This window comes from Botryllus schlosseri, chromosome 11, assembly GCF_051294905.1.
Source record: "Botryllus schlosseri isolate E-star chromosome 11, Bs_hap1, whole genome shotgun sequence".
Taxonomy (NCBI): Eukaryota; Metazoa; Chordata; class Ascidiacea; order Stolidobranchia; family Styelidae; genus Botryllus; species Botryllus schlosseri.
In genome coordinates, this window is record NC_137246.1 from 26449175 (window position 1) to 26593353 (window position 144179).

General features: G+C 40.1%; 2 protein-coding genes and 4 long non-coding RNA genes across 16 annotated transcripts; 3 read left to right on the forward strand and 3 right to left on the reverse strand.

Annotated features, from left to right (window-relative positions):
- Window positions 1–1214: 1214 nt before the first annotated feature.
- LOC145449491 (uncharacterized) lies at window positions 1215–2007 on the forward strand. The gene is made up of 3 exons (XR_013918276.1): window positions 1215–1525; window positions 1601–1705; window positions 1951–2007. It is a non-coding gene; the product is annotated as an uncharacterized LOC145449491 (long non-coding RNA).
- A 10050-nt stretch (window positions 2008–12057) lies between these two features.
- Window positions 12058–34197, reverse strand: LOC145450034 (apoptosis-resistant E3 ubiquitin protein ligase 1-like). 2 transcript variants are annotated; one of them, XM_080328486.1, is made up of 17 exons: window positions 34048–34197; window positions 31237–31554; window positions 30114–30230; window positions 27903–28084; window positions 25707–25875; window positions 25264–25364; window positions 24250–24405; window positions 22326–22403; window positions 20594–20735; window positions 20410–20537; window positions 19381–19605; window positions 18104–18283; window positions 17021–17146; window positions 15829–15958; window positions 14281–14426; window positions 13781–13959; window positions 12058–12371 (listed from the first exon to the last, which is right to left on the reverse strand). In XM_080328486.1, the coding sequence occupies exons 1-17, from the start codon at window positions 34049–34051 to the stop codon at window positions 12269–12271; spliced, it is 2484 nt and encodes an 827-aa protein (XP_080184612.1). In that variant the 5' UTR covers window positions 34052–34197; the 3' UTR covers window positions 12058–12268. The 2 variants fall into 2 exon arrangements, with proteins under 2 accessions (XP_080184612.1, XP_080184613.1); XM_080328487.1 differs by lacking the exon at window positions 14281–14426.
- Window positions 34198–48968: 14771 nt separating this feature from the next.
- LOC145450040 (uncharacterized) lies at window positions 48969–96489 on the reverse strand. 7 transcript variants are annotated; one of them, XM_080328501.1, is made up of 11 exons: window positions 96338–96489; window positions 78940–79082; window positions 72613–72704; window positions 64920–65062; window positions 61840–62025; window positions 58714–58767; window positions 57703–57771; window positions 54001–54120; window positions 53851–53937; window positions 52119–52202; window positions 48969–50544 (listed from the first exon to the last, which is right to left on the reverse strand). In XM_080328501.1, the coding sequence occupies exons 1-11, from the start codon at window positions 96411–96413 to the stop codon at window positions 50495–50497; spliced, it is 1104 nt and encodes a 367-aa protein (XP_080184627.1). In that variant the 5' UTR covers window positions 96414–96489; the 3' UTR covers window positions 48969–50494. The 7 variants fall into 7 exon arrangements, with proteins under 7 accessions (XP_080184627.1, XP_080184628.1, XP_080184625.1 ...); XM_080328502.1 differs by having other exon boundaries at window positions 48969–50547; window positions 57709–57771; window positions 96338–96488; XM_080328499.1 differs by having other exon boundaries at window positions 48969–50547; window positions 96338–96488.
- Window positions 88713–90795, forward strand: LOC145450049 (uncharacterized). The gene is made up of 2 exons (XR_013918416.1): window positions 88713–88893; window positions 89273–90795. It is a non-coding gene; the product is annotated as an uncharacterized LOC145450049 (long non-coding RNA).
- LOC145450046 (uncharacterized) lies at window positions 89585–92989 on the reverse strand. The gene is made up of 2 exons (XR_013918412.1): window positions 92410–92989; window positions 89585–89869 (listed from the first exon to the last, which is right to left on the reverse strand). It is a non-coding gene; the product is annotated as an uncharacterized LOC145450046 (long non-coding RNA).
- A 3872-nt stretch (window positions 96490–100361) lies between the features above and the next one.
- On the forward strand, window positions 100362–111987 carry LOC145450041 (uncharacterized). Of its 4 annotated transcripts, none has more exons than XR_013918405.1 (7): window positions 100383–102834; window positions 102937–103025; window positions 103256–108316; window positions 108552–108712; window positions 108771–108870; window positions 109536–109683; window positions 111650–111987. It is a non-coding gene; the product is annotated as an uncharacterized LOC145450041 (long non-coding RNA). The 4 variants fall into 4 exon arrangements; XR_013918406.1 differs by having other exon boundaries at window positions 103259–108316; XR_013918408.1 differs by lacking the exons at window positions 100383–102834; window positions 102937–103025 and adding an exon at window positions 100362–100373 and having other exon boundaries at window positions 107949–108316.
- Window positions 111988–144179: the final 32192 nt, after the last annotated feature.

The following is a 144179-nucleotide window of genomic DNA, read 5'->3' on the forward strand; positions in this document are numbered from 1 at the left end:
CTACGTTTATGTGAGCGCCTTCTTGCCGGTATATTCAACTCTATATTGGTTTATCGGTTCGGAATCAATGATCACTAGTGCAAGTTTTTTTACAGATTCCGACAGCTTCCTAGATAATGTTTGGAGGGATTTTATATTGCAACTTTTCTCTCGTTTTCATACCAATTTTCACTGCAGCTTTGGTCAAATAATGAGAAAAATGGGAAGGAGTGCTTAAAAAATGCTACAAACTATTTCTAGTATGGTTCCATTCTATTTGGTTCAAATAACAAAGTGGCACTATTTGATGGTTTATCTGCATCTCAATGTTATCTATGACACAATGGCTTGCAAGCAAGAAGTTCAGCTACCCCTGCCAAGCACGACCGCGTCCAACATTATGTAAATTGATCGCCTCATTAATTCATGTCGCCTAAATTTGAGATAGTTTCCCATTTCAGGAACGCCCAGGTGAGATCGCCGAAAATTTCACTTTCACTGAGTCGCCTTATACAGGCTATTGATTTTGTTGAAGTCGCCAAGAGTGTGGCAACGCCTTGGGTCAAGTTTGCAGACCTATAGGGGGTTTAGGGTGTGTTATTTGACTTCTTTTAGAGCAGGGCCGGCCAACCCGTTGCCCGCGAGACGGTTTTGAGTGGCCCGCGAGGTATTTTCCGAAATTATTAATGTTATAAAAATGGATTGCACAGATTGCGAACTTGCAAGGCCAACCAAAATTTGATTAGACTGGAAGCAACACTTGAGATGTGATGACTAAAATATCAGTTACGACGCATTGGCATTTCCATGAGCCAGTCACACTTTGGTAGATCTTCGTACACTACAATGAAGCAAAATAATTTGAGATAAATTTATCAAAAGTAAATATTTTCTACACGCTTCGCGCAACATGCTGTCACTCGATTTTTGCTTTTAATATTGGTACCCCTTTGTGAAAATAAAAGAACGCTTAATGCATCAGATTGAGTCCAACTATATTCTCCATTACGAGACACAGTGTCGTTCTACATATGCGACCTAGCGTTTGCGCTGGCAGAAAGACCATCGACTATGAAACCTAGGCACAAAATAATTGACGCATGTTGGTCGAAGCTTTCGAAATTGATATTTCCAGGCGCTGAATAGTCCAGTCCTGGCAAACTGTGCCCAGCGATATACTGCAGGCCCGCAATATAGTCAAGTGACAATATTATTGAGCTATGAACTTGAAGTCATATGACTTGGTTCGAGTCATGCGTAATGACTCGAGTCCAAGTCGAGTCGATACACATATTGACTCGAGTCAAGTCGAGGCATCAGAAAATCGTGACTCAAGCCCGACTCGAATCGAGTCATGACTCGAGTCATTACAACCCCGTTGTATGAATATATTCATAGATCTGATCATATTTTAATCATTCTTTTAGACACATACATTCTCTTACAGGTAAGGGAAGATAACTGGAATTTGATCGCACCAACCACAGTAGAAGAGATCAGAATATACTACGAAAGAATGATGCTCATATTGGATAAGATATTTTAGGTAAATGCGGACTCGCAATTCCATTCTGAATTAAATTTGATTGATAATACCCCCTCAATTATTCAATGTCTTCAGTCCAATACTAATGAAGTGAAGCTGCAACAATTACAATCACAAGTTACCGATCTGAGAATAAACTCGAAAAAGAAGACCGCAATATCTGCGTTTTCAGTACAACAGGTACTTGTTTATAAGATTAATATAACTTTCAGTTTATAACGAATGTATCATTTGAAAATCACACAATAGCTTGATAACTATGATGACCTTAAGAAGGTTTTTATTGTGAGCATTATTGTTGTAATGTCAACGAGTTTCGTAGCACCTTCTGTTAACACAGATGATTGTGCAGATCAGGGGCGGTAAACCCCTGGCCCTCGAAATGGTTTGGAGTAGTTACAATAAAAAAATTGCCTACATTTCAGGCCCATGACATTCACATCAACAGCAAAACGTCCGAAGCTCCACATTTGGTGGTTTCATGGCATGGAAATGGAAAGATACAGGGATGGATTCTGGCTGATGGTCAAACGAGCAAAGGCCTGGGGCGCAACAAGACGGCTACACTGCCTCTTCCACTCAAGTGCCTCACCTCAGCTCAAGACCCGCATTTTCCGTGCCACTGTCGAGCAGGCTCTTTTCTACGGAATAGAAGCACTCACGCTGACAGAAAAGCTGGCTAAGACGCTCAACGCCAACTACGATGTACTCCTCCGCTACGCACTCGGCATCCACCACCCGGAGCAAATATCCACCAATGCACTGCGCAAACTCACAAAAACGGCCCCATGCCGTTTGCTGGCTGCTGAACGACGCTTCCGCCTAATCGGTCATCTAGTGCGGCATCAAGACGAGCAACAAGTTGCCGCCATCATCAACCACATTCCGACGGAGCCATGGCGCAGAGGTGGCTGGAATAGAACCACATGGCGCTCGACAATAGAGAACGAGCTAGCGCAACGCAGGCTATCGCCCGAAGACGCCCACGATCGTCCACGCTGGAGGCGCTTAACAAGGGCCCAAAACTGATTATCTTTATGTTCTTTTGCCCTTTTATTTAATGGAAAGTCGATATATCTATATTGGGACCTGTCTTAGCCCAAAGAATTCCAGCTCCTGGAGTTCGTGCAGTATGTTGTTGTCGGTGACAAGAATAATCAATATGTATCCACCAAACTATCTGATTTTTTTTCATAAATTTGAACAGTCTGCTGCAGCAGAAGACCTTTGTTAGCATTCCATTAGGTTTTACAATCATTTGTTGGTCCATTCGCATTTGAAGTTGGCAATTCTACTCATATCTTGTCATATACTGTTGAAGTAATCTGACATTGCAAATATTCCAGCAGTGTCGCTTATCTTTTCGTTATGCTAGTCCCTACTTTTAGCTTGGCATCTAACTGTGAAGGCAGTCAATACTTTTTTAATTTGCACCACCTCGTACTTATTGAAGTGCTAGTGCTGGCTTGTACAAGCAATCTAGTATGGAAAGTATCCCTGGAACTTGATGGTTCGGTGTCCCTTATCTTTTGTCTATACTTGTTCCCACTTTGGCCATGACATCTAGATATCAATAAGTACTATAACTTATTTGCACCTCTGAAGTTCTACGTCTGGCATGACTTGACATGACATAATGGAAGTATTGTCAAATAGTTCAGTGCTGCTAAGCCCGTTAATTTACAAGTTTGTTCTTCAATCTTGACCTCTATGCTATACATTCAGGTATATGTGCAAGATTTGTAATTTTTTTTTAATGTCTACAAGTGCATTTTTTTGATAACATGTTTTCTTGAAAGCATGCACATCACTTGTTTCGTTTATAATAAAATGTTCATATATTGCTGGTTTCGAACAGGATAAGTCGTCGAGTACGCCAGATTATTTAGTAATCCATATCAAGCCGTAGCACAGCTCAGATAGCGCTTGAATCATGAAGCACTATATATATAGCACATAAATCTTAAAACACAATATACACAGCATCAAGCACATTTTATTGTGATATCTTTTCGAACATGAAACGTGATATCTTTTATGCTTTTAAAGACACTAAAATATTTACAGTGTACGGCCTATGGTTTTAGTCATTCAAAAGCAAGATTTAAGTTTTTAATTCCAAGCAACCTTTCGCGGGCCGCACAGAATAGCTTCGCGGGCCGCACTTTGCCCAGGCCTGAGCTATCTGTCCAACATGAAAGGGCACAATAATTCGTGAGCCAGATTTTCGTCACAGTCATATTGATCGGAGCATGAAATCCGAAAGTGCGTTATTGTGTATGCATGAGATCGAAATTCATTCTTTACTGCAAAGGCTTTGTGAACGTTGATCGGGAAATGCAGCAATCCATCCCGATTTGTCGTTATAATCAGCAAACAATTGCCGCAACGCAAGCTACTCATTAACCGATTTGTGTTCGACGTAATAAAGGAATTGCTGATTGGAAACGCGCTTTCTCGTCTGCTGTTTTCTGGGTGACGGGCATAGTTACCGCAAAAGAAATAATATTTTATTGAAAAAATACAGACAACAAAAATATCTTGATCCTCATTTTCATTCTATATCGAACTATATGAGCTTTGCACGATACCTGACAACACTCTTCAGGAACTAAAGCGGATGTGGCCAACCTTTTTGCTATTAACGGCCGCATTTCGATTACTTATGTTGGCTAAGCACGTATTCTAGTGTATAGTCATCATGGACGAACTGGAGGTCAAATACCCACGTTAAACTGTCCATGTCAATTGGCGGCGAACTCCGGACTAATCTATTTATCGATATCGGCATACAATGCCGACCCAATCGTGAGTAGTCTAGTCATATTACGAATAATAAGCATATACGTATCCGTTGTCTAGTTGCGCGAAGCGGAAGCGCGATAATATTTTCATATTCTTGAGTGAATTTCGTCATTACTACTACAAGTATAGTTTCGCATATTACTATCCAGACATGGGGTAATCGTGATTAGTAATCGTAATCGATTACGAGATTACGACGAATACAGCTCTTCCAAGCAGACATGGGGTAATCGCGATTAGTAATCGTAATCGATTACGACGATTACAGCATTTTCAAGTAATCGTAATCGCAATCGATTACATTCGAAAAAATTCCGAAGTAATCGTAATCGTAATCGACTACTTCACATATCTAATCGATTTCTTTGTGATAAAACGATTGCTTTTCATTATGACATAAACTGAATATTCGTGAACAAGGAACAAATATTATACCAGGTTTATTGATAGGACAAACGTCTGATTTTCAAACACCACTGCTCATTATTACGTCAGAAGTATTAGCTTAGCTCGTCACTGCGTAAGAAGTATCCACGCATGGGAAATAGATATCCGATGTACAGTAGCCTACATTGCAGTGTGATTGTAAGAACACCTGCCATGGTGTATATCGGGTTATCAATACACTCGAGACGCCATTACGTCGCAGCAGGATAATAATCATCACTCTGCCTAGTTTCAAATAGTAACTTGAAGAGCTTCTTGGAGGCATATGACTTCAATATACAATTGAATAGTATTGATGTTTGGTTATGCTTATTTTAACGCAGTTTTACCGTCGTTGCTTGGCGGGCAGAAGGCCTATGTACGTACGTACGCCGGACAAAGACTTGAAATTTCGCACTATATAGTCAAATGAAAGAAACATTGCGATTTCCACAATGAAGCATTATAGAAACCAACAGCTGCTGATATATATCATAACCGAGCCGTTGTTTGCCGCTTCTCGTAACGGCAGCTCGCAGTATCTGTATTAAGTGGAAGGCAGAATTTTATGTTCACCTCATCTTTTTCTCATATCAGTCTACTTGAAACGGGCGTCAAGCCGTCAATCGCTTTTTCGCAATTCTTTATCCAACATTTTGGAACTGCCGCCATAGCCATCCGCTTATACACCATGTTAGCTTGGGTTGTAGCTAGAATCAGGACCAAAACAGCACTTCGTCTCCACTCTAAACGTTGGTCTTGGGCCCATAGGGTGGTCTACTTTCAGGTTGATGGCCGCATTTCGTCAGAATATTGGTAATTGCATTCTATTACTATTCATTTTAATCCTCTCTCAACCCCCGACGGTCAAATTTGCCCGTAGAGCTGGGGGCACGTATAATTCACAATTATAACACCTGATATGTTGTTTTAATTGCTTTATTATGTGTTGTTCATTGGTGACCTCCCGTCTGTTATATAATCAAAAGATGTTGTAGTCACGCAACGCAAACATAGCAGACTGAAACTTTCGTGAGACAAACACAAAAATTGCCACGTCTTCATTCCAACGTGGGTGACCCCGGTTGCATTTGTATTGGTGGGATAAGATTGGGAGGACACGACTATTCGTCACGCCAATCCAGCACGGCTATTGACAATGGACACATTGGCACATACCCAAAGTTTCGGCCTAGGTCTTTCTTTGGTAGCCCACTTCGTGGAGTCGCATGATGGCCGAACCTGCATATATCTAATGGTGTGTCGTGGCGCGGTAATGCTGGCACCGTAATGCCTATTCCTATAAACTAGGCATCCTTTTTCCTTGAGGGAGAGGTATGCATTTCAAAATCAATTTATCTAGAGACATTAAATTGCGAAGCTCGAAGAAAATTTTAATTAAGTTAATTAAAACTTTCGAAAGTACCCTATAATTTATGTTGATCTACGAAGTACTTTTGAGTCCCATTCGAGCTCGCTCCCCACCCTATTGGGGTGTTTAGGGCGCGGCAATTACGCACCTAGAAATAATGCAAATCAGTGGATGCGATAAATCGTCCCCCATAAAGTTGGGGACCGGGTACATTATGACGTAACAAGCAGAGGACGCATTATATGTATAGAAAGTTGTTATCTCATTACGCATTTTCATCTCAATCCTTCTATAGTCTACCAATCCTCCAAAATTAGTTATAAGAGCAAAATTAATGTAATCGTGAGTAATCGTGATTACTTTTCAAATGTAATCGTAATCGTAATCGACTACTTGCTGATTTTGCTGTAATCGTAATCGTAATCGTAATCGCGTGATTCAGAAGTAATCGTAATCGCAATCGATTACATTCATGAAGTAATCACCCCATGTCTGCTTCCAAGTAATCGTAATCGCAATCGACTACATTCGAAAAAAATCCGAAGTAATCGTAATCGTATTCGACTATTTCACATATCTAATCGATTTCTTTGTGAAAGAACGATTACTTTTCATTTGTGCAATACCCACGACATAAACTGAACATTCGGGAACAAGAAGAGTTCGATTTAAAACAGGTTTTGGATAGCAGGAATGTCGGATTTACAAACGCCTCTGCTCATTATTGCGCAACAAGTATTAGCTTGGTTCTTGATTGCGTAACGAATTATCCGCACGAAGTAAGTAAATAGATATTCGATGTTCAAGTATTGTGATTGTAAAAACACTTGCTATGCATTATATCAGGTTATCAACACACTGCAGACGCCAATACCTCGCAGCAGGATAATAATCACCACTCTGCCTGGTTTCGAATAGTAGCGTATGTACTATAATGTTTTCGTTTTATATGCTTAGGTAAACGCAGTTTGACCGTTGCTGATTGGCGAGTGGTAGGCCTATTTACGTATACACCGGACAAAGATTTGAAATTTTGTACTCGTCAAAGATGACAATTTCTACATTGAAGCATTAAAAACCAACGGCTGCAGATAAAAAATCATAACCGAGCCGTTATTTTCCGTTACTCGGATAACGGCAGCTCGAAATAGCTGTATTAAATGGATTGTACGCAGAATTTCATGCTTACCTTATCTTATCCTCATACAGCCCTACTTGGAACGGGCAACAATTATTATTTCGCAATTTTATACTCTACATTTGGATCTGCCACTATAGCCATCTGCTTACACACCATGTTAGCGCGGACTGCTGCTAGAATCAGTACCGAAACAGCATAAGGGAATCAATAAAACTTCTGGCGGGTGAAGTCTCCCAGACTCCTCTTTAATGACCGGGCTTTTCACAACAACTGGAAAACACGATTTGATGTGCGGTGCATTTGCTGTCAAGTCGCGCCAAGCTCGAATATTTAGGCACGTAATTTACTGCTATAACTTTATTGTATCTTGTTAATTCGTGACCCCCTGTCTGCTATACTGTCAAAAGATATTGGAGTCGCCTAACGCAGCAGACGATAAGAAAGCTAAACGAAAAACTTTCACGAGAAGCACTAAGAAATTGTTATTTCTACACGAGGGTCACCATTTTCCTCAGTGGGTACCCCGGGTTACTGCGGGGCTGAGATTGAGGAGACTATATGCGTCGCCACCATTCACCGCGTCTATAGACAATGGACAAATGCACAATGTTTCGGCCATGGCGGAGCATGTCTTGGTGTGTCGAAGCCCAGTATTGGCCGGCACCGAAATGCCTATATATGCGTATATTATGTCATATACAGGAAATGATGTCATTGCATCACATTTAAAACGAAAGACCTTCCCACATGAGGCTTTTTCATCGCATTGTGTTCTTCCAAAGATCACTTTTAAGAAGCAAAATAAATGTAATCGTGAGTAATCGCGATTATACTTTTCCAAAGTAATCGTAATCATAATCGACTACTGGCGGATTTTACTGAAATCGTAATCGCGTGATTTGGAAGTAATCGTAATCGCAATCGAGTACATTCATGAAGTAATCACCCCATGTCTGTTACTATCAAACATTTATCCTTTGTCAACGAATGTGATCAAATTCACCGGTAGAGTTGATGCAGGGGGTGTCTTCAAAAATTTAGGGAAGTTATAGTAATGCTGTTCTGCATCTTTGGGCGGGCCAATTGTTATTAGTCCCCTTTGTTGCATGCTGTTATTTCTTGACATTCCATTACGTTTTTCAGTATAGTGGAAAGTTGAATTCACCCAAACGTAGGCCTACCAGAAACAAATTTCCTTCGTGATGAGTAGAACACGATTAGCAAATGGTATTTATTTTATAGGGCGCATCAATTTCCTCTGCTGTTCGCATCTTTGTACTGTGGGGCTCAGATTACAACGGGCACACTACTATCTTAAAATCGAAAATCTACTCGCATTGAACCGAGCATAGCGCGCAGAAAATTTCAAAAATAATTCAAACCTCTCATTAATTAGGGAGTCAATTCGTAAATTCAATTTGCATATTGACGGCCGCCAACACATCTTAATCGAAATAAGTGTCGACGGCCACATAATTTTCTTTCTACCGCCGCAGATTGGCCACCCCTGGGCTGAAGAATCGATATTCGGGTTAGCTAGACATGAAACCTGCTGGAAAACTATCTCCTCGTAAAGATTGGTCTTTTGGGGACCCTGAAGTCGTTTTCTAAGCGTCTTGGTCTTGGCAGTGGTGGGCCATTGCACGTCAAGGCAATATGCGGCCCATTCTTTTCGTCAAATTCTTCCTCCGTGGAATGATGTTACTATATCGCCGAAGCCGTCAGCTAATGAGGAATAGTGATAGTGGCCACGAGAGAACAGTTTATTTCGAACAACAACAATATGTTTCAACAGAAATCAATTTCAGCATGTAAAAATGCTTACTATAAGCGTTCTTCCGAAATTACAAAATCAGGCCGGGGGCAGCAAAATAGGACCTCGCGGGCCGCGTGTTGGTGACCCCTGCTGTACAGCGATTGAATTGCAGTCTCAAGACCACACTACATTTGTATGAAAATGCGGTCGTTTTTTTTTTAAATCTCAAATTTTGTACTCCAACAACTCTGCTTCTACCGGCTGGAATTGACTCAAATTTGGTGTGCATCGATTTTTTTAGCCAACCTAACAACCTCATTGAATATAGCCAGTGAAAATTGAAGAAAAACATATTTTTGAGTAACCCTACTGTACATCTACGACACCGATGGCAGTAGGGAGCATAGCTGCTACAATACCTTCATCGGACGTCTTCGCCAACTTGCATAAAGCTCACATTCACGCTGATACGTGTCTGCTACTGACATATAGAGATAGTGAACCCATACTGCATTCAAATAAAAGATATGCGAAAACTAGAAATTGCAAAGTTTATGTATCAGTTCCACTGTGGCCACTGCCCCGAAAACTTCAATGACTTCTTTATTTCGGTATCAAAAGTGCATAAGTACGACACACGTGCGTCCACGTCGTCCAACTATCATATGGTTGACAAAAAAGATCATTGCTTTATCAAATATGCCGGACCTGAAGTGTTGTTATCTCACCGGCTATCTGACAGTCGTCGAGCATAAGTCCACATTCAAGTCGAAATACAAGCAATTTCTGCTGAGTGAATACTAGTCAGCCCTCGCCATTTACTGGACCAAGACCTGACATATATCGATCTCGACATCCGTCACTTGCCACTTCATATTAGCTTCTTTTGCTTTCATTCAGTGTGCTTGTGCATGCCTCCTCTTTACATCGCCTAGGCTAAGGTGGGTGTCTGATCTTATGACTAGTGACTACTCGTAGTCGTTTCGGCATCTTCTCATCATTCATTCATTGTATTGCTGTCTTGTGGCGTTTTGAAGTGATGAAATTTGGTGAATAAACTTGAACACGGCGTTTCTTGCTGTACCCCATCCCCTTTTGTACTGTGTTGAACAGTCCTTAGAGCCATTTACGCCTAATCAGACGCAAGACACCTCATAGACAATGTTCCCTCCAACAACTCACTGCTAAATTTTGAAGTACGTTTGCAGCTAGAAGAAGACTATGATGCCATAACTGAGCTGACTATGAAAGAGTGAGAAATATAAATTTCTAAGCACGGGTCTTGGAAGACTGTGTCTTAGACGAGAAAAAAATTCCTACAACCCTGGAAAGCTTAGTAGTAATTTTATCGATATGGGATTTCCGAGATAAATTATCGTCAATGTGAATTCCAAGGTACTTCACACAGAAGATGGGGTTCACATTTGTATTATTCAGATTCAAAAATAGAGAGAAGAATGTAACAGGACTATAGGCTTTTGGTTGATGATTAGAATTTTTGTTTCAGACGGATTAATGAGTAGCTTGTTCGCATTCATCCAGGAACTGATTCGATGCATTTGGGTGTGAACTAATTCTTGCAAGATTGGCAGAGAGGAAGCCGAGACATACAAGCATGTGTCATCCGCGAATAGTGTCGTGTGAAAAGGAGAGCATGCGATCAAGTCGTTCAAGTATATGTTGAACAAAGGGTCCTAGGACCGATCCTTGTGGGATGCCACATCAGGTAACTAACGATGAAGCAGACTTGACAGAAGATAGATCATCAACATATTGCATGCGGTTTGATAGATAAGATTTTATTATATTATGGAATCGGGAAGGGAGGACACTTTTTCGAAATCCCGAAAGAAATGGTACACTTTTTCCTCGTCGTAGTCGGTTGCCTAAGAAAAGGTCAATTTTCTCGCTCAGCGCCCAAAATACTTCACTTTATCAGGTACGTGGTTGACTAATGAAAAGAAGGTCAACATTCACTCAGCTCCTGAAATGCCCGCCTGAGCGTAAGCTCAGTGCTATTTTATGGTATCTCGGTCGACTTTTGCCCTGTGTTTACCCCAGAATTCTAAAAATAGAGGACAAAATCTCAAAAAAGAAGGACATCATTCCTATCTAATACCGAATACTGTGCACGCATATTTTCTGTACCACCATCACTGCCGTTTGTTATGTATTTTGGTTGGATGAAAATAAAGACTCTCTCTCTCCTCGAAGGACATATTCAAAAACCCGAAAAGGAGGACAAATCGTGGACGTATGGTAACCTCGGTGTCAAAAGTGCATAAGTACGACACACGCGCGTCCACGTATCATATGGTTGACAAAAAAGATCATCGCTCTATCAAATATGCCGGACCTCAAGTGTTGAACAGTATCTCGCCGGCTATCTGACAGTCGTCGAGCATGTCCACATTCAAGTCGAAATACAAGCAATTTCTGCTGGGTGAATACTAGTTAGCCCTCGCCATTTACAGAACCACAACCTGACATATATCGATCTCGACATCCGTCACTTGCCACTTCATATTAGCTTCTTTTGCCTTCATTCAGTGTGCATGCCTCCTCTTTACATCGCCTAGGATAAGGTGGGTGTCTGATCTTATGACTACTCCTAGTCGTTTCGGCATCTTCTCATCATTCATTGTTTTGAAGTGATGAAATTTGGTGAATAAACTTGAACTTAACACAGCGTTTCTTGCTGTCTCCCGTCCTCTTTTGTGCTGTGTTGAACAGTCATCAGAGCCATTTACGCCTAATCAGACTCAAGGCACCTCATAGACAATGTTCCCTTCAATTTTTCACGAGCCTGCGCGCACTCACCAACTCACTGCCCGGTCCCTTGGACAACAGTGCGTAACGACTAAAAAAGGTCATCACTTCGATTGGACTGCCGAATTACCCAGTTTTCTCGTTAATTTTGTGGAGTTGACTAAAAAAAGGCAGCTTAGAGGGAACATTGCTCAATGGTCATAGACCTGAAACTCAAGCAAATACTAACCATTCATGCACATACACTACACAAACATATGCTGAAATAGGACAAATAGCATATCTATTTCCAAAATATTCCACCGCAAAAAAGGTCTATTTCCTCTGAAGAGAACTATGAATCCACGCGGCCCTTGCTTTGTTTCTCTCCTCCATCCACGTGGTTGGATTGTGCCAGATGTCAGATATCATTAGTGAAAATGCAATGATCGTAACAGATTCGCACAGTGATGAAAGTTTTGATACAAAAAGCGGTCAAATCATTCCGAACCCGACGGAACCTTCTTTAATCGCGATTTTCAGCATTTTATGCAATTTCTCGTAAGAGTCGTACGATGGCAGACACAATTCGTTGAAACTGAAAGAGAAAAAAAGATTTCTGATAGAAAACTTGTCATCGATTTGTTTATTTCGGATTTTGAGAAGTAGAAAGTAAGTTTTAGCTATGTTTACAATTACTTTATAGGCGCAATAGAGAAATAGCCTCTATATCACGGTAGCTAAATATTTTAGTCATTTTGCGTTAGTTATGAATACACATAATACAATATCGAAAGTAGCCATCTACTATTAAAAATTAAAGTTCACTCACGACCCCTCGATCAAATTTACTTTTTCAAAGTACTCGAGACCCATCAGTTTTTTCTTCTGCTTGAACTAGTTCTCAGATTTCATGAAATCGCTACTTCTACGTGCTCACAATCAAATTAAAATTCACAGCATTACCTCTATTTGACTACTTTAAGTACATTACGTTTTGACTACTTTGACAAATTCATGACGTGACTACTTAAGTGGATAGGATTTTAGATTTTTTCAACCTCTACTCGACAAGAGTTTTCAGTTTTTTATGCAAAACTAGACCTAATATATTAAATTTTTTACTTACTTGGATATCGTTGCTTCTACTTGAACTCAAATAGAAAGTTACGATATTACTTCTCCTTCTTAACTGTGACCACCTCTGTGCATGATTGAAAGCAGAGCAAAACCTTGCATGAATTGACTGAAATTGTACATATCGTCGCAGCGGAATGAAAGTAGCTTGCCCATTTTTCAAATTGATGGAAAATAAAATATTTGTTAAATTTTCATTTTTTTTCTCGATCGTGTCCATGTTTAGGTTTCGTGTATCGCATTGTCTCAAAGCGAATCATGGCCAATATAAGGCTGAAAGAATATGAAAACTTTACGCAAGTTAATTTTCTCAAAATGTGCAAAATGGTAAAAAGCCACGTTGATTCCACAGCGACGATACAGAGTTCCAAGGGATATAATGACTCGAGTCCGATTCGAGTCACGATTTTTTGGTGACTCGGCTTGGCTCGAGTCATTTTTACAAATGCGTATTGTGCACGATTCGAACCAAGTCCTACGACTCGATACCAGGATGGGCAAAACAGACATTTCATTGTAACTTGGAAGAATAGTAACGTCACCACATTATTGGTATTTAGTCCCGCTACTTGAAAAATAGGGCTAAAAACTGTTACAACTGAGGAAAATTACGATATTATGGATGCAAGCCATTCTATATCACTCGAGCAGAGTTTAAAAACTCGGTTGAGCCAGGTATTGAAGAAAAAACTGCATTGTGAACACAATGACTTGGACTCGAGTCATAACACTGTGACTCGATGGTGAATCGAAATTGACTCGAGTCAGAACTGTAAAAGTGAGATTGACTTGTCACTCAGAACCTTGTGACTTGGTTACAACCCTGGATATCGTGTATGGCAAAATCAAACAGTACCGAATCCAACCTACCAAGTGTGAGCGGAAGGCAGCACGTTTTTCTGGTAGAAAACGTACGAGATTTTCAGTTTGGGAGACAAGTCTGCGAAACCTCCCGGTGGCAATTGCGAACATCCCGTAATAAACTGAAGCAGCATTCCCAGTTCTTCTTGGGTTAAACTGGACAGAACAACCCAAAACCACTGGAGCGTCTGAAAAAGAATTTAGGCATTGTTGCGGGTCAAATTTGGAAAGTAGAAAATTTACAGATTTTCAAAATAGATTAAAATTGGAATTATAGTTACATAGTCTTTTCAAAATATATTAGAATTAGAATTACCGAATTTGCAGAAACTTGGACATTGAATGATATTCCGAATCAGAAAGAACTACAACCGACTATATACAAAATCAGTAGGCCTCGGCTTGAATCGAACACTTGGTACTATATACTGAAAAACTGATTAGGCTAGTAAATAATCCTTCACAAGAAATACCAATTAAAATCCGCAAAATAGCACGATGATGCTCACGTGAACAAATTCCGAGCTCCTATCTTCCACCTGGCAATGTCTCCTCATATCGTCGACATCGATCTCACTAGATCCGCACATGAGAAGTTCCAATTCGTTCTCGTCAAACATGCTGAGAAGATGCTCAGGAACAAGAAAATTCAAACCTGTCATTGACAAGGAGAGATTCCTGTATACTCGCCGACTGAATATATTTTCGATAATTCGTCATTAGTATTTCTGAGTTAGACGCAAATATGACTTGGAAATGGCTACTGCTATTTTTACTAGGGATTGTGTGAACCTCTGAAAGGTTCAGGTTCGTGTGAACGCGAACCTTTTTGCAAGGTTCTGTGTGAACACGAACGTGAACCTCATGACGTGACGTCATATTGCTAATTCCAACCCTATCTTTCAATGAAGTGATAGCCTATATTAATGTACACGATACCTAGCGACGACTCGAGCCACATCATTCCACAATGCCGAAGTACATGTTGGCGTTTTAAACGTCGCTAAATGTATCAACTGAGGCAATCAAAGGATATGATAGGCCTACTCCTATAAAATCAATATCTTCCGTCGCTTTGCCAACAATTTCGATGAGGACTTACCAGGGAACATATGCTTACGCCTTAACGTTCTAGGCCAGACCGGACAATGTATTCGGCGTCTGAGTATCGCTACAATGATATTAAGCTGAATGTAAAACGGGTTTCTATACTTGCTACCGATATTACCCCATTAACAACACCTCAATCGCAAGGATTTGGTTTTAATAATGCAGTAAAGATATGAAGTCAAGATTGACCTTGTACGCCTGCTTGATTTTTTTGCATCAGAAAACGATATCAATCTCATCGATTGGTATTTGTATTTCGCTCGTGATGTTGTGTGATTGCGGGTCAAACTCACAGCAGAGAGTCACTAAATATTCATAAACGGAAAGCTGGATATTTCGAGCAAACTTTTGCAACAAAGCAAGTAAAATTTTTGAGATTGTCAAGGCGCATGCTCGTTTAGTGTTGATTTTTAATGCTGCCAGCGCCATGCATAGAGTGGCCCGCAGTTGAAATGCAATAATTTTATAATGAAGTGAAAATTGTAATAGGCCTATATGAAAAAGGTTCACAGTGCAGAACCTATCAAGGTTCTGTTGTGAACGCGAACCTCTAAATTTCCGAGGTTCACACACAGAACGCGAACGTGAACCTCACGTTCACACCATCCCTAATTTTTACATGTAATTGAGTAGAAATTTACGGAAATCCTCTTGCTACTACTGTGAGCAACAACGTTTGATTGGTTAGACCACTCCTGGGAAACGCACATACTAATTTGCAAAAATATGTTCAAAAACTTGCCTTCATTGGATTGCAAACGCAGCCTGAATGGTGAACGTTGTTTCTATGTCTACTAGTTGCTGACAATTAACCCTGACGAGTGTTGATCGAAAATATTCTGGTTTATTTCAATATGGATATTATTCGATGCTACCATGTTTACGGATAATCGGGCAATGGATATAATCAATATCAACCATAGAATCATTTTTCATTCGAGAATGACCTTTATTGAAGTAGTCGATTTCGTCTTTTATGGAAGTGCATAGTCTGTATTGCGCGAGCCTGTTCAAGTATTCTAATTTGTTGTCGTTTGTGACCCGAATTTTTTCCCCGTTATTCTTCAGCGGGACCACCTGAAATGAAATGCAGAAAGTTCATTTTTTATGATACAAACTGACATAACAATCATAGTTCCTAATATGGAAGAAATCTTTATATCAGCGGTTTGTAACTGGTAATCACACAAATCTCAGGGGGTCGCAGAATTCCCACTGATTTGAATTGAATACGCATTATAATCTCTTTTTGTGTGAAAAGTCATGTTTTAATGATTTGTTGTTTAAACACTGTTATTAGGGCACAGTTAATTTCGTGCACCAGTATGATATAGACCAGTGGTTCCCAACCTTTTTGTCTTCAATCTCCACTACCCAAAACTTTTATCACCTGCTATTTGCTTGTTTGAGTACACAAGACACACAACCACACCAGTACGCAAGACAATCGCCTATAACTGCAACATAAAACTTATTGTGAAGCGATACCGGTAACCCTAAAAATTCAGCGAAAGCGTTATTTCACGTCATACTGGTCGTGTTGGATACATTTGTGCCGCCATCGTTGGTTATCCGGAGTTGAAGATGAGTTTTTGTGAACAATACCCAATATAATTTTCGATACATACATTCCAGAGCAGCAATTAACTGGTAACGGTAATTGCGCATGTGTCTCCGTAAATATGTGCAGTATCCTGTTATAATGTTTAACAAATGCGTCTATTCCCCACCAGAAACCATTGAATTCTCCACAAGTGGGTGACCACTGATATAGACAGTGAGGTATTAGATGTGTATAATGTGGTACATTTTTGCTTTTGTGACTTGGCGAAAATCTGGGGTTCAATGAAGGCTTACAGATTAGAGTGAGGGTTCGTATGTTAGTAATGGTTGAGAACGACTGCTCTAGATGACACCTCACAAGATCGCAAACTTCAATGACACAGTTAAAGCTGATTATTATCATCCTTTGTATGACAAAAAATGATTCGAATAAGTCATGAGACGGTGATAGTTGAATCTTCAAAATACCATAAAAGGCAAACTAATTGGTCTCAAAATTCCGTTTCCAGCCAACACAAAATACGACAAATTTAGGCTCCAACATTAAAACAGAAGAAATAATTTGCCACAGCGCACCTCTGAAAGTTGTCCATCTGAAGAGTACTCCTCCTCGGCGAAATACAAGTCGAAATCCGCCACGTCGTTTTCCATGATATATCGGATTTTTGTCTTAAAAAGCTCGGGATCGTCGCTTTCAAAGTGCTGACAAGATATATAGAACGTTTGTTGAATTCGTCTCATCGGGAGACATACAGAACAGAATTGGACAGTTTCAAAAACACCAAGAAACTTGTCAGTAATTCAGTTTACACATGACATACAAGTAAAAGGTTTGGGCTATAACAACAACACTAGGGTTGCGCAAAATCGAGTACGCGAGTGATCCGGAAGAGCTTCTTGGAGGTACAGAATTTCAATATACAATCGAATAATATATTGACACTGAAATGAACCTGAACATTCTCGGCCAATACTCGTCAGGGGTAATCGTCAGCAACTAGTAGAGAATTGGAAATAACATCGTATATCAACAACCGTATCACATATTTTGTTTTTGTTTTATACTTTTCAATGAGTGATTCTATTATAAATCGAGCATTAGGCTTCAAGTCAAGTGATCGAGTATCACTCATTATGTCATCATAACAGTATGAATGACGTAAAAAGTTCAAATATCCACTTTCTTATTCAACTACAAAGAATACAATGCCAGTTCTACATGGCATTAAAGATAATTTGGTATTTTTTCGACCATACCTATTTCATTGCACTTTATGACAATTCTGTGGGTTGATAGCGTCTTCGCAGATATATCATTTTCACATGCAATACCGGTACATGTTTTGCATGACGCGAAACGGCCAATCGAGGTTTACAGAATTTCAAAATGGAAAACAGCATTGTAACTATAATTCTCGTTGATAAATTAACTCTTAGTGCCAAGGAGCGTATCATTTTGGCACTTGAAAAATTATCTCACCGTACTTGACTCCAATCGTTAGAATGAATACTCAATTCAGATTTGAGTTCTCCAATCATTGTGCCAACTGCCAAGCCCTAAATAACACTCATCATAATTCCATATTGTAAGTGACTTTGAACCGTAGTGTGACGTTGAAGGGTTGATAAATTTTGAGCAACGTTGAAGACGTAATTTACCTTGAAAGTGACGGCCAAGCCGATGATCTGCGCCAGAAAGGAGCGTCCGAACCTGGCCGTGATAAACTTGACTTGGTCTCGTTCGAAGCAGCTGTCCAGAATGCATTTTCCTACTATTTTTCCGGCAAACTCGAAGAACTTGACTTTGGCGCCCGACGAGGAACAGGGAGCCGGTAAAACCTGCGCGGAATGATTAAGGATTAGAGCCCGCCAAGGATGTCATGTCATAGATATTATTCGTCAAAATAACGCAGCGTACGGACGCTCCAAAATAACTGGAATTTGCATTCACATGATCGATTCAAGATTGCCACTTGTATCAACTCTTAAATAATCCAAATTTAACCTACATACAGGTGGGTTAAGTAATCAACGTTGTTACTTGGATAGAAGTTGAAGTAATACCTCAAATTTCAACCCAAACACTAATAAAACTAGCAATTTTGAACGCGTGTCAAAACTAAATTAAGTGGAAGCAGAGACACGTAACTTACATATGACATACAAGACATAAAAGTGAATAATAATATATTCATATTAAAATGTATTCTGCATTCTGTATATATTCTACAGCGGTCGCCAGAGGTAATCATAGGCAAAAGTAGGGCTGGGCACAATGATTCGAGTAATTTTAATGATTCGAGTCGAGTAGTAAAAGACGATTTTTTCGAGTACCGAAATTATACGCTCCTCACCACTTAAAGTTAATTCATCAACGAGAATTATAGTTTCGATACTAATTTTCACTGTTGAGGCCTTGAAACCCTGATTGGCAGTATCGTAGCACACCAAACATATGGCACAAAGCTACGAAGGTTACTGGACCTAGCACATTTCCGAAGTCATGATTATCCCACAACATTATCAGCTTGTAGAATAAAATCGGTACAGTCGAAAAAATACCAAAGCATCTTTTATAAGATGGATAATAGGTTTTATACTCTTTTGGGTGGCATAAACGGAACATATTTGATCTTTGATGTATTACATTCTCTTATGACGTCATAATGAGTGATGCTAGATTACTCGACGCATATTACGTGATTCAGAATCGAATCACTCAGGTACTCGACTTAACCCAGCCCTAGCAAATGGCATACAATTGAAAACAAATCTGTATATCAACAGTCCTATCATAAAGTTTTTTTTCCAGTTCTACACTAGTTGCTGGCGATTACCCCTGACGAGTGTCATCCGCTAATACTCGGGTTTATTTCAATGCCAATACATTAATGAATTGTACATTACATATCTACTGCATCCGACAATTCTCTTACCAGCCCTTGATTGTCATCTTTCATCCTTCTGAACATTTGAAGACTTTCGGTTTTACTTTCAACGGCTTCACTGTCGTCGGAAGACGGGATAAACATATTTTTGCATAATTCCGAAATCCACTCCCTGCAAAGGCCTCCCCAGTCAACGCCTAGCTCGCCTTCGAAGTTGATTTGAAAGAGTTTTCCCCAATCCTTGACGCTCAAATGCTTGGTGCATCTGTAAGACTGAAATTGCGAAGGGGATAAATTGAGAAGCGCATTTCAAGCAATCATTTTGAGTTGCTGACATCAGAATAACGGTGATGAAGTGAACGGAGTTGGTGGTAGGGTTGTTCAAATTCCAACCAGTAGAAGCCGGCGCGAAGCCAATTGAAATTTTTAAATTTATTGAATGAAAATCTTTTTTTTCAAATTTTACTGACAACCACATAATATTGTTGAGTTGTCTACAAAAACGATGCAAAACAAATTTGACGCAATTCCAACCTGTAGAAGCGAAGTTATTTGAGATTTTCATTAATAATTCTGGGATTACCCACCGTCAATGCTATTTTTGCATATCCAAAACTTTGAACTGTATTAACTTCGCTTCTACCGGTTGGAAGTCGGCAAAAATTGTGATACATTGTTCTTTCAGGCAACTTACCAATGTCATGAGGTTGACAGCGGAATTTGAAAAAAAATTATTAATTTTTTAAATAAATTCAAGAATTCCAATTGCCTCTGCGTCGGCATCTACTGGTTGGAATTTAGCGAAAATTTGTGTGCAGCATATTTTCAGGCAACCTAACAATTCAATCAGTGAATCCCCGGAAACCGAAAAAAAAATGTTATTTTTGAACAACCCTCTCGGTCAGTAACAAAGTACCTCTACTTTTTGGAGTACTGCATCAAGTTTTGATTACTCGCACTAGGCTGGCGGCTAGCTATGCTGACTACCTTCATCACACCTTGAAATAAAAAAGTAATAACTCCATGTTGACTACAGTTACAGATATAATGAGCTATGTAATAGTCACTCTCACTCACATCGTTGAGTATCGCGTTCCTCTTGATATTCAAGTGAATTTGGCCTCGAGAATACCGCGGTATCTTATGGTGCGATAACAATTCTTGACGAAAATGACGAACTTTTTCTTCAAACGAGTCGGATCCGCCTAAAATAAGCAATCCCAATTGAAACCGCTACAAAACTTTGCCTTACAATGTTTACCGATATTTTTACTCAAGATTCCAACGAACGTCGCGATCAACAGGTAACTCTTCGGGCAGGACAACGTATAAGCAGGCTGGAAGTTGTCGTTGATCATAATAACGGGCGAATGGCCGGAAGATTCAGGAGATAGCACAGTGATCTGTAACAGATGAATAAATTTCACTTACCAATACATAAAAAATTAGTATATTTCGTTTGAGCGATCTCTTCGCATTGCTGATTCAAAATTTCATGCCGGTTACGTCATATTTAATGATACAATTGTTGATATACAATGTTCTTTCCAATTCTCTGGTAGTTGCTGACGATTACCCCTGACGAGTGTCAGCCGAAAATGTTCAGTTTAGTTATTTTAATATCAATATATTAGTCAATTGTATATTGATGTTCTGTACCTCCTAGAATCTCCTTGGAAGATTTATTTTATAAAAGAATCAAAATTGCAACCACACAAAATTTCAACATCAATTTTTCGCATCAGAATTTTCTCATAATTATGAAATAATATCCTGTGATGCATTTGTAAAATTACTACTCGAGTATATTTAGTTCGTATACATGATAGGCTATATTATCGCTTCTCAATATCAAGCCACCGAGTTATGGAAGTATAAATGAAGTGCTTCATTGCATATATTACCACGTAGGCTATAGTACAAAAATTCAGATTATAAGAAATTTACTTAGTAGACAAATATTTACAATAATCAAGAATGCATCTCCAGAGTAGTAACAATATATTAAAATATTTTACACATAGATAAGTACTGGTATATTCCAGTCAGCTATAAAACTTACATAATAATATGTCATGAGGTTGGATGCAAACTTGCTATTGAAAAACCGGCTTTATACTGGACATAATTCAGGTGTAGCAGTTGTAATCGATAACAAATATTCAATGACATGACAGATCTTTGCCCAAATGACTTATTAACCGTGTATGACGTAAAATACGAGTCTGTGACCAATGCAAGACATCCATCAACGGTATCATTCATGTGAATGATCTATTAATGACACAAAACATTAGTGAAGCATCCAATAATGCACGATTCATGGTATGAATGGAAGACCATTTGCGATCTTGGCATGTTTTCTGATGTGTTAGTAGCAATGTGACTTATTACATCAGCTACATGGCAACAGCTCGCACACCTATACAGTATACACCGCCAGGCTTGGACAACTAGCAAATTTTCAGCTTTTCAAAATTAGATTATGATTAAAATTAAAGCTGAACACTTTTATACAAATTAGATTAGAATCAGAATTACAGCCAGCCACACAGGTTTTTCCAAATTAGGTTATAATTAGATTTATTGAGATCGCGAAAACTCGGAAATTGAATCAAATTGAGTTCATATCAAATCATTGTTCATTGTCATAAGCACGAGAATGGCGATTCTATCTACAGCAAACTTGGCTCGCTTCGCACTATACTGTAGTATTTTCAGGGAAACCAGAAAGTAGATTAGAATTAAAGTGAGAGCATAGAAACATTTCACAAATTAGATTATAATTAGATAACTGGCATTTCGCTCTAATTAGACAATTCTAGTTGTCCAAGTCTGCTATACATACACACACCTATACCATTATGCAAGCACGAAAAAATAGTTTCATCATCTCTTTTTATAGTTGTAGTCCTAGTATCAAATCAAAAAGATGCAGAGGATACCTTTACATATATATATATGCGACTATGATGATAGTAGAAACATTGTACCTTTGTAGCTTGACATAATCGAAATGACTGAAGTCGTTTGGGAAAAATCTTGAAATAAAACTCTTTTACGACGATTTGCTGAAAAGACAAATAATCGTGACTATACAACATCACATCTATGACGTTTCTGAGGGAGAGAGCAAAAATATCGAGTGGAAGAGCATACCATTGCCCACCTAATATCATAATATCACAATACTAACCATGACTACATCACACATATCAAATGAAATACCAAAATAGCAAGCTCATGACTATCAGTGAAAGGCAGATAGATGACACATAAGATGTTGATGTTTTATGGTTATACTAACAGTGTTAGTACCAGTGCCAGCGTTACATCATTCACGATAGATGAAAACTATGCAAAAATTGTATATATTAGGTACGTGCCATCTACATAAATGCCAGCAATAGTAATATTTCAAAGCCTAGTCAAATGCCGATCATGCATTAACCCTTTGCGACCGGCTGTCCAGTATACTGGACCGCCACTGTTTAACACAGAGGAGTCGTTAATTAATCCAAGATAGCTATACATGTATTGGTCATAAACTGTTACAATCGTTTTATAAGGATAGCTCTTATGAATACGCATACATCGGACCATGTATAATCTATTATATCAATGTATATCCTATTTGAAATGAAGATTGAACACGCAAAAACGTTTCCAGCAAAATTGAATTTGTAACGATGTTTGCTTGAATGAACGCCTGAAATGTAAACTATTGTAACTTCCGTTCTAGACGTCATATAACCAGTTACAGTTATCTTCCATGACTTGCTGTAGATTATACCATTGTATGAAAGCCCTTATATCGAAGATTAGCACGTAGAAGATGTTTCAAATTGAATTGAAAGAAAGCAATACCTTGCCACGTCAAAATCATGGCTGCGTAAGAGTACCTGGCTGGTTGCGGTTTCAGAGAGATGTATAATTGCTTCAGGCAATTGCAAATTATACATGTAGTTAGCCATTATCCTGGAAAATCCATCAATATCCCTATCGTGGAGCTTAGTTTTGTATGAGACAACCGACACACGCCCCAACACTGAACAAATAAGCGTGCGAGTTAGGCTATTTCGGTAGTCGAGCCTGTAATAACAACATCACATAGAGGCAGCCTATGTCTGTTTTAGATGGCATAGAAAGTTACTGTTCACTTCTATGAATAGTGTTGATCATACGTAAAACATTCGCGCTATAGAAGACAGTTCAAATGGATGTGAAATGAAGCAATACTGTATCGTGTAAAATGAATTCTCAAGCGCATATGGGCTGTGTCGAACAAGGATAAGCCAATATATGTTCACTTTGATTGCCTTATTGCAGTTACACACAATAACCAACTGAAGCTGATAACACTTGAATAGCAGGGAGATAACTCAGGCAATGTCGCCAGGGCAGTGCCTATTATGTATTATGTTACGTAGAACTGGACACGTGCGTCGCCTTCAGCGAGAATACGCGATTACGTAATGATTACTTATCAGCGGCGGCCGCGTGAGTCATGCTTATCCTCTCTGTTTTCCAATATCGTAGCGCTGGGCTATGAAGCGTTATAGTAGCGTGTAATGGCTCGTTGGAACGTAGAGATTCATGCGGAGAACAATCAGGCGGTCATATACCAATAGAAGCCATATGAATGACATCAGGATAAATTGAAGAACAAAATTCTCTTCCATTTTCAAAAAATTGACAACATTTCCTCGCATAACGCCATTCCCTCTCGCGTCTGAGCCGCGCGAGTGTCTCAGTCCGCCAGGCGGCTACTTCAGGTTTACGGCAATATATTGGGCATCGATTTAAGTCCTATGGATCGCATTTTATCGGTATTTTTATGGATGCAGTAAAATTTTGGTCGGTAGGCCGGCCGATCACAAAGGGTTAATTGCGGTATAAGACTAGAATGCATATTACCTTTGGCGTGATGTAGACATATACGGATTTAAGCTTCGAATGCGAACTGATCGATGACTTGAATCTTGACCTGAACGACGTGGATTGTTTGCTGGAGCCGGTAGCCATGTCACCCATAGAGAGTGCTTTCTCCAATGATGGCTTCCCTACGTTATTCTGTAACGTAAACAGTTCGAGTCAACTTGAGTTTGCTGATATTGTCAGATCATGAAATAGGTGTGGTTCAAGAGAACAGCCTCCCATGATTCTAAAATTCTAGAGGAAAAACAGGTTTGAAGCTTAAGGTCTCCGAAGTGAAAATTCCCGCACATACGACCCTTCGAACATTTCTCACTGCGCTGTTGTCAACAATCTAACGAAAGCTAAGGGTGCAATGATAAAGAAATGTGCCGTTAATGATCGAGTAACAAGGCTGTTCAAAAATATCTATTATGTCAAAAGTTTCTGGATAGTTGATAAAATTGTCAGGCTGTCTAAAAAAACATGCATAACAAATTCGGCTAAATTCTAACCCGCAGAAGCGAAGTTATTGACGTAGCAAATTTTGGATTTCAAGAAAATAGTATTTACGGTGGGAAATTATATTAACTATAGAATTACCCACCGTCAATACTATTTTTTCTAAAGCAATTTATTTTACTCCAATTACTTCGCTTCTATGGGTTGAAATTGAGCCGAATTTGTTTCACATTGTTCTTTTACACAACGTAACAATATCAAGGGGTAGCCAATAAATTCTGAAAAAACATTTTCATTTTTTAACAATAAACCTAAAATTTTCATACTTTTATAACTACGCTTCGATGTGATGGAATTGAGCCAAATTTGTTGAGCAGCGTTGTGCAGCTAACCTAACGATTTCATCAACTAGCCAGTAAAATTTGACAAAAATGTCAATTTTGAACAGTCCTACTGAGCAAGCCATGTCCGGAATGCGGTCTCAGCACTTGCCTTTCACACTAGGAGCGGAAATATAACATTATTGTCAAGTTGAAGTCTAAATGCTATACTTACAGTAGAATATTGATCATGTGCAACATTTAGTAGCTTGGCTTCGTACCAAACGTTCAAATTACGCTTCTCAACGTTTTGTTTCACTTCGTCCGCGTCACTTTCTGTGAAAACAGAATTACATTTCAAATATATCGATATAAAATCAGCGGACACCATTGTGATGGTGATCTAACACAGTGGACCGCAGAGAGCTGGTCAGTACCAAAGCAGCTAATTCTACTCTCAGTCACTTTTAATTTTTAAATTGCAAATCCTACTTACTTGAGTACTTTTCAGACTTAGCTACTTCTACTTGTGATTTGATTACAAATTTACAACGTTTGCAACAAGTTAAGAAGTCTATATTCCATAGCAATGCTATGCTGATAAATTTGACCACCTCAAGTGTACTGCAGTAAATGAACGTACGACTGTAGGTAGACAGTGTTAGTGTAATACGGTACCTGACAACACAATAAGATCGAATTCTCCGTTTGATATCAAGTCGTTGTCGTAAGTTGCAATCGCATGAAAGCAGCCAGACAGTGGCACTAATAAATCAATGACGAAACGATCGTGGTATAATCGTAAGTCAGTACTGACGGGAATCGCAGATCCATGTTCGTCTGCGAGCTAAAATGGAACAATCGCCAATGAAAAAAATATACATACGGTACTTGAGAAAAGTGCCAATCTATGCAAGCAGCAGTAATTGAATTTTAGTAATATATTCATGTTGAAATAAACCCGTGTGTTTTTGGCCGACATTCGTCAGGGGTAATCGTCAGCAATTAGTAGAGAATTGGAAAGAACATCGTATATTAACAACCTTATCACTAGGGTTAGTTCGGATATCAATAATTTTCACTATCCGGATAACGGATATATCCGGATATTTGAAAATTAGCTAACCGGTTAACCGGATAATGAATGCTAAGTGAGATAATCGATTTCACGAGGTCTGCATGAAAAATGGATCGCAAAATCTTTACACAGTGTTATGGTAGATTTATACGTACACGCGCAGTACGAGCGAATACTAGAAAAATCACGCAAATTTAATGTTCACTGCTTCTGCAACTCCCTCCTTATAAAGTACACTACATCAATAGTGGTATCCTGTAGCCGGGACCGGAGATTTGTAACAAAGAGTCCACACGTATTAAATGCCCTTTCTGCTTCCACAAAATGGGCTGAATAGCAGCGCTTCCTTTTTGCCCATTCTTCTGTTTAGGTGTCCTGTACTGCAAGGACGAGTACCTGATACTGGAATTGAGGCCGACATGATAGCTCGCTCTAATTCCTCCATGGGAAATTCACATGATCAGGCCCGTAGCCAGCCGAAAAATAAGGGGGGTGGGTGTTTGAAATAAAATGAGGGGTGTTCAATAAAACGAGGGAGTTTCGATATTTTTTCGAATTTAGTATCAGCGGAAATCAATTACGCTTGCGCGCACGAACATATTTGCGAAATGCGAACATTAGATGTCATTCAGTTTCGCGATGTCACTCAGTAATCACAATCGCGGATCATAATAGTCTTAGCGGCATATTGTCTCCAAGCCACCAAGAGATAGGAGCCAACGCATGCCAGGCCCGAGACTCGATGGTTACGCCAGCGATGATATCGTTCGTACCATGCCTATTGCAGATGCGATTGTGTAGGCCAGCGATAATATCGTGAGCACCAAGCCAATGCAGATGCGATTATGTGGACCAGTGATGGTATAAAGTCCACAGAGCCTATTGCAGATGTGATTCTGCCAGCGGAACTATAGGCTTGTTGAAGACTCGAAAAATCAGGCCAGCAACGATAGCCGAGTTCGCAGCAATCAATGACCTAATTTGGCGATCTTCTCAGCGGGAGATTGCGTCGCGTTTTACACTGCATTGACGTATCTCGCTAATTGGCGACACGCTTCTCGCTGATAACACGACTTATTGAAGCTTCTTAAAAGTGTAAAACGCAATATTAACGATACTATTTTATCCGGTTAACCGGCAGATTTATATCCGGATATCGGATAATAAAAAAACCTGCGGTTAACCGGTTATCCGGATAATCCAACCCTACTTATCACCAATTATGACATCAAATGCATGCAAATTGGAGAAAATCTTCTTTTCAATTGTCTGCTATTTGCTGACGATGACCCCAGACAAGTGTCAGCCGAAAAAATCCGGGTTTATCTCAATACGAGTGAATTATTCAATTATATAATGAAGTTCTGTAGGGGAAGGTGAGGCACAATGGACCAAAAACCACATTTTTCATCATAAATTTATTGGGAATCCAGAAATACGGTACCGGTACGGCTTAACTTTAGCGAAACAATGGTCGAACACGAAACTGTGCACTAATATCAATCACATTAAACAAGATATATCCACCGAAAATACGATCGAAAAGTAGCGATGTAAATTTAAACAAGTTAGTAAAACTAAAGAAATTCGTCATTTTCTCACTAAGACGCTGACCCAGGCGAAAACAAACAGCTTCTGTATTATGACGGATATGACACTACTAAATCATTGAAGCGATGTTAATTCTTCAGGCGGGTTCACAATGTACCATTGTGCCCCACCTTCCCCTACATCCAAAAATCTCTCAAACTAATTGCGTCTTATGAAGCAATAAATTTCATAACAATCTCCATTACCTCCAGTACCATGAGCGAAAATTTGTCTCTCAGCTCTATTAAATCGATTCTGTTCGAACATTGATTCCCATATTCGTCCCTCGGTTCGACAGTGATTATGTGCGGTATGTTTTGCGTGATGGCCATAATTGACATGGCATTCAACGTCTTCACAAGAGTGGTTCGACTTGCCACTGGCGGGCCTATCAAGAAAATGATAGCGTGTCGATTGGATGTTTCATGTAGCAATAATTTGATGATTTGACGTTTTTAAGCAACCTAACAATTTCATGGGGTACCCAGTGAAAGCTATTTTTCAACAACCCTACTTAACATGCCAACACTGGCACAAATTCACATGTTGACAGGGCACCAGGACGGCCCTGTGGATATAAAGCTGTATCAGCTGTACCAGCTGTATCAGCTGTATCAGCTGTATCACTCTGTGGATATAAAGCTGTATCAGCTGTATCACCCTGTGGATATAAAGCTGTATCAGCTGTATCGCCCTGTGGATATAAAGCTGTATCAGCTGTATCACCCTGTGGATATAAAGCTGTATCAGCTATCAGCTGTAACACGGCTCTATCAGCTGTATCACTCTACCTGTATGGAATCTGTGTCTTGTGTTCAAACAATTCTTGATTTTTTTATTATTATTTTTTTAATTACTTTTAACTTTGAGAATCATCGCTGCTCCCATATTATAGACCAGGGGTTCTCAACCTGGGGAGCGCAATTTGCCTCCAATGCAGGCGTGTTTCTCTCTATATAGACCGAATTTCATATTTTTTATTCTCTCATCAACATTCATAACCGACCATACCACCAAACAATCTGTTGGGGTTGCTAGCATCCCAGTTGGATTTTGTGATATGACGATAAGGGGGGCGCGAAATTTTTCACTATCAAAAAGGGGGGCGCGTCAAAAAAAGGTTGCGAACCACTGTTATAGACAAGCCGTACCGAGATTCACCCACGTATCACTCTGCAATTAGTATCAGGTCTATACTATGTCTGGGATGCGCGAAATAGTCTAGTAGTCTGTGACACATTTTGTGAGTCAGCTCTACTCGCCTACACGCGCGAAGAAAGAGAATTTTCTATATTTCATGATTGAGTCGGTCAATATATGATCGGGAATTGCATATAGATTGCTATCAATTTTTGTAACGTCTCTCTGCTCACGTAATCTAATTTAGGCTACCGGCTGCTGGTAGAGCTGAGTGAGGTGTGCTTGAAAAGGTAGGAGCCCTCGAATAATAATTAATTACACATCTCCGGGTGTGTATACCCGTTGACAGGAACGAAACAGCACTTCGTCAGGCTCCCCAAAAACCTGGTATCTTGGGCTCTTATACGGTGATAAAACGTCCCCCATCACGTTGTTCGCTTTATTGCCACGAAATTATTGTTGTAATGTTTAGTAAGCCAGCGTGAAGCGCAAACATTTTCAATAATTCATGATAAAATCGGCCTATAAGATCGAGATACAGCTGTGATACAGCTGATACAGCTTTATATCCACAGGGTGATACAGCTTTATATCCACAGAGTGATACAGCTGATACAGCTTTATATCCACAGGGTGATACAGCTGATACAGCTTTATATCCACAGGGTGATACAGCTGATACAGCTTTAAATCCACAGAGTGATACAGCTGATACAGCTGATACAGCTGGTACAGCTGATACAGCTTTATATCCACAGGGCCCACCAGGACACCCAGGCATAACCAGACAAGAATTTGGCCAGTCGAATCATATTCAGGTATCCATTGACGATTCACACAAATATTTAATGGTGAAAGCAAATCAGACAGAGTAGATGATATCCTATGCATGCGATTTTGCCGCAAGAACTACAAAAACCTTACAGATATCGAAGCTCTGACTTTGCTTACGTTTCCCCCAGAGAAGGTGAACAAGACTATAATTGTAAGTCTTAATGACAAATTTCGGACAATTCAGTTTAAAGTGCTCTTACTTATGGTTTTACAATATTTGCTTGTACTACGAATCCCACAGGGCGATTAATTGACAGGACACTTGTTGGCTACTACTGGGAGAATAAGCAATTTCCTGAGATTAGTATTACATTTCAATGCTTTGAATATATAGTTGTACAAAAGTGCTCAACATTAACCAAATCGCTTATCTAGATTTTAGTACACTCCACCACAGTATTACAGCAAAGAATTTTACCGGTATTACAAATAAGTTCACTCACCTGCTATAAAAGTTTTAAGATACGGGCTACCAGCTATATGACGTCTGTCTTCGAACAGAGTGATGTTATAAACTCCACTTGCCCTCACCGTGAACGACACTTTGACAGCGTTAGAAACTGAAAATATTTATCATCTTAAATATACATCCTGATCATTTCAATAACAGCAACAGGTAACAACCCATTTGAAGACGCCGAAAGATGAAGAAGTGTTTAATAATTTAGCAGCTTATTGTGCACTATCATAGAAGCTATCTGTGCAGTTTACATAGTCAATACTGGGAGTATTCCCCAGACTATTCCCATTGGTAACAAAGTAATTTAACTTCTTCTCCAGAGTACCTATGTAGATTTTATCTATTTGCGCAGTGCAGACTTGTATAACTACCAATCTAGTTGGTTTATGGTCAATTAACTACTGTATTTTCGAGTAGTTCTAGTTTCGGATTTTGAAAAGTGAGTAGTTCTAATTCTAGTTGTCCGTTTAAAAATCCTGGTCGTAGAAGAATTAGAAAACACGTGCCTACATTTGGCGTGAATCGTGATACAGGTGCTCTGTTGGGTGATATTTTGCTTCCATCGCTTTCCCAGAGTCAGCACTACTCATACTCAGTGGCATAGCCATGAGGTGGGTTTTGGGGTCGAAATCTCATGATTCAAACTCAAAACCCCGCATTTTTTAAATGCTGATGCTACCCCCAATACTTCTTAGCTCATTTGCAATTCAACAATTCGTGTTATCATCTATTAGCTAGTTGTGGTTATATTTGTAATTCTAGCTTCAATGAGAATTCAGCCATTTGTACAAATCTGGTGTAAGTGTGTGTCTGTGTGTTGTGTATGCATTACATAAGAGTCAAATGAGAATAGTGACGGTAATTGAACGAGACTTATTACTAGGGCGGTAATTTTTTGACCTGAAAAACAATTTTTTTTGACATTAATACACTTGTTTGACAAAATTTTGACTTATGAATAAATAAGTAGGCAGGATAAAGTAGACTGAAAGGTGCAAAATGTGAAATGTGCAACAAAGACAATTCGGCTGGCTGACTTTGTAAACAATTGTGACAAAATTTTGACTTTATTTTACATGTCAAAAAAGAATCGCACTCATGATCACCTTCATTTTCATCAGTCGGTTCTACCTCTTCAACATGCGCGATCATTAACGAGTTCCTTGATATTTCCACTTTAAAATTATTCACATTCTCAAAATTCCTGGGGCAGTTGCCGAGGGTAAAAAACTTGACCACAAATGTCATTGTTTCGCCGACTTCAACGGGTTCGGTCCATCCCCATTCAACGACTTCAGAAGTCAGTCCCAAGCGGAAAAACCTCGCACGACCCCCATTATCCCTGGCGGCAATGTTGTTGTACATCCGTACGGCCCATCGGACCACGAAATAGACGACTGATATCAGAAACATGTTCAGCAGGACTGTAAAACATAATACGGCTCAATATATTACAACATTCCATGATTCAAAAAAGTAGTTTCCGTTAAGCGCATCAAGGTGAACAATTTACCAACAATATCAACAAGCAATCATAGCTACTCTATAATCACTAGATCAGTGGTTCTCAACCTTTTTGGCTTCGCGGACCCCTTTTGACCGTCACGGACCCTCGCGGACCCCCTCAAGTTTTAGTTACATTTTAGCTCAATTATGATGCAACCTTCATCTGTCTTGTGCAAATATGAACTGTAGGCTTGTGATAAACAGCAAAATAATGATTTTTCTTGAATATAACATCATATACTATTTATGTAGAAATTAGTAGACTTTTATTATTTCAAAGGTAATTTTGCTGCTGTATTTCTTGAAGTACGTGGTCGTGTCTTGGAAATCCGCGTCTTCGTTTTGATATGAACGTGGAGTGCCGAAAACCATTTCCGCAAAGATAGATGGAGGCTAATGCAATATTAACACATAACATTTCCGACGATACTTTTGCTGTGATCGCAACATTTATGGCACCAAAATGAAGAAACACATATTTTATGAACATATCACGTACAGCATCTAGCGCAGGGACGGGCAACATACGGACGGCTGGCCGGATTCGGCCCGCGACGGCATTTTGATCGGCCCGCAGAGAGTTTCTACCGTCAAAGTGAAATCTTAATCTCAAAGTATAGACAAATTTTATGCTCCAAGGAACGGATCCAAGTTTTCCAACCAGAGAAAGACTGTCATGAAACGACTTGTTCTGTTCTGGTTTACGTATATATTTACGAGCAAACATTTTCGACCATGAACAATTGAACATTAACAAGACAAGGCTGCATACCAATATAACTGGCGATATGAATTTCAGGGTTGGAGCGTAATGCTTTGATAGCAACGAAACACTCCTTATTCATCAAAAAAGCAGCCGATAGCACATCCGCAATAAGAATGCGCAAAATCTGATAGCCGAGCTTTAAGAGCAGGTATATCATTGTCCCATTTATGACGAGTGTCAGCCGAAAATATTCGGGTTCATTTCAAAATGAATATACTATTTAATTGTATAATAAAGTTCTGTCCCTCCAAGAAGCTGTTCCCTGCATTGGGACAAATTATGGAAATACTTCGAAAATTTTTATTTCAAACGACTGTTCACTAATTTGATGAGACTGACAACTTCAAATCGAGAAGGTTTCGCGGACATTACGAAGTCACCCTGATTGACGTTACTATCCTCATATTTTTATTTTTCCACAAACCCCCAAAAAACGTCTCTAAACAGCAATATGTTTGTATCAGCAGGTTATTGGAAAACTGGCAATGAAAATGAGTTTCCACACTACGATAGTCCATGTCAGACGATTATTATGATGATATGAGTCATGAGGTTTCAGCAGTTGTGGTGCGAAACTGCGTCGTGCTTTCTCAAATTAAAAACTATCATAAAAATTAGGTTATCAACCATTTAAAAAATTTAGAGGTCTCGCGGACCCCCTCAAATTGCTTCGCGGACCCCCGGTTGAGAACCGCTGCACTAGATTATTGTAGTCTCTGGAACATTTTCGGACACAAACATTTTTTACAGACAAGAAAAGAAAATTTTGGATCAGAAGAAATATAGTATTTACGGTGGGTTACCGTGGGTTGTTTGTTCCATAGGCTAATAATTTATCAAAGAATTTATCACTGTAAATAGGCCTATCTTATTTTTAAACTCAAAATTTTGCTTTTTGTTTCATGGGGTAGCCAGTGAAACTTGAAGTTTTTTTTTTAATCAATCGAAACTTTTCGAAATCGAATAGCTTTGCTTCTACTTGTTGGAATTGAGCCAGATTTAATGTACAGCAGTTTTTAGACAGCCTAAAAAATTAACCAACTAACATCCACAAAAAGTGGATGAACTTATAGCACACACATTCAGCAAGGTATATTTGAAACAATATACGTGAAATTGAAATTGACAGAGTTTCAAGTAACGTAAGATTAGATTTACAATGCATGCACATTGCACATACAATTGCGCCTAAGGTATCTTTACATCTCCACAGCTTCTATAACCTGTTTACCCAGCTACTCACAGGGTTCTGGTAGTCTGATTGATTTAGATTAGGGAACTCTGGCTAACAGTACAGGTTCATTACCTTCAGAGAGATTACAGAAATCAATGTCTTTATATACTCACTACTTCATTGCCTACAGCACTACAGGCCAACACTTAATAAATCACCAAAGCTGTCAAATTACATACCGTATTACTGCTATTGGATTGTCTGCAGTTAAAATAATTCCCTGATGAAAAACTGCAGTATCTAAATTCAAAGAATTGACAACTCAAATCAATTGAAGTTATTGCATTGTGAATCTGTGATACGCAAATCACGGTATTATTTGATTTATTGCGACGCAAGTCTCACTACCGACATGGACGTGACAATGAGACATATATACACTATTTGTTAAAAAAATACAACAGATCTTACCCATGATGATCGTTGAAGAATTATAAATTCATCCATTTATGGGAACAGTCCTCATCTATGAATATCCATTTTACTACTCTGTGGTTTACAAAGAAATACAAAAACATTATTTGTAGTTACAGCTTTTAAAAATAAAGTTTTAGACAGTTAGGCTATTACGAAAAGGATTGGCACGTAGGCAATAATATAATCAATGGCACGTAGGCAATAATATAATCAATATGTGAAGTCATTAGTCAATATTGCACAATAAATCACATTGCTAATGTCTGTAAGATATTTATCACCCGTCTCTATTAGACTAGAAACATAGCGTACGGCATTTCATTCGTTTTAAAATCATTAATTACGAACTGCAAACATAACCCTTGTCAACCCAAACGCACAATATCGTGACATGCCAACAAGTGTCTTACATTGCGGTTGATCCTGGGTAGGATATTCAGTTGCTTAAAAATGCCTCTGTTATAAATGATTAGTGTTATATTACTGCTGTTGCAAGTTGCAAGGTAATGTAACGCATGCCGAGGTGGTAAGTAACGGAGTACTTCTACTTTTTCAGAACTACTCATTTCAGCCTATTTGTACTCCTTACTTAAGTTGATATGTGTTTAGACTACTTCATAGTAGACACCTCTGATTAACTCTTGCCGTACCTTTTATTTAATAATTCCACTAGAAGTAGCTATGGCATGTCTTGGAAATCGCTACACTGGTACTTGTATGTGTAGGCTGCCGAAGTAGACATCTACAGCGTTACTTCTACACCTCCTTGAGTAGCAACATTTACTACTTTGAAAACAGTCCAGTCAATGACAAGAGCTCTACAACAAAAGGAGATGAACTAGACCAGTGTTGTCGATAGATAAGCATGCTTAATAACATGACAAATTATTACCGTAAAGCGAGGTTACTTTGGATATGGGGGTAGCTTTGGACACCAAGCAGTGAAAGATTTAAATGGTTATTGATGGAAAAGGGTTGCCGGTGGAGGTATAAAATCAATTTACTCCTATCAGCTGCAATTCACTCTCGTAGTTCAAAAAACATATATATATATACATTCTATCAGACTGTGTATAGCCTGCATCAACATTTGCATACGTCTCATTTGTTTTTGAACCTCATACTGTGACCAACTTTTCTGTATTGCTATTTTTGTTGTTTGTTTTTGCAATGATGAATACATTTCTCTCTCTCTCACTCCATTCTTTTTCATGAGGCAACAGTTCCACAAGTAGTCTCAACAAAAGGTGGATTAATTTCACTACCGTACCAGAAAAACCCGACCGAACATTGATAAAATATTGGCGGGGTTCAATTTCATCAAAATTGATAGTTATTAAACTTCTTACAACCAAACATTGATACCCTATAGAATGTGAGCCGTACATGCAAAACTTGGCAGCAGATACCTCTAAGTAGTCTTAATCCAGGGTAAACATCTCAGCAGAAATGTGATTTCCAAAGTTACCACCTTGTATTTTAACATAACGGGTTAACTTTGGATAGTGGAAAATGTGATTTTCAGAGCTCTGGAAATTGGCTGCTTCATCTGTGGCAAAGTGCATAGTCAACTGTATTCGTGATGACTTTCCTGGTGGCTTTTTAAAATGAAATGAGAAGGTTGATGAACTGAGAGTTCACCAAAATTTGAAAAAAAATGGGTGGGTAATAAGCCAAGAGATTGCAAGAAGGTGGAAGCTACTTTAAAAACTTATCACATACTCTTAAAATGCATCTGCTGAATATGGCATTAATTACGACAACATATATCCATCTGACGACATAGCAAAGGGAAAGTGCATATTTCAAAGAACAGTAAAATATTTGAACAAACAAACTTGATGTTTGCTGATGCCACCATATGTTATTTACAAGTCCATATTGGGAAAGACATGAGTGGAAATTGAGATAAGGGATGAATACGGTGGCATTAGCCTTCATAATCGACCTAATTTTTTTATTTCATTCTTAATTTTTGGGGGAGAGGAATTAGGTAAAAATCGTGCAACTGTCAGACCTACACTATTTTGTTACATTTTTAGCCACTGCTCTCTTCAACTCTGACCATATAGCCTCAGTTAAGAGGTTTGATAAACAATAGATTGTAAAGACATATAAAAAACAATATTGTCCAAAGTTACCCCACCACTTCAGACAGATAATTCAAAAAAATACAGTACTGAATCATGACCATGAAGATATTCGATAAGTTACTTTCAATGTTTTCTCCATAACCCCAGAAAAACCCAAAACTCACCCTGCACTCTACAGCATTTCCAAGATATAAAGCGAAATCGGGTTTGGTCTACTTTCCTACCCACACAGAAAAGTGGCCACTTCTTCGATGGCAGTCAGAGATCGTAAAGTGTTCGCCATGATTACCAATGAATGTTTTCCATGAACACGAACAAAAATTTATAAACGTCAGAATATGCTGTTTTTGCGTTTGGAGAGGGTTAGGGTCAAAGTTGGGTTTAGGGTATCCCAAGATTAGGGTTGGAGTATTAGGGTGGGAGGGGGGATATTAGGGTTGTGGGAGGAAATATATTAGGGTTGTGGGAGGGGGGTATTAGGGTTGCGAGAGGGGGATATTAGGGTTGCGGGAGGGGGGGACATCAGGGTTGTGGGAAGGGGATATTAGGGTTGCGGGAAGGGGATATTAGGGTTACAAGTGGAAGTAGGGATATTAGGGTTGCGGAAGGGGGGATATTAGGGTTGCGAGAGGGGGGATATTAGGGTTGCGGGAGGGGGGATATTAGGGTTGCGGGAAGGGGATATTAGGGTTGCGGGAGGGGGATATTAGGGTTGTGGTAAGGGGATATTAGGGTTGCGGTAAGGGGGGGTATTAGGGTTGCGGGGGGGAAATATTGGGGTTAGGGGGATATTAGGGCTGTGGGAGAGAGAATATTAGGGTTGGGAGACAGGGAGATTGGAGGTGGGTTAAACGCCGGTTAAAGGTAATCTAACCCCTACGTTGAACCTAACCCACCTAACCAACCCCCTAATGCCCCCCTCCCGCAACCCTAATATCCTCCTCCCGCAACCCTAATATCCCCCCTCCCGCAACCCTAATATCCTCCCTCCCGCAACCCTAATATCCCCCCTCTCGCAACCCTAATATCCCCCCTCCCGCAACCCTAATATCCCCCTCCCGCAACCCTAATATCCCCCCTCCCGCAACCCTAATATCCCCCCTCTCGCAACCCTAATATCCCCCCTCCCGCAACCCTAATATCCCCCTCCCGCAACCCTAATATCCCCCCTCCCGCAACCCTAATATCCCCCCTCCCGCAACCCTAATATCCCCTAACCCCAACATCCTCCTCCCGCAACCCTAATATCCCCCCTCCCGCAACCCTAATATCCCCCCTCCCGCAACCCTAATATCCTCCCTCCCGCAACCCTAATATCCCTACTTCCACAACCCTAATATCCTCCCTCCCGCAACCCTAATATCCCCCCCTCTCGCAACCCTAATATCCCCCCTCCCGCAACCCTAATATCCCTACTTCCACAACCCTAATATCCCCCTCCCGCAACCCTAATATCCCCCTCCCGCAACCCTAATATCCCCCCTCCCGCAACCCTAATATCCCCTAACCCTAATATCCCCCCTCCCGCAACCCTAATATCCCTACTCCCACAACCCTAATATCCCCCTCCAACAACCCTAATATCCCCTCCCACCCTAATACTTCAACCCTAATCTTGGGATACCCTAAACCCAACTTTGACCCTAACCCTCTCCAAACGCAAAAACAACATATTTTGACGTTTATAAATTTTTGTTCGTGTTCATGGTAAACATTTCTTGGTGTCCACGGGGAACACTTTTCTTTGTGGGTAGGAAAGTAGACCAGACCCGCGAAATCATGAATATTGTTCAAAGTAACTGAGTTTTCATTGTATCACAATCTTGTGGTGTATTGAAATGACGAAATTGTTAGCAATAAATTGAAATCGAATTGAATGCATCAATACATGACTTGACGATTCAGACTCGACCTGGGTTCATGGTGAAGTTGAAGGGAAGGCATCTGTTTTGCCTATTATTGTAGCTAGTGAACAGTTGATGATTGTCGACATTACCTACCGGCTATTGCACTGGGCAAGTTAAGCGACCCGCGACCTAAATTCGATCTCAAATGTAACGCAAATTCACAGCTTGTAAGACACTAATACCCATGTGCCAATACCAACTATGCTGATGTGCGAGCTGCAAGCCAACTAATTATATTCTAAACAACCTGAAATATTTCCTTAGGTGCATGACTGAATGCACTTGTTATCCCGTAACCTGCTGAAAACGCGGAAACAACGGAAATAGCGAAAAATCCCAATTCCCAACCGTGGAAAACTGTTTTCCGTGCTAAAACTCTCAAATAGCGGAAATAGCGGAAAGCGGAACTTTCGGTCATTGACCTTTTTAAACAAAACTCATTACATATCTAAAACGCGGAAACAGCAAAAAATCAAAACTTACCAACTTCATCATCATCATCATCATCATTGGTTTATTAGCAATTTTATCAGTTCAATACACCACAAAAAATGCGATACAATGAATAGACAGAAGATCATCATCATCATTGGTTTATTAGCAATTTTATCAGTTCAATACACCACAAAAAATGCGATACAATGAAAAGACAGGAATATGTCGAAGCGACAAGGAGTAGTCTATGGAATCTGACACCCACCTTGGCCTAGGCGATGTAAAGAGGAGGCATGCACACTGAATGAAAGTAAAGAAGATAGTATAGAAAAAGAATGCGACAAGAAATAGGGCGGCATGTCATGGGAAGCGAGATCGATAGGTCAGTCGTGGTCCGGTAATCTTGAGGATGGACTGTATTTATTGTGAACTTGTGAAGAAGTGGACCAGCGGCCTTGATATGAATTAAGCGGACCATGAAAAACAAGTAGAATAAAAATCTGAATTAGCGGCAGAGGTGGTCAGTAACGAAGTACTTCTGCTATTTGAAGTACTTGAAGTAGCTAGATTTTACCTACTCCACTACTTATTAAGTAGTTATGACTTTAGACTACTTCTACTTGACAGTTTTCAGTTTATTAGGCGAAAATAGGCGTAGAATACCTACTTATACTTACCTATACTTGAGTAGAAATTCCGGCGTTACTTCTATTTCGAAGCGTTTATTGCTTATAAAGACCTAGTGCAGTATACAGCGTTGTGCTAGCTCGGTCACAGGCCCTCCTAACACATGCAAATGCCCAAGTCCTAAGTATGCCTTATTCTCTTTCGTTCTGCAAGAACATGGAAAAAGCTTAACCCATAATTCGCGTCGGAGCCTTCGGGGATTCGTCACCCTTTCGGGCTATTCATAGTCCATATCGCCTCCTTCGAGCAATGCGGTGAGTCGACTTGCTCCGTATGATCCATTCGTGCATGGGAACCTCCCTCGCATACGATAGCTGCGATTTTCCGGAGGTCCGCGACTGTCATGCCACAGAGTTGATCAGTTCTTCCGGCGTTACTTCTACTTCTACTTGAGTAGCAACTGTGACTACTTTGACCTCCTCTAATTAGCGGACAACGGCAGGTGGAACGGAAAACGTTTTTAAAACGCAGGAACGTCAACTGTGCGAGTTGACGGGTTAAGGCGAATTTGGAGAAAAATAGCCGATTGCGGGAACCGGGAAGTGCGATCAGGGCATTTGGCCTAGCCTAGGGTTGCCATATTTTGGAAATCTAAAAAGAGGACACTTTTTCAGAAATTTGAGACTTGCAAAACCGGAGAAGAATTCTCAGAAATCGGTGAATTTTTCCCACTTTGTGGACGGTTGACTAAAAAAAAGGTCAAGTTTCTGCTCAGAGCTCAAATCACCGTTTTTCACTCCGAAATACCCGCCGGAGCGTCACTTCTGTACAGGGTTGTAACCAAGTCACATGGTTCCGAGTCACGAGTCAATCTTACTTTTGTGGTTTTGACTCGAGTCAAGTCGAGTCATTTTCAATTCATCACCGAGTCGAGTCCGAGTCCAAGTCACCGTTTAAAGGGTCAAGTCCGAGTAATAGTGTTATGACTCGAGTCCGAGTCCAAGTCACAGTATTGAAGTCATGTTCAACTTATGTTTTCAATCCTACTTGGGTGATATCGAATTCCTTGTTTGCCAAACATGCTTATTTTGTCCCTATCAGAGTCTTGGCACATATGTTTATTTAGGCAGATAACGGACAGTTCCTAGTCTCATTTACCAATGCTACAGATAGACGAGACAGGCCGCCAATATGATAACTTTAATAATCTTAGAACTTTAAATCAAATATCTGTCAGTCAGATACATCACAAATACAAGCATTTAGTTTTTATTACGAGCACGTCGACGACTGCTCACAAATAGCTTATAGAGTAGGGTTACCATATTTTGGAAATTTAAAAAGAGGACACTTTTTCAGACTTGCAAAACTGGAGAAGAATTCTCAAAAAATGGTAAATTTTACCCACTTCGTGGTCGGTTGACTAAGAAAAAACTCATCTTTCACGCTCGGCGCCCGAAATACAGTTTTTTCCTTCACATTGACGGGTGGTTAACTAAAAAAAGTTCAACTTTCCGCTCAGCTCCCGAAATACCCGCCGGAGCGTCACTTTGGTGCTGATTTACGGCATCTCAGTCGGATTTTGCTATAAATATGACCAAAATTCTCAAAAAAGAGGACAAAAGGGCGTCCTACGAGGACACTTTCAAAAAAGTCAAAAAAGAGGACAAATCCTCTTAAAAGAGGACGGATATAACCAATGTTCCCTTGAATTTTGCCGGGTCTGAGCACACTCACCAACTCACAGCGCAGACCCTTAGAAACAGTGCGTTACGACTAAAAAAAAGGTCATCACTTCGGATTTCTTGTGCGCAACTTATATTTTCTGTGCACAGAGACTGTGTCAGCACTGCGCATTTGCGCACGTGCGCAGCTTAGAGGGAACATTGATGGTAACCCTATTATAGAGAACCAACGAATTTTCGTCTACATACTATCTGATAGAGAACCAACGAATACATATCTAGATACCAGCTGATAGAGAATCAACAGATGCATGTTTATGTAGAGGTATAGTTTTTCTTTCACATTATCAGGTGGTTGACTGAAAAAAAGGTCAACTTCCTGCTTAGCTCCCGAAAAAGCCGCCGGAACGTTACTTTCAGGGCTTTGGAGCCGGAGCCGGAGCCCGGAGCCGGATCCCCGGAGCCGTGCATTTTCACCGGAGCTGGAGCCGGAGCTCTACATAAAATTCAGCTGGAGCCGGAGCCGGAGCTGGAGCCCGTTATTTGAGGAGTAGCTCCGGCTGCGACCTATTTCATTGCCGTTATATATATATGCAACAACCACATCTGCTGATTTATCATAATTGAACAGCAGGCCTGAATTTTAATGCTGTGCACACAGCAATGGCATAGAGTAAAGTGCGTTCTAGTGCAACTATGATGTTGTGGACAATTGACAAGTATTCAGTATGACGTCACAAGCCGACACGGCGGCACCTATATGTCTTCGTTGCTACATCGGATGTTACTGACGGCTGACAGACTCGAGATTACTATAGATAACTAACCTATGGGTAGATTAGTAATCTATATAGACCAGGAATGGCCAACCTTTTCGGCTAAAGGGGCCCATGCAATTGACGAACGAGTGTGCGGTCCACTAGCCGCGCCAAGCGGGTATAATTTTCTAAGTTCATAAATAAACTAGGTCAATAATATTATTACTTGAGTATTGCGGGTCTATTGTATACCGCCCGCTAGGCTCAGTTTGCAAGGACACGACTATTCGGCGTCTGGCCACATCGATATCGAAGGTCTCCGATAATATGCGACAATAATGTTGCGCCTACATCTCACCGTCGACGATCATTATGCGAGCGCAAACGCGAAAAGACTTTCTCGCGTAATTGCGAATACAGTTAGACTCAATCGGGTAAATTGGGCGTTTTTTTTTTCATTGTCAGTAGGGGGTAGGCTACCAAGCAAGAAATCGTGTGACAATTAAACACGCGAAGCGTGAAGAAAAATTTCGCTACTATTTTAGTTTATTGTAATGTACGACGATTTACTGAAAATGTGACTGGACCCTGGATCTGCCAATGCGTCGGAACTGATATTTTAGTCATCAACATCCCAAGTGTCGCAGCCAGAATTGTAATTTTTGGTTGGCATTGCAAGTTCACAATCTGAGCAATTCATTTTCAATAATATAATAGGAAATTACCTCGCGGGCCACGCAAAACCTCTCGCAGGCCACATTTGACCCGCGGGTTGGCCACCCCTGATATAGATAGGCCCATTCGATAATTTCAGAGCCGGAGCTGGAGCCGGAGCAGTGGTAATAATGCGGCTCCGGAGCTGGAGCCGGAGCTAATGTATGATAGAAGAGAGCTCCGGAGCCGGAGCTGGAGCAGTTTAAATTTACGGCTGCTCCAAAGCCCTGGTTACTTCAGTGCTGATTTACTCTATCTTTATTCGAATTTGCTCTAACAAAAATTCTCAAAAAAGAAGACAAAATCTCGAAGTTGGGCTAGTTCTTAAAATTGTTAGATTGCCTAAAAGAACTAAAATTTGGCTCAATTCCAACCAGTAGAAAGCACTGCTGAAACAAAATTTTGGATTAATTACAAATAGAAAATTTCGAATTTTATCGGCTACCTCATGATATTGTTAGATTGTGTAGAAATATGATTCATAGCAAATTTGGCTCAGTTCCAACTAGAAGAAGCGAAGTTATTAGAGTGGAATATTTTGGATATGACAAAAAAAAGTCGGCTTACTACTAGTATATAATTATATTATATGAAAGAATTTCTCACTAAAAATACTCCATTTATTTTCAAATCCAAAATTTTCTCCTCTCATATTATTGATTCTACTTTTTAAAATTAAGCCAGATTCAGTGTTCACCCAGTGAAATTAAAAAAAAGAAGTTATTTTTGAACAGACATATTGTACGAACACCACACAACATTAGCCATTCATTATTACTCACGTGCACAATGCACTTTGCACATACCTAACAAAACGTCAAATGGACGGAGGGTATTGTGTGTTTTCAGAGACAGCAGATCAAATCAATGAGTTACAATTCAAACATACTCAAGTGGAAAGGAAATCCTCAGATATGTTAAAGCGGCATGGCCTTACAATATATCCACATCTACTAAATACACGTTCCACTATAGTGCACTAGATGCAGAAATTAACAGGAATTTTTGAGCCACACTGAAGAGCATTGGATACTCATTCAATCTAGTCGCCCAAAGATGCAAAGAATCATCGCCTTCAAATCTACACATGCGCATATCAGTCTCTTCCAAGTACTTGACCATCTGAGCCATTTCATTGGCTCTAATTGAAATTCGTTTCGATTGTTTGCTTGTATATTTGAAAAGTCTTGAGTAATTTGATTGAGGGCGATATATTACCTCTTCATCACTGGAGGATTTTATACAATGCATTGCTACTATGTACCATTGTCTGTTGTTTTTACGGCGGTATATCTGATATCAGACGAGTGCAACGAAAGCAGTGGTGACAGTTAGCGATGTCGCCAGAATTCGTCAGATGCTTGATCTAGCCATTACGATTCGCAAATTTCTTCATCTTCAAGTCATATAAAATAAGCCGAGTCAATGACTTGGGTCGAGTCATGCGTAATGACTCGAGTACAAGTCGCGTCAATCCAAATATTGACTCGAGTCGAGTCGAGTCATTTTCCCATTTCAAGAAAATGACTCGAGTCAAGTCGAGTCACAAAAAAATCGTGACTCGAGTCTGACTCGAGTCGAGTCATGACTCGAGTCATTACAACCTTGATTGCTATGCAGCTTTTTTGCAGTCGGCGGTCTCAACAGAACATCATTCCGTACCAATGATCTATAATTCTATATCTAGGCCTACGTGCTATGACGTTTGAACCGACGACGATTCCCAGGGTTCTATAATCATTCCATTATGTATACGTTGGTTATCGGGTACAAATCGTCTGTATCGGGTCAGAGCCTACTACATGTTTTGTCGAAAGTATTTACACAATTATGGCATAGTTATAGCCTAGAACTTGAAAAAAAATTTTTTTTTGAAGTTCATTTAAAAAAACACTGTTTAAAACATGTTTTAAACGAAGTGTTTAAAAACATCATTTGTTTTAAATACAACCCTAGGCAGGATAGTTATTTACACGAACGGTGTGATGGTGCATTAGACACGTAGGCCTATGCTTGAACAACGGACATTGAACATTGAACAAAGACCTATGGTCAGGTCTCATGATCTGGTCTGTCATCGACTATGACTACGGTATGGCAACATATTACGTATCTCCAGGAGGCCACAAGCTACGTGCCATAAATCTCCTCTACACATTACACACAGATATCTGTGTGTGAGTTATTGTTGTATGGCACCTATAGTAAGCCTATAGCCGTCAAATAGGCAGACTAACGCCCATTGCCTAACTATTGCACAATGCGCAACCATGATATTAGATACTTGATATGAATAATACCCAACTTTAATAACTATAACCAGAGGTGGACACTGGTCGGTAACGAATTGCATCTACGTTTTGGGATACTCAAGTAGGTTTGCCCACTTGAACTACTTATTCAAAGTACTCAGATACAAGCTACTTGCACTACTCACGTAAATACTTATGATTTAAGACTACTTCTACTTTTCAATTTTCATTTTTTAGGCTAAACTGGGCATTGGATACCTAGGCCTACTTACTGGCGTAAAGTGTAATTCAAAGCAACTACTTTCCAATTACGTTTTCAGTTAGGCCTACGTTATGTTTCAACTACGAAATCTTGAATACAACTTTCACTGAAATGCGAAAAAGCTAACAACTTGCGTAGGCTATACGTTTGTCGTTTTGAGTTCCCCAATGTAACGACAACATTCAATCTAGTCATTTATTACGATAAATCTGTTTGAAGCATATATGCTTTTCGAAGCCTTGCTTGAGTGACGCGTCTTTATCAAAGAGAGTCAGGCAGCAAAGTCGGATGATGTTCGATTCGACATTATCGATCACTTTATTGGGAACCGTGCATATTATGCGGAACTTCTGTAGTTTCGATTACACCATGTAACAAAAATTTAGTTGAGCTGATTTGTTGATATTTCCTTTACCATATTCCTTAGTAAAACATGTTTCTGGCATTTATTTGCCTCAAATGACGTTTAAAAATGTCGATGTTTCGATTATTCATTCTCAAGTAGCCTATGTCTAGCTCTATAACTCTTGCCGAGGTGGATGCCAGATCAAGAGACCGCAACTGGTCGTTTCGGCATCCTCCTATCTGTTCATATTACAAACTATTCTGTATCATATATAGCATGGCACATTCCGTGAGTGTCTTGGGCGTCACCAAATGTATCAAATGGAAAAACAAGATGCTAGAAAATCAATATCTTATATCGATTTGCCAAGATCTTCGAATTTCGACGACGACTCGACTAGACCGTACAGAACGGATTCATTATTACTAATGAAACACCGGTTTCTATGCTTGCGCCAGATATTATCTCAAAAACAAATTATACAGAAATCAACATCCCTCTCGGACGGATTTGGTTGTACAACAAAAGGATAACAAATCAAGATCGATACCGTAGGCTACGCCTGATCGATTTTTTACATTAGACATCGACGCATTCTTTATATCAATTTGTAAATGGTTGAATATAAAGCACAATTCGCTGACTTCCTATAGTTCCTACATGCAGTGTGTTTGGTTTGTCTGATTACGAGCAAAGGTCACAGCAGAGAGTCACTAAAGATTCAGAAATAGAAAACTGAATATTTCGAGAAAACTTTTGAGCAAATAATTCCTAAAACTGGCCAGGTGCATGCCTGTTTAGTGCTGAGTTTTTTCTTCATACTGCCAGCACCATGCGGAGAGTGGTCCGAAGTCGAAAATAATTTCAACCAAGACGTTATAATGACATGAAAAATTGTAATGCATGAAAGAGGCTCACAGTGCAGAACAGCCCACCAAGGTTCGTTTGTGAATGCGAGCCTCCAAATTTCTAAGGTTCACACACAGAACGCGAACGTGAACCTCACATTCAAACCATCTCTAAAACAAAGATCTCGCATCAGGTCATGTTGATATTGATTGAATAACTGAGGACGACATGAAGGTAAACCAGTGTCCATCTCCCTTTGCGGAGAATCGCGTTCATACTGGCCATGATTTCTCGCGAATTTACCGAAAAAGCGAATTGTATGAAAAAAAGTTCGCGGAAACTCTAAATAGGTGTAAACACGACCTGTTCTCGGAAAAGTTACCGTAATTTAGACCCTAGTGAACATTGGCTGTTTCGGCACATATGTTCTCGAAAGAGTTTCGTGTATCTACCTCAATTCCGTAATTTAACCTTTTCGTGTTTGGCATAGGATTAGCAATTTGACTTCAATGCTGGAATTTTAGAAGTTTGATTCATTATTCATATTTTCGATCGGGGGCAGGTTGCTCCCCGGATTATATGCGTAACTATTTACCAGTTTTACTCTGAATAAAGGATAAAAACTCATAAAAAAGGGCTCACAGAATCGTTTAGGTATTTCGACGGGTGGTGTCGCTGTTGTGAAGTTTCTTCTCAAGGAAATCACTTTCATCACCACAAGACACGCCCAGTGCAAAGTGACGCTGTACCAGTACCAGATCAGCATCTCTCCCAATATCCGTTTTTCATCGATTCGAGATGTCATAGGAATTGCAATAGAATCGAAAGAAAGGAATTGGACAAAATGACTGAAGTTGTAGTCACACAACCACACAATCACCTTTGCCCAGAAGTATCGAGATAGGAGAGAACAGATGATGTCCTGAAATGACTATATGTGGTCTATCAATAACACTACATCGTATTGATATTTTCATCGGTATCACCACCCGACGTAATGGTGATATTGATAGTGTTAACGATAGCTGTGTGTGTCCTTCATCCGGTCGATCTCCAGACTTCATGTAAAGACCTCATACAAAACAGTTACGCAGGTGTGGCCATATTTTGTTCAACATTTATTATGCCTACACCGTGGGGTTACCATATTTTGAGATCCGATAAAGAGCACACTTCAAAAATTCTGAAAGCTATAGTACCGCGAAAGAATGCATGTTTGGAAATTTTGCTGCACGATCAGTTGCGGTCTCTTAAACCAGCATCCACCTCGGCCTAATGCCCGATGTCCAGTTCCTTTTTTTCGATACTAGTCTCTATTCTGCGGCTTTTTCTTGCCCTTTCCAGAGTGCACTCTTTCGTCGGGTATTTTTTGTCACCGTAAGAACAGCGACACTTATTGACTAAAATGGGAAATATTATGACTCGACTAACGAAATACCCGCTTTTACTAGCGTGTTGTTGACAATGGCGAACAACAATGTGAAACAGATACGTCTCGTTTTCTTTACTGCTCTATACAAAGTAAACGATAATAATTTAATAGTATATTCATATTGAAATGAACCCGAATATTTTCGGCTGACACTCGTCAGGGGTAATCGTCAGCAACTAGTAGAGAATTCAAAAGAACAGCGTATATCAACAATCGTAACACAAAATATGACGTCACCAGCACGGAATGTCGAATACGAGAGCGTTTAATGTACTATTTTTAGATGATACACGAACTCGTTTTGTTGACACAGCCTTGGCTTTCATTTGTGTGCCTTATTGGAGTCGACTTTTATCAAAATACACCAGCCAAGGCTGTGTCAACAAAAAGAGTTCGTGTATCATCTAAAAATAGTACATTAAACGCTCTCGTATTCGACATTCCGTGCTGGTGCCGTCATATTTTGTGTTACGATTGTTGATATACGCTGTTCTTTTGAATTCTCTACTAGTTGCTGACGATTACCCCTGACGAGTGTCAGCCGAAAATATTCGGGTTCACTTCAATATGAATATACTATTCAATTGTATATTGAAGTTCTGTACCTCCAAGAAGCTGTTTAAACGATAATACCGCAGAACTTTGTTGATAGGCGTAGTGCAACGCAACCAGTAATATTACAACGAACGTTATATATTATGGCACTACAATTTGTTTGAAACGAAATATAATTTGCCGGCTATGAAGAATGGTACGACTTCAAATAGTGGTGGGATGTAAGGCGCAAAGCATTCATTACGACCATATATGACCGTTGCAAGCAACCGAAATTTTCTTGAAATAGTACATATTATTAAATGAGGCGCGAGACTATAACCAGGAAATTACATAACTTTCTTTTCGCCTTCGAAGATGTCTACTCACTTTGAAATGCAGCATGAGCATGTAGCATATTGTCCGTATGAATTGAGAGACAAACAAAAGCAGTAACGCTGTTGATATATCTATGACATCATTTCCTTCAGCGCTGATATTGCAAATTACGCTAAATACTAGAGAGCAGGCACGTCATACTCGATTTGGATCGCGGGTAGGATTCAGAACTTTTGATGCTCGCAGACTGTACCAGTCAAGCGATGCCGAAATGGTAACTACAAATAAATGCCCGTGTATTTCTGTGGGATGCTGCGTTACCAGTCCTACACATTATATACAACGGCATGTTGTGCGTATAATCACATAATATGTATCGATAGTAGATAATTAGTCTTTATAGTTCTGCCTCACGATGCGAAATCGATTCAACATTTGAGGATCGGTGACTATAGGTCAAAACTAATATTTGTCCGCGCACGGGGTCGCAGTCAGGGTCTGGTTTTATGATCATATCTGCGGCAATTTGGAAGATCGTGTTCCAGGGTTTCTTTGATGTGACACACTGCAGCGTATTCACCATACCTATTTCGACAGTATATTTCTAGCACATAGTCGGCGACGAAATCCCCTACAATTCGCTCTATGCCCACCCATACAAAAGCGACGGAACAAGCTACCATTTACAATACATCGAATTTTTAATAGTATCATGCGTCAAATGAAAGGCACACACTCAAATTGGAACATTTTTTTTGTTATTCATGCCACATCACGACCAAAAGTTACACAGCAGTTAATGAAGAAAAAACAAATATACGTAAGATTCCGTGAAACCACGATAAAAATTACATTCACTGGTACGAAACGACTACCATGGCCTTTTCGTAAGTATAGCCTGGGTCATAATTGAAGTTAAACTCACAACTGCTTATCACGCATGAATCCTAGCTGTTCGAGTATTTCTAGCAGCAAAATCAATGTCGTTACGGAAAGGTAACTATCAGGGAGAGCGACAAACAGGGGCTCTTTCATTTTACAGTAGCACACGGACATCAGATGTAGTGATGCATTACACACACAAGCTTACGATTGAAATTACCGCATTGAGCAATGTCAACATTGCTGTCAACAAGCGGACAAGATCTATCCGAATTTTCGGCACAAGTGCTTTCAGAAATAGCAATGATCTGCCAGTCATGGATACTGCCCACATTACAAGCTGCCTCAAATCATGCAGTGCGATACTATTCAACTATCATGAAATCAATCAGTGATATCAAGCTCCAGTAACGGCAAGTGACCGATAATTTCCTATAAGCACCTGCACGCTTCAGTGGATGTGTTTTGATAATGCAAGAATTGGCGACTATACTAAGAAAAATACAAAATGGCAAGGGATGGCAATGGATAGGCAAGGGATGATAATAACACGGAGCAATTGATCAATTCCTCAATGCCGATATCATTTTTTTGTCTCGCATGTAAGTTCCATACGGGTTGAGACAGTGTAAATCTGTATTGTGCCAGTCTGTTTTAAATACCCGTAAAATGGCAGGAAATGAACGAAAAAAATAGCATGGCTCAATACAATTGTAGCAGTGCGGTAAAATTGACATCACATAAATGGACACAGAAAAGGCGAACGCATGAATGTAAGAAATTTCAGTTACTCATAAAAGGTCATGTTCATTTATTGGCAATTAGAGATATAATTAATATTGACATCAGGGAAGCAATGCGCTTAACTTGCAATTCAAATGATTGTTTTCTTCCTGTTGGCAAAAATGGGTTCACTGACGTCATGATGAGCACTATACAATGTACAAAAGCGACGAGAAATAAATGACTACCGAAGGCAAGCAGCTGAATTTTGATATATGTTCCTACTGCCTATACATGTGCCGTGTTATTTACATAGCTTGTCTGTGACATAGGAACGAATTCCGTTCATTAGTTGCAGCTCAGTCACAATATAAAAAGCATTTGATATCACGTACATGTCGGCCTAGGGCCGGATAAGACAAACCTGTGTTATAGCCAAGTATTTGATACAGCTAACACAGCAGAGCACGACAGATTAAAGGGAAAGAATATCAATGATGATTGAAGATTCGGGCAACATAATTGATGACAAGACGTGGTAAAATACATTAAGATGACAGCAAAAGATGTTTCAAAGAAGAGAAACATCAAAATAATGGTTCTCTAAAGTTCAGCGGCTGCTTCGATTTTCTTTCCTTGTATGCCCTTTGTTTCTGCTAAAAATCGAAAAAGAAATTAACTGGGGGGTACAGAACTTCAATATCGCTACAAACAATAGATTCATAGTGCCAACTTTACTACACCCAAATAGTTTCGACTGACTCTCATTCAGAGCAAACATAAGGATATGCTGTTAACCGAATTTGAAATATAGAGAATTTCGTTAGAGAACTGTTGGGTTATTGAAAACATAGCTGTACACCAACTTTGGCTTAATTCCAACCAGTAGAAGCGATTTTCTTGCAGTTGAAAGTTTTGAATTCCTAATTAAAAAACAAACAAAAAATTATTTTCAAAATTTTTCTGGCAACCCCATAAAATTGTTAGGCTATCAGTAGAGATGATGCATACCAAATCTGGCTCAATTCCAACCACTAGAAGCGAAGTTATCGCAGTAGAAAATTTTTTAATTCCACGATTTATAATAAATAATTAAAGAGTTGGCCACCGTAAATACTATTTTATTCTAATCCAAAGCTTATTTTCTTGGTCGCTGCATTACGAGCAGTGTGCGGCTTTAATAGTCTTTATGTTGAGCGAAGCCTGCAGTTTTTCTGAACCTCGCCCTCCCTTGACCGAGTGTTTCGAATTTTTGTCACAAGACCGACTTTAATTAAAATCTTAAATCTCGGTAACATCCTCGGCAAAAATTTAAAGGACGGGTACACCCCTGACTCCAGTATACAAATATTTAGTGTTCTAAATTCTAAACCTGAACCTTCTTTGAATTTCAGTTTTCGGCTTTCTTTTTTGGGCATGCCCGCTAATCCTTTATGGGTGATAGATATGATGAGTCATATAGTACTCGCGAGCACTGAGCACTGTTTTACGAATTAGGGATTTGGAATTGTACATGGAAAGAGTGATTTCTTGCGACTAGTCATACTTTGCCACATTGCCTATATTTTGAATCTTGATTACACATGCCAGGTAAGTAGGCAGCGTAATCGTGACATAATAATGAACAGGCTTTAAAGTAAACGAATTTCCAGTTCATTTAATACAGCCTATGGTTTTAGTCATGGAAAGAGCAAGTTTCATGTTTTGAATTCCAAGCAACCTTTCGCAGGCCGCATTTGGCCCGCGGGCCGCACTTTGCCCAGGTCTGATGTAAGTGAATCAGAGTGTATGAAAAGTAATTAAACAAGATCAAAAATCAATAACAAATATCAGTATTACAAAAGAAATGAACATGAATACAGACTGTTGCACTGTGTTGCAGAGTCCACTGATTCACAGACTCTCGACTGCTACAGGTAGTTTTTGATTCCCAAGGTTGGCATTACTCAGGATACAGTTGTAAATGTAAGTCTAAACATTCGCCATGTGTCATAGTGGATTCAAGTTGGCTAAATTTGTGATTCTTTTTCAGGGTGAAATCGAAGAACATTTATTTTCGTTGACAACGTTTTGGTGTTAACAAAATCATTAGACAGACATAATTGCAAACGCCGGTAAAGCAAGGAATAGAACAGGATACTGTTCTATTACATCCCACCACTCGAAGCCCAAGCATTTTGAAAAACAAATATATGTTACTATGAATTACGGAGATTTGGAAACTTACTCATCGCTTCCCTGGCATAAAGTCCAGTGACAAGAAGCATGGAACAACTGCCGATTGCACCAATAATGGTTGCAGCAACACATGCTGAAAAAATAGGAATAATTTGAGTCTTATGGAAAGAATACTAGTCTAAAGGTTGCCTCGTATCAGATATCACAAAGCTATTCACTGCATCAGGGTTTCTACACATAAATTTCGCTAAGAGGAGCTTAGAATTACCGATCTAGTCTAATCTAGCAGAAGTATATTCAAACTGTAAGTGAGGTTATCGTCATTGTAGGGAAGTAACACAGTTTTCGACTTCCAATTGGTTTTATATGATGGGAAATTGGTTCAAACAGCTTTTGTATGCTGAAGGTTCCTACTCCTGTTCTAGTGAATCCTCAGAAAATTGTTGCCCAAAAATTAGAAGTCCTGAAAGTCATGTCCAACTTCTTAGCAAATGCAAAATCGAATCATTTTCAGCCAGGAATAGGCAATCTGGTCGGCAGTTACCGAGAGATGGTTGCTGCATATCACTTGAAATGCATTTTATGCACTCCGACTTCTTGCCGTAAAACCTTGGCGCAGTTATTAACAGACAAGAGGAAGGAAATTTTGTTTTGAAAGTGAGGCTTTGTAGATCAGTGGATGCATCAACTTCTTGTAAGTAGCACCAGTGCAAGTAGCCAATTCTTGCCAGTGCAGCTGTGTCCCAGATATTGGTCTTTTTAATGTTTAATGACATTCTTTTAATTTTAATATGGTTACAAGAGTTTTTTCAATATTCTTGTGACTGCGGTTTTATTTTCTTTATGGCTCATCATTCGCCACTTAAAATGCTCTGGAGTACATGTGCATCCATTTCTTGAGTGATGCGGTGACAGTATAGAATGTAACATGGAATGGCAAGACCGATTTTACGGCTTCGTTCTGCTTCGCTGGTGCTATATTCAGAATTGTTTTGCGTAAGCGACAGTAGGATTTCTGGCAATCCGAAAGTTATCTTCCAGAGCGCAGAATTTACTGAATCTGGTCTTGATCGAAAGCTACTGTCGCCTCCGATTTCGAAAATATAAATTTAAATATGAACAGGCACTTATCCACTTAGAACCCCCCTCCAAGTCTGAAATATCGGCATTGTCCGAACAATCGAAGAGCCACAACGGGTCATTGTTTTGCGGTTTACCAATTGTTCTGAACAATGCACATTTCAGATGTTGAGGATGATTTTTCGTCAAGGTCTGGAGCCTGACCATATTTTAATTTATATTTTTGGAATCAATGCCACAGTAGCTTTCGATCAAGACCAGATTCTCTGGAAGATAACTTTTGGATTGCCAGAAATCCTACAGTCACTTACGCAAAACTATTCTGAATACAGCCTCAGCAAAGCGGTTAACGAAGCTGCAAAATTGGTTGTTGCCATCCCATGTTTATATTCTATAGAGACAGTGACACCAGACACCTGCTGTAACCCGAGCAGTATGTTGTAAAATCACTGCTCAAGTCCACGTTTTGAAAATTGATTGTGAATATTTACACATCTATTGGATAGTATCGATCGAATAGGCCTATGTCTACACGCAACGTTCAAATGATATATTCCAGCATTGCGAGATCAAGTAGCAGAAATATTTGATAGATACTTAATCATTACTAATCAATCTTTTCATTCATTCAACTTTTATATGCCGGTACACAAATATTAGCAATTGCCGTCAAACCTGAAAATACCATAGTATCATATTACCTGTAGACCCAAACAATAATCCAATGGCCAGCACACTTGCAGCCGCAGCAGCTACAAAGCCGAGATAGAACATTTTTGAAGCAGGTTCTGGATGAAATAAAGTCGCAAAATGTTATCGACTATATTCGTGTCGTAACTGAAAGTGTTTACCTTTTTTGAAGCGCCACATTTTCTTCATGGCACATGCAACGGTAATGGCAAATATGACAGTCAAAATACATCCGACAATGGTTATCGTGAACGCAGCTTTCGAGCAACCATCAAGTTTTTCTGGATATGAAGATTGTAAAATAACAGTACAAATTCATAAGCATTCTTGGTAGATTGAAACACACACAAAAAAAGAGTAAAATTGGCTGTTTCCATTGCAGAACGAAAGTGTAAAAATCTCCACAGAACTGCAACAAGCCCTCCCGTAATTTGCCATCTAGATGAGTTGAGTAAAATTTGAGTGCACGGCTTGCCTTGGTTAACATCATGCTGAGAAGTTATCTTTCAAGATATATTAGGAGATAGAAGTTGAATGAACAGATTATTACTAGTGTCGACATGATTTTTTTTCTGTGGGTATGGACGTATGGTACAGCTCAGATGTTATGCAAAATGGGCTGGTGTTTAAAGAAATCGAAACACAGTCTTTCTGAAACGCCCATTCCATCTCCAATATTTATAACTAAGCAATTGGTATCACGCTGTTGAGCTTGTGCTTCGACCAAACAATACGATGATACTTTCCAAGGTGAAGCCTTGCATTTCTGAACTGATATCTGAAAGGTAACACCAGGAGTCACATTGCAATAAATATTCAATATAAGGTTTTTCTTATGTGTAAAAATTCCAAGACTGCGATGATGCATTGTTCATTTTGTCCACTGGTGATCCATAGTAACGTATCAGATGTGTCTATAGATGTGTTTCATGTCTCAGCTGTAATTCTGGGTTCTGCAAAGGCTTGCATATTAGCGTAAGTGTACCGGAGGTTATTAAAGGTTAAAAGCCACTGTTCTAAGTTGATACATCACTTCACAACATGTTTGCATTTCCCAATGAAGGTTCTTGTGGTCCATCGCAGATGTTTTCCGAAATTCATTTCGGAGTGCAGTGTTACGTCCACAAATGTAGATGTGCTCAGTAATGAAGTGCTTCTACTTTTTCAAGTTCTTCAAGTAGATTTCGCCAACTAGCACTACTTCCTTAAGGAATTGTGATTTGATACTACTTCTACTGGACAGTTTTCGGTTTTTAGGCAAAACTAGGCCTAAACCCCTTACTTTTTTCCTTCAAATATGTAAGTGTCTTAAACACGGGGCTTGAAAGACTCATTTTATAATGCTACTACTTGTATTGACGTCTGAAAAAAAATTGTATGTATTGAGTATATGTGAAGAAGAATTCTGTACGACCACAAGGAAACCAGGACTTTCTCAAGTTAGTAGGCAGTTAAAGCCTACAATATTTAGTTAGCTATACACCTGATACAGATTAACCTAGAAAAGCTCCTAAACCCGCATTAGCAAACCAAGGCAGCATCAATTTATTAGGGTACGGAGCTCCCAAGTATCATGAGATTGTTGTGCATTTGTATGCAAAATCGAGTGATTGACTTCTCCTGCTGTGTGGATATGATATTCGGGCGCTTCTAACCCTAATAAATTGATACTACCTTGGTTATTCTCGCTAATTGATGACACTAATAATACCAATTGCTTGAGTTGATGACAAGAAATTTGCTAAAAAATATCAGAGATATAATAGGCATTTTAAACGGAGAGGGTTCCGAGTTTGAAATGGGAGTTGTAAAGACCTGCCTCTCGCTCCACCACTGGGTTTATTGAATGTGTAAGTTTACAACCCCAGGAAGTAGAAATTGACCCTGCTCTGGTTATTCTGCTAGTTGACCTCTGCTCTCTAGTCTCACAACCCAACATTTTCAGCATGTGAATTTGTGTGAAATAAAATGCAAGCAAACCATCAACACTTACTATTTTACCAGGCAAAAATAGGAATAGAAAGCATTAGCTATAGGTATCACCCGCTGAACACAGCTTAGTTCCCACTATTAGTATGTATTTTGGTTGGATGGAAATTAAAGACTCTCTCACTCTCTCTCTCTCCGTAGGGTTCCTTCAACTTTCTTGCAATGCAACACTAGTACAGAAGAAATTTTTGCATAACTTCACAGTAAATACCACTAGGAGTACATACAGCCGAAATAAAAGGGAGGGGTTTGACAATTTTTACCAAGGTAGAAGCTGTGCTCCCAATTAGTGAGTTCGCGATCACACGCTTTCACCAATACCCGCCCGCATCATATTGCAATACATCAGGATATAATCAATCACTCCATTCCGAGTACAAATGTTTACGCGACCTGGCGAACTATTATCACAAATCAAAAACGTCCAACCTGTCCCGGAATCTGTTTTATATTGTATTCATTTTCTAGTGGTTCGTAAGAGAATTCTTATAGATTGTTTTTTATCATAAAACATAATTGAAGGGGCCAGCGCCATCAGTCTTACACAACTTGTGGCCCTTCGGCCAAAATGGGTTGACATCCCTGGTCTAATTGGACATCTAGTATTGTCTAGTTATCCAAATCTGATTTAGAGCAGCGAAGTGCCGCTTCGACATCGGTGGTCAACAGCCGTAAGCATGCGTTATTTTTTGCGATTCATACAAGATCTGGGAAAATGCTTTCACAGATGTGTTACCGTCTTACCGAATACGGAGCATACTTTCTGCGGAAAATCTAATTGATGGAAAAATTTGCTCTTAGTTTTCCTACCGGCTGTACTTGTCAAACCAAAGTGCTAGACAGCTCTTAGTTGTAATTGCTATCGGGCCGCAATACTAAAATCTGTATGCGGGCTTAATCTTTGAAGCAACGATGTCACCCCTAGCACCATCAAGCAAATATCTTTGGCACCATTTACGACACCGGGCAACGGGGCTTGTTCACACCGCTGTCTCTACACTTCTTAAACTTTCCTTCTCCATCCTATTCAGTTCAGGGCCTGATCAAGGGTTGTTCAAAAATCACTTCTTTAAATTTGACTGACTATTCGATAAAATTGGTAGGTTGGCTGAAAAAACGCTGCACACCAAATTTGGATCAATTCCATCATGTAGCAGCGAAGCTACAGGAGTTAGAAAACATTAAATTTAATATAAGTTTAAGCAAAGTTATTGATGCTCAAGATTTAGGATTTGATATAACAGCACTTACGGCGGGAAGATCTATAATAAAACAATCAAAGCATTTGACACCGTGAATAATATATTTTCCAATTTTAAAATTTTGTGCTTCAATAACTCCGACTCTACTAGTTTGAATGGAGCCAAAATTATTGAAAATTGTGTTTTTAGACAAAGTAACAATGTTAGGGGGTTGAAAGTGAAATTTGAAAAAAATTAATAATATCTAACTCCTGGAGCCTGCTGTTACACGTTGGAATTGGAGCCAAATTTGGTGTGAAGCGTTTTCCTAGCCAACCTAATAATCTTATCGAATAGCCATTAAAATTTGATCAAAAAATTTATTTTTTAACAGCCCTACTGCTCATGCTTGTTTGGGTTCCATTAGAATCTAAGAAAGTTATTTCTTATGTATTTCTTTCAAGCAAAGGTATTTGCGAAAAGTGAAGTTTCCTAAAGTTTTGGTATTTTGGTTAAATATACGCTCAATATTCGGTACCAAATCTGATAAGAATTACAGATGGAGCTCAATTTCATGCTGGACATTTAATAAAATTCTAATTGTAATAAATAAATGAAAGTAGTTTTCCCGTGTCACACAAAATCAGCATGCGGGCCCCATGCCCCCGGGATCACCCTGTCCCGGGTATATACCTGTACTTGGTAGAGTGATAGATGGGCTTGTGCTGGTACTGGAATTTGCCTGACTGGTGGTCGACGACTCTTAACAAATTCAAATTGATTTAATATGGTGATTTCAATCTGATAGAACGAGATTTGGAGAGTTAATGTTTATCTATCCGTAATGGCTAATAGAAAAATGTAAAACTTTTTCCACGCATTTGAGGAAAGGGCAAGGTGCACACTGATATTTCTTTCACTTGTAACGTCGGAGCACTCTTCGATTCGAAACAGTAGCAAATCAATAAGAAATATTTGTGAATCTTGTAATTAGGTGTAAAACAGATGAGCTGTTCTGCTTTGATACTCTTGGACAGCTACCTATCGTAAAACCTATTACATTTCCTTGGCAGACACTCAAATGTCAATCTTTACAATTTATAGTACACTGCAGAGATTAGTTTGGGATCTGTCACATAACTTGTCTAATTTTGTAATATAGATGAGTAGTCGGCAACCTTTTTTAGACGCGACCCTAATTCAAAGGAAAATTAACTCGCAAGACCGCAATTTGTCTTCCAATCCAGAGAAAAGCATTCAAAGGAATCCTGAAACTCAATAGTTGGATTACGTAAGTACAATTGTAGAGAAATGTAACTACACAAAAGTATTCAAAAATGACTGTTTTTTAATAAGTTTTTATCAACATATGACCTTGAGTTCACCAACACAAATTCTAACTGTTTAATATGCATTGTTAATGCTAGCTTTCCACCAGTTACACTAGCCGCGACCTGACTTCTCAGAAGCTCTACAGTATCTCATGCTCTGCTTAAAATATATCTATATATTATAGTTATATATTTACGAATCCAATTTTAATTGAATCGTACTCCCAATCATGAGCCTCAGAACGCGCCAGCGCCTTGAAAAGTAAAACGTCATAGGCTTGTACGTTGACCAATGTTGGCTATCGGTAATTGACTCATGCGAACATAAAGTGATAACTAGATAGGATGTAAACAAGTAATTAGGCCAATATACCTGATGATTCTTTATCTGTTGAAGTGACTAACATGGTTGCAGTAGTTGTTAACTCTAAATGATAATGAAGAATTTATTTAAAATAATAAAATATATGAATAGCCAGACCACACAAAAAAATTGATAGCAGTTGTTTACCTGACCGTCAGAAGCAGAAAATCTACCGCATTAAAATCACGGGTGACAGCAGGAGTAAAGAAGAAGAAGCTAACTATCTATGATCAGGAAAAATGTGTCATCCCTCAACTCCTATAATATTCAGGACACGTTCAGCAAAAATTATCAACTATAAATCTTGATTCCACATGATAGAATTAGGAATTTTAATATGAATGCAGTCATTACTAACTCAGCTCACCAAACTATGGTAACTGATTATAAGAACTGAATTCACAACACTAACTGTTGCAGTAGCGAGAATCGCCAGATCACTAATTACTCGTAGATAATTGAAATAACAGTTCTCTTCAGTTACGTGTTACTTCTCACCTACGCTTCTTAATATTTGGGTATATATTTCGCAAATTTGCATACTGATTATGATGATAATGTGATGTTCAGTGTTGTAAAAAAAGAACTAGTATTTTCAAATTTTACTGTCTAGTTAATAAAATTGTTAGATTGTTTAAAAACACTACACATCGAATTTGGCTCCATTTCAACCTGTAGGAGCGGAACGGTAGGAGTAAAAATTTGAATAATTTCCAAACAATAAATTTTTGTTTCAAAGTCCTGTCCTATGAAATTGTTCATGGTCTAAAAGACGATGCATATCAAAGTTATCTCAATTCTAACACGTAGACGGGAAGTTTTTGAAGTAACATACCTAAATGATAATCTCACACCGTCAATACTATTTTTTCTAACTACTAACTAATGTGCTATGAAACTATAGGTTACTCTTCCAACACCATTTTCTGAATTTAGGTGGAAAACAAACAATCGACTCTCAGATGACATGTAGACTTTCGCCCCATGGTTGAGGCCTTCGATTGTTATGATTTCCTGCTATTTGTGATAATCTCATTTTTGTGGGTTCAGGTCTTGTATACACAGACTTGGAGAAATGAGGAAGTTAAAAGCTCAGTTAACTCATAAATGATGCGATGTTGTTGGAATTCGCATTAAAATACACAAGCTATTTCTTCCTCTATTCAAGGGTTTACTACATTAGTAGGTGCTATCACAGCAGAGCAACTTATTTTTTAGTATAACTTGCCATTGCCAAATGGATTTAATGTTTGTTTGTTTTTCATCAAATCAACACAGAACACCACATTGGATTTTATGGTGTCAACGTAACAAGTGTAGCTGATGTTTTGGCGACCAGCTCAGCTATGTTTGGCTGCGTTTGGTCAACGCAACCCTAATATCGTGAATCACATTCAACAAGTTCAAACTAACATTCAACCTCAGAAAACGCTGGTCTTGGCCTTCATAGGGTGATCTTTTGATCAAACTAACCTCTGGGTGACGAAGCCTTCATACACCTCTTACCAGCACTGGTCATTTCATCACTATCCTTCATACATCTGATTCAAAACGGCATTCACAAACAAGCCAAAATAGCTACCAACTGTACTATAAATCGAGAAATGCAGTGACACTAAATCACGTGAAGCTCGACTAAAATCTCGATTGGAATGACTCTTTCCTAAAATACTTTACATTGATTACCGAAATAATTTTGGGCCATATTCTAGTTTGGTTCTGACAAGTTGCCATAAATTCAAAATTCCAAAAATCTCTGAACCATGTGAATTTTTGTAAGGTCATAAAAAAATTATCTCGTGGACAGCGGACCCCAGACTGCCAACCACTGGCTTAAGAGTAACAAAATAAGGGTGTCAGCCGTCAATTTTATACTGAAGGTAGGTTCCGGCGTTCCGATTGGGAGCTTTACTTCATTTGCAATTCCAAGAGTTCGAAGACAAAAACATTATGACGGCTGTTATAACTTCTGTATGATGAGCATAGCGAAGGTTGTAGTATCAAAAAGTCAAAGGAAGAAAAGCACTTATTCAAATATACCATCATCCATTGCACCTGTTCATAACAGTTAAGCTTGCCAATGTGAACCCACCACAAAACATAGGATTATAATGAAGGTAGCTAACATCGCTAAAACATTTTGATCCGAATTCTACATCGTATGTTTTCCTTGCCATCACTGTTTGAACTTCATGCTGAATGTAAACACCCCACATCAATCAATACTCATCAGGTTGACGAGGGATGCACACAAATCAGAAATTTGGAACCATATTTTAATCTTAAAGGTAATTGAATTAATGCGTGACTTACACCAAAATAATCTGCGTCATCTCAATTAAACCAGTGGAATTTGTTAGTTCATAATTGAAAAAAACTGCACATAGGAAGAGGCACCTGGAGTCATCTCTCTACTCGAATTAGTTGGTGACCCTCCTTACTGCAAAGAAGGGTCCATTTGCAAATGATTTCATGTCAAACCAACCCCATGGTCATCCATTGGGTCTCAGGTTTACAAGTAAATTTAGGCATCAGTCTGGTATCTAGCGCTTTTTGCAGCACAATTAATTTTGTCAAAATTGAATCCCTGATCGAAAAGTCACTGAATTTTCAAAGGTGGAAATTTGGTGCTCACCCAGTTATGAAGTTTAATTACTTTGACATTGCACGGGACAGTAACGGCCATAAAACAGGATAGCTATGTCATCAAGACATATTTAAAGTGTTAAATATTAAAATGGAACAAGCTCTTGATGCTGAATTGAAAATCATTTCCCCAATCAAATAGTGCCATGGGTCAAAACCAGGTTTGCCGAACAATAGTTTTCAAAATCAGTCAATTTAATTTCATCTTTCTCACATAACTTTTTATGAAAATTGGAAAGCAACATATCATATGAAAACTGGCTTCAAAGGGTAGCAACCAAGAAGATTTTAACCATTAATATTTGATTCCAAGTTGGTCTAAATTAAGTAAAGTAAGTAAAGTAAGTACCGATGATATGAAATACATAATTAGATTTTTCAACTTAGCTATCAAGATAGGAGTCAAACAAAATGCTATTATGCAGTTGCAGATTGAATACCGTCACAGTATGGGACCATAGTTTCATTTTCCTGAAAAAGGTAATATACCTGGTGCACAAATCGTCTCCTCAGTATTCCACAATGCATTGGCGGTGCATCTAAACTTTGTCGAAGATGAAACTGAAGAGATGTATTTGTATCTTGCAGGACAGGCGAATTGACACTCGCAGTTATATCCGCAAGTATCATTGTTACAAATTGTAGAAGTTGCAACACCAATCGTCTCTGAACATTCTACAGAAAGAGAAAATAATCATCTAGAACAGTGGTTCTTTTTGATCTTGCAGAGTAATAAAACATCAAAACACGTGCTGCCGACAGATGAACCTTAGAAATAAATATGGGACACTTCATTTATAACTACTTTTTTGATAATAATAAGATCTTGGTTGCTTTCACACCTTATTTAACGTCCACTTGCAAAGTAATAATTATATTTATTACACGAGCTTTCGGAGCGCCGCTCCTTCATCAGGTGTTAAAGTGAAAATAACGCAAAAGATTTTGAATTCAAACATATACGCATATTGTGACATCATAGACAAAAGTACTTTCAGATCAGAAAAATGTGTACATTTATGACGTCATGAACAGTAAAATCGAAGTTCGTATTTCAAACGGCTACAATAAGTTGTGGCACTGAAAATGAGATTTGATAGAGTATTTACAGTGATTGAATGTACACCAGCGGAATATATCAACTGAAGCTTCGCATGGTGTAATGTGACATGCAGCCTCGATCTATATTTAGCCCTTGATGGAACGTGTTAAATAGGTCGATGTATTTTTGTTCTGTGGCCTTGCGCATGATTGAGTTCTCGATGTTCCCGGCTAACACGTTAATAATCATATCATTTTCTGAGTGTCCTGCTGAAGTAAAGTGCTCATCGACAGGCCTCGATCTGTTGCATTTAGAAATATCGTTTCGATGACCATTTATTCTCTTATGAAGTGGTTGACCAGTTTCTCCAACGTACCAGGCATTGCCACATCCATTTCGGCAACGAATTAAATATATCAAGTTATTGGACTTGCATGTGTAGTGGCCATTGGTCTTGTGCTTGGTTTGCCCTCTGCAAATCACGATGCACTGATATCGAGAATCGCACATGTCTTACACGATGCTTGTCCGCAATTTTCTAGGCCGTTTTTATGTCTTGAACGAGGTAGCCTGCTGTTCACCAAGATGCTCCGCAAGTTTCGTGGCTGTCGGATGGCAAGGAGAGGCCTTTTTGAAAATACCTTTTACATTTTGGATCATTTTCCAATATCCATTGCTGTTTCCGTAAAATACTGCGGATCTTTTCTGCTCCAGGAAAATATGTAGTAACCAGAGGCACTATGCGGTCTTTTTTATCGTCGTCATTATTATTATTGGTACTGCAATTGAGAAGTTCTTCGCGTGGAACGTTGATGGCCTTGTCGATTTGACTTTTTATCAGATGTTGATCATAGCCTGATTTTATTAGTTCATCCGTTAAAACTTGCAGATGATTATCCCTGTCGTCTTATTTTGAACAAATTCTATGTATTCGGAGAGCTTTGCTGTATATTATGCCTTTTTTACAATGCATCGGATGAAAACTGTGAAAGTTCAAAATTTTACCGGAGTCAGTTGGTTTGCGTGATACGTGGTTTTGTTTAAGTTTAGGCACGGTGGACTGCCATTAAAAACGCTAACTAGATTTTGATTGTTCACTTTCATTTAAAAGAAATGCGACTTTGCTGTTCATAAGTCCTATCATGCCAAATGTCGCTAAATTGTATTGTAAAAATTTACCGAATTTTGTTCAGAAAAGTCTTGCATATAGGTTGTTACTTTTGTTATTCATTCATATGCGAAATTGTGTGATTGCAACAATCTGATTCGTTATAGTAAGAGTTCATATGTATATGAATATGTATTCACGAGAGATCACGGACTCGCTAATTGACAGCATGGTCGGACTCGTTCCAGATAAAATGAAGGATTTCTTTCTGTTCAAGTTATAATAGCGTACGAAAGCGTATCTTATGGCAGCTTATATCTAGGCCTACCATACGCATAAGTTCGTCAACTCCAGGAAGTTTATCAGACCCATGCATTATTTGGCATTTACACATGTAAATTGATGCTACCTCGCTACATTTGGAAAACTTTCAAACCCTTCCTATTTTTCCGTCAGTTTACATATACATTTTGCGAAGGCGCAACATTGCGTTTACGGTTACCAGCTCTCTGCTCATTAATTTTATTGCGTACTGTTCAATTCTGGGGGTCTTGAAACTTTCACCAAGAGCAAGCCTTTACAAAAAAAAGTCTCACCAAATTTTATTGGAGAGAGCAATTTCAAAGGGTGCAAGGAAATATAGATTTCAGGTCATGGGGAATGAAAAAAAGGCTGGGAACCAACATTCTAATTTGACAATACCTTTGTTTTCTGTAATTTTGTAGCTGATTTCGCTGCTTGCCGTGCGTTAGCACACGAGATTTACATGCTATGAGATTCTGTTGGGATTTGCAAATAACCCTAATGTTGTCCAAAATTTGGAAAATGTTACAAATCTGCCGTTGTAATGTCTTATTTTATAGATTATTGATATTAAACGACACTGAGCCTAAAAGAAACTCACAGGAAGGCCGTTAAGGTTCCGTGCAAAGCGTTCGAAAGTAGCTGCCGAAGAATGGGCGTGCCACCGACGATGGAACGGCGAGTTCACCACAGTTCACCACAGATGAGAGATTCGCTTATTAACAGCACTTCCGGACTCATCGACAAGCTTATCATAGGCGTTTAATCGTCAGCTCGAGGAGATTGTATAATCGGCACTTACGTATGTACTTAACCCTAATGAATTGATGCTATATTAGTTGATTCGAAACCGAAACCAGTCCCTTTTATTTCAAAACCCTCTCCTTATTTTTTGGCTGGTTACGCGCCTGCGAGCGCCCACTTTGAGAAGCATTGATTTAACCTGATAAATCGGTTAGAACTTGGAACATCATTTTCGAAGCATGCTCCTTTTTTGAAAAATACCCATTTTTCCCTCGGCTGGCGATGCGCCTGCATGTGAAAATACCTTTATTCAGGCAGCACTTTTTCTACAATACAGCAAACTAATGTAATAAAATACACACAATCACTCACCCTCGACTTTCAAAGTCTTTGTCTGCGTGTATGGAACTGTATCCACTATCACCTGGGTAATTGCTGTCAATTGATCATAGTCTTCAGGCAAATAATCGAAATACCAAGTGTAATTCCTTGAAAAGTCTTTCCTAGCGCCTTGGCTGAAAATTGAAATGTTTAAATAACTATACAAAACTAATATATTGATGCACAATGTACATGAAGTAAGCAATGAACCTTTCAAGATTATCGAGTTGTTTCTAGATAAGATGTCGAATATCATTATTTTCAACCGTGCAAATTACCTGCGTTTATAAAGTTTAGAACATTCTTGATGGATCACAATATCCTATTCATTTCAGCAAGCCGATATATCTAGATTTTGATGAAACTATCGTATTGCCGCATGGGTGTGTGCAGAGGAAATCGTAGACATTATAAAGTCCACAGGGTTATTTATGTGTGTCAATTCAACTTGGTTACCTGTAGTTAAAACAATGATATAAAGTCTCGAGTAGGCTACATCAATGTTGAAACATTATCCGTTGCCAAGACATGGATACAAACTGTTCTCAAATGCTAACAAACAATTTTAGATGTGCTGAAGACACTTTTGTAATTTTCCACGTAATTTTCCATTTTGAAAATAGAGTGCAATGTAACTTAGACACATGAACAACAAACACCAATCTTTGAAATTCACTATAGAGGAAGAGTCCGAGGGCTCACTTTCCTTTTTTGATGTATTGGTAGAAAAGATTATTTCACCATAGTGTTCTATAGTGGCATGGACAGCCAAATTGCATGCTCACCGAGATTTGGTTGCGTCATTGTCGCTGTTTGACCAAAGGCAATTTGCGACGCTCTTTTGACTGGCTTGCCGAACGCTAAATTTGATCAAATTGGTATCAATCGAAAACTATCTTGGTATTTTAAATTTGATTTTCATTCTAGATAACCACCGTCGCTGATTTGTTCACGGGGGAACTCGATAAAATAAAATTTATTTTGATTGACAACGTATATCCCAAATTATGTAATCGAGTATTCCATAGCATTTTATTATCGAGATGACAGATTTCGCATACTCGGAAAGGGTCGCTCACACTTTCATTTGTGTGCCTTGGAGTCGACTTTTATCAAAATACACCAGCCAAGGCTGTGTCAACAAAAAGAGTTCGTGTATCATCTAAAAATAGTACATTGAACGCTCTCGTATTCGACATTTTGTGACGTCATATTTTGTGTTACGATTGTTGATATACGATGTTCTTTCGAATTCTCTACTAGTTGCTGACGATTACCCCTGACGAGTGTCAGCCGAAAATATTCGGGTTCATTTCAATATGAATATACTATTCAATTGTATATTGAAGTTCTGTACCTCAAAGAAGCTGTTCAAATATTCCATAGCAATGAAAATTTAGGAATTTAAACAGAAGATGATATAAGTGCCAGGAGGTGTCCAGTTAATACCGAGAAAACCATTACCGAGAATGCCATTACCTAGCATGAACACCACCGAGAATGGACATTACCGAGAATGGACACTACCGAGAATGTATATTACCGAGTATGGGCATATGCCGAGAACCGAACGTGTATCACGGCTTTGCCACAGTGGTTGTCGATTCTCAGGTATAAATTTCTCTACAACGTCCGTCTCAGTAAGTTAGATATTCGGCATTATCCATTCTCGGTAATGTCTATTCTCGGTAACGGCATTCTCAGTAATGTCCATTCTCGGTATTGGTATAGAACCGTACCAGGAATGGTCTTCCTTGAATGGAATATTTGTAAGAACGGTTTGGCAATCGGATTCAGTCAACAGTGCATTCTTGCAATTACATGCAGCAAGTGCTGTTTACTATGAGGCCTCTAACGATGGAGTCTCGCAAAAATATGCTTCCTGCTCATCAGAAAAGTTATATTGTATATGAATTACAAGGCCACTGTGATAGTCGGTTTATGGGACGGACATCTTTGAGTTTGTCTGAACGGATGAAGCAGCATATGACTAAATCAGTCAGCCAGTCAATCAATGGCTCTTGACTCGTTCGTCAGTGTACGTACAGTATAGAAGTGGCTCAGTGTGGCTGCTGCAACCATGTCACAGCATTCAACTCTTCAATTGGCTAGCATCTTGAAGCTGAAGTGACGCATGCATAATTGTTGCATGCTGAAGTGTCTCAAGCTATTATGTATGTCCACGGACAGTTGTCTTCGCAACATTTAGGGCACATCAATAACAATCGCACAAAATCCGGCGGGCCATTGTTATTAATCAATTTGTTGCATGTTCTTATTCCGTAACCTATAGTCAGGATTGCCGCTTCAGTCTTTTATGAAAATTCTGCACATTTTTGTCTGGGTTACATATATTGCAATCAAGAAATCCGGTGACAATAAATTGCGCGTAGTGCGAAAACAAATTTCAAGATGAATAAATCTATCAAAAATACTCTATTGAAGCGTGAGGTTCTTTTATTGCGAGCGAAGTTAATAACTGCGCCAATACTACAGTGACATGTGTGCATTTAAAAGGTAAAGAATTGGTAATCAAGTAGGGATGGTGTGAACCTCTGAAAGGTTCGGGTTCGTGTGAACGCGAACCTTTCTGAAAGGTTCTGTGTGAACACGAACGTGAACCTCGTGACGTCATATTGCTAATTCCAACCCTATCTTTCAATGAAGTGATAGCCTATATCAGGGGTCACCAACACGCGGCCCGCGGGCCGCATGCGGCCCGTAAGGTCCTATTTTGCGGCCCGCGACCTGATTTGGAAAAATTCCAGAAAAACGCTTAGTAAATCATTTTGAAACGCTGAAATTGATTTCAGTTGAAACATCATGTTGTTGTTGTTCAAAGTAATTTTACTGTGCCCAATATCATTATTCCTCACTAGTTGATACGGCTTCGGCATGGTAATATCATTCCATGGATGAAGAATTTGCTGGTACGAATGGGCATATTGCCTTGACGTGCAATGGCCCACCACTGCCAAGACCGAGACGCTTGAAAAACGACTTCGGGCTCTCCAAAAGACCATGCTTTACGAGGAGATAGTTGTCTAGCAAGTAGGCCTACCGTGTCTAGCTAACCCCATTATTGATTCTTTAATCCAGGGGTGGCCAATCTGCAGCAGTAGAAGGGAAATTATGCGGCTGTCGACAGTCGACACTTTTAATAACTACCTTAAGTTTTCGAAGATACCCCCTATAATGTGAATCTGATCACATTAGCCGAGAAAGGATAAATATTTTATGGCAATACGTGAAACCATACTAATATTTATTGACGAGAATCACTCATGAACATGAAAAATTTTTCGCGCTTGGCGCGAGTACAAAACCGTTTCCTGTGGCACTTTAAAACATAACTACTAACGATTTTGGTGCGCATAGTAAGCCGATATGCGTAAATAAATTAGTTCGGAGTGTACCGGCAATGGACATGAACAGTTTAACGTGGGTATTTGGCCCCAGCTAGTTTATCACGACTAACCACCGGTATGCGGCCGCAGGCTACATGGGTAATCGAAATGCGGCCGTGAATAGCAAAAATGTTGGCCACCACTGTTTTAGCGGCTACAGAGTGTTGTCAGGTATTGTGTACAGCTCATAGTTCAAAATATAAAGAAATTGATGATCATGATACTTTTTGTTGTATTTGTGTTTGTTCAATAAAATATTATTTGTTTTGTGGTGACTATAACCGTCGCCCATGTAATAGACCACAGCATTGTAATAACATAGAATTATCAGACGTGGTTGTTGAACTGCGTTGCCTACTTTTATCTCGATATTGATGTCATGCGGCCCGCGGCCTCTAGGAATTTGGAAAAGTGGCCCGCGACCCATTTTGAGTTGGCGACCCCTGGCCTATATTAATGTACACGATACCTAGCGAAGACTCGGGCCACAGAATGTCGCATTGCTGTAGTAGGCTACATATAGCGTTTTAAACGTCGCTAAATGTATCAACCGCGGTTATCAAAGGATATAATAATCTCATAAAATCAATATATTCCGTCGCTTTGCCAACAATTTCGTCGAGGACTTACCATGAAATATAAGCTTACGCCTCAATGGTCTTAGCCAGACCGGACAATGTGTTCGGAGTCTGAGTATTGCTACATTGATGTTGAGCAGAGTGTAAGACGGGTTTCTATATACTCGCTACTGATACCATAAACAACAAGTTATATAGCAGTAGCCAGCACCTTAATCGAACGAATTTGGTTTTAATGATACAGTAAAGATATGAAGTCAAGATTGACCCCGTACGCCCGATCGATATTTTACATCAGAAAACGATATCAATGTCGTTGATTGGTTGAATAAGCATCATTCGCTGACTATGTATATCGCTCGTGATGTTGTGTGATTGCGGGTCAAGCTCACAGCGGAGAGTCACTAAATATTCAAAACGGAAAGCTGAATATTTCGAGAAATTTTTGGTAACAAAAAACAAGTAAAACTTTTACGGTTGTCATGGTGCATGCTCGTTTAGTGTTGATTTTTTGTGCTGCAAGCGCCATGCATAGACTGACCCGCAGTTGAAATGCAATAAACTTGAACCAAAGATCTTATAATGAAGTGCAAATTACAATTTACCAAAAAGGTTCACAGTGCAGAACCTACCAAGGTTCTGTTGTGAACGCGAACCTCTGAATTTCCGAGGTTCACACACAGAACACGAACGTGAACCTCACGTTCACACCATCCCTATAATCAAGTGAATAATACAATCAATCGAGATGAGCACGCCTTGGAGAGAAGCAGCACTTTATACATTTAATGTTTAAATTACAAAATAATTTTAAGCCCCCTTTTATCTTGCCCACCCCCCTCCCCAGTCTGGATGTTACGACCCTGTTTATTTGGAAGGAATCAAGATAATTATTACTGTTAAAATAGGATGCTGTAGTAGTATGTCAAGCAAGCTTGAAGCACTTGTTAGTGTTCAGTCAAGTATAACTTGTAATGATTCGAGTCGAGTAGGAGACGACTATTTGAGTAATCAGGTCCGATCTACTCACTTCATTTCATAACCTTTCAGCTTTCTCACACCCGAGGTTCAGAGTCCTTGAGCTACTATGCTGATTGTCAACTTTAGATGTATGATGAAGATGCAAAAACTACCGTAATTTTCCAAGTATAATACGCACCCTTAAAATGGCATGCAAATTCTGGGAAAAAGCCTGTACCCATGTATAGTACGCACCCTTCATTTGGAGTGTATGAATACTGAATAGTTATGTTCGAGTATTCGATGTCACTGTTGAACAATCATGACATAACGATCGCTAATCATTGTACAACTAACGGAATTGTCTCTAAACAATAGTAGATAGCAGCCAAAGCCTGCAAGGCCGGCGTCGAGGTAGTTCAGGCCGCGACACGACATCTTGCGCACGAGGCTTATCAGAGATGCGATTGCTCAGGCCAACGGTTATGTTGTGCGTACCAGGGCTGTTGGAGATGCGACTGTAGTGTTTAGGCAAGCGACTACATATTGTGGACATGGCGTGTTATTTATGCGATTGCTCAGGCCTGTTGTTCATGTGATTGCTCAGGCCTGTCGTTGACACGATAAATTAGCGAGGATTGCCGTGCGCGCGTGCAGAAATCGATGACATAATTTCACTCGCGTACAAACAGCAAACCAGCTCAGCAGGAGATCACGGGCCGTTGCGCAGGGCAGACAACTCTCACTAATTGGCAACACGCTTTTCGCTAATTGGCAGCGCGCAGCACTGATAATACAAATTACTGGGTACGATGGCTGAATGTGATGCGCAATTAAAACAAACATGAGGAAAGGTGTGATTTCAAGTTTTATTTCGGGGGAGATTTTTTTCAAGGCTTGTTGTACTAATGCATAATACGTAACCTGATTTTAGGAGATAAAAATCGGTAAAATTTCGCCATTATGCATGGAAAATTACAGTAGTGATATATAAAGTAAGCCCAATCAAAAAAACGCATGACATACTACCAGCCTTGTCAGAAAATAAGCAGATAGAACATAATTTACAGGCGAGGCTAGCTAAGACTCACAATGTTCCCTCTAATTTTTCACGAGTCTGCGCAAACACGCCAACTCACTGCGCAGGCCCGTGGACGACAGTGCGCAACGAGGCCCCCCATGGGCCCCCAGACCCCACTCATGCTGTACGCTTTCTGCTGGTACTTATCATCTACATTGGGTGCCCGTATTGCGACTGTGTCCCCTAAAAGCGAGAAAATTTTTCATGATTCATGATTGAATCGGTCAATATGATCGGGAATTTCAAATATATTGCTATCAATTTTTATCCTCTTTCTGCTCACATAATCAGATTTACTGGTAGAGCTGATTGAGTGAGGTGTGTTGGAAAAGGTAGGCCCTCTAAATAATAATAAAATATCTTCGGGCGTACCCGTTGGTATAACAACTTCGTTACATGATGCCATTTCGTGACCTCATATCTGCTATATCAAAAGTTATTGAAATCGCCTAAACGTACTAAAGTAGAAGACGCACACGATTTCAAATTGGTATTTTATTGGCAAATAATGTTCCCTCGATATGTCAATTGTCTTGTTGTGGGACTCGGATTGCCAGGACAGAAACAGTCGGCGCCAGCCATTTAGGCCCCTATGGACAATTAAACATATGTATAATTGTATATACATCGAAGTTGTGGGTCAGAACAAGGGCAGTTCTTTTAGGCCAAGGTTTTCTCGCTGCTTATCGTTCTGGCGCACTTATCGGAATCGCATGTCACATAGCCAATAACTTCATGTCTTGGTGCTTCGTGGCACGGTAATGGCCGATGCCCAAGTGCTCATTTATATAAATCCCGTGTATTTTTTGTTGGGGAAAGGGTACCCAATAATCAGAATATTTAACAACATTAAATCGCGCAAAGCGCAAAATTTTTCTTTACAAAGTCTAAAACAATACATCATGATTTATGTTAATTGGAAATAATTTTGGGCCCCTTCGAGCTCGGCCCTGCAATCGGGGGGGGGGGGGGGGGGGTTGGGTGCGGCAGTTATGGTCCTGAGTATATCTTACGCACTGTTTATGCCACGTGGAGAATAATATTCGTTAGTTCCTCACATATTAACTTCAAGCTAGCCCGTTGTTATTTATAACTTTGTTACAACTTCTTATTTCGCCATTTCCAGAAAATAATGCGCTATTGAAATGATATCAGTATCGCTCACGCGTGCGAGACCGTACTAAAAGACAAATCTCCTTCATGGGGCGCACGTGATCGCATATTCTCATTTCTTCACGGAGCGCAATATTTAGGCCTACCTTAGTGGGCCGCACTTCTACCTTGGTTTCAGACTTCAGTGATAACACTATTTGCCCGTGGCAATGTTCCCTTCTCATTTTTTCACGAGTATGAGCGTCTGCTTCGTCCCTTGGACAACAGTGCGCAACGACTAAAAAAAACATCACTTCGCATTTGCGCACGTGCGCAGCTTAGAGGGAACATTGAAGACTCATGTGAGATCGTTAAAGCATATTTAGTAATGGAGGTTCTCTGTTTATCCCATCACAGGCTCCTAGCTCTTCTGATATTCCACATTTCTCTGGCAGTCTTCATTCAAAGATAAACAATTGACTCTCAGCACAATTAAATAAGGAGACGTTGAGAAGACTATAAAGCTATGTAGTAAATGCACCAAGACACTCATAGAAAGCATTTACCTGATATTCAAATGATTGAAGGTGTATTGTGCTTCATCAGCTGGTGTTTCGTCAGACCATTTTCTATAGTAATAATACGCCACCCTGAATGCCTGTTAAACACAAGATTGTTAGCAAGATTATTCAACAATCATTGTATTACCGTACTTGAAAGCTCCCTGCATTAAGTCAACATAATCTACTACAATTTATTTGAATTAATCTCTCATGATTGCAATGAGAATTTTGTCATAAGTAGGGCTGGGCAAAATCGAGTACCTGAGTGATTCAATTCTGAATCACGTAATATGCTTCGAGTCGAGTCATTGAGTATCACTCATTATGACGTCATAACATAACGTGATGTGTGAAAGTTTAAATATGTATCCTTCAAGCCACCACGAATAACATAATGCCTGTTACTCATCACATTGAAGATATTTTGGTATTTTTCCGACCATACCGATTTTATTGCACTTAGTGACACTGTTGCGGGACGATCCTGGCTTCGGAAATCTGTTAGTTCCAGCAACTTCGTAGCTTTGTATTATATGTTTCGTATGCTGCGATATGGCCAATCAAGGTTTCAAGGCTTCAACAGTAAAAATTACAGTCAAAACTATAATTCTCGTTGATAAATTTACTTCCAGTGGCGAGGAGCGTATAATTCCAGTACTCGAAAAAATAGTCATCATCACAATTAATACTCGATTCAGATTCGAGTACTCGAATCAATGTGCCCAGTCCTAGTCATAAGCATGGGCACAGAAGAGTAGCTTGCTAACCAGTTGATCGTTGGTATGCGCAACTAATCACCTAATAGTGCTTCTCAACCTTTTTGACCATTAGCCGCACTTTCTTTGCAAATAAGATTTCATCCCCGCAAACCAACCGAAAATTGTTATACCTTAAGGAAATGAAAATACTTATCAATATTACGTTCAGATGTTAAACAAATAGGCTACCGGTTTAGGCCATCAAGGGTCCCATTGAAAAGACAATTCTGTTTCTCGATTTGGTTTCAACTAAAATCTTTTTCGGCTAAATAAGTTGTTCGGTTCCAAGTTCTAAATTTTAGCGCGAGTATTTCTGCAAGTGATAAATGCTTACGGGCAGAAATCGTTTCAAGAGTCCCGAGGCGTCAGTTCGTCAAAAGAATGCAAAACCCACCATGGGCCGAGTTCACTGGTAATCGTGTGTTCGGCTCTTTAGCTCAATCAAATTTGAAGCAATAGTTTTTCAACATTTTAGACCGCGACCCAAGCCCCACACATCAAAAAGAATGCATTTTTAAAATTAGTAAGCTATGATTTTACGTGCATATATGACATAGAGAGCGCACAGACAATTATTCACAAAACCTGTCTGACGCACGTGATTCCAAATCGGGAGAGAGAGAGTCTTTATTTTCATCCAACCAAAATACATAACAACAGACGGCAATGATGTTGGTACTGAAAATAGGCATGTACAGTATTCGGTATTAGATAGGAATGATCGATATGACCTTGAGGGTCAACTAGTCTGATCACACCCGCATCAAACAGGTACACTTGACTCCAAACCAGTGGTTCCCAAACTTTTTTCGGTGTGAGGGCCAAATTTAGAATTTCAGAGTACGGTCGGGGCCGCACGAATACTACGGCTATGAAACGGACCCAAACAGTCATCATGGCTATTTCGGAGTAGTTTTATTGCCCTGACGAGATTTCAAAACTGTACACTGTTTACAGCTACTTATCTGCTGCATTGGGTGTCCGTTGAGTGAATCGGCTTTTCTCGCCTAAACGCGCTAAGCGCGAGAAATTTCTTTAGTTTCATCACTGAATCGGTCAATATGATCGGGAATTACATGTATTGCTATCAATTTTCATCCTGTCTCTGTTCACGTAATCTGATTTACCGGTAGAGCTGAGTGAGGTGTGTTTGAAAAGGTATAGGCCCCCTCACTAGTAATTAAACATCTCCGGGGGTATACCCGTTGGCAGGAACATAACAGCACTTCGTCAGGACCCCGGGCTCCCATAGGGTAATAAACTGACCCCGCATCACGTTGTTCACTTTTGCCACGAAATTAAAGTTGTACTGTTTAGTGAGACAGCGCGACGCGCGAATATTTCGAAAATTCATGATAAAATCGGTGGATAAGATCGGGAATTGCATGGTTGTCCTCGTTGCCCACGTAATCAGATTTACCGGTAGAGCTGAGTGAGAGGTGTCTTTGAAACTGCAGGCCCCGTAAAATTAAATATCTTCGGGCGGGCGGAATCCTAGGTATGACTTCTTTACATGATGTTATTTCGTGACCTCCTGTCTGCTATATCAAAAAATGTAGAATTGCCTAAACCTACCAAACTTAAAGATCACACGATTTCAGATTGGTATTTCTTCACTGGCGTATAATTTTCTTTCCTGCGGGATGGTATTTATCTTGTGAGGTTCAGATTGCCAAGACAAGAACATTCGGCGCCAGTCATTTAGGCGCGTATATCGACAATTAAACCTATATGCATTTTGTATATATAACGAAGTTTTTGGTCAGCATAAAAGCAGTCCTTTACGGTCAAGGCTTTCTCGCTGCCGATCATTCTGACACACTTCGTGGAGTCACATGTCACATGGCCTAAAACTTTATATCTCTTGGTGCGTTGTGGTGCGGTCATGGCCAACGCTGATATTCCCATTTCTATAAATCTGGCGTATTTTTTCTTGCGGAAGAGTACCCAATAATCAAGATATGTGGCGAATTAAAATTGCGCCCAGGGCGAAAAATTTTTGAAAAAGTTGCATAAATTTTCAATAAACACTCTATAATTTATGCTAATTCACGAATTTTGGGCCCCCTTCAATTGGGGGTTTGGGGAGCGGCAGTCGGGTGCAACCTTTTTTTCAGTCAACCACCTGTTAATGTGAAAGAAAAACTGTATTTTCCGGGAGTTTAGCCTCTTTTTCTTTTTTAGTCAAGCGACCACGAAGTGGGAAAAATTTACCATTTTCAAGATTTTCCTCCGGTTTTGAAAGTTATCAATACCTATTTATATCAATAGCTACTGCTAGTTCAACTGGAAAGTTAGGGCACATTGCAGCAGTGACGTAACGTTAGCAGTCTATACTCACAACTTTCCTGCAATTCTATAATTAAAAACTACAGAGGCCAAGCCAAGCAAGAGTATTTTATAAATATAAATTTTTTTTTGTCATAAATCGATTTCTTAATATATTTTGGGGGCCGGAAGAAGGCTATCTGGGGGCCGCGCTTGGGAATCACTGCTCTAAACAGTCTGGCTGTAAAAATTGTTCGTTTAAAAAAAGGAAAATAATCTTATCATGAATTCAAACCAATTTGGGTAATATAAAGGTCAGCACATATTTTTGTACGAAGACTACCTGATTGTGCAATTGCTACTGTACCATAGAGGTTACCATTTTGGAGAATGCCACACTTTAGGATCATTTTTAAGCTGTCAATGGACATTTGCCATTCCCAAGAGTTGTAAGTCGGAATTCCTAACTCCTCCAGTAACCCAGGGTATCAGTATAGTGTCAATGCCAGTAACACAACAATACACAAAGCCACTGAAAGTAGGCCTGCGAAGAAAAAACTGGTTCTCTCGATCGTGAGATTTCTTCTTTTCCTTACCAAGTAATCTAAGGATGCTAAAAGTTGCAAAGATTTTTATTTCAAGTCTCAAAGCCTATGTCAGATGATTCAATTTGTGTCGATGGACTACTCTACGTTCGGAATCATCTTCAATTCCAAAATCGTCAACATGAGGCCTGCTATCCCTAATATCTTCATCTTGATCCAAATCTTCGAGTGTACAGGAGTTTGAAATTACACAGGATCAGCTGAATGAGGCATAGGACGTATAGCAGATGGTAAATGTAATGTTAATTTTTCTTGCCATATCCTGAGGTTTGCATCAAGTCTGTGTCTAAAATTTCCTTGGATGATTGCATCTTATAACCGAAAATGGGCCAAAGCATCGGCCTAGATCAATACCAGTACCTTTTTCCTAAATCATTCAATTGACCTCTTGGCTGTACAACTTATTATATGATTAAAGTGTGGATGTCTATAACGTATGAAAAAGCAACATGTTTAAAATCGACAATTTGCATATTTTGGGCATATGTCGTCGTAAAACAAAATCTTGACGTGATGGAAGAAAACCAACGTCATTTTTAGAATCAGCACACCAAAATAAGCCTGTAATATATTATCAAGTGCGAAATCAAAGTCAACAAATTTCTCGTTTAAACTTGTTCCCCTGAGATCATTACCTGAGTTCACTATAAAAAACTTCGCGCCGCACTCCACAAGAAATTGAGCGCTCAATGATTTTCATAACAAGATTTGGTGCTTACTAAGCCGATAGTAACAAATCATTGAGTTGGTTTGCCGTTGACTATTTCGGCCCGATCGTGAATTACGAAATACCGTTTGTGAATCCGATGAAATCCATACGGGACTAGGTACCGCTTTTGGGGGTTCAATTTGAATTTGAACCGGTTTAATGTGAGTTGTGTTGTCAAAAAATCAACCAAACATAGCCAAGCTCTTCGGCTACACCTGTCACGTTGACCCCATAAAATAAAACGGATTGTTTTGTAAGGGACCGTGAGTAATTTTAAAAAATTGCCCAAGGATCGTTTCGTAAATTTATTTGAAGTATGAGAACAACTGTGCTGGAGCAGTTCTAACTTCAGCATTGAATTCAGCAACTAAAACTTGATCTACATGCAGATCATATCATCTAAGTGAAAAAATGAAATATGAGGATGTAAACATATTTCGAAAATGTGAATTGTATTCTTGTCAGGGCACTATTTACGCCGTGCACTCCTTCGATGGACACGATGTAACCATGGACAAGCCTTGCTTCTTGTGACCCTCATTTGTTGCATGTCGCTCACTCTTGCCTTTGAACTTCTACAATTTCGATGTTAATTGTTGTATCAAAGATATTTAGTACCTAATCCACTTGTGTTATTCTCCAACCGCTGTGACCACAACTGAAATTTCCCCTTACATATACTCATTTGATCTTCAGCTTCAATTACATTTAAGTAAGGATGAAACTGAACTCGAAGTATTTTGAATGCCGATTGTTGTAACTTTTCAAGAAGTCTAATGATTTCTGTAGGCAAAGCTAAAATGCAGTTCATCACTGTCCCTCTTGGTAGCCATCATACTTCAGTGTACTAAACAAAGATTTCGAACTGTAACACCATTTCTTCATATATCTACATAAATATTCAGCGATCCAAAGCCCAGCCCGAACAAAATTGATTTGAACCACAACTTTGAGAACATCAGATAGGAAGGTAGATTTATAGATACAAGAACATGTCTGGACATCGCGAGCACCAGGCCTATTGTAGATGCAACACGAGACGCTTTTATATTCAACATTTACGCATGTACTATGTAATTACAGACTCGAGTAAGAGTTGAAATTTAATTATACATGGGTACAGGCTTTTTCCCAGAATCGACATGCCATTTTTAGGGCGCGTATTATGCATGGTGGGTGGTGCATCATACATGGAACACGGTATATGGAAAAAGTGTCTGGGTGAATGTTGGTACAGCAACCAATCACTCACGATCAGGGGTGGGCAATGATTTTTCTTCGCGGGCCAAATCAGAAGTAGAAAATACGTTGGCGGGCCAAGCGAAATTTTTCAGGTACATTATCGAGGGCATTTTAATTCTATTTCTATATTATATTGTTAACAAATGTGTTGATGTTAGGTAATGAGAAAGAGACGATCGGACAATACACAGAGCAATAACCATGCATGAGCTGGGGGGGGGGGGGGGGGGTGAATCGCGCTCGAATTCTTTTACTTCACTGCTTCTTCGCGCCCCCTTCAGATGCTTTTACACCACCCAGTTTGAGTGAAGTCAATGAGAGCCGAGAGAAGGCTTGCACAGAGCCGCATGTTACTCATACTTTGCTACATTGACTTTATTTTGAATGTGCATTACGCATGTCAGGTACGTAGACAGCGTAATCATGGCATATTAATGAACAGGTTTCAAAGTAAACCAATTCCCTGTTCAGTTTATACAGCCTATGGTTTTAGTACACACAACATCATTCAAAAGTAGGTTTTAAGTTTTGAATTCCAAACAACCTCTCGCGGGCCGCACAGAATAGCTCGCGGGCCGCACTATGCCCAGGTCTGCTCAAGATTATACATGAAGCCACTCAATTCAACTTTCGTATGAAACAGTGGATTATACAACATTGAGTTTTTTGTTGAACAAAAAAGATCGGATTATAATCAGAGACTAAGTATGGTTATAACTGCAACAAACAACCAGTTTAAAATACCCACCGTTTGGTTTGGTAGTTGAGAAAACAACATAATCTCTACATTGTTATCGATATCATCATTGTACACATCAGATACCAAAGTTATATGTGATCCAATTGAGCGTGGTTCAGCATCAAGTGAATGGACAGCCACAGTCGCTGTGCCTAGAAAACAGAGTGACAAGCATTGTGGTTGAGGGCCAATACGCCAATCAATAGCTAGCAGGCAATCGCGGCATCATTCCAACTTGATCATCACGCTTTCCATTGCATTATTATTTCCTAGGAATCAATTATTCAACCACACATAACCTGGAAGTTTTGTGGTAACAACATGGGTAAATGTTATGCCGTATACAATCCAATTGACCTGCACTACACATTGTGACTATTAAAAAATGACCCAATATTTTCCATTGTAACTCCCAAAGAGCCATACACGTCAATCAACTGTACATCACAATTGAAAATTTGTGACGTCATGGTACCATCAATTCGAAGTCACTACATAAGATTCATCGCGCCATGTTTTCTCTGTATAACAGGGGCGGGAAACTTCTCCAGTCGGCGGGCCGGATATAGGAAAATTAAGTACTTGGCGGGCCGGATTGCAGAATCGATACATTTTTCGCCCATTTATCCACATATACAAGGAATAAATCGTATTTAATGAATATATTTTAACGACGGCAATGTCACTTCACAGCCATTTCTCGCCGATAATGACGAAGACAATGTGGATTTGAGAATAGCGTTGTCATACAGGCGACACCATGTCTGGTTCTCTCTGATCACAATCAACACACGGTGCAATCCTTAATTAAGATTTCAAGGGGTTCGATAAGTCCAGTACCCCAAATTTACAAAGATATCAATTCATTAGGGTTGAGTAGGTGACGCCGCCGGTGACGGGATAGCGTCGTTGTTCAACTGCGTGGCCTAATTAATCTCGATATTGAATTCATGCGGCCTGCGTCCCCTACAAAATTTTGATAGTGGCCAGAGACCCGTTTTGAGTTGGCAACCACTGGCATAAGCGGTGTCTCACAAAAGCCGAGAAGTGTGCCGTGCTACATGTCGGCAGTTACGGAATCAAAAATAAGAAACATCAGCCTGGTGTAAGTGACCATTGTAGTCGACAAACGCCATGATTACCACAAACGACATTAGGGTTGAGTACATCGTAAATGCCGATAATGTATTCTCGCTGCGACGAACTTACGTGTATAATCTCCACTCTCGCACGCTGCGAAATGCGCATCCACGTATGTATATAATAACATACAGTCACCAAAATTGGACCTAGTAAGCAAATAGTGGGGAATCTCGGCAGACCGGGGCCGCGGGCCACATTATCATGTAAGATGGAAAGCAGTCCGCGGGCCGGACAAAATCCCTTTGCGGGCCGGATCTGGCCCGCGGGCCGTATGTTGCCCACCCCTGCTGTATAAACTAGTACTAATCATTCTGGTTGCCTTTTTTGAGCATGCGAAACTTGACATGGATCTTTTTCAAGTTGCATCTTTTTCAGCGTATTACAGAGTCATATGGCATTTTTCGAAGCTTAAGACAATTAGCCTGACATTCAGATTTCGAACAGATGTAGATAACAGAAAATCTGTGAACATGCTATTTGCACGCTTTTTACAGAACACGTCTTTTGGTGTTCCATAGTATTACTGATGGTTTTGTAGCCAGGTTGCTAATTCGCGAGGCCAAACTTCATACAAAATTTGAGATTTTCATCCTTCGTACGAGATTGTAGGTTCGTCTTGATGCTCTTTTTAAATGGGAGGACCATTGATCGCATGTGTAGGTGGAGCCAAACATGGTCAACACAGCAGTAAATACCCACTGTAAATTGAATTATGTCCGTTACCTGGGGTTAGGGGACGCGAGTGAGGCAGTGCCTCTCCTGTCGTCAGGATGAGTGAAGGAATATTGTCAACCCTTCCACAATTATTGACATTTTCTATCGATGTTCATTGTTCATGAATAGCTAAATTTTGAACGTTTTTTTTCTCAAAATCAGGCAAATTTCATATTTACTGTTCGAAAATAACTCGGGAAAGCAGTAGTAAGGCACAGGTGCGGCACAGACAGGCTGCGCCACAGATATATTCGAATATAATTGTCGCATCAATTTCAAAGATCTAAATATTGGTTTAATTCTCAAATTATTCGGCTGTTACATAACGTTGCACTGCATGCCTGCATTTTAACGGCGGTACTACAAAGCTTCACTCTTTGCGAATAGAGTGAATGACCCCCTGATATACGGGTGTGCATTAGGGTTGTTCAGAATTGACAGACTTTCAAAAATTCATGGTTTTCAGTCCGTTTCCCATGCCTTATGCCTTGAAAACATATTCTGGCTACCTTTTTCTGTACCTCATCTCTTGCATCTGTGTGCATGTTAAGCTGGAATAATATCGGCTTAAGTTGGAGGATTCCCCTAAAATTTGAGTGCCTCAATTTTACTTCAAAGCCAACTAAAATGCCATATATATCAGGTTTTAAGCAGCTGTTGTGGTTTGCGGTGATGCAAAACCTCACTGTGGATATTTTAACGGGTTCAGGACACCATTTTCATATGGCAGACTACCTTGGAAATACTCAAACTTACCTAAAACTGACCATCATTTTGCACGATTCACCTTGTAAAAGAATACAACTGAAAATGCACCCTCCAATCGCCCAGATTGTAAATATCTTATTATTCAATGAATCGTAAGAACATAACAAAATGGAATAATTTGACAAAAATCCAATACCAATCAGATTGATTTTTCGAAATTTTGACAACTTTGCCGGAGATCTTCCATGGCTTGTAAAGAGACAGGCTTGCTATTTTCACGCGTCTGGTATGTACAAAGCGTGGGCAGCATTTAATATTATCATACATTCTTCAAGTACTCGGCCATTATTCACGAACTCCCAAGCACTCATGAAATGCGGATACCTATGCTATTCTCAAACTGGAAGATCAGTCCAATGGCGTTTTACCACCATACCGTCAGTGTGAACGAAGAAGCCGTCTCAAGCAAATCAACGATCAAAAACCGGGCATAGATCTCTGCCGTTTATTTGGTTTACAGTGGCTTTCAGAGCAGTAAATTTAGATGGGTGATCTGATAAATATTGTGCAACTTCAAAATCAGCTGCTTGTGCGGATATAGAAGAGTTCTCTGTGTGCTTACTTGGAAACTTGCAGCTGCGATGCACCTCTAGCAGTTCTGTCTTTTTCTTGTTTCCCGTGTTCTGTCTTCTGCTTGTTTCCCGTGTTTAACTAACAGTTCTTCATCTTTGGCACCAATCGTTCCTAATCTGAGACCACTGATCATGGTGAAACGGCTATGCCTTCAAATTTCTTTATCATCTGCAAAAAGGCTGTTTGCTTCAACTGTATCAAACCAAATACATGTGGCAACATCACAAAGTGACTTTGTAGCTGTACTGCGTAAGCTATGAGACATAGGAAAGAGAGGAACCCCTGAAGCTATTTGGAAGATTGATGCAAAAATGCTCATTCGAGACGATTAAAGAACTATAAGAAATAACCTCCTACCCTGATTAGGTAGGCCCCAGATTAGGAATGACTGGCGGCAAAGATTAAGTGTTGAAGTTAAAATCAGACAACTGGAATAAGACTGAACATAACTAGAAGACGACCTGCAGCAGCATGAAGTAACGAAGGAGAACTTACAGCTAGAGCACATCTATATCTTCTTCACATGCAGCTGGCACTCCGCAAGTTTCAAGTAAGTTTGAGGATTTCCAAGGCAGTACGTGCAATATGAAAATGGTATCCTGAACTCAGAAAAAGATCTCCAGTTAGGTTTTGCATCACTCCAAACGACAACAGCTGCTTAAACCCTGACATATATGGCATTCTAGTAGGCTACGTAAAATCGTGGCACTCAAATTTTAGGGGAATCCCCTATTTTTAGCCAATATTCTTCCAGCTTAACATGCAGATTAAGGTTGTTCAGAATTGGCCGGCTTTCAAAAAGTCCAGGATTTCGGTCTTTTTCCCATGCCTTATACCATAAAAACATATTCTAGCTACTTTTTATCGGAATTCACCCCTTGGATCTGTGTGCATGTTGAGCTGGAAGAATATCGGCTAAAATAGGGGATTCCCCTAAATTCCGAGTGCCGCGATTCAACCTAGACTATTAAATGTTCATGCAGCTATCGTGGTTTGGGGTGCCACGAAACGTCACCATGGAAAGTAATGTCACTTCAGGACATCATTTTCATGTCCCCCACTCCCTTAGAACTCCTCAAAACTGCCTATGACTGGTAGTCTTTTTATTGGATCACGGACCCTACACTCCCCATACCTACCCGAGACTGTTCATCAATTTCCTGGATCACTATGTGCAAGAATACAACTGTAAATATACCATCCACTCACAGTCACATTATAAACATCACATTGTTCGAAGGAAATGAAACAATAAGGAAAAGAAATAGAATAACTTGGCAAAATACTACTTAAATCAGGTGGATGAAATGGTTGCTTTAGAAAGATCTGCATATCTGTCTCGGTGGTCTTCCACAGTTTGTAACTGGCTTGATCACTGTCCTTTGTCATCCATTATGAACGCAGCACAGTCGGTATTTAATTTTACTATGCGCTCTGCTGTGTCATCAACTACTTCAACGGTATTCACAAATTCTTGAGCATTCACAAAATGCGGATCAGTATGCCATTCCGGAACTGGAAGACTTGACCTATCATGTTCCAATTTATAGAATCAAATGGAAACCAGAATTCCGGCCAAATGGAAACAGCCATACTCATTGACTTGGAGAAAGAATCAGAGATTAGACTTAGAGGTATTCCTCTGCGAAGTTGTTCAGGGATTGGCATTTGCAGCACTTTAGCAGCCATTGCTTCCTTCACAGTTGTTAGGAAGGAAGGAGAGACATAGTTTATTTTTGTCCTTGATGTTTTTTTCGGCATATACACCGACTCATGATACAGATACACACGATCAGTGCATATGCATACCATGAGTGCATGATGTGTATATGCCGCTGGACAAGGAATTGCTGATATAGCCTTTACGGCTTTATCAGTCATGCACCACCCCTCCATGCTATCCCAGTAATGCATGAGCGCCAAGCAAGGAAGTCATAGATACCAGTGTTGCTAATCGGGTCTTTGGTCTGACCCCGCCGGGGATCGAGCCCACAACCTATCGATCAAGAAGCCGGACGCTTCATCATTACGCTATCTTGTCGGTCAGGAATCTTTGGATCAGCCGGGAATATTGTAAACACCACCGTTTACTAAGTGAGATACCTATGATGTTTTTGCATCTTCTTATATGCCACATCAGCAACAGTAAAATCACATGATGAAAAGTTTTTCATGTCATGGAGGAATTTGAGATCATTCCACGGTGCATCACCTGCAATATCAGTTTTCAATCAAGTTGGGACATATAACAAGGTAATGAATGTATTGACACGTTCCAACTTTTTAATGAACTCTTCAGAATAGCCCATATGCTCACTCTACATGAACACCTTTTGACAGTGCAGCCCTTGAATCTAGCGCTATGAGTACTGAGTAGCACCAGGCTGGAGAAAACGATGATCAACATACTAGTCATCTAAAATCGCCAAGGTGCTTGTTGCACATTCTCTGTAGTCATCTCTTATCAAGACTTCTTTCTGCTTTCAATCATAGGGTTTAATCAGTGGAATTATTTCTTGCTTGCTTCATTGCCAACCCGTTGCCTTTTCAAACGGAAGTGTTTTATAGCTTCTTGATTTATCAAGATCTTTCCACTTCTTCTTCAAGGTATTAGAATCTGTGTTTTCAGGGCGTGTGGTTGCCGATCCAAACACACACTTTCAAAACTCTCGAATGACCAACTCATAAATATGATGGCGACAGGCATTGTACAAAACTTCCCTGTTTATCAATTCTTCAAGTAACGGAACCGCACCTTCGTTCTTTCCACTGTTTGTGGATGCTGTGTCAAACACAAAAGCTCTGTCATTTTTTGTTAAATTATAAAGTTCCAGCATTTCAAATGACACATCAGCCTGTGCTTTTCCTGTAGTACTTTCCATAGCTTGAATGCCAAAAAGTTTGCCTTTCTTAAATACGGTGAAATACGCACACAATGCCAGCACTGCCAAGGCCTCAAATTGATCTCCGAAACGACTCTTAGTGAGCTTTCCATCCCAGTGTGTGCTTTGGTGGATCGTTGCTATTTTTGCAGAAATAAACTAGGAAATTTTCAGATGATTTGTAATGAGTCGTCGATAGGTTTCAGATCAAGATGAAAGTCATTAGGGCTGCCATCGCAAGCTTTAATCAGTGCTGTAGTTATCATGGTAGCAGAATTATCGCTGACTTTCGAGCGATCAGAAATCTGGCATAGGTCTTTGTCGTTGAATAGGTTTACAGTGGCTTTTAGAGTCACAAATTTAAAGGAATGGCCAGATGTCGACAGTGCAACTTCGAAATCACTGCTGTGAGAAGTGTCAGCTACTTGCGAAGACAGAGGTGAGCTCTCTGTGAATTCACCTTCGCTACTTGCTGCTGGTGCAGACTCTAGAGCTCATGTTCCATCTCTTTTGTAGCATTTTCACATTGAACACTGTATCTTTGCCATCAATCGTTGCTGATCTTGGACCCCTTTGTTCCTGATAAAATGCCATGTCTTCACTTTTTTTTATTGTTTGAAAGAAGTCTACTTGCTTCAATCGTCGGTATCGAATCAAATGCTCCTATGTCCCATAGCTTACTCAGTTTGGCTTCAAGCGTTTCGTTTATTCGATACATATTGCTGGCCTGCAGATGTCTTAAGTGACAGCAATTCTTTCAACATTGTTTCTAGTCTTTTAATGGCATTGACTTTTGTAATGGTCTTTATGCTAGCCAGTAACCAAAAATATTTTACTTCATCTACTGCGCCCTGTATGTGCGACTTTTCTTGGGTGCATGAAAAAACGGCAACATGCACACAGATGCAGGGGATGAATTACAAAAAAAGTAGCCAGAATTTGTTTCAAAGGTATAAGGCATGGGAATCGAACTGAAAACCTAGACTTTTTAAAAGTTGGTCAATTCTGAACAACCCTACGGATGCAAGGGATGAGTTACGGGAAAAAAGTAGCTAGAGTATGTTTTCGAGGCATAAGGCACAGGAAATCAGAGTTGGATCAACTACAATAATTCAGTTCAATTACAATTACTCCCTTGTCTGTTTCAATTACATTACAATTACAATTACTCAATGCTAAAAATTTCAAATTACAATTACAATTACTGTTAAACATGTAATTGATGCGGTAGCGACGTAATTAGCAACAATCTCAAGCTATATTCACATTTCATTCATATGATACGTAGAATACCAGTTAATTAGGAAAAACTCGAATGTATTCGAACTATTCCTAATCATGAGTACTGAAAACTTTAAACACAGAAAAATGTTTCATGCGACTGCTAACAACCAAAAGTTTGAGCGACTAACAGCGAATAGGCTACCAGACCGTCAATGAAATTTAATCAAACGATTAGGCTACTCAGAGCTGAGTGAGGGTAATGAAATGTAATTGGTAAGTCGTCAGCGATACGGATGATACCGATAAGGTGTGTAAAATTAAAATAAATGCAAAAGGAAAGAACCTCCTAATAACTACGAATTACAACATTTTGGTTCGCATTTACATTTTCACTTGCTTGGAAACTCTTAGATTGCATTTGATCAACATTAGGGTGCGAAAATTTCTGGCCCCAGTAGATTTTTGGCCAAGATTGGAGGTAAGATTGGGATAACACCTCAACTAATGCGTGATCAAGTTTGATGAAGCCTTGGTTGACAACTTAAATTTCTTTTTGCAAATGTTTCAGCAAGCCTCGGTACTGGTCAGAGATTTAAAAAAAAAACTCTGACACAGGTTTCAGAAAAGTTTATTTGCTGTTCATCCATTTTTGAAATATTAGGATTTAGTTTAGCCCACTGGTTCTCTAACTTTTTCAGACACGCCCTATATGACAGTGAAATATTTCGCGCCCCCTTATCGTCATATCACACAATGAAACCAGAATGTTAGCTATCCTTACAGATGGTTTGTTGGTATGGAAGGTTATGACTAGGGCTGGGCAAAATCGAGTACCCGAGTGATTCGATTCTGAATCATGCATTATGCTTCGAATCGAGTCGAGTATTTGAGTACCACTCATTATGACGTCATAACAGAATGTTATATGTCAAAGTTTAAATATGTACCTCTTATGCCACCACAAAGAATATAATGCCTGTTATTCATTACATTAAAAGATACCTCGGTATATTTTTTGACCATACCGATTGCATTGCACTTTGCGACAATGTTGTGGGATGATCATAACTTCGTAAATGTGCCATTTCTAATAACATTCTTAGCTTTTTACTGTTTTTGTATGTCGCGATACGGACAATCAAGGTTTCAAGGCTACCACAGTGGAAAATAGTATCGTAAATTGAATTCTCGTTGATAAATTAACTATCAGTGGTGAGGAGCGAATAATTTCAGTACTCGAAAAAATCGTCTTTTACTACTCGACTCGAATCATTGAAATTAATACTCGATTCAGATTCGAGTACTCGAATCATTGTGCCCAGCCCTAGTTATGACTGATGATGAGAGAATTCTCCAATATGAAATTCGAACTATACACAGAACAATAACTATGAAATGGAGGAGAATCGCACCAAGCGCAGAAAAAATTTCAGTTTACCGGAGCTTCGCGCCGTCCTTCGGATGCTTTCATGCCGCTTAAGGGAGGCACGCCCCCAGTTTGAGAACCACCGGTTTAGCCTATATAGTAATTCACAAAGTTTTCTGTTGCTACTAAAGTACGGGAAACATTTTAGCATGGCTGAATTATCTAGTTATAACGCGGCACGCATAGAACACCGATGTAAATAGGCTAATTATTACAGGTGGCTTGCGGCCCCTCGTCGTTATCCTGGTCCGTGCCGGATTTTCACTGGTGTGACGAATAAATGATTGATTATTTTATATTGTGATTGTTAGGTTTCTATAACAATGTAATTAACTGTAATTGAGCAAAATTTTTATCAAATTACAATACAATTTACAATTACATGAGAAAATGTAATTTTTCACATTCAGCTCAATTACAAATTACAATTAATCCAACTCTGCGGGAAACGGACTGAAAACAATGACTTTTTGAAAGGCGGTCAATTCTGAACAACCATAGTGTGCAATGTGCATATACAACCATAGCACTCAAAACCAGAACCTACCTCAGACTTATACCTTGGTATAAATCGAGTACATCATTTTAATCCAAATTATGCATGCTCGTTGAGACGTAGGAAGGTATGCACATAGGATTTATGACTGTGATATAATTCTGAGGTTCTGTTTTCGTGTCCACTCTTTTTGGATCTTTGGATGTGAAAACACACTCTTTTTCGCTAAGAGTGTACTTACAAATCAAGAACGTGGATAGTTATGAGTAGGGCGATTTTTTGACTCGTCAAAATGGTTGCCAGTGAACTCGGCACTTGGTGAATTCGGCCATTGGTGAATTCGGCTGTCGGGAAATTTTGTAATAAAGTGTATTAACAACTATGAATATGAATATAAAGTGCATTAACAGCTATGAATATGAATTATTAAACTAATAATAGTATTATCAAGTAATTTGTCAATCTTGTAAGGAGGTCAGGGCATGCGTAGATCACGCAGTCAAGGCGTGATTAGATCACGTTATCACAGATTGCGCAAGCGCGGGAGATGATGCGAGTCCAGTGGCGTAGACAGGGGGGGGGGGTAATCGGTGTCCAATACCCCCCGTTTCCAAGCTCGAAATACCCCCCGTCTTACATATATTTCAATTGATCTAATATTTCTTGTTCTAATTCGATAATCCCCTAATTGCCGCGCCGCATCATCACGCCATCGATCAATCAGACAATGCAGTGCGGTGATGCCTTTTTCTCATATTGTTCTCTCGTCTACGGAAGCCCGAAAAACGCATCTCACATGGCTCTCCCGTCTCATCTGAACGATATTATCCATTTACAGAACCAGAAGTCACAGTAACAATAACACTCGCATTGAAATTTCGATAGCGCTCGAGTTGGTTTTCGTGTTTGACAGTCTATTGTCAACAAACGTTTAGAACATGCGCGCTAGGCTTGTATCATTAGAGATAGCAGATCCCTACAGTACCAAAACAGATCGTACTAATCAAATGTTCTGTATGGAATCTATTATGTATTGATCCAATTTGCGATCATTTAGTTCGGTTGTTGTGTGTGGGTTTCCAGATCTACAGCCGTTTCGTGTCTCAGGCCTCTTAGCGCATCTGCTGACTGTCCTGTTATAACGCGCTTGGCCAGTAGTAAAACATTGGAGGCTAGGAAAATTAGGCCGCTCTGTGACTCGCGGCGCGTGATAGTGCTACTCGATGTGCTATTGTAATGACCAGAAGTTATAGTATTGGCCTCAAAAATTCGCAATTGTCACTACTACACCGCAAACGCGTTTAGGAATGCATTTTGATCGCGAGCCTAAGCCTGCGCCAGGCCACTGTTATTCACTTGATGCAATCGCACAAGCTCGAGCGGTAATTAGTCTTTACCATCTCCACACACCAAAAATACTACACCATCTTGGCAGACAGTAAAAATCATATTGATTTAAAACAAAATTAATCCAGATTGTTCGTATCAAACGGCAACAGACTATAATTCATTTGCGTGTCTTTACTGTTCGAGTGTTCGTCTTTGAGCGCAAAATGGAGAGATCTTCCACTGTGCTGTAATATGATATGCGCGCACTTTCGTGATTACATCCTCGCTTTGGTAATTAAGGTCAAGATACCTGCTGTCATCGAAATTTGTTTGCTACTTCCATCTGATCTGATACATTGTGATTTGCGAGGCGATCATCGATCACTAGGGTGGAGTGAAAAATGGAAAATTTTGAATTTCAAAACGGACACTTGATATGTGGTGCCAAATTGAAAAATAATAATTTCTATATTAATTTTGGGCTCGTGCACCCTCTAGTGGTCGTGCAATTACACCGAGAGAGCCAAAAATAGCTAATTTCGCTATATTTTGATGACCGCTTTCGCTAGAATGCTGATTTTCGGCTCAAAAGATGCGGAAGCAACAAGTTTCTATCTCACTTCCACAGAACTTAGTCTTAAAAATGAACAGAAAAAAAGTTACGAGCAAATTATTGATTTTTAGACCATTTTTCGGTAAAATTACGCACTGAAGCAGGGTACGAGGTCAAAAGCGTGTAGTGATCGATCTTATGACTGACAACTCCATATTGGAAACACATTAATTGCTAATTCATATTGAAAACACAAAACCATCAATTCTATATTGAAAAAAGCTATATTTCGTAGATGGTTTCACTACCAGAGTGCTAGTCTGCACAAACTTTGAAATCTTGTTTCGTATTAAAGGATTTCATCTGTTTTTGAGACTTCAGTTTTTCGCTGATTAAGCCATCTCTACGGTTATATCCCGACATATGGCCAGATGCTTTGGTCACCACTTTAACGCCTCTTTCTACTGCCTGGTTGTGCCAGGGATGTTTGAGGAGATGACCTTAGATTTTCCATCTCAAGACATGATAAGTTTTTGATTGCTGGTGGCTGTTCCATATCTTTTAGATGCAAGTTGATAATTTAGTGGTATGATTTGGCCTTGATGTTTATAATTGGGATTTTAAACAATCTGATTTTAGTGTCAACGTTGTTTTTAGGTTTCGTTTCATTAACATATCCTCCTTCAAAGTCGCTAATTGGAATCTGGTATTCTGTTTGATCTGCTCATAGTTGTAATCTTGCAAGTCTTCCGAGGCCTTCATCATCATCACCGAGCATTCCCAAAAAACATTATCCGGATGTGCAAAATATGCTTTTCGTTGTAGCAAAGGTAGTGCAAGGTTGCGAGTTCGTGTATCAGAAAGCTTTGTAATATGGGAAACTATGTTGCACAAGTTTTAGCACCTTCAACAATTGTGACTTTTTCTTTCAAACCATGACGGAAAATAAAACTCCATGCAGAATTAAGCAAGATAGTTCAGATTGCTTGATGGAGGACTCTGTCGCAAATGTATGCTATGTATGGAACCTCAAAATTTGACATGTTCTATGTGGGACAGAGTCATCCATCAGGTAATCTGAACTATCTTGCTCAATTCTGCATTGAGGTTTATTTTCTGTCATGGTTTGAAATAAAAATGCACAATTATGGATGATTCAGTCCTACATAGAACATGCCGAATATTGAGTTGCTATGTGCGACAGAGTCATCCATCAAGCAATCTGAATTATCTTGCTCAATTCTGCATTGAGGTTTATTTTCTGTCATGGTTTGAAATAAAAAGGCACAATTCCATTGTTGATGGTGCTAAAAACTTCTGCAACATAGTTTCCCATGTTACATAAGCTTTCTAATACACAATTCGTAACCTTGCACTATCTTTGCTACAACAAAAGGCATGTTTTGCACATCTGGGAATGCTCGGTGATGATGATGAAGGCCTCAGAAGACTTGCAAGACTACAACTATGGGCAGATCAAACAGAATATCAGATTCCAATTGACGACTTAGAAGGAGGATATGTTAATGAACCGAAACCTAAAAACAACGTTGACACTAGAATGAGATTGTTAAAAATACCAATTATAAACATCAAGGCCAAATCATACCACCAAATTGTCAACTTGCATCTAAAAGAAGCGGAACAGCCACCAGCAATCAAAAACTTTTCATATCTCGAGCTGGAAAATCTAAGGTCATCACCATTAAGGATCAATCATCCTTGGCACAACCAGGCAGTGGAAAGAGACGTTAAAGTGGTGACCGAAGCATATGCCGATTGCCCATGTGTCGGGATTTGAACGTAGAGATGGCCTCATCACACAAAAACTTAAATATCGAAAGCAGATGAAATCCTTTATTACGAAACAAGATTTTAAAGTTTGTGCATACTAATACTCTGGTAGTGAAACCATATTCGAAATATATATTTTTTTAATATAGAATTGATGTTTTTGTGTTTTCAATATGGATTTGCAATTTATGTGCTTTTAATATAGAGTTGTCAGTCATAAGATCAATCACTAGAAGCTTGTGGCATAATAGCGCCTGCTTCAGTGCCTAATTTTACCTGAAAACAGCCTAAAAATCAATAATTTGCTTGTAACTTTTTTTATGTTCATTTTTAAGACAAAGTTCTGTGGAAGTGAGATAGAAACTTGTTGCTTCCGCATCTTTTAAGCCCAAAACCAGCTTTCTAGCATAAGCGGTAATCAATATATAGCGAAATTTGCTATTTTTGGCTCATTCGGTGCAATTGCACGACCACTAGAGGGTGCACGAGCCCAAAATTATTATAGAAATTATTTTTTTTTAATTTGGCACCACATATCAAGTGTCCGTTTTGAAATTCAAAATTTTCCATTTTTCACTCCACCCTAATCGATCACCTGCTGCGTTGAGTCATGATTCGAGCGCGCTTTGTATCAAGATCCGCGCACATGAAACTCGCTGTCGGCAAATAGTGGCGCGCAAGGCAAAAGCGCCTTCCGTTTGTTACTGTAGCATGCGACTGCGCATAATAGAGTTTTATTTCAAGATAACTGGCAAATGTTCATGTGTATAAAGACGTAAACACAAACGAGATCATCTTACCCTTGTTGTATCGGCATTTGTGCGTATTAAACCGCAATAAAGTGGTTAGCATAACGAATATCAAATTTTCAAAAAATATCCCCCGTTTTAATAAATATCCCCCGTTTTTTTTTCGGCTGGCTACGCCCCTGGACGCGACGTTCACATATCGACCACGCGTGGTCGGCTCAGTGTTGATTTGACTTGCCGAGGGACGGACGTACGACTTTTGAGAAGATGGGTCTCTATGTTTTATGTAATAACGAAGCTTTAAAGGATCATCAATAAATGTTTTCCACGAACAAGAACAAAAATTTATAAACGTCAAAATAAATTGTTGTTTTTTTGTGCCTTTGGAGGGACAGATATTAGGGTTGGGGTATTGGAGTTGGGGAAAGGGGGATATTAGGGTTGGGAAGGGGGTGTTAGTTTTGGGGGAAAGAGGGATATTAGGGTTGGGAGAAAGGGGGATATTAGGGTATCTCAAGATTAGGGAAGGGGGGATATTAGGTTGGGGGAAAGGGGAATTGGAGGTGGGTTAGGGTACCCCAAGATTAGGGTTGGGAGAGGCGGGGTATTAGGGTTGGAGGTTAGGGGGATATTAGGGTTAGAGAAAGGGGGATTGGAGGTGGGTTAGGGTCAAAGTTGGGGTAGGGTATCCCAAGATTAGGGTTGGGGAAAGGGGTATATTAGGGTTGTGGGAGGGGGATATTACGGTTGGGGAAAAGGGGGATTGGAGGTGTGTTAGGGTCAAAGTTGGGGTATCTCAAGATTAGTGCCGAGTTGACCGGCAAACATTCCAGTAAACAATCATGGTGACCGGTACCGCTACGCGATCTACCACGGCACGTGATTCTTCTTTATCTGAGATATATATTTAATGCATTTTTATTACAAAATTGCCCGAGGGCCGAGTTCACCAATGGCCGAATTCATCAAGTGCCGAGTTCACTGGTAATTAGGGCTGGGCAAATTCGAGTACCGTAAACCGGGGTAACATTGGACAATTCTCAACAATTCCGCTTTGTATCTTAGAAATGCTAGGGTGCAGGGGAGGCAAGTTTTGTGATTTTTTGGAGTCATGGAGCAAAGATTAGAATTAACTAATCCAAAATCTTTATGGTCATAAATAAGTACCTTATTTTTGTAAATTATCCGTGTCCAAAGTTACCCCTGCATGTGGGGTAACTTTGGACAGTGTAGTTTTTTGTATGCCTTTACCCTCTATTGTTTATGAAACCTCGTAAATGAGGGTTATTTGGTAAGAGTTGATGAGAGCAGTGACGAAAACTGAAACAAAATAGTATATGTCTGGCATCTTGCATGATTTTTACCTAATCCCCCCCCCAAAAAAAAAATATTTAGGTAGTTTACGAAGGCTAATGCCCCCTTATTCATCCCTTTACTCAATTTTCCCTCATGCCTTCACCGATTGGGACTTATAATAACGTGTGGTGACAAAGGGGTATCCCACTGGCAGTGTCAGCAATCGACAGCAAACATTAAGTATGTTAGCGTGATTTATGCCGATTTCGAATATATTACTGTTCTAGAAAAGATATATTTTCCCTTTCCTATGTCCTCTGATGGATATATTTGTCGTAATTTACGATATCCCATATTCAGCAGGCGCATCTTTAGGAGTATGTGATAAGTTTTTCAAGTAGCTTACACCCGATTACAATCTCTCAGGTCATTGCCTACCCATTTTCTCATATTTTGGCAAACTCTTAATTTATTAACCTTCTCATTCCATTTTAAGAAGCCATCAAGAAGTCATAAGGAATATAGTTGACGATACCCTTTGACACAGATGAGGCAGCCACTTTCCAGAGCTCTAAATATCACATTTTCACTGTCCAAAGTTGCCCCGTTCTGATAAAATTTGACGGGATAACTTTGGACATCACATTTTCTTGTATTGATCTAAGGGTGAGCCCACTGAGATTTTGGCCATGGATTAAGACTACTTAGAGGTATCTGCTGCCAAGTTTTGAATCGATGAATCACATGTTATCTATGTTTGGCTGTAAGAAGTTTATTGGCCATCAATTTTGACGAAATTGACCCCCTCCATTAATTTATCGATGTTGGGTCAAGTTTATCTGGTAGTGAAATGAATCCACCTTTTATAGGGACTACTTGTAGTACTGTTGCCTCATGAAAAAGAATTGGACATCCAGCGGCAACCCTTTTTCATCAATAACCATTTAAATCTTTTACTGCTTAGTGTCCAAAGTTACCCTTAAGTCCAAAGTTACCCAGGTTTACAGTACCTGAGTGATTCGATTCTGAATCACGTGTTATGCTTCGAGTCGAGTCGAGTATTCGAGTATCACTCATCATGACGTCACAACAAAACGTAATGTGTCAATGTTCAAATATGTATTTTTGTGTCACTGTAGAATGTTTACATTATATAGTGCCACTATGCCTGTTATTCATCGCTTTAAAAATACTTTCATATTTCTTCGACCCTAACGATTTCATTGCACTTTGTGACAATGTTGCGGGAGGATCATGACTTCGGAAATGTTATTCCAGTAACGGTCGTTGCATCGTACTATATGTTTCGTATGCTGTGATACGGCAAATCAAGGTTTCACGGCTTCCACAGTGGAAAATAGTATCGCAACCATAATTCTCTTTGATGAAATAACTTTCAATTAGCGACTAGCGAGGAGCGTGTAATTTCAGTACTCAAAAAAATCTTATTTTGCTACTCGACTCTAATCACTAGAATAATTACTCGATTCAAATTCGAGTACTCGAATCATTGTACCCAGCCCTACTGGTAATCGTCAAAGTAAGTAAAAATTGTAGCGTTAGGTCAAAAATTTGTCAAATATCCCGCTCTCCTCCAACCCTTATATCCCCTCCCCCAACCCTAATATCCCCCTCTCCTCCGACTCTAATATCCCTCTCGATCAACCCTAATATCCCCTTTTCCCACAACCCTGATATCCCCCCTCCCCCAACCCTAATATCTCCATTCCCCAAACCCTAATCCCTCTTTACAAAGGCAAAAAAAAATCATTTTGACGTTTACAAATTTTTGTTCGTGTTCATTGGAAACATTTGTTGGTATCATGGGGGAACACTGGCTTGTCATGATTGTGAAACGAAGAAGCGTCAAAATTTGTCCGTATCCAAGTCAAATAAGTTTTTCAAGCCAAACTACTTCGGAAGGACAGACATTTCCAACCAGAAATGAAGTAGGCTATATGACAATTCTAACATTATGTGGGAAAACACCTACCGTATACTTACATGAGGTCAAAATCAAGTATTATAAGGTCAAAAATTTTTATTTTTTGGCCAAAATCTTTCATTTTATTTGGTAAAAAAAATCGCCCTGGTGATTAGCCAATATGGAATCAGTGTCTCGTGCACACCAAAGATTTTACTGATTTCACACAGGTGTGACGCTGAGATGCGTCTTGGCACACCAAATATATTCCGCTGAACGTACCGGGATTCCAACCCGGGTGATTAGTCTTTTTTATGCTCGGTATCACCATCACCATTACATTAGTACTTGGGGAATTGCTGGCCCATGAAAAAGGTTGCACACCCAGATCTAGATAACTAGGATTAACTGCCGGAAAGTGAAAACTGTAGAACATTCATCACGGTATTCAAGTTGCAAAGGCATTAATGACTTTTTTGGTTGATCAATTATTTTGTGATATTTCCTAATTGACAAAAGACATATATGCAACCAACCTGATACTTCAACAAGAATTCTTTCATAATTCACAAGCAGCATCAGTAAGTACAAAAATGCAGCTTTTGTCTTCATTGTTACTCTTCAACTACAATTAGATGGAAACAGATGCACTATCTTTAGGTTACTGAAAATTAAGAAAATTTATCATTAACTGCGCGGAGACTGCAGTCATCCTGGCGGAATCTCAGCGAAATCTTTGCACACACGTGAAACACTGCGAACGATCAAGTGAAACACTGATGAAAACAAATTGTGAAGATTAACCCTGTGCGTGAAAACAGTCAAGTTACATGGACTTTCGACTTCGAGGCTGGGATTTTGGAATGAGTCTACCTCTGAATATCTGAACCTTATTATCAAAGGAGATACAATATCGTTATTTGACACATTATTTTCACAAATATATTGAGCAATATACGTTCAACTAGTATATTCGACGAATACTAATATAGCTATCTGATTGATTGATTCTATTTCAGTGTTGGGCGCTTGCAGATATCACAACAAATCCATCAAGATCACGGGATTGCATGATTCTTCACCATCAAATATTTTCAGAGCTTACCGAATCCAGGTTTACTAGGCTTACCATACGTCCCCTTTTAAGAGGATTTGTCCTCTTTTTTGACTTTTTTGAAAGTGTCCTCGGAGGACGCCCTTTTGTCCTCTTTTTTGAAAATTGAGGTCAGATTTAGAGGAAATTGCGAGTGATATGACGCAAATTAGCGCAGAAGTGAAGCTCCGGCGGGTATTTCGGAGGGAAAAGTGGTGGTTTTTTTAGTCATCCACCTGGCAATGTGGAGTGAAAAACGTTATTTTGAGCTCTGAGCGAAAAGAAGACCTTTTTTTTTTTTTTTTTTTTAGTCATCCAATTGGCAATGTGGACTGAGAAACGTGTTTTTGGGCTCTGAGCGGAAGTGATGACCTTTTTTTTTTTTTTTTTTTTTTTTTTTTTAGTCAACCGATCATGAAGCGGGTGAAATTTACCTGTTTTTGAGAATTCTTCTCCAGTTTTGCTTGTCTGAAATTGCTGAAAAAGTGTCCTCTTTTTTCATTTCCGAAATATGGTAAGCCTACCCAGCAAACACCCAATTGTCGTGGGCTATCCGAGTTGGGTCCGAGAAGTGTCCGAGTGTCTGAGTGTCCGCTTGGACATGCGGGGGCATATACTAGGCTATCCAGATTTGGAACTGTCCTTCTCGGATATCCAGGAACATACCTCCGAACCAACATTTAGGAGGGTCCACTGAAATTCCAAGTCGAATGTCCGATGGATATTACATTCTGACAGTGTGCGGATATTTACACGTTGTTTCAGCTAAAAAGCCAACATCTCAAGTTCCTGTGCTGATAAGTGCACATATTTCATCCTTTCAAAATATTTCAAGAATATAGTTTGGAAGAAAATCGTCACTTGACTTGATTCTTCAGCGACGTGGTGGCGTATAACCGCATTATGCATGTTGGCATTGAATGGTCAATATATTCCCTGTCGGGCCTTCATTTCAAGCTTTTAGGCGTTACGATTTCTATGCCTTTTCAGCTGTCGCGTTACTGTTTGTTCCTGCGGTGAACATTCGCAATTCCGAAAGATATGTGACGAACTTTTCGCGTGCTTCACGTCGTCAGATACGTTTATAGCGTTTTTCGCTAAAATGGGCTCAACCGGTCGGCAGAAATGGCGTCTGCGCACAATGAATCTGTATTTCGTTTATGACTTGATCGGGATTATATATTAGGCTTGATCGGAATTATATGCTGGTATTGAGGAGTTGATGGTTCTTTCGAACTTTTATTTCGAGCATGTCATAAACTATACCGTACTGTACCGTCATATAAGGTGTTTTACCGAAGTTCCTGCGTTGAACATCACTGAACATTGTTAACGATCAGGGTTGCCAGACATCTTCTGCGAAGAAGGGCCAAACAGCGCCGGAAAAGGGGCCAAATTGGCCAATAAAAGGGCCAAATTGTTCAATAACGTCAATAACGCTGCAACATTAACCATAGACACCTGGAATTCCAGCTTTATATTGTTGATACTGTTGTAGGACACCAAATCCACTACCTGCAACTACACTGGATCTAACTACAATAACTTCTTCATTATTTCAAGCCTTTCCCGACTGAATATAAAATCGTAAAATAATACTTTTTGTGCTATAATATGAGAGTGATTAAATTTTATGAATTTTAATTAAACATCGAGAGAATAGTTTCTTTACATTTGAAACTTATCCAACTTATCTACCGAATTTTTAGGTTTCACACCAAAAAACTCCAAGGTTATGTTGATTTTTTTTCTTTGAAATTTTTATCAATCATTAAGTACTATAAGGGTGCTCTTCTTCAGACTTTTTCTGCTACATAGCTTCCAGCCATGTTCGCTGCTTTTTCGTCCACCTGTTCACAAATCTGTATTTACAATTCCAACACAGTCTACATTCTACAAAAACAAATCCAAATCTTCTACAGTGTTTCCACTCGAATCTTTGACATTGGCATAAACATTGTCAGCCCAATTTGCGAGACAGATTTATTTTAATAGTTGGTTTGACGGTATGTCTCAACTGTCACCAAAAAGGGCCAAAAATTGAAAATAAAGGGCCAAGGGGCCAAATTATTATTTTGGGGCCAACTGTCTCTAAAAAGGGCCAAATTTTAGGAATTTGGCCCCGAAAGGGCCAATCTGGCAACCCTGTTAACGATCGTCTCGTTGTGGCCTTCGTGGATGAGATTATTAGCGTTTTTCCCTACATGCGCATTGTCTCAGTGCACACAGTCACGTGACTCAAATTTTCGTCTGGCAAGTTCGAACTTGCTGTCAGCGGCGAGAGAAGCATTAGGGAATCTGCTTTGCGTCACTTACCTCGTTGGTTGCTTATAACTACTGGCTCTAGTTAGCGTAGTGAGTGAATGATACGGTTAGTGTTATAGTCGTACTGTGTATATAGCGTAAAGCGCTACACACAAATATAATTATCTATCTATCTAGTCAGAAGTGGCTTATGCCCACAGCGAGAATGCGCTTGGTTGGTTATTGAATCCTTATATTATAGCAATGACGCATGTTCGGTGTTGTTTAGAGTTCATTTCATACTGTTATATATAGTACGTCCGGTGAAAGTGCAGCGAGCACCGTAGGGTCCGTCCCGGAGCTTAAGCAAAATCTACCGTATCATAAACGGAAAATCATTAATGGGCACACTGCTTTTTACCGGGTGGAAATTACATTAACCTGTCTGCAGAAATGGGAAATAAAGGTGTTAATACTACTCTAGTAATTCTATAAAATCGAACGGGTGAATTTATGTAAATTATTACAAATTAGTGATGTGAGTACTTATAAATACTGATATATAATATGTAAATATGTTTGCAGGCGAACTATAATGTGACACAATTAGGAAAAGGATTGATAAACGAGTCGGTATAGAAGCGGGAAAAACCGTGGCATTACAGTTATTACAACCAAACGATCATCAATTGGGGACCCGTAATTCTAGGATTTAGTTACGCTGATGAATGCATAGCAACTATGGCTAACTGGCGCTATCTAAAATTCGGACCGTTGTGTATGTTTTGAGATATCACGGATTATTATCAAAATCTACGAACTGTAACGATGCAACACAAAAGGTTTATATGAATCTTTTTATTTGTTGAAACCCAAATTGAAATTAAATTGAGATTGATGACATCATAAACTAGAAAACACATCACCAAGTTAAATGGCCGAGTGATGCGATGAGGAAGTTAGCTGAATTTAAATACCGGAAGCTTGGACATATGGCCAGATGTTGATCGTCACCCATTAGATATAGGATAATACGTTAGTCGCCGTCATTATTTTATTAGCGCGGATCTAGATATAGGACGGTAATTCCAGACCTATTTGGATTCGAGAATAGGATAGTGTTAGGGGATATTAGAAGTTAAAGTCGAAACTTCAAATATTAATGTAATGCTATTAAATGAACCACGTGTTTTGTCAGTAGAAGCATCATGCGAGCGAGATCAGTTGTATTAATTGTAAAGATGTTGTTGGCCAGTGTCAGAATGTCGTAATAAGTGGAAGATTTGAAACTGAGCATATTTCGGAAATGAATAGAACATGTCTGTATAGTACGAGGAGCTCATCATTATGGATTAGGAGTATCCAAATATTACTATAAATGATATTTACCAAAAGTGTATGGTTGTAGTCAGCAGTCTTGACGCATTGTATATTAAAGTTCGAATGTAATTTTGTTAGAAAAAATCCACGTTGAGCTGAGATATCGAAAAAACATAATGCTTGCGAACCGGGGTATTAGGCTCTGTTTTATGGTGTTTTTATGTGACCCTTTTAAAGCAATAGTGTTAATTTGTGTCAAGCAATAGTGGCCACTCGTCCTGTATCATTATTCGCAATTTGTAAACGCTTATGAATCGTATATTTGGCTATATGGTGAAATACTAATTTTAATGTAACTAAAGCCTGTAATGCATTGTATTTCGCATTTCTTTATTTACTTATTTTGCACTCCAAAGATTAGATTGGAGATGAGGCACGGTAATTGAAAAGTGTATGGCGTAATTCGATGTTTGAACTGTAAATGCTTATATGCTTTACTGCATTCGTTGAACATTCGTAATATCAATATAGGAACATGCATATGTATTTTAAATGAGAATGACATATATCTGTTGGCGATAGCCGTATAGATTATGGATTGTTGTTTATGTATTCCGTAGAGCTTTCATTGAAGTTGAAACTAACTGCCACGGCGGCCCATAAGACGCTTTTCATCACACATGTGTTGTTGCTAAACAACAGAGGTGTGATTACCCACCAATAATCATTATAAGGAAACATTATCTAATATTCTCTGGAAATAGTGTCAATATTGTAGCCCAGAAAATAATTACGACAGAGTGTATAGAGGCTATAGGGTCGTAGGCAGATAACTATTCTTGAAGAAGGCCATTAGCAAAATTAGGTGATCTTTTCGGTCAACTAGCTACCGATAGGTAGGTGTTTAGTGAAAACCACCCTACAACCCGAAGATGACACGCTTGTTATGCGTAACAAAGGTGTCTGAATCGAATGCGAAGGTTTGGCATATAGTGGCGATTTCCGGCTTATCTTCAATTGTTATGCACAATACATGTAAATATTAAGTTGCTTTATAATAATGGCTCGAACTTTTATAGTGAAAATGCGTTACAGTGAATTGGCAATAAATGTACTGTATGTATATTATATATTATGCGTCATATTATATCCACATATTGCGTCACCCTAGAAAAACGGTTAATAAAGTCAAGCCCAATCCTATAGAAGTAAAGTGATTACATATATATGTGTAAGTAATTATTGCATTTTTTTGGATTGATGTATATTGAAAATTGTGTGATTTTGTGTGAATTATAAAGTATGCGTCATAACTAGTCCACGCCCAGTGACTAGGACCCCTACACTTGAGCGAGGTTAGACGGTTATAAAACCAAGACAAGTTGCTTGTGAGAACCGTCATAAAACTAGATAAGTATACCCTAGATTATACAAATACACAAAAAATCTTGATCAGCCTTGAACGATAATGTGACGATGTAACGAGCCCTTCGATAGAATATGAACATGTTTTGATTCTGGGTCAATTGAATACATGAAATATACTATAGGATACGTGGAATTGCTATTGAAATATGGTCTGGATCGCATATGTGTTAAAGTGCACGATTTTAGTATGCTTTAGTAACAGTTGGATGCATTTTACGAATGTTTGTTGCTATGGTAACGTTGCTACTTGAATGTAAAGTCTAAGATTGGAGTATTTGGCTGTATTAAGGTACCAAGGTCAAGTACGTACAGATATGCTATCTAAGGCTGCGTTCATCGTTTGTTTTGATACCTATAGTGAAACCAGTCGTCAAAACCAACCCGTTCACATAGCATGAAGTTCTCGAACCAGTACCAAATTTTAGCGTTCACACTCGAGTGATTTTGATATCTTGGCCTCAAAACATGAGCGTTCATACTTGAGCGTGGTTACGAAGACTTGCCGTTTTGCGGGCTCGTTATCGCGCTAATTAACGCGACGTTACATCTGCGGTGGACGGTGTTTTGGTGTTGGCGCGAAATTCCTCAAACCTGCTCTCCAACCTGGTTTGAGCGTACGTTGACTGTCCAGTATCTTTACAGAGTAGATGGAGGGTAATGTAATGCGTAGCCGTGGTATATTATGGAGACTGCAGGAAGTTGTTAAACTGGTGCAGGAGTGGAAGACGGAGAGAATTCAGGCCAGCATGACCCTCGTCGGAAAACCGAATAAAGAAATAGTCACCATCATTTCGAATAGTTTCAACAAAATGGGAATGGAGAGATCTCCAGATTGCTGCTTTAAAAAGTTACAGGCCCTTAAGCGGGAATTCAAAAAGCATAAAGACAAAGTTACCAGCAGCTGAAGACAGACAAGACAAGCGGTTTAAACAGTGGATGCTGTTTCAGGTGAGTCATTCATCAAAAGGCTTGTCATGAGTTGCCACCTGTTAATCATGATACTTCCTATTCCCATGATGAGTATATGTAACAAACTTTGAAAATTTTTAGGGGGAAGAAAATGAGAAAGAGAGGAAACACGATGTTGAGATGTTACGAAGCTTACTTGGCATTGGAACTCCAGCTGAAGGCTATTCAATGTAAGTTGTTAGTGACTGTAAACACTAACTTACTCCGGTACCCTATGCAGCTGTTAAACTATTTGTATGTATAAGATAGTGACAAGCAATCAAAGTCTTAAGAAGTTTCACCTCAATGCTAGCAGTCACAAAGTGTTGCGAATATTTCCCGTAATTGCAATGCCAGGTCCCAGAAAAGATGAATATATTGTTTGCTGTGGAACTAATAAATCTATAATTATTTGTTGCAGCAGCATACAAGAAAATGAAGAAGAGGCTCCAGTTCCAGCCGTATACATGTACTGGTCGAAAGTGAATAAATATTTCATCTCCGAAGTCTATATTGCATGGGCTCTCAAATCGGGTTGCGTCTGAGTTTTCAGGGGTACGCGAGCAGCTCTGCTTTTCTGGCACTGACAAATTTCATCAACAGCGTCCTTGGAGTTTATGTGACAAGCAACAGAAAATCGAGCATGCTAAATGCAGCGTTCATTTGGGCTTAAATTGGCATGTAGCGTTACTGGCGTCACCTACATTAACTGTATAGTGAATCAGTTTCTCCAAGTCGATGAGCTAATGCTAATAAGTGTAGCCGACTGAAGACCTCGGGTTAGTTAACTACCAGAACCAGTGTCATCTGCTTATAATTAAAGCAACTTGACTAGCCCTATTGCATTCTCCGCTCTTGCTTATGTCTGATATGGTACAGTCCTATTTAGCCAGTGACAAAAAAAACGTTTCATCGTTTATTTATTTGGATAAACTGCTCTTAGCAGAAAGCTGAATGACTGTCGTGTCAAATCAACACAAAGCATATTTAAACATGTCGCGTACTCAAATACCAGACTCCACATCACATTCAGTGCTGGTAGCTTCGATTTCGTCATCCACTACATCTGTACTTCTGTAGGTGGCAAATCTGCTTAGTCCATGTTCTCTTCACAAAAGTTGTGCAATCTGATGCATGATGCTATCTGCAACAGCGCATTCTCGGGCAAAGCACCACACCTCTTCAACAAACATCGCCAACGGTGCAGCAGCCGACCAAATGTCTGCTCCACTACTCGTCTTGCAGAACATAAATTCTAAAAATAGACTTTAGCTTATAGCCTAATGAAACAACAACATATCAGGCTTGTATCTACCTTGTTGAAATATTCCTCAGAGCGTCTACTGGGGTTGCTATAAGCTTTGATCAATCATAAATACTGCAAGTACATTACGTTATGATTCATTGCTTCGAAGCAATCAAGAAGAGGTTCCTTACGCCAACATCCATACAGGCCTGTTGATCAACAAACAGACGTGAGCAGAGCAGTCATCAGGTTCGCACAACTGCGCTATACCATATTGGCACTTTCCTGCATTCATAGAGTTCATCCTTCCAATACTTTGATATGAACGGGGAAGCGTCACACCAAACGGCGTCAAAATTTTCACCTCAAAACCAGTGCGTTCATTTAGCCGTCAATTGTGACGTCGATGTCGAAACCAATGCGTTCACCGTCACGTTGCGAAGTTCGCTTGCGTTCACATTGCTGGTTTTGGTAACGGGTTTTCACAATCACTCGTGGCGAAACCAGACGATGAACGCAGCCTAAGACTGGACCGTAAGGTCATTGAAAGTTCAAGACACTTTGAAGACTTCACCACCTGCAACAGTGATTTACCAAATTGAATTACAAGCAAAAGAACCAGGCAAAAAACAATATCTTCCTACTAACAAGATTGGAGGCAAGATATTTCTAAAAACACATATGGAGGCACCCGACGGAATTGTAATTCAAGGCGCCTGGTAATCATTGTTGCTTCTGGAAGATTCGTCTTCAGAAGAGAGTGGACTTTCACATATTTCTGAAGAGTGGGGAGGTGAGCGGTAATCAATCATGAAGTTATTTTGGCTACGAAAACGCAAAGAGGACACTCGCACCCTTCGCAAAAACACTCAACTGATGAAGACCACTCAACAACTACAGCTAACGACTCGGGCTAATAAAGGTCAGGTGACAGCACGTGTCCAGCATCAAACAAAATTCGTGAAAAAGGTGACGTCTATTCTACACAAGACGGCAAAACTATTCAAAAAAGCCAGAAGAGACGTCAAACAAGCGAGAAATTATTTGACTACCGTCCGGAAAGTGAGTACCAAAAATAGTGCCGATTCGCTTGAACCAGTCTTAAGGAGCCAAGCAAAATCTGCAGTGGCCAGGAATGAAATCATAGACCGGGTTTCAAATCCGTTAGAAATGCAGAGGCGGGCAAAAGTCGAGCCAGTGACACGTCTTCCGAAGTGTGGGTCCCTTCAGTCGTCGCCCGGAGTCACAGAAGATATGAAGTCGGAATCTGGAAATCACCCGACACCACGGTCAATGACAGAAAGAGTGTCGCTCAATGCGAACGCAAATCATCACATTGTACAGGGGACTTTCTTAACGCCCCTCGATCGAGAGAAGGTGCCACAGGTAGTATTACCTTCTCAGCGTCCAAAAATGATCGATAAAAAACAATTTATTACGGCGGAAGAAACAAAATTGATATCACCCAGAAATAGGCTGCTTATTTGGTTCATGATAGCTGTTTTCCGATATATGTTACATGTCGATACAGTAGCTGATAGTATTTTAGAAAATGTCGTAGGCCTACATTGTCCGCTGCTGATTCCCATGAAGTCGAGATAAAAAAGAATTATAATTTTCAATTCTATTTAGTATGTTTGGGGAAATCAAAGATTCTGATGAATGTAATTTCGCAAAGCTTTTTGGGGGTGAATTGATGTACCTAGTCGATATGAATACTAATGTAAATTTTTTAGCAGATACAGGAAGCGTGCCAAATTTGATGATGTCGTCAACGGCGAGATTAGCTTATCCCAATAGTTGGCGAAGGCGGTGTTCGTTGCGTATGAATTTACAAAGTATAGGTGGGTCGTCACAGGTCGAGTCATTGATATATATAGAAATTGATGGGGTTTCAATTCCTTTTGCGTGTGCTTCTGTCCCGTTAAATATTATTGGATATCATTGGATAGACAAGGTTATACCGCTGCCTTCAATTGATACGGTGTTAAAGAGCCCGTCAATTGCAAGTCACGAGCTGGCTCAGTCCGAAATAGGTGTTCCGTGTTCATTGTCGACACATGCCGTAATAGAATATGATGGTGAAGGGCGGGAGATAAAAACTTTGGCAAACAAGGAGATAACGTGAAAAACAGCAATCGCGAGGCTGTTTCGAATGTTAGGTCGTTAGAAATTGTAAAGTCGCACCCGTGCCAATTTAATAGTGACAGCGCCGTTAGGATATGCGCTGAAAATAGTGATGAAGTGCAGGCACGGAATATGGTCACATTGGGTGTAGAATGTGAGTGCGACGGGTCGAAAAGTTTTAGGACGCCAGATCTTTTCGATCCCATAGGCCCCGAAGTGGATGTTGACGTGGGCGTGCCGAAACATCAAAAATCTCATAGTGGAGATTTAATATTTGCCTCGTTTGTAACGACAAATAAAAGGCCAAAATATTTCCCGCGAACGATATTTGATGGTCCAATAACGGAATATGTGTTGCAAAATGAATCGAATATAGAGGTTAGATTGGAATTGGAAGAACTTCGTAAGCAATCCGTATTGCTGTCAAAAGCGACATTCCAACAGCGCGATCTTAATGACGACGCCAATACTATTATAGACGAAAAAACATGGAGAGCGGTGTATGAGCCGTTTGCCATAGAATTGGAAGATCTTGTCGGGCATTTACGGGGGAAACAAGCCATGAAGTATTCATGTAAAATAGAACTAAAAGATGAATCGATCCCTCGATTCGTGTGTTCACCTTATAATTTGAGAGGGATAGAACAACTGAATGCAGCGATGAAGCCAATAACCAGAGTTTCACAGTTAAAAAATGCGTAGTATATTAGGGAATTATATAAAATAGCCTACCATTTAAAAAAATGGGGGGAGAGTGATGGCCGTCTAGGTACGGTCATGCGATAGGACAAACGTCTAAATAGAATTGCTACAAACGTAATGAGATTCTATATAAAATGATTTGACTCGCAAGTGTTATATACGTCCAGACCAAAGGGTGAATTGATAGGAATGTATCGTCGATATATTTAGTTCACTACTAAACGTGAAGACTGGAAATCGACCGAAGGCCTTACATTTGAAATCGCAAAAAGCAATGCTCAAATTGGAATTATATAGTCAATTCCCGATCCGTAAGTGATTTGGGGCTAGGAGTCAATCGCAGTGTATTATTAAAATTGATGGAATGAAGTGATTTATTGTATGGTTATATAGTACCGTGTATCCATGTATGTAGTATATAGCGAATAACGCAAAATAGAGTTTCTGAACGTCCTATTATTGTATATAATGGTAAATATGAATTGACTATCTGAGTAGCATAATGCCGCAACCTGTTAGTGCATAATTTAGATTTGCAAAGTGAAAATTGACGTAATCCCGAAGTGGCTAATATTCGGGGGATTGCTTCTATAAATGACGGAAGCTCTTGGGAAAAAATATCCATATGCTCGGTGATTAACAGTCGGAAATATGAATCATATGAAGCCTTCGATCATGCGATCAATTACATCATACCGTCATCATAAACTATAGTGCGCCCCCATGACACCAGATAGGTCGGTGAAAATTACACTTACACCTATGGACTAGGCCCTCTTTTTCCTTTAAAAAGTACGAGTTACGGTCTTCCATGCACAAGCGCCGTACGTCCTATTATTGCTATCAAATTGATTTCTCGATCAACATGAGGTAAGAGCTACTGTTCTGTGGTTTAGAACTAGGAATGGATATGATGGTAGCATTTTGACAGGATTTGATCGAGTTGAACATACCTACTCATAATCGTGCTCGCTAATATTGCAGATATTAATGCATGGATTCGGAATTGTATTATTAAAGTACTGATATTCAATTCTAGCCAGCCCTATTACAGTTATATCTACAAGAGAAATTCACGTAAAAAATATATCAAGTAGATTGGGTGAAGAGAAAATGATCTCTAGCTAAAGCAAGAGTGGATAATGGCGGGAGCATTTCGGCCAAGATTGCTGTTCCTGGTTGAATATCGGATCCATCACCACTCGCTGTATATCGCAATAAAAAGACATGAAAAACGATTGTAAGAGGAACGTAAAGTTGCTGATGCAGAAACTATACAGTCTGCCAACCAGCCCCAAATATCCAATGAAAACCACGGAACAGAACTGGAGTAATGCTTATTGAAGATACGGTATCATTCCGCAACCATTTGAGGGTGTTTTGGAACTGGAAAGCTTCGTTCGAGAGGTATGGAAAATGATTAGGATATAATTCAGACTTCTGTCTTGTGTGATATAAGTAGAATAAATATCTTGTGGGCGTTTGCTATTTATCGTTTCCTTGATCGTCCTAGTAATAATTTCTTATAACTTGCTTTTCATAAAGAATATCCTTGGTATTCTGATGTAGGTAAACGTCGTTATAGCCTATAGAGTTTTATGGCACATTCATGAAGATGTGTCAACTTTTAATTATTTTTCAGGTATCAGCAATGAATCCCCTCAGGGAGTCCACCATGAATGACTATGTAAGAAGAATGCTCTAGCCTATAGAGTTTCAACCGATAAAGTTTGGTGCGAATTCTCATTGAAGGGCTGAACTGGGAAGAGAGCTGTGCACTGAGTTTATACATGATCATATATTGTAGGTTGAACTAGTTTGTTGTCTCTTATGTTTTGTTTAATGCTATCTTTCTATTTAGGTGCTTGTTGCAATATTCATACAACTGTTTCGGAAAAGGGCTACGACATTGCATCTGTGTTGCGCCATGCACATGTAAAAACAAAAATCGACAGACCAAGGTAGATGCAATATTGATTGTCTGATGCATACACATAGAGGATAATGGTTATATTGCGTAACCATACTCATATATTTACCCGTGTTTTACCTGTGTGTTGGTTTATTTCGTTTTCGTGGTCGTTAATTTTAGTGTGAAAAGTAGTTTATTCATAAAGTATATCGCCATAATTCAGACTGTACAAACTACCCATTAAGGATTTTTTTAAATTGGGTAGTTCTAATTCTATTCGCACATTTGAAAAAATTATTGTGGCCGAGCATCTAGAAAACATGTGTCGTCGTTTCATGCGAATTGAGATGCCGGTGTTCTATTGAATGATGTATATTGTACTGTACAGTACAGCCAGAGGCGACGAATTGCGGGGTGTTATGACGTCGCGTTACATTGTGCACACATTGGTTTCGACCCCTGACCCCCCAGGCTACGCGCCTGAGTAAATGAATAGTATATAATAAAGAATTGTCTTACGTAATACTACACATGGAATAGGGTATCTTGTGATCGTTCGGTGTTCATCATCTCTCTGTTTGTCTCAGTAATAATTTCGCAAGTGCTTGCTGCGCTACAATACGCTTGGTTTTTTTCGGATACAGTAGGCCCTAAGCCTTTCCACATGGGTTTTATGGCATTGTCGTAATGTTAAAACTTGTCATATCTTTCCAGGCAAAACCAATGACTCCCGTTGTTGTCGCATTCACAAGGAAAATTGTACCGAAGAGTTGCAACTGATTGAGTTTGGAGCGAATACTCTCCGAAAGCCAGAAAGGAAAAGAAAAGAGCTCTGTATAAACTGAGTCTATACCAAATCATCGTAAGTTGAACATGTGAATATGTCAAGCTGTCTCTAAATTGTTCAACACAATCTCTAATTTAGGGGCTTGCTGTAATATTCATTGGTGGGCTGAGATTATTGGTAGTGTGGAACCCTGCTATGATGCACTGGTTCTTGGTGTATCTATTTTGTCAATGCCTCCAATGCGGAATACTACTCCAGTTGATAAGCATTAGAATTATAGCTACACAATTTTCCCAACTTTTATTCTCAGAGGAAATTGGATTAGAATTATAATAAGAGCATAAACACTTCCCCTTAATTAGGTGAGGATTAGATTACCGCAGGGCCGGCCAACCCGTGGCCCGCGAGAAGGTTTTGAGTGGCCCGCGAGGTAATTTCCGAAATTTCTAATATCATCAAAAACGGATTGCACAGATTGTGAACTTGCAAGGCCAACCAAATATCTGATTAGTCAGACCGCAACACTTGAGATGTGATGACTAAACTATCAGTTTTGACTCATTGACAGATCCATCAACCATTCATATATTGGTATATCTTCGTACACTACAATAAAGCAGAATAATTTGCGATAGATTTATCAAAGGTAAAAATTTTCTACAAGCTTAGCGCAATATGTTGTCACTCGATTTCTTGTTCTTAATATTGTTGCATTTTTGTGAAAATGGAAGAACACCCAATGACCAATGTATCAGATTGAGTCGAACTATATTAGCGATCATGAGACAAAGTGTCGTTCAACATATGCGACCTTGCGTTTGCGCTCGCAGTAAGACCGTCCACTAGACCTAGGCACGAAATGATTGACGCATGTTGGTCGCAGCTTTCGATATCGATATGTCCATGCGCTGAATAGCCCAGTCCTCGCAAACTTAGCTCAGGGATACACAGCAGGCCCGCAATATAGTCAAGTGACAATATTATTGACCTATGAACTTCCAAAAATTTTCGCGCTTCGCGCGGATAGTGGCCCGCGCAAAAGTTCGTCAATCGAATGTGGCCCTTTGGCTGAAAAGGTTGGCCAGCCCTGGATTACCGGTACCGCCATTTTGCTAAAATTTTGTCCTTATTAGGGGGGTAGAAACGAACCCCCCCCCCCCATTTCAAGTGTTGCGTGCTGCCAATTCGTGAGAATCGACTGCGCAGCGGTACGAGACCTCCCACTGATACTGTTATTCATTTGAATGTGAAATCTGGTCATTGATAAATTTGCACACGACGTCACCACAGGCTTGAACATCCCATCAGCAATAAGGCCACAATCAAAGTGTCGAGTCTCTGCCTGCTTGCTGCACCTGCCGTTGTGCACAGTCGATTGCCACCATTGACAACACTTGAAATTATGGTGGGGGGGGGGGGGCTGAACCTTCGAACCGCCGGGATACGCACCTGCTAGTCAAGCAGCATAATGGAATAGTCTCTTGAGGCAGACTTGACCGACTAGAACTAGATGATTCCAGTTGTCCAATTACAGATTAATTGGAGCGAAATGCGGCTGATCTAATTCTAATCTAACTTTGAAAATGTTTCTGTGCCCTTATTTTAATTCTAATCCAATTCCGTTTGCGAATCAGATTTGGACAATATGGTGTAACTATAATTGTCGTTGTTATTTTAATGCTAGTCAAGTAAAGTAGTTGGCAGCTATTCCCTGGTATACAGCCGTTTGCTGTTCGAGTATTTGCAATGAGACCCTTCCCTAGGGTTCTCCCGCTGCAGTAGAAAGACCGGCAAGTAGTTTATTACAACTCATTCGCTTCTAGTTGTGACACTTTTCGTGTCTTGAATGCTTTGTATTGAGTGATTTCTATCCACAGTTCTAACAAAGTCACAAATTCTGTTATATTCATGGTCTTTGCCATATGCACATCATGTCATATTAAGTAATCTGTAATGTTTGCATCAAGGTATTCCGAATATGCTAGCATTTTGAAGGATTATTTCATGTTTGCTGGAATTAATTTCTCGGTAAATATTTCAGAAAGAAAATGCAAAGAAACTGAATATCTTGTCTCAACGTTGCACTCGAGATGGCAAAGATACTTGGTAAAGGCGTTCATCATCATCAATCCGACTCGTCTACCTGTATGAAGTTGAAGATGTTACCAGCGAGAGGAATTGTTGTCTGCAAGTGTGCATATGTGTAGTGTGCAGCGGGTATTGCCTCGTTTTCACTCTCATCGACCAACTTTCTTTATTTTGATTGATTAATGATATTGTCAATGACTGTGTGGTGTTACAGTTAGCTTTCTGCTGTTTTCAGTTTTTTTTTATGTTGATATTTTTATGCTAATATAAGTTTCGGAAACGAAAAATCAATCTTGTAAGTTGGTGCGTCTAGTTAGATCCTGGTGATGGTAGGGGTAGCTGAGGCAGAAGCGCACTGCCCAGGTATGTCTTGCCAGTGCCAGATAAATTCGTTCCAACTTTCTCCCTCCACTGGCCCGGGAATGATTTACCAGACGGTCACTGACCAGTGAGTGAACGTCGGGGGGATTCAACACCTCCAGTCCGAGTGAACAGTGTAGGGGATAGGTCAGGGACTTTTGATCGTACGTCCGTGGGCTATATGTGGACCATCAAATGTTTGCTGGGTAAGGTTTACTCACAATTCGAAACGAAAGTCTGCGCGTATAGACACTTATTTGATGCCGAGACGCGTCCATAGGAATATACCTAACTATCAACCTCATATTTAAAAGTCTTGCGCGACTTCAAATACAACAAGTAGGCCGTCACGGAATCGGTATTGATAGTTATTCAAATAAAATGAATTTTAGAGTCTACTGAGTCCAGGTTTACTCACAAGTCAAGGCGAAAGCCTGTGCGGGTACAGACACTTATTTGATGCCGACACGAGTCTAGAGGAATATACTCAACTTTCAAACGCCTATTTAAAAGTCTTGCGCGACTTCAAATACAACAATTCAGCCATCACGGAATCGGTATTGGATAGTTCTTCAAAATAAAATGAATTTCAGAGTCTACTGAGTCCAGGTTTGCTCGCAATTCAAGGCGAAAGCCTGCGCAGGTATAGACACTTTTTCGATGCCAACACGCGTCAATAGGAATATACTCAACTTTCAACCGCCTATTTAAAAGTCTTGCGCGACTTCAGATACAACAATTCAGCCATCACGGAATCGGTATTGGATAGTTCTTCAAAATAAGATGAATTTCAGAGTCTACTGTGTCCTGGTTTAATCACAATTCGAAAGTATGCGCGTATAGACACTTATTTGATGCCGACACGCGTCTATAGGAATATACTCAACTTTCAACCGCCTATTTAAAAGTCTTGCGCGACTTCAGATACAATAATTAGGCCATCACAGAGTCGACATGGGATAGTTCTACTAAATGAAATGAATTTCAGAGTCTACTGAGTCCAGGTTTACTCACAATTCGAGGCGAAAGCCTGCGCGGGGATAGACACTTATTTTATGCCGACACGCGTCTATAGGAATATACTCAACTTTCAACCGCCTATTTAAAAGTCTTGCGCGACTTCAGATACAACAATTCAGCCATCACGGAATCGGTATTGGATAGTTCCTCCACATGAAATGAATTTCAGAGTCTACGGAGTCCAGGTTTACTCACAATTCGAGGCGAAAGCCTGCGCGGGGATAGACACTTATTTGATGTCGACACGCGTCTATAGGAATATACTCAACTTTCAACCGCCTATTTAAAAGTCTTGCGCGACTTCAGATACAATAATTAGGCCATCACAGAGTCGACATGGGATAGTTCTACTAAATGAAATGAATTTCAGAGTCTACTGAGTCCAGGTTTACTCACAATTCGAGGCGAAAGCCTGCGCGGGGATAGACACATATTTTATGCCGACACGCGTCTATAGGAATATACTCAACTTTCAACCGCCTATTTAAAAGTCTTGCGCGGCTTCAAATACAACAATTCAGATATCACAGAATCGGTATTGGATAGTTCTACCAAATTAAATGAATTTTAGAGTCTACCGCGTCCTGGTTTACTCACAATTCGAAACTCACTAGGGCCATTGAAAGTCATTGAAGTCATATTTTTTCTATGCATCAGTAAGTCGTGAAATCCATTTTAACGCAAAAACCGCATCATCATGGGGTAGCTATATTAGGAAAGTTATAAAGTCATATTTTCCTGGTTAGGTCATATTTGAGTTGTAAAGTCAATTGGATGTTGCCAATTTAAGCGGTGAGGCAATTATTCGCTAAGAAAGTAAGGCAATGATTGAGCAAACGCAAATTGTAAGCCTACATAACAATACAGTCATAAACCTATGAGGTCACACACTGCCCTATGAGGTCACACATTGCATTGTGTTGCTACACAGTCTTGTTTGACTTCTGTGCACTGAAGTGGGACGTCATATGAAGTTCAGTCAGTTGGTAGGCAGGCTAAAAAGCTCAATCTCGGTCTACTTATATTAAAATACAGTACAACTCATCAAACTGAAGGATTAATCAACAACATTACAGCCAAGACCTTTTCGTCCCGTATAGCCTATTATGTTTGTAATATTCATTCCTCTTGGTGGTCGCTGATTTCAGTGTAGAAAGTACGAAAGTCTCGGTCAGCATAATTTACGTAAAAATTAATTAAATGTGTATAATACTAATTCAATATGAAGAAGAAAAAATTACAAATCGATAAAAAGGCGGCGGCATTGTCTTTGTCGATTACTTTGGATGTCCTTCCTGCTCCTGAATCTCGTCTAAAGCATTCTGATATTGTAAAATCTTGGAAAAGACGAGGTAAATATGCATCTGCCAGAAGGATTAAGGCTGTGTATGATCTGTGGAAGAATTGCTCTGACTTCAGGGCCATGGTAATGAACTTTTTCAACGAACACTATGGGTTCAAAAACGACGTAGATGTATTGCCGCAGGATTCACTCCAGGTCCATACAGCGGAGAGGGATTCAGAACTTTCGGAAGTGACACGAAAGACAAGAAAAGAGGCAAAATGCACGGAAGAACAATGTAATTTTGAAAATTATGATGACACAGATGCCGTGTATTGTTACTGCAAACGACCGTATCGAGGTGAATTCATGATTCAGTGCGAGGATTGTCATTTTTGGTTTCATCCAGCATGTGCCTTTCAACCTGGCAGCAAAGAATCTAAATTTGATGCTAACCAATGGCGTACTGCGTCCTTGTTATGTAGCATAAATCAGGACACTGGCGCACAACGCCCGTTTTTTATTCACGCACCTCAGATTGAAAATTCTTCTATTCGTGAAGAGCTATCGCCTTCCACGTCTTCCCTGGTGGCACGGGATGGACGGGATGGTGATGGCACGGGGCAGGACGGGATACTAAATGCTTGGGATGTATCTAATGAAACGGATAAAACTCCCGAGAGCCACAGGTCTACTACACCGATTTCGCAACGATTCTCACAGAGTGGAATTACGGAAACGTGGGTGAGTGATTCAGCAATCGAATCGCTTGGAGGCATGACTGGTAAGCTATCTGACAAAATTAAAGAACCAAATGAGGTGAACTTGAGACGGTCAACTTCAATTACGTTAGAGGAATGGGAAAGAGCCATTCAGAATCGTGGAAAACACCATTTTTCGAGCAATTCTCCGTATCAAAAGATAGTTATACGGGCGCTTCACCAAGTATATGATTCATGTGTACCCATGATAAAAAGTAATTATCTGCGTGCTCCTGACAACGTAACGGAGATTACGGCCGAGTCTGATCGATATTACGAAGGTAATGTCTTACTGTACTGCGGTCATCATGGATGTTGCGAGTGTGCGGTCACTATCTCTGCTCATTTATACAGTTTGATGAAGTCGATGCAAATAGACTTTCATATAACTGGATTAAGGAATCATCGTCACGAATGTACCAAATCAAGGAGAGTTAAAGGTGAACAGCGGCTTCAACTGAAAGAGGAGCTTAAACACAAAACCCCGACTCAAGTACATCGACAATTATTTGATAAATTGTCAGAAAATGAACGGTTTCTTGGGTCACATACATTCGCACCTTCGACCAACGTTCTGAATAACATCAAAAGAGATGGCTGTCCAGTGGGCAAATATTCAAAAAACTGGCTATTCTGCATGGAACAATTGATGGAAATATTCACGAATGAGAAGAAAACTAATTTTCTGCGTACGTGGTCAGCGAATCCCCCAGCCGTATCCATGTACAATGACGGACAGGTGAATATCTATAAAGAGCTGTGCCGCGTGGATTTTCTTTTCTTTGATGGCTCTGGAGGTGTTACGCGCAGCAGTAAAGGCTTTGAAAATTTTCAAATCTATGTGCTATTGGTTCGAAACCCAACAAAGGACCGACCCGGAATGCCAGTCGCTAGCTTTCTCACAGGAAAGCACGACAGCATCACAATTGGAAACTTTCTGCGAGAATTTATACGTGATTCTTCGAGTAGAGAGCGATCCACGAAACCCTTGATCATCATAATAGACGGCAGTAAAGCCGTATGGAATGCAGTTTTGGATGCTTTTACCAGAGAGAATAGACTTCAATATTATTATCGATGTTATCGAATTGTCACTGGTAATGCTGCGCAAAATGACATGGAAAAAACATTTGTCATAAATTGTTACAGCCACAGCATGAAAGCTGCATCCATCTTGTGTCGCAAGTACTATAAAAAGGGATTTGTTGCCACTGCAATGTTTTGGATTGGTCTCTTACTGTCACAAGATATGCTCTCAAAAATGGACGAGATAATGCGTCTCATTTGTATCATATTGCTTTCTCCAAAATGTACGCCAGTTGTCAATAGCAGCTTTGCGTCTCTGTTATCGCTGCAGGGAGAGGAGTACCCAACTGACGCGACGGAAAATGATCTTAATGAGCCAAGTCACGACGATGATTATTTTTCCGGGATAATCCCCGTCGATAAAAAGCAAGAGCTACAGTCTCCATTTTATCGTCGATATCGCAATCCGGAGAAAGAGTGGATGTCAACTACAGCAATCGATTCTGTTGTACAAGCATACGCTCATGTCATACGACAGGCAATTGGGCCACTGGATGACAGCAGGGAAATTCATGGGGAACTCGCACATATATTTGTCTCCTTGACAAATATGAAGGAAGTCGCACGTGAAGAATTGATGAATGCTGTTAAAACTACATGCGAAAGAACTATGCTGGAGTTCGGTAAGCAGCATGATTGTTGTGAGTTCTATGCACTATCTTCCTTGCCACAAGTATTGGAAGAGATTCGTTGGAAGCACGAAATGAAATACGAAAGAATCATCCATTGCAAAAAATGTGAAACTGATGAAACAACATTCCACCAAAACAAATTCTTCGACGTGAATTGCGGAGCTGAATCGATAGCAGAAGCATTCCAGAATCCGAAAATTGCATGTGGAAAGTGTGGCTCACTGATAAATGCGAGCGTCACGTTCACTGAAGCTCCGAGTCTGCTTACATTGCGTCTCAACCGTGTGGATTCAAAATTTGGAAAGTTGGAAGATGCTGTCTTTGCCAACAGGAGCCTCGACATTCAGGTACTTAAAAATCAAAAACGAAACGGATATGCGCTCAAGGCTGTGGTTGCACACATTGGATCGGACCTGGACGGACACTATACCGCATACTTAATCGACTCTAAATGCTCGGTACAGATATGCAACGACAGAACTGTGGAGTTTGTGGATCCGAACAAAGCTTTCGATGACATTTCGAGGATGGGATACCTATTTATTTATTTCAAAAAAAGACAACGAAGAATACCGCTGCAAAATTTCCCCAACCATAAATATTTCATGAGAAGTTTACCTTTGAAAATCATGGATATCAATGAAGAAACCAAAGCAATCGGTGACACAATATTTCAGGAGATTGTAGATATTTGTAATCTTTCACTACACGAGTCGCAAAAGGATGTTCGGTGTCAGCGACATGCCCTTTTTCTTCAAACAAAATATCCTGAATTGCAGAAAATGATCGTTCCCGTTGGAGAAAATATCATGGATGAAATCAAAGCCATATTCCAGTACATCAAAAGCAAGACCTGCATCTTACGTGCAAAATGGATTAGAGATTTAAACTCCGGAAAAGAATACGTCGCTTACAATACATTTTCACGAATAGTGTTCAACAAGGATGTGGTGCATGAGGATAGTGAACTCATGAAGAAATTAGCACCAACACACAGCAGCGATAAATACTTCAAGTTGGTGGTGTTGCAAGAAGTTGCTTTAATGTTTCTATCCATAACCATGAAGAGGACATACGAAGAAGTTTTGGAGAACCTGAAGGTACCATATGAATGGCAAAAGAAATGAATCTAAGCTACGTTTCTACACTGTTGTGTTGAATAACTATCCAATTTCGTTTTCTTTGTGGTTTTGTTGTGATATTTAAAAGCCTAACGCAAAGCCTTTACACAGTATGTTGAATGTGAGGCATATTCGTATCGAAGTGTATATAGGCCATAGAAGAATTTCGTTTACCAGCAAATATCTCATTGTTGTGGCTGAGTGTGATCTGATTGGAGATTTTAACTCAATGATTTTGTTCGCCATTTTCGCAATAATTGTTCATGGATTATATGACTGCATTCATTGACAGAATGAAATCGTAGGCCGCAGGTCTGTCTGTAAGGTTGAAAGTTGAGTATATTCCTATTGACGCGTGTCGGCATAAAATAAGTGTCTATCCCCGCGCAAGCTTTCGCCTCGAATTATGAGTAAACCTGGACTCAGTAGACTCTGAAATTCATTTCATTTAGTAGAACTATCCCATGCCGACTCTGTGATGGCCTAATTATTGTATCTGAAGTCGCGCAAGACTTTTCAATAGGCGGTTGAAAGTTGAGTATATTCCTATAGACGCGTGTCGGCATAAAATATGTGTCTATCCCCGCGCAGGCTTTCGCCTCGAATTGTGAGTAAACCTGGACTCAGTAGACTCTGAAATTCATTTCATTTAGTAGAACTATCCCATGCCGACTCTGTGATGGCCTAATTATTGTATCTGAAGTCGCGCAAGACTTTTAAATAGGCGGTTGAAAGTTGAGTATATTCCTATAGACGCGTGTCGGCATAAAATAAGTGTCTATCCCCGCGCAGGCTTTCGCCTCGAATTGTGAGTAAACCTGGACTCAGTAGACTCTGAAATTCATTTCATTTAGTAGAACTATCCCATGCCGACTCTGTGATGCCCTAATTATTGTATCTGAAGTCGCGCAAGACTTTTCAATAGGCGGTTGAAAGTTGAGTATATTCCTATAGTCGCGTGTCGGCATCAAAAAAGTGTCTATACCTGCGCAGGTTTTTGCCTCGAATTGCGAGTAAACCAGGACTCAGTAGACTCTGAAATTCATTTTATTTTAAAGAACTATCCAATACCGATTCCGTGATGGCTGAATTGTTGTATTTGAAGTCGCGCAAGACCTTTAAACATGAGGTTGATAGTTAGGTATATTCCTATGGACGCGTCTCGGCATCAAAAAAGTGTCTATACCCGCGCTGGTTTTTGCCTTGAATTGCGAGTAAACCTGGACACAGTAGACTCTGAAATTCATCTTATTTTGAAGAACTATCTAATACCGATTCCGTGATGGCTGAATTGTTGTATCTGAAGTCGCGCAAGACTTTTAAATAGGCGGTTGAAAGTTGAGTATATTCCTATAGACGCGTGTCGGCATAAAATAAGTGTCTATCCCCGCGCAGGCTTTCGCCTCGAATTGTGAGTAAACCTGGACTCAGTAGACTCTGAAATTCATTTCATTTAGTAGAACTATCCCATGTCGACTCTGTGATGGCCTAATTATTGTATCTGAAGTCGCGCAAGACTTTTGAATAGGCGGTTGAAAGTTGAGTATATTCCTATAGACGCGTGTCGGCATCAAAAAAGTGTCTATACCTGCGCAGGTTTTTGCCTCGAATTGCGAGTAAACCAGGACTCAGTAGACTCTGAAATTCATTTTATTTTAAAGAACTATCCAATACCGATTCCGTGATGGCTGAATTGTTGTATCTGAAGTCGCGCAAGACTTTTAAATAGGCTGTTGAAAGTTGAGTATATTCCTATAGACGCGTGTCGGCATCAAAAAAGTGTCTATACCCGCGCAGGTTTTTGCCTTGAATTGCGAGTAAACCTGGACACAGTAGACTCTGAAATTCATCTTATTTTGAAGAACTATTCAATACCGATTCCGTGATGGCTGAATTGTTGTATTTGAAGTCGCGCAAGACCTTCAAACATGAGGTTGATAGTTAGGTATAATCCTATGGACGCGTCTCGGCATCAAATAAGTGTCTATACGCGCATACTTTCGTTTCGAATTGTGATTATACCAGGGCACAGTAGACTCTGAAATTCATCTTATTTTGAAGAACTATCTAATACCGATTCCGTGATGGCTGAATTGTTGTATCTGAAGTCGCGCAAGACTTTTAAATAGGCGGTTGAAAGTTGAGTATATTCCTATAGACGCGTGTCGGCATAAAATAAGTGTATATCCCCGCGCAGGCTTTCGCCTCGAATTGTGAGTAAACCTGGACTCAGTAGACTCTGAAATTCATTTCATTTAGTAGAACTATCCCATGCCGACTCTGTGATGGCCTAATTATTGTATCTGAAGTCGCGCAAGACTTTTGAATAGGCGGTTGAAAGTTGAGTATATTCCTATAGACGCGTGTCGGCATAAAATAAGTGTCTATCCCCGCGCAGGCTTTCGCCTCGAATTGTGAGTAAACCTGGACTCGGTAGACTCTGAAATTCATTTCATTTAGTAGAACTATCCCATGCCGACTCTGTGATGGCCTAATTATTGTATCTGAAGTCGCGCAAGACTTTTGAATAGGCGGTTGAAAGTTGAGTATATTCCTCTAGACTCGTGTCGGCATCAAAAAAGTGTCCATACCCGCGCAGGCTTTCGCCTCGAATTGTGAGTAAACCTGGACTCAGTAGACTCTGAAATTCATTTCATTTGGTAGAACCATCCCATGCCGACTCTGTGATGGCCTAATTATTGTATCTGAAGTCGCGCAAGACTTTTAAATAGGCGGTTGAAAGTTGAGTATATTCCTATAGACGCGTCTCGGCATCAAATAAGTGTCTATACGCGCAGACTTTCGTTTCGAATTGTGATTAAACCTGGATTCGGTAAGCTCTAAAAATATTTGATGGTGAAGAGTTATGCAATATCCCGTGATCTTGATGGATTTGTTGTGATATCTGCAAGCGCCCAACACTGAAATAGAATCAATCAATCAGATAGCTATATTACTATTCGTCGAATATACTGGTTGAACGTATATTGCTCAATATATTTGTGAAAATAATGTGTCAAATAACGATATTGTATCTCCTTTGGTCATAAGGTTCAGATATTCAGAGGTAGACTCAATCCAAAATCCCAGCCTCGAAGTCGAAAGTCCATGTAACTTGACTGTTTTCACGCACAGGGTTAATCTTCACAATTTGTTTTCATCAGTGTTTCAATTGATCGTTCGCAGTGTTTCACGTGCGTGCAAATATTCCGCTGAGATTCCGCCAGGATGACTGCAGTGCGCGGAGGGTTGGTTCGATTTTTTTGAAACAAGGTCAGTCTCATGTTTGAAATAAGGATAGTCGTGTTTGATATAAGGTCAGTCTCATGTTTGAGATGAGGTCAGATGGTCAGTCGCTATATTCACTATACGGACAGTTGCAGTACCAAGACCAACATATCCAAGGCACGATTTTCCAGTGTTAGTACTGATAACCCAGTCTGAACACGCCCAAGGCACGATGTCCGAGTGTCAACACAGTCCGTACACACCCCAGACACGAATATAGCCCATAAAATATAACCCATCGATGTTATGTTATAGCACTGAGCTATGTTATAGTGACTGACCTTATTTTAAACATGAAACTGACCTTATTTCAAACGTGACTAACCTTATTTCAAACATGAGACTGACCTTATTTACATCGTGTCTGGGGGAGGGGGGGGGGGTGTTCGGGACTCGGGATTGAAGAAATGCCGATAGAAGATATGCGTAGACTAGAAATCGCCAAGTTTATGCATCAGTTCCACTGCCGCCATTCAGGGTTGTAATGACTCGAGTCACTATTTTCTGATGACTCGACTTAACTCGAGTCCAGGGTTGTAACCAAGTCACAAAGCTCCGAGTCACAAGTCAACAGTGGCGGCTCGTGACAATATCGGGTGGTGGGGCAAGGGCTGCAAGCGACTTTTTATCAAGATGACGTCACAATGGCGTTTTCCAACGTAAACAAGTAACTTGGTGGTACGGTAACACGAACTTCCCGACAACATTGATTCTAACGTATGTGCCGCGAGAGGTCTGCCGGTCAGCTGTGACTTGAAGTGTGGTAACTGCGTAAACGGCGTACGGAACAAAGATTCGACACGGTTCATGTTCGCACTATAGCTGACTAATTATCTGCAGAAATGGAAATGACTAACTCGAGAGATTGCGTAAGCCTAACTGGAAAGGTCAATGAGTTCGGACACATACGCGATTGTTATCTCATAGATTGGACATGTCATATTGAATCCAAAACATCATTCTGAAGAACTACGGATAGCAGCCCCTGAAATTCGGTCCCGGTACAGCATAGGAGATTTTGGCCTTGAGGCTGGAGACTGTCACACGACACATACTGCTTACGAGTGTCTATATGTCTGCTGCAAAATCGCCTTTTGAAAATATATTACCGAATAAATACGTGGATGAAAGCCGAAAACTTGGTACACTGATACATGAAATCATCTAGAAGTAGCCTCATGACCGTTTTTGTATGGTACACTGTCAAAATTAATACGAACAGAACAACACCGAATTTTGCGTAAAATTTACTGAGGAATAGGCTGATCAAGCGATCTGCTGTTATAGCCGCGATCGAAAACTAAACAGCTATCGCGCTTGACACTCGACAGGGGTTGCATTTGTAAGCAAATGGCATGAAGGCCACAATTTCACGGTGAAATTGACATTGGAGAATATAAAATAAAAGTAAATATTTGAATGCAAACCGAGGATGTTAGTAAACTGTTTCATGATATCATCACCTATCTCAGTATGGAATACAGTTAGCGTTAACACAGATACGCCGGCTTTTGCGTGAAATCCGCAATGCGTTAGGTAGGCTGAGTATCAGATCAGCGCACATCTCTACCATACTCGACCTTGATAACCAAATTGCTGCCCTAATCATTAATCATTGAGTGCCAACCTTGAGACTTGGCACAGCGTTCGATACTAAAATCAAGACATACCATGCAAAAGCTCATGACGGATCTAGGTAAGGAACATCGTTAAAATCAATGGATATCAATACCGGTTTTGCGTAAAATATGTTTGCGATAAATGACGAGTCAGCTCTCACTCGACTTAGGAAACGAAATTACCACTAACATAGTTCAGTGACAAACTTGAAACTTTGTACAGTGTTCGATACTAACATTAAGACTTACCGTGCCAAATGTCATGACCGATCTCGGTATGGAACATCGTCAAAATCAATGGATACCAATACCGGCTTTTGAGTAAAATCTGTTTGCGATATAAAACGGATCAGCACACACTAAACTTCGGAAACGAAATTACTACCCTAAACTTTAAGTAGAAACCCTGAAACTTGGGACAGTGTTAAATACCACCATCACGACATGACATACCAAGTTTCAAGAATTATCATGGTGTGAAACACCATCAAAATCGACCTATACCAGCAAAGGGCGACTAAACGCATATGACGGTAACCGAGTTCAGATATAGATACGATTGTTACATCACACCTTAAGGGCGACGAGGCTATGTTGCCCCACCTGCTCGGTAATTTTATGAATAGGAGAGAGTAAATCAGTGTTTCTTTATTGTGCGCGGCTTTGAGAGAATAGACAGTGAAAGCTTGTTATGAGCGCTACCGGGGCATGCCCCGGCTAGGCATTCGCAAAGCGAAAACACAGAAGAGAATTCGATTTTCGCAGAGACTTCGCTATACATGGGCATTTACAAGCGAAATGACAAGAAGAATACGATTTTCGCTGTGATTTCGGTATATATAGATTGCTGTGCGTCTATAAATGGTAATGGAGTGTTATTGGACAGAATTTTAGGTGGGGCAATGTCCCAGTTGCCCTATAGGACGAGCCGCCACTGCAAGTCAATCCCACTTTTATAGTTTTGACTCGAGTCAAGTCGAGTCATTTTCAATTCACCACCGAGTCAAGTCCGAGTCCAAGTCGTCGAGCAGAGGTTCGAGACCGAGTCATGGTATAATGACTCGAGTCCGAGTCCAAGTCATCGTGTTGACTGCTCAGTTTCCAGTCAAAGTCTTGTAAAACCCATTTTTATAACTCTGTTTGGTGATATCGAATGGTTCGCATTCATAATATACTAATTTCCCTCACTTTTAGCAGTTTCTGACCGCATTATCAAGTACCACCCAGCTAGCACGCCCACTTGGTATCCAGGTGGAATTTAAGTGGTTAGGTGGGATGGATGATCGGAATGGGTTAGTGACATGTAACCCACATCGAAACCAAGCGGGATTTCCATCCGTAAAGATGCGTGGTTATACCATACCAATCCCAGGTAGATTGCAATAAGTCTCTTCTAATTGTACCTATCAATTTGAACTCGGGGAAGGTTTACTTGTTGAGTTTTTGATATCAAACCATCTTGAAACATGAGAAACCCACTTATAGAGAAGCTCAGATTTCCCATATATCACCCACACAGGAACCAACCTTATTTTCCATCAATGTTATTTGGTTTATTTCATCGAATAATAAAGGTGGTTCCGTATGTAGTAAAGCTTTCTAGCTATTATGCTATCCCTGTTGGTTGCTCGAACCTCGAACATTAAAACCCCTACCATGCTTCACCTCGTCAATGTGATTTGAACTATTTAAAATTGACCGTTTGTCACACTGAAGTGAACTTAAATTTCCGTTGCTAGAGTACTCAATTCCTCACAGCGTGCGTTATAAATTTTTTGCGTAGATCCCATTACCTTTATCCCTTATCTGTATCTATTATTTTTAACTCAGGATTAATTTTACTCGTAAAATTTCTGTGATCAAATAATTGGAACTTGTTATTTTCGTCAATGAAGAATGGTCGACTTTTCATACGGCTCCCACATGTGACCGAGTAGTTTTCCGAAATAGATGCTTCTTTTATATTTTCCTACAGCAAGGTTTGTTCATCTATAATCTATATAGTAAAGTCATATTATAATCGGTTTCCGATTTATTCATTTGCGATGCTGGTCGCTGGGACATTTCCAAATTGAATTCCACCTCCATATGAATTGAATTCGGGTACTGGTGACGATAAGCGCCTAAGAATCGGGCGGCCTCGGTTCGACTCCCGTCGGAGGTTTGTCCGGGCTCCTCTTCTTGCGACATGAGACCCGAGAATGACTCGACGAAAGAATGCACTCACACACAAGTTATGGAAATCGCGAGCAAGGGCCCTGGCCTCGAAAATGATCAACATCGAGAGTAACTGTGACGGCGGGCACTCTAAGCCGAGGTAGATGTCAGTCTAAAAGACGGCAACTGCGCGTCGGTCGGCATCCTCCTATCTGTTCATTACATCGCTTTCTATCTTATCGTATTGTACATTGTGTGTGTCTTGTTCAGTTGAAAATATAACTCAACGATTACACTTAAACAGTGATGACGGCCTCACTCACCCACCGTAAAGGTTAATATATACTAAGATTACCGTATATATAGGTTTGCGTGATGGGAGGTAGCAGGTATTGACTGTACAGTATACAATGTTAAGATAACTATCGTGTAGGACAGGGGTGGGCAACATACGGCCCGCGGGCCGGATCCGGCCCGCGAAGGGATTTTGTCCGGCCCGCGGACAGTTTTCCGTTTTACATGATAATGTGGCCCGCGGCCCTAGTCTGCCGAGATTTCCCACTACTTGCTTACAACGTCAAATTTTAGTGACTGCATAATGCATGTTATTATATACGTATATGCGCAGCGTGCTAGAGTGGAGCTTACGCGTCGAAGCGAGAGGACTTGCATTATCGGCATTTGCAATGTACTCAACCCTAATGTCGTTTGTGGTAATCATGGTGTTTGTCGACTACAATGGTCAATTACACCAGGCTCATAGGCCTATATCTTATTTTTCATTCTGTAACCGCCGACTTGTAGCACGGCACACTTCTAGGCTTTTGTAAGACGAAAACACTGCTTATACCAGGGGTCGCCAGCTCAAAACGGGTCGCGGGCCACTTTTCAAATTTCGTAGAGGTCGCGGACCGCATGAATTCATTATCGAAATTTCTCAGGCCACACAGTTGAACAACGATGCTATCTCGTCACCTACTCAACCCTAACGAATATATGTGTTGGTAAATTAGGGGTACCGGGGTTATCGAACTCCTTGAAATCTTAATTGAGGATTGCACCGTGTGTTGATTGATCAGATAGAAGCAGACATGGCGGCGCCTGTATGACAATGCTATTCTCAAATCCACATTGTCTTCGTCATTATCGGCGAGAAATGGCTTTGAAGTGACATTGCTGTCGTTAAAATGTATTCATTAAATGCGATTTATTCCTTGTATATGTGAGTAGTATATAAATGTGCGGAATGTGCCCAAACACGATTTAACTTAAACAAACAAGAATTATGAATATAAAAGATAGTGAAAGAATTAGCTCATTCTCAATTCTGCAGCAATACTCGAGGGGATTTCCCTTCTGACTGTGCGGCAATTAAAAAAAGGGGAATAATTAGAGAGAAAACGAACAAAGAATCCCGATTGACCTTTGTACTCAGACTGGAGTACTTCTACTTGTACTTTTCCACTCCTGATTTTACCTCGCCTGACTTCTGGACACGAGACTTGCGTAGTATTTTTTATATTTTCCCTCGAACAACAATGGATTGACATTTAATTTCAATGGTATGCACTTACTAGTAATTTTTTATATTTCCCCCGAACAACAACAGTATAGTATTCTTATATTTCCCCCTACGAACAACAACAGTATAGTATTTGTTCCTTCGGGTCCGTATGTGAGATCCCGGCGCGTGTTTTAGGTGGATTGTCAACGCGCGTCCGGGCAGATGTATCGCCAAAGCGGATTATCGGTTACTTACGTTTGTCTGTGCAGAGTGACGCCTACGGTCTGTGTCATACTGGAAACGTACTCTACTTGTTATTGATCGAGATTGTAGCAGGGAAGATGATCTGTTATGGTTATAAATATACGTGACAACTCGAGTTCTCGAGAACACCCATGTAAATAAAGCCCTCGCCATTGTTACGGGTCACAGAGCACGGATCACGTGTCGACAATCGCTCGAAGCCCGTCAACTGGTATTTTGAAAGCTCCCGGTATAATTGTGTATGGATTGTTGCGGTATTAGAATTGTGGTTACGGCTCGTTGGCGGTGCGAGGATCAGGTTTATAATAACTCCCTAGCTCGGGTATTATACGACGCGCTGCTATCGTTGCTTTGTCCGAGACCTAATTTACGATAATCGATTTCGCTTTCGAAAATAGACACGCGGCCGCGTAGACTGCATAGCGGCAATCAAAAAAGGGGGAATAATTAACGATAGAGATGAAACGAACAAAGAATCTGGATTGACCTTTGTACTCAGACATGAGACTTGAGTCATTCTACTTTTACTTTCCCCCTCCTGATTTTACCTCGCTTGACCTCTGAACACGAGACTTGTATATTTAGTATTTTTTTAATTGGGCTTGATAATAGCCACCTGTCCCGACCTATCGGTCCGTGGCCAATCCGAGGACGAGTCTTGGGAATAATTGCCCGTCAAATCCCCCGGATGACTTGTCGCTCCGCGTTTGATTCAATTTCGTGTACGGGGAGGTCATAGGAATAATTGCCGGTCGTGACGTCAGTATAGTTTTCTTCTGATCCATGAGATCCTGGACGGGGCTTGATAATAGTTGCCTGCCCTGACCCGTCGTCTCGTGGTACAATTTCGTGGCTTGGGAGCAATAACCCGTCAAACTGGTTGACTCGTCGTTCCGCGGTTGATTCAATTTCGTGTACGGTGGGTCATAGGAATAATTACCGGTCGTGACGTCAGTATAGTTTTCTCCTGATCCGTTAGATTTTGGTGCGTGTTTTAGGTGTCCATACGTCCGGCTGTGTAAAGTGATGCTTGTGGTCTGTCTCATACTGTCGTACTTGTCCGCCTTTTGCTTTTTTGTTGACTTAAATAGTGAGGAGAAATGATCTGTGGGAATCGTCGCCACGTGCGAATAACACATTTTACACAATTAAATACACATGTTCAGTTTATTTGAAGTAATAACGGGGCAAGCACATTAACTAATCGTCCAGAACAAGGTGTAGAGCTTCTTTCAGAGCTTGGCATACTTTCTTGATATCAGAATCCTTTTTTTGATTTGCGATGTGAAAGCAATACCAGTTTCGCATAGATGAGCATATGATTGCGTATAAACCGATATTGAAGTCTTCTGAGAGCATCTTCATTATTCTCCAGTCTACACAATATTATTCTCCTCTTAGTACGCTATGTCTCTCAATCCAACAGAACAGTTGAATTGCTATTCGAAGGTATCTGATACAGACAACTGTAAACTAATTCTTTAAGTTTGTTCATCGTAGCGTAACGACCATTTTTACGAATCCATAACTGTATCATTTGATATCGTTGCTCAGTCAAGTTAAAGCAATCCGTGTATTGGCATTCGGCAATTTCATTGTCAGATAGCTCAAGTTTTTCACGTGCAAACCTATACCAGTTCATCGGGTCAATCCGATCCAATGTGACGTATATATCACTAGCAGTAATCTTGGACATATTCGATCTACAGTGTACAGCGAATAATCATGTAATAAATATTACACGTTATATATTGCCTTGCACTTGGTTCAACTACAATAACAAATAAGGCGATCAACTTACGCAATAATGACGTAATCATATCTCAGCGTTACTGAACCGGAACCAAGCAAAGCCGCTCTCGTAATAACTAGAATAATCAACTACCAATCATAATGACGTAATCATTACTGCACATGCTTGAACTGCAATATGGGCTGACCTTATTTGACTGAAACGCGCTCGGTGGTGCAATAATGGGAATGAATTGTGACAGATTATACTCGGGTTGCCAATTCAAAGTCCAAAAAATCCGGCTAGCACGTAAAGTCCTGTTATTTTCACATGTTGCGAGGGCAAAATACAGCATAAATCAGACTCTCAAGGCCATTTGGCCGCATCCAGTCTGGCTTCGCTGAAAACTGATGAAATCTGTGCCGGGTCCGGAGATGTTTCGTGACCTCCTCCGTCCAGACAAGATTTTTCTGCTGTAATATAGGTGTCGTTGTATAATAATTCACGTACAAAGAGACTTGGTATCGCCCCTTTGGCGGAATTCTGTTTGATTCGTCTATACAGGTGTTATTAGTGCGATCAGATTTGGCACCTCAAGGAGTATATTGATAAAAATTGTATCACGATGACAATAACTTTATCGGTCAACATGCGGTCAACGGTCAACGATGCGGTGTGATGTACGTAAATCAGCTGTGATCAATCGAGCGTGACACAATCGCTGTCAGTCATCAATCTGCGACTTGACAAAAACTCGCGTTTTCGGGTTGTCAGCAACACAGTGCGATATATTTGATGTCCCCATCGACCCTCCTATTTTAATAGGGTTACCATGCGGCCTCATTTAGGGGAGCATATGTCCTCCATTTCCCAGATATGTCACCCCATTCGCCCAAATGTACTCTCTTTCTGTCGGTTTGTCCTCCTTGTTAGCTTAACATATCCAAAAAAACACCACGAGTAACGCAAAATGTGGGCCTAGATTACAAAAGTCGGGTATGTAGCTAAATCGGAAAAATGTCGCTATGATGGTATTGTGCAGGCTATTACGTGGATACGGTGGCCTGTGTAAACATGTGAATAGTAAAATCGCCCCAAACTCCCGTTACATGAGAAAAGATCGAGCGTAATCGACCATGTCGGGCCCACCTTCGTACAGCCAAATGAACCAATTTCGTACCGAGAATAGCCGGGGTGGTGGTACATCATTCTCACGAGATGTACTTTGGAATGCGTGTGAAATCGTCATCGTCCGCTACTCGACTAAAGCAGAATATAGCTTTGAAGTACTCAAGTAGAAGTAGTTTTAAAAGAAATGTCGGTATCGTGAAATTGCTTTCTATCCTAATTATAAAGAGTAGGCCTCCATAAAACTATCGAGCCAAAATACAGTTTCGAAGCGACCCGGTAATTTGTAAATCTTATCTATGGGTTGCGCGGTGTGGTAATTGATTAGAGAGAAGCAGACACGGCGGTGCCTGTATAACGAGGCTGTTCTCAAATCCACATTGTCTTCGTTATTATCGGGGAGATATGGCTTTGCAGCGACATTGAGGTAGTTAAAATATATTGGTTAAATACGATTTATTCCTCATATATGGGGATCAACGGATGAATAATGTATGGATTCAGTAATTCGCCAAGTACTTCATTTTCTCCGGCCCGCCGACCGAAGGAGTTGCCCGCCCCTTGTATAACACATATGTAAATGGTACAATAGCGACAGCTAACGGTTGTTAATCATCCATAAATATACAGCTAACCGGTAATACAGCCCTCAAGGATAAACTAGGAATATCTGTGTGAGTCGCCTCGATCGACCCATGCGGCAAGTTTAGACACGAAAGTATTTTGAGGTGTGATATAATCCCAGTAATTTTACTGTATTTTTCCACGCACACGTACCACAATCGAAAACGGGGTTCGTCCGTCTGATTCCCCGCGTTTGCCTCGAAGAAAAGTATCGGAGTGATCATTGGATCTATACGCCAAGTCTGTCCACCACTTTTGAGTAGATATTTGGAAAGACCGGCTCGTGATCACCTCCATACAAGGTCTAATAGTTTTGCGTACAGCGAAACTTTGTAGCGACCTGCGGGCTGTGCATGTGTTGTTAGTGCAATCGTGTTTAGCCCCACAAGAACGTAATCATTTGAGGATGAATAAAATCTTACCCCACAACGATACCAAATTTACCCCCTCAACGACTCCAATGGTATGTATTTATGTAAATTTCATATTTTTATGAAAAATCTAATCGACTACAAGATACTGTTACGTACCATCTCTTTCGGTAGGGTTTGTTAGTATTGTAAAATGATGATCGGTAGTTGTGGTCTTGACACTAGGTCTAAAAGGGTAGGGGTATTCGTTAGTGATACACCCGTCTGACGGTGGGGTATTTGACAAAATCACTCTGTTTTTACTACGGAAACCATGATCCCACTTACGAGCTCTCATCATTTGTCGTACGAATGCTTGTAATATCGGTGTGATGTACTCAAAACAGCTGTGATCACTCGAGTGTGACGCGATCGAAGTCAGTCCTATCAGCTGTCCGAGGAAACTCGTATACTCAGTAAGAGAGAGAGAGAGTCTTTATTTTCATCCAACCAAAATACATAGCACACGGCAGTGATGGTAGTAAAGAAAATATGCTTGCACAGTATTCGGTATTAGATAGGATTGATCGATAAGACCGTGAAGGTCATCTAGTCTGATCACACCAGCATCAAACAGGTACACTTGACTCTAAACAGTCTGGTTGTAAAGGTTGACGGCAATGCGATATATTTGATGTCCCCATCGATCCTCATACTAATGGGGTTGGCGTACGTCCTCCTTCTCCAGGAAAATATCCTCGCATAAATGTACTCCATTTTGTGAATTTATCTCCCGTTTTAGCTTAAAATACCCAAAAAGACCGCGAATAACGCAAAATAGGGACCTACGAGAAGCGGGTAGGATCTATCTTGCTGTTTTCGCATAATCCTGTTATTCAAATGTAGGATTTTGGTGTAGGTCTGGTTTATAACTTTGTAAAGTGAGGTAAACTCATTACAAAATTACTTTCTGCTTTTAAAGTCAAACGTGCAAAGAGTAAGTAATTTCACCTGAAACGGTTGAGGAGTAAGTTACAACGACTTGGATATATAGAACTAGTACCGCGTACTCGAATCAGTAGCGTCTTTTTACACCATTACTCAACCCAAGTCCACAACATACCTAAAAACGTGGTGTTGTTTTGTGTATTTCAGTGAAGCAAATTCAATTCTCAAACCACTTTTCCTGTGCCCGATCTCAATAAAAATCGATCAAAACCTGATCACCACCTGCGTAATCAATCCGCTGTGTGTAAAATGGTATACCATGTTCGGGTCGATCGTATGTTAATTTTGCGTGCGATTTGCGTCGATCTGCTGTCGAACAGATATACTTTTGCCTACCCCTGAAGTATACAGTATTACCACGTGGTCTATATTACGGTTCAGTGGTTAGACAATACAGATTAGAGACGCCCCGTACTGATCAATATAGTCGGATACTCCCAATCTGCTCAGTCGTGGTTCTTGACTCTCCAAGACCTCTGTAAGCATCAGTCTATCTCACTGTTTGTAGTGCCAATTTCAAACTTCGTAATAGTGATCACTCGCTCATGTGTAGAATATAGAAATTGACGCCTGTCCTATTTGCACGACCTCATGGCTTTGGTAAACTTACTGCCAAGTTGGACATTGATTGATAGTTTTCTTGTTAGCGTCGATATTCGCTCGTACGTGCTTTCATCTCTTTGAATGTTTGTTATCATCGAGGGTGGTCATAAATAGACAGTGGGACAAATTTGATGCGTTCAACACAATACGCGTTTACCGCATCTCATTCCGGACCGTAACCGATCGTTTACCGCACCTTTTATACGATAAATGTCGCTTTTCACTCATAGGTAAGCCGATGATCTGTGAAAACACAGGCGCTAACGTGTCATTTCGTTGTTCCTCCAACGTCACATGACCGCCTATGTAGGCTTTTGGGGTGCCCATCAATACAGTGTTGATCCATAAGGACCCCACTGTGTGCTATACGCCTCAATAAATATGTTTACTCGAGTTTACACCTGGTGTGGAGCAGTAAAGTGGGTGCAAAAAGTAGATTAGACAACACAAACCAGTTGACTACATCGATTAATATACGTGGTTTGATCAATTTTGTCAAGTGACTTTTGAATGGATGTTATTTGTTTGTTTTTTGATGGATAAGATTGTATTCAATCATAAACTACTAATATACTTCTTGTGGTGCTAAACCTGATTATACAAATGAATCAAACAGTATTCCACCAATTGGGAGTAGATGCCCGTCGTCGTGATTGACCTCCTAGTTCGCGGTGGTAACGAAGAATGTATAACACAAGTGTAAATCGTACAATAGCGACAATTAACTGTTGTCAGTCGTCCACAATAATACAGCTAACCAGTATTGCAGTGCGAATACGTACTCCGAACGAAAGGTATCGAGTTTGCGCAACGTATCGAAAAGAAACACCCGAATCTCAATCGTCCTGTGATTAGAAACCCCATAACCAGGCAAGAGTTGATCAAACGTCAAAAATTGAATATGATAAACGTAGCTTTTTTCTCACACGTAACCCGATGACGTGCGAAGACACAGCGATAACGTACCTTTGTCGTTATTATCTCAACGCTACACGACAGCGTATGTAGCCATTGGGATGCGGTACCCGTCCACACAGTATTGAACGCGATCCACAAGGACCCCCGCTGCGTGCCATACGTTTAATTTAATATTTTTATTCGTTACCGACACCTAGCGCGGGTACTGAAGTGGCTACACAATTGGAGTAGCCAATATAAACCGGGGCTTATTATTAGTAATTAATCGTGTCTAGCTGCTTATACAACGAACGTCTTTTCCACCATAAACTGGTGATCGATTGCTATTACATAGGAAAAAAATTAATAAGCGTACACAAATAAGTGTATAGTTGAGCGGTGAACAACAGTGAACACTTATATGTCTTTTTTTCTACAAACAACTTGATACAGATATTGTGACTTACCAGACTTACACAAACCACACCACCGTCGCAATAATGATCACTCACTCATGCTTAGAAAGCAGAAATTGACGCCTCGATGATTATTTTTACGACCTCGTGGCTTTGGTAGGCTTACTAAAGCGGAGAAGCTACTGTCAAATTGTACATTAAATTGATTTGTGTTCGTTCTCTTGTTAGCGTTGATATTCGTTGGTGTGTGCGTTCACGCTTTTAAAATTTATGCTGGTTTTTGGGGTGCTCATCAATATTGTTGAACGTGATCTATAACGACCCCACTGCGCGCTATACGCACGACTCGTCCTAGTCGAGTATTAGAAACGAGCATGAAAGTGGGTGAGCATATATCGCATATAGCGATAGCCCGTTAAATTAGGCCACAAGCTGTGAAATGTTGTGTGATATGCTCGCCCGCAGTGTAGTGCACACAGTCTTTCGGTACATCCGATATTGCGCGTCCACACTTTCCAAACGCATAGTCACGGGGTATGGCGGGGGACCCGGAAACTCGGGACATAACTTATTAGTAATTTTACCCGATGACGTATTTTAGCATGGGTCGGTTTTAATGCTTTGCCGTCGTCGTGTTTTGTCTGACGAGTGTAAAATTTCAACTAGATGTACACTGTACAATGTGTACGCTGTACATACCCCCGATCAAGCAGTAGCGTTCAAAGTGCGTTTAACCCAACGGAATACCGATAATCACGTCACTATTTGAAACTATATACAGAGCGCGGGTCAATTGGGGGAAATAACATCCATTCAAAAAAGTCACTAGTTATGAGTATGTGTTATGGTGCTTGGCAAAATTTTTCAACTCCGCGTATATTAATCGATGTAGTCAACTGGTTTGTGTTGTCTAATCTACTTTTGCACCTACTTTACTGCTCCACACCAGGTGTAAACTCGAGTAAACATATTTATTGAGGCGTATAGCACACAGTGGGGTCCTTATGGATCAACACTGTATTGATGGGCACCCCAAAAGCCTGCATAGGCGGTCATGTGACGTTGGAGGAACAACGAAATGACACGTTAGCGCCTGTGTTTTCACAGATCATCGGCTTACCTATGAGTGAAAAGCGACATTTATCGTATAAAAGGTGCGGTAAACGATCGGTTACGGTCCGGAATGAGATGCGGTAAACGCGTATTGTGTTGAACGCATCAAATTTGTCCCACTGTCTATTTATGACCACCCTCGATGATAACAAACATTCAAAGAGATGAAAGCACGTACGAGCGAATATCGACGCTAACAAGAAAACTATCAATCAATGTCCAACTTGGCAGTAAGTTTACAAAAGCCATGAGGTCGTGCAAATAGGACAGGCGTCAATTTCTATATTCTACACATGAGCGAGTGATCACTATTACGAAGTTTGAAATTGGCACTACAAACAGTGAGATAGACTGATGCTTACAGAGGTCTTGGAGAGTCAAGAACCACGACTGAGCAGATTGGGAGTATCCGACTATATTGATCAGTACGGGGCGTCTCTAATCTGTATTGTCTAACCACTGAACCGTAATATAGACCACGTGGTAATACTGTATACTTCAGGGGTAGGCAAAAGTATATCTGTTCGACAGCAGATCGACGCAAATCGCACGCAAAATTAACATACGATCGACCCGAACATGGTATACCATTTTACACACAGCGGATTGATTACGCAGGTGGTGATCAGGTATTGATCGATTTTTATTGAGATCGGGCACAGGAAAAGTGGTTTGAGAATTGAATTTGCTTCACTGAAATACACAAAACAACACCACGTTTTTAGGTATGTTGTGGACTTGGGTTGAGTAATGGTGTAAAAAGACGCTACTGATTCGAGTACGCGGTACTAGTTCTATATATCCAAGTCGTTGTAACTTACTCCTCAACCGTTTCAGGTGAAATTACTTACTCTTTGCACGTTTGACTTTAAAAGCAGAAAGTAATTTTGTAATGAGTTTACCTCACTTTACAAAGTTATAAACCAGACCTACACCAAAATCCTACATTTGAATAACAGGATTATGCGAAAACAGCAAGATAGATCCTACCCGCTTCTCGTAGGTCCCTATTTTGCGTTATTCGCGGTCTTTTTGGGTATTTTAAGCTAAAACGGGAGATAAATTCACAAAATGGAGTACATTTATGCGAGGATATTTTCCTGGAGAAGGAGGACGTACGCCAACCCCATTAGTATGAGGATCGATGGGGACATCAAATATATCGCATTGCCGTCAACCTTTACAACCAGACTGTTTAGAGTCAAGTGTACCTGTTTGATGCTGGTGTGATCAGACTAGATGACCTTCACGGTCTTATCGATCAATCCTATCTAATACCGAATACTGTGCAAGCATATTTTCTTTACTACCATCACTGCCGTGTGCTATGTATTTTGGTTGGATGAAAATAAAGACTCTCTCTCTCTCTTACTGAGTATACGAGTTTCCTCGGACAGCTGATAGGACTGACTTCGATCGCGTCACACTCGAGTGATCACAGCTGTTTTGAGTACATCACACCGATATTACAAGCATTCGTACGACAAATGATGAGAGCTCGTAAGTGGGATCATGGTTTCCGTAGTAAAAACAGAGTGATTTTGTCAAATACCCCACCGTCAGACGGGTGTATCACTAACGAATACCCCTACCCTTTTAGACCTAGTGTCAAGACCACAACTACCGATCATCATTTTACAATACTAACAAACCCTACCGAAAGAGATGGTACGTAACAGTATCTTGTAGTCGATTAGATTTTTCATAAAAATATGAAATTTACATAAATACATACCATTGGAGTCGTTGAGGGGGTAAATTTGGTATCGTTGTGGGGTAAGATTTTATTCATCCTCAAATGATTACGTTCTTGTGGGGCTAAACACGATTGCACTAACAACACATGCACAGCCCGCAGGTCGCTACAAAGTTTCGCTGTACGCAAAACTATTAGACCTTGTATGGAGGTGATCACGAGCCGGTCTTTCCAAATATCTACTCAAAAGTGGTGGACAGACTTGGCGTATAGATCCAATGATCACTCCGATACTTTTCTTCGAGGCAAACGCGGGGAATCAGACGGACGAACCCCGTTTTCGATTGTGGTACGTGTGCGTGGAAAAATACAGTAAAATTACTGGGATTATATCACACCTCAAAATACTTTCGTGTCTAAACTTGCCGCATGGGTCGATCGAGGCGACTCACACAGATATTCCTAGTTTATCCTTGAGGGCTGTATTACCGGTTAGCTGTATATTTATGGATGATTAACAACCGTTAGCTGTCGCTATTGTACCATTTACATATGTGTTATACAAGGGGCGGGCAACTCCTTCGGTCGGCGGGCCGGAGAAAATGAAGTACTTGGCGAATTACTGAATCCATACATTATTCATCCGTTGATCCCCATATATGAGGAATAAATCGTATTTAACCAATATATTTTAACTACCTCAATGTCGCTGCAAAGCCATATCTCCCCGATAATAACGAAGACAATGTGGATTTGAGAACAGCCTCGTTATACAGGCACCGCCGTGTCTGCTTCTCTCTAATCAATTACCACACCGCGCAACCCATAGATAAGATTTACAAATTACCGGGTCGCTTCGAAACTGTATTTTGGCTCGATAGTTTTATGGAGGCCTACTCTTTATAATTAGGATAGAAAGCAATTTCACGATACCGACATTTCTTTTAAAACTACTTCTACTTGAGTACTTCAAAGCTATATTCTGCTTTAGTCGAGTAGCGGACGATGACGATTTCACACGCATTCCAAAGTACATCTCGTGAGAATGATGTACCACCACCCCGGCTATTCTCGGTACGAAATTGGTTCATTTGGCTGTACGAAGGTGGGCCCGACATGGTCGATTACGCTCGATCTTTTCTCATGTAACGGGAGTTTGGGGCGATTTTACTATTCACATGTTTACACAGGCCACCGTATCCACGTAATAGCCTGCACAATACCATCATAGCGACATTTTTCCGATTTAGCTACATACCCGACTTTTGTAATCTAGGCCCACATTTTGCGTTACTCGTGGTGTTTTTTTGGATATGTTAAGCTAACAAGGAGGACAAACCGACAGAAAGAGAGTACATTTGGGCGAATGGGGTGACATATCTGGGAAATGGAGGACATATGCTCCCCTAAATGAGGCCGCATGGTAACCCTATTAAAATAGGAGGGTCGATGGGGACATCAAATATATCGCACTGTGTTGCTGACAACCCGAAAACGCGAGTTTTTGTCAAGTCGCAGATTGATGACTGACAGCGATTGTGTCACGCTCGATTGATCACAGCTGATTTACGTACATCACACCGCATCGTTGACCGTTGACCGCATGTTGACCGATAAAGTTATTGTCATCGTGATACAATTTTTATCAATATACTCCTTGAGGTGCCAAATCTGATCGCACTAATAACACCTGTATAGACGAATCAAACAGAATTCCGCCAAAGGGGCGATACCAAGTCTCTTTGTACGTGAATTATTATACAACGACACCTATATTACAGCAGAAAAATCTTGTCTGGACGGAGGAGGTCACGAAACATCTCCGGACCCGGCACAGATTTCATCAGTTTTCAGCGAAGCCAGACTGGATGCGGCCAAATGGCCTTGAGAGTCTGATTTATGCTGTATTTTGCCCTCGCAACATGTGAAAATAACAGGACTTTACGTGCTAGCCGGATTTTTTGGACTTTGAATTGGCAACCCGAGTATAATCTGTCACAATTCATTCCCATTATTGCACCACCGAGCGCGTTTCAGTCAAATAAGGTCAGCCCATATTGCAGTTCAAGCATGTGCAGTAATGATTACGTCATTATGATTGGTAGTTGATTACTCTAGTTATTACGAGAGCGGCTTTGCTTGGTTCCGGTTCAGTAACGCTGAGATATGATTACGTCATTATTGCGTAAGTTGATCGCCTTATTTGTTATTGTAGTTGAACCAAGTGCAAGGCAATATATAACGTGTAATATTTATTACATGATTATTCGCTGTACACTGTAGATCGAATATGTCCAAGATTACTGCTAGTGATATATACGTCACATTGGATCGGATTGACCCGATGAACTGGTATAGGTTTGCACGTGAAAAACTTGAGCTATCTGACAATGAAATTGCCGAATGCCAATACACGGATTGCTATAACTTGACTGAGCAACGATATCAAATGATACAGTTATGGATTCGTAAAAATGGTCGTTACGCTACGATGAACAAACTTAAAGAATTAGTTTACAGTTGTCTGTATCAGATACCTTCGAATAGCAATTCAACTGTTCTGTTGGATTGAGAGACATAGCGTACTAAGAGGAGAATAATATTGTGTAGACTGGAGAATAATGAAGATGCTCTCAGAAGACTTCAATATCGGTTTATACGCAATCATATGCTCATCTATGCGAAACTGGTATTGCTTTCACATCGCAAATCAAAAAAAGGATTCTGATATCAAGAAAGTATGCCAAGCTCTGAAAGAAGCTCTACACCTTGTTCTGGACGATTAGTTAATGTGCTTGCCCCGTTATTACTTCAAATAAACTGAACATGTGTATTTAATTGTGTAAAATGTGTTATTCGCACGTGGCGACGATTCCCACAGATCATTTCTCCTCACTATTTAAGTCAACAAAAAAGCAAAAGGCGGACAAGTACGACAGTATGAGACAGACCACAAGCATCACTTTACACAGCCGGACGTATGGACACCTAAAACACGCACCAAAATCTAACGGATCACTAGAAAAATATACTGACGTCACGACCGGTAATTATTCCTATGACCCACCGTACACGAAATTGAATCAACCGCGGAACGACGAGTCAACCAGTTTGACGGGTTATTGCTCCCAAGCCACGAAATTGTACCACGAGACGACGGGTCAGGGCAGGCAACTATTATCAAGCCCCGTCCAGGATCTCATGGATCAGAAGAAAACTATACTGACGTCACGACCGGCAATTATTCCTATGACCTCCCCGTACACGAAATTGAATCAAACGCGGAGCGACCAGTCATCCGGGGGATTTGACGGGCAATTATTCCCAAGACTCGTCCTCGGATTGGCCACGGACCGATAGGTCGGGACAGGTGGCTATTATCAAGCCCAATTAAAAAAATACTAAATATACAAGTCTCGTGTTCAGAGGTCAAGCGAGGTAAAATCAGGAGGGGGAAAGTAAAAGTAGAATGACTCAAGTCTCATGTCTGAGTACAAAGGTCAATCCAGATTCTTTGTTCGTTTTCTCTCTATCGTTAATTATTCCCCCTTTTTTGATTGCCGCTATGCAGTCTACGCGGCCGCGTGTCTATTTTCGAAAGCGAAATCGATTATCGTAAATTAGGTCTCGGACAAAGCAACGATAGCAGCGCGTCGTATAATACCCGAGCTAGGGAGTTATTATAAACCTGATCCTCGCACCGCCAACGAGCCGTAACCACAATTCTAATACCGCAACAATCCATACACAATTATACCGGGAGCTTTCAAAATACCAGTTGACGGGCTTCGAGCGATTGTCGACACGTGATCCGTGCTCTGTGACCCGTAACAATGGCGAGGGCTTTATTTACATGGGTGTTCTCGAGAACTCGAGTTGTCACGTATATTTATAACCATAACAGATCATCTTCCCTGCTACAATCTCGATCAATAACAAGTAGAGTACGTTTCCAGTATGACACAGACCGTAGGCGTCACTCTGCACAGACAAACGTAAGTAACCGATAATCCGCTTTGGCGATACATCTGCCCGGACGCGCGTTGACAATCCACCTAAAACACGCGCCGGGATCTCACATACGGACCCGAAGGAACAAATACTATACTGTTGTTGTTCGTAGGGGGAAATATAAGAATACTATACTGTTGTTGTTCGGGGGAAATATAAAAAATTACTAGTAAGTGCATACCATTGAAATTAAATGTCAATCCATTGTTGTTCGAGGGAAAATATAAAAAATACTACGCAAGTCTCGTGTCCAGAAGTCAGGCGAGGTAAAATCAGGAGTGGAAAAGTACAAGTAGAAGTACTCCAGTCTGAGTACAAAGGTCAATCGGGATTCTTTGTTCGTTTTCTCCCTAATTATTCCCCTTTTTTTAATTGCCGCACAGTCAGAAGGGAAATCCCCTCGAGTATTGCTGCAGAATTGAGAATGAGCTAATTCTTTCACTATCTTTTATATTCATAATTCTTGTTTGTTTAAGTTAAATCGTGTTTGGGCACATTCCGCACATTTATATACTACTTATGTGGAATGTGGATAAATGGGCGAATATTGTATCGATTCAGCAATCCGGCCCGCCAAGTACTTAATTTTCCTATATCCGGCCCGCCGACTCGAGAAGTTGCCCGCCCCTGGTGTAGGATTACCTAACATCGCCTAGCACATCTCTACGTCGACTTCTCGGCCCACTTACACTGCTACAAGGACCGGGGTCGCAATATTGTCTTCGCTGCCAGCTAAGTGGGTTACCCACATGGTCCCCCAGAAAATAAATACCTCTGTAATATGGGGCCAAAAATGTACGGTTCCCGCTTGGTTTCCCCAGCTGGATACCACAATTCATCTCACCTTGATACCTTGTGGTACCCAAGTAGGCGTGCTACCTGGGAAGTCGCAAGTCAATCTCACTTTTATAGTTTTGACTCGAGTCAAGTCGAGTCATTTTCAATTCACCACCGAGTCAAGTCCGAGTCCAAGTCCCGGAGTAGAGTGTCGAGTCCTAGTCATAGAATTTTGACTCGAGTCCGAGTCCAAGTCATTGTGTTGACTGTTCAGTTCTGAGTTAATGTCATGTGCAACCCCCTTTTTTCATCCCTGTTCGGTGATATCGAATGCTGCGCATTCATAATATGCTAATTTCCCCCACTTTTAACAGTTTCAGCTAGCAAGTAACGGTACTGATTGATGGAATAGTATTAGTGTGATAACTTTAACATTCTTCGAAATTACAATGAAATGCCTGTCTTGGTAGACTCAATCTCGAGTGATATGACTTGGTCCGAGTCATGCGCAATGACTCAGTACAAGTCGCGTCAATACACAAATTGACTCGAGTCAAGTCAAGTCACCAAAAAATCGCACCTCGAGTCTGACTCGAGTCGAGTCATGACTCGAGTCATTACAACCCTGCTGGAAGGTAATGCTGAAGTATAGGCCTAACCAAGTATTCATGCAGGGTCATATGTCGTTGAAAGGGGTGCGCAATAAACTCGGGATGAAATGTAGTTGATGTATGGATTTAATATATAGGCCTACTTCGGCAGGTCGTATTACTGTAAGACAAAATAGCCATAATTACAAATTAGTAGTAACTTCTGGTGGAGGTATACCGCCCCGCCAGTAGTATATACGATCGGTCGCGAACGGCCATTGTGGCTAATGGGCCCGCTCGCACATCGTATTGAAAACTCGTGTTGGCACATCGTACTTTTAGACCCCCCCCTATCGCTCGCACATCGTAATGTGTTCTTATGGGTGCGCTCGCACATCGTACTTTCAAGTATAGGCTGCGGCGGTGACTCGTATTGAAAACTCGTGTTGGTATATCGTACTTTCGGGTGTAGGCATCTCTCGCACATCGTACTTTCGCATGTCGTACTTTCGCGTATAGGCTGTGTTGGTGATTCGCTATGTGTTCTTATGGTCGCGTCGGCATATCGTACTTTCGGGTGTAGGCATCTCTCGCACATCGTACTTTCGCATGCCGTACTTTCGCGTATAGATTGTGTTGGTGATTCGCCATGTGTTCTTATGGGTGCGGTCGTGATTCGCACTTTCAGGCATCTCTCGCGCGGTGTTGCATATGTACGAGTCACCAACAATAACCGCACAAACGGAAACGTGGCTTGTTGTGAGGATTTACGCAGTGCGTGCGACAGACGGCGATTCGAATATCAACAATAGTCGCGTTCGCAAACTAACACTTCAAAAAGATGTGAAATATTTGTAAAATCCTACGATCGCTCATAAGATACCACTTCCGGCATATCGATCTATCACTCAATACACAACCGAAGTTGAATTGTAATTGAATGCGTAAATTTATCACCTCGACATCAAAATTCGAAAACAACAACTTGATGCTTTATGTTCTCACTATAATTTCGTGATAAGTGTAATAAGTGCCGAATAACAGATACAGCCCCGGCGAGACTTGAATACCAACAAATTGTCACTTATTTCTATTCTAGCCGTAATCCTTTGTGAAGTTAACGCTTATTCAAAAAGGTGTGAAATATTTGCAAAACCCCGCGATCACTGACAAGATAATGTCTCGGACATAACCATCTTTCACGACTTGGTTTCATTACCATACCGATTGCTCACGCGGTGAAATTTTAGTAATCAGTTTGTCACAGAACTTGATTTCGCTGGTAAGATTTAACAAGTAACGAATAACAGACCTCCAGTGTCGGTAACTTGAATAGCGACAAATTGTCACTTATTTCCGCTCTAACCCTAATCCTCTGTGAAGTGAACGCTTATTCAAAAGGGCGTGATATAATTTTAAAATCCGACGACCACTCACCGGATAATGCTTCAGACATAGCAATCCCTCATGTCCGCTCACAAGGTAATATTTCGGTAATTAGTTTGTCCCAGAACCGTCGCAGACGGTGATTCGAAAACCAACAATTTGTCACTTGCCCGCGATCGCTATATGTTTCACACCCCTCGAATAGTGGCTGACTTTAGTTGCGTGATAAGATCCATGAAAATATTCAATCAATGTGTTAGTTTGTCAACTTGAGATGTAACTCACTATACAAATCAAGTTGAATCGTATTTGAATGTATTGATTCGACCCAACTCAAATCCTTTGATAAATCCTATAAACGCGATCTGTTGAATCGAACGTAACCTGAATATTACTGACGCCAACATTCACCCGCATCCGATCATTCACACATTCCACGCCGCTGTTTTAACACTTATAGAATCAATACCAACTGTCTCTAACCCGATAATATTCAATCATTTTGGTAATTAGCCAACTTTAAATCCATTCGCGGGATGTACTAAAGGTAAATTCAGAAAATCCAGAATGAAATATTAGGACTTTGACATAGCCTGAATTAAAATAGATTGACAAACGTAACTACCAACTTTCACCCAGTCACATTTCGAGATTATACGCACATTGATTTGAAACAAGTAATGAAACATTACAACTCTATTCGCGACCTGTCTTTACGTTTGTCAAAGAGAGTTTCAGTAATTACTATCGCGATATTTTAATGTGTTACTACACACAATAGAATCAATCAATGAAATATCGCCCATTGTTGTAAACATTTCCAACTTGACAACCGCTTGCAGATAACACGATCGAGTTGCAATGCGATGAGTTGAATCGGAATATTTCAACCTACTTTGTCATATCGCGATTTGAAGTAGGATTGCCAGACAGGTTGGGTAAACTTTCACTCCACTGCGTTTCAGATTAATTTATTCACACGATCACCATCTCGCTGTCTTCACACTTACACAATCGCGTACTGTTCCCACTCGCAACCTCGGTACGATATTTCAACT

Excerpts from the sequence above, each read along its gene's own strand:
- LOC145450034 (XM_080328486.1), bottom strand. Across the intron at positions 28,085-30,113 it reads TCTTAAAACTTTTATAGCAG|GCCCGCCAGTGGCAAGTCGA; the intron begins GTGAGTGAACTT and ends TTTTCTTGATAG. Across the intron at positions 12,372-13,780 it reads CTGCCTTCCGCTCACACTTG|TTTCAACGAATTGTGTCTGC; the intron begins GTAGGTTGGATT and ends TTTCTCTTTCAG.
- LOC145450040 (XM_080328499.1), bottom strand. The coding sequence starts at position 96,413 with ATGAAGACAAAAGCTGCATTTTTGTACTTACTGATGCTGCTTGTGAAT. Across the intron at positions 65,063-72,612 it reads TTCAATCATTTGAATATCAG|CCAAGGCGCTAGGAAAGACT; the intron begins GTAAATGCTTTC and ends TTCAATTTTCAG. Across the intron at positions 62,026-64,919 it reads AAAGACTTTGAAAGTCGAGG|AATGTTCAGAGACGATTGGT; the intron begins GTGAGTGATTGT and ends CTCTTTCTGTAG.